Below are 144,179 nucleotides of genomic sequence, written 5' to 3' on the forward strand. Positions count from 1 at the left end.
ATGGGGGGCATCTTCTGGGTGTAGTGGAATATTAAAGAAACAATCTTTAAGGTCGATAGCGTCCATTTTCCAGTCTTGGGGTAGCATTGAAGCTGAGGGTAGGCTGGGCTGGAGGGGACCCATGTCTTCAATGACCTCATTGATCTTTGTGAGGTCTTGCAAGAGCCACCACTTGTCTTTGCCTGGCTTTTGAATGACAAAGACTGGTGTGTTCCAAGGGCTAGTGGATGATACTATATGACCCTTGGACAGCTGCTCTTGCATGAGGGACTGCAGCGCCTTTAATTCTTTCTCTGGAAGGGGCCACTGATCCACCCTGATGGGGTTATCAGTCTTCCAAGTCAACTGGAGGGTGGCATGCTGCTCAGCGGCCCCAACTAGAAATCCTGTGGTCTTGTTAGGATTTCTAGTCTAATCCCCCATTGAGACAGTAGGTCCCTGACCCAGAGTGTCACAGGTGCCCGAGTTATAAAAGGTCTTAATGTGGCAACTCTGCCCTCAGGTCCCTCAAAGCATATGATGTTTTGGCTTCTGAAACTGGTCATGGCTCCCCCAATGCCTGAGGTTACCCCAGCTGCTGGCACAAGGGGCCAATCTCTTGGCCACTCGGAGTGGGAAATAATGGCGACGTCCGCTCCTGTGTCCAACAGTCCTGAAAGGTAGATCTTTTTTCCTTTCTGGGACAACGCACACTCTATCACAGTTCTGTCATGGCCTAGAATTTGGGCCCACATTACCAGTGGGTCAGCAGGTGTTGTGGTCAAGTCCAGTAACAAGTAGGCTTGGGCAATAACCGTTCCTCTAGGGATGAAAAGTGGGGGGTTTAGGCACAGTACTTGAACCATGATTTCTTGTAGGGATGTTACTGTTAAAACTTCAGGAAGAACAGTGAGTCCCTCCATCCCCTCCTGGGTGTCACAAATTATTAAAACATCCCTAGGTCGATCCTCATGCCCATACTTGCCTGTTGGGATGTGGTGAACAAAAGTATCTTCAGTTTGAACTGAAAGAGTGCTTGCCAGTAGCCTCTGGGTTCCTGGTTGGATCTGCCGCATGTCAAGCTCCTCTGCGGTGATGGAGCTGTCATGATGTGTGGAGAGCTTTGTGGATAATTGGCTAGCTGAGAAAGGTCACTTTGATATGATACCGTTGGATAAGTTTCAAGGAGACAAGCTGGGGATTAAGTAGTCAGTGTCCAATCACTGACAAGAGTCATGGTGACCTTGCTGCAACATGAAGATGGGGGAGAGAATCTTTTGCCAGAAAAATGAAGATAGCCTTGGTAGAATAGCCACAGGAATTTAGATGTAGAAACAAAATAATCATTAGAGCATAGAAGTAGGTGTGGTTGATTCATGTGTGTTTAACCAATAATGAGCTCAGCTTTGTAATATGTATAAGCTTCATTAACACCAATATAAATATGTGTGAGCTATCAATAAACTTTGGGATTTGCATGATCACTCATATTGAGTGCCACTCTTCCTCCGCCGACCCGACAATGATGGACTGGAGAAACTTGGCACACTCATTCTCTGCGATGGTCGGGAGAGTGGGGCAAAATGGCCTTGCATTTGGTGTCATTGTGCGAGGCCGCCCTGCACTCTGCCAGGAGTTTCCGGAGGGCTGGTGTTTCTGTGGGCATTGGTAAGCACTGATGTTGGTGACATTGAGGACACTGACACTTAGGGCACCCTGAGGATTGAGATTGGTTACTGCCTTTATTAAAACAGTATTGTGGCAGGGCGTCCCCAACACGGAGAATAATGAGCATTGACTCCATGATTGCAGAAGGCTGATCAATTGCTTTATTAAGCTATACTATACTATACTACACTATACTACAGAGAAAAACCCATCGCCCTTGCCAGGCAGTCTGATACACATGTGGATCCAATTGGTCAATGAATCAAAACACCATCACTAGTGTCCAATTAAGAAACTACCTTTTGGTAAACAATCTCCATAACACATTCCACATGTGCACAACAGATGCAGCAAGTGAAGATAAGAATTGTTTTCTCTGAGCTTTCTCACAGCTTCTCAGGAAAATCCTGTGAGAGAATTAAGTGTCTCTCTCTTCAGAGAATATGTGATTACCACAAAACAGTTTCCTTTAAAGTGTCCCATTTCACCACAGTTGAAGTATGGTCCCTTTTCACTGTTGTTATTGGGTCTGTGGGGGATTACTTGTGCAGCAACTAGCTCTTCTATGCTTCCCTGACTGGCAGCTTTAAGGTGACATCCCGGTCTGCCATTGCTCTGATGGTGCAGGCCTCGACCATCTGAGCAATGGTTGGCTTAGGGTTGAGGGGGAGAGAACATAGAATATCTCTGCACTTGATGCTCACATTGGCTACAGCTAGGTGTGCAAGTAGCTCTTGCCGAGCCTTTGGGTGTTCTATCTGTTTACTGCCTGTGTAAGACAATCAACAAATTTTATAAAAGTCTCATCCGTTCCCTGACGAATGTCAGTAAAGTCAATGTTTGGTGTTGTCCCATCTGGTGTTTGTAAAACTGCTGGTTTTGCTGCATCTTTTATGTCTTCTAACACAGCTCGGGGGAGGTCTATTGCCTGATCTCCCGGCTTTGTGAAATCTCCCTCCCTGGCTAAATGGTCTATTGTTAGATGTGCCCTTTCATCTTCCTGGGCATAGTCCTTCAATAACTATTGTAATTGTTTTTTCCATACTCCCTCCCACAAGATGAATTCAGTGAGGGAGAGTAGGATGTGCATAAAATGCCTTAAGTCATGGGGCACCATGACATGAGTCACAAACACAGGATTTAATAGGTTGTTAAAATAGGGCGAGTTCCTCCCATGATCTTTTGCCACCTTGCAAAGGTCCTTCATTTCCCCGTGGGAGATGGATTCCCAGCGTGGGTTAGTGTCATGGTTTGACACTGGCACAATGCCAGTGCCCCCATGAAGATACCCTCTCCCTGGTAGCTGCTGTGAGATGTGACCAGGAATAAGCAAAGCAGGCTCCTACTTAGGGAAGAAAGAAAACAAAACTTTATTAACTACACTACAACTACAAATAAAAAGGAACACACACACACAGGGAAAATGAAAACCTTACAAATACATCTCCTCCTCCCCCCACCAAATTCCCAACACAATACACCTATTCCTCAAATCACCAACTCTCGGTCCAGCACCACCTTTTAGACAATCAATCCTCAGTTCATCAAGAGGAGAGGAGTCCTTCTTGTACCATGGGCTTCCCCTGGAAACACAGCTGAAGCCTCGTGTGTTTCCGTGTCACTCGTGGCACCGCCCGGAGGACATCTGCTGTCGTGACCTCTTCCTTTCATGTCCAGTGCTCTCACCACTGGACACGGACCAGAGCTGCTTCTAGGGTTGTCTTTTTTAAGGATGCTCTGTCCCGATCCAAAAAAGGCACAGTCTCTCCTTTGGGACACCTGTCCCCACAATCTTTCCTTTGGGACACCTGTCCCCCCCATATTTTTTCACCCCCTGGGGCCGAGGGGCACCAACACTGAACCCTCTTGGTTCTGTGGCCATTGCCTCCCCCTAGAATGCAGTCTCTGTATCACAAGGAACATGGGTCTGTCCATGGCTGTACAAAAAGAGTCCAGCAAAAGCCACTCCATCATCTCTTCCCACTAGGATTCTTCTCTACTCTTCCACTATTTCTCACTCGCCCAGACCTCTCTCACACTTGCACATTTCCTTCCTCATCTTCCACTCTTATCTTCTAGGAGAGGTCAATGATCTGTAAAGTTCTCATTCTCCGAAAAGGGGTTAAAAGCTCCTACAAGCGGCCGGCTGCACCCCCCCCCCCCCCCCCTTCTTCTCCTTCCCAGCCGTGCTGCCAGCACAGGCCCATGTTTATCAAGTTTCAAGGTTACAGACTTAGGCACAGGCTGTACTCTCTCTCTCTCTTGGGGGGGCTGCCCGATGCCTCCTGGTACTTCTCCCACCCTTCCATCCTCGGGGGGCCTCTTCACCTCCCCTCTCGGTCCAAGCCTCGGCCTACCTCACCCGGCCGCATGGCTCCCCTCCCCTGCCCAGCAGCAGCAGCTGGATGGGGGAGAGATCCGAACTCTTTCCTCACCGGAACCCAAGAGGACCCTCCCAGGGGAGAGCTCTGCTTTTAACCCCGTGTTCTCAGAGGCGGATCCATGTCCTAATGGCCAGGTTAAATGCCAGTATTAAAGTCTGAATATCCATTGGCCAAAAACACAGCATCCCAAAAAGCACATTTCCTGTCAAACCACCACACAGGGGAACCAATGAGATAACAGGGACGCAGCATTGCGGCAAACTGGGGCCAATGGGGATCAGGGGAGGAAAGAACATTATAGGGGGAATACAAATATGGAGAAAGGGGACTGAACAGGGGTGACATCACCTAGGTGAACCAATAGAAGTTGAAACATTAGCATGTGCCTGCAGAGGCCTATGGGAGGGAGGCTCTTCTCACCCTAACCTTAGAGGGGCATTTCTTTCTGCCCTTCCAGGGCTGAAGTGTTATAGTCCCAGTGGTAGGCCTCCAAGCCTCCACATCAACATAGTCCCTCCCCTGGTGGGCTCACTCACCTGCTGTGACAAAAAGTTGTCCTCCATACACTCTAAAAACTTCCCGGACTGCCTCTTTTCTGCTCTATTAAGTTCCCAGCAGATGTCTAGCAGGTTAAAGTCACCTACAAGAACAAGGGCTGGTGATCCCCAAACATTCTCCAGCTGCTTGTAGAATAAGTTGTTCACCTCTTCTTCCTGGTTCAATGGATGATAAAAGACTCCCAGTAGGATGTCAGCCTTGTTGGCCTTCCCCTTAATTCTTACCCATAATCCTTCAACTTCATCATCATAAGTTTCAATACCCATGGCCTCTAAAGCTTCCCTAGTATAAAGGGCCACCCCTCCACCTCTTTTCCCTCTCCTGTCTCTTCTGAATAGCTAATGGTGACTACATCATAGCTTTGCTGTTGTACCATGGCTTCCAGCTCTTGTTTGTTTATTGAATTTGCAGGGAACTGCCCTGATGAAGGCAGGAATGATGAATCTGACTCCATGTTCTCAGAAGGCTAATTTATTACTTTATAATACTATATTATATTAAAGAACACTATACTAAACTAGACTAAAGAATACAGAAAGGATACTTACTAAATGCTAAAACGATAATAATGAAAACTCTTTCCAGAGTCTAGACACAACTTGGCCTTGATTGGCTAATGAGTCAAAACAACTCACACCAGAATCCAATGAAACAATCACCTGTGGGTAAACAATCTCCAAACACATTCCACAGGAGAAGAAAATGAGATAAGAATTGTTTTCCTTTTCTCTGAGGCTTCTCAGCTTCCCAGGAGAAAAATCAGACAATGTGAATGCCACAGTTTGTTACCCATGTTGCGTGCATTAGTATTCATGCACATCAACTGGGCTACTGATTTCACCCCTAACTCAGGCTGACCACCCTTGGGCCTGCTTCCAGAGAGCCTAGCTGCATCCCCTTCCCCCTTCAAACCTAGTTTAAAGCCCTCTCAATGAGTTCCACCAGTTCATGAGCTAAAAGCCTTCTGCCCTTAACAGAGAGATGGAGCCCATCCAGTCCCAGCAGGCCAGGTGCCGTAAAAGTTGCCCCATGATCAAAAAATCCAAAATTCTGCTGATTATGTGAACCCTTGAGCCACTTGTTGATAATGTGGGCTCTCCTATTCCTTTCATTCTTTTTCTCTGACATCAAAGAGACTGAGCAGAACGCTACCTGTGCTCCTGCCCTATCAACCACTTGACCCAGTGCCCTAAAGTCCCTTTTAATTGCCCTGATGCTCCTCTTTTCAATCTCATCACTGCCAGCTTGGACTATCAGCAGTGGGTAATAATCAGAGGGCTGAATCAGCCCAGGGAGTCTCTCGGTAATATCCCATACCCAGGCCCCAGGGAGGCAGCAGACCTCCCTGTGGGATGGGTCTGGTCAACATATGGGGCCCTCTGTTCCCTTCAGAAGGGAGTCACCTACTACGATTATCCTTCTTTTCTTTTGAACATTAGAGGTGGTTATCTGTCTGAGAGATGAAGCGTAATTGGAAGGCTCACTGGGCAGATCATTTTCTTCTATGTCATCTGGCTGACCCTCTGGATCCAGGGCCTCATACCTATTCTGAAGTGGCACCTGGGTAGGTAATGGGGGTCAGGAGGAATTTTTATTACCTCCCTGAGTAGGGAAGAGAGTGAGGAGGACAGAGTAGCAGGCACATGTGCTGAAATGACTGCATCCTCCATTCCCTGTCTTCCTGCTAGAGGGGGAGAGAGTAGAAGAGTCCAAATTAAAGTTGAGCCCAGGTAGGAGATAAGGTTGGGAAACATATGTTTAAAAACTATACTTTATTTCTTGTTATCCTAATTCTCTTTTTGATTGGCAATAAATTCAATTAGTTTGCCCAAGTCCAGTCTGTTTTCCCTGTGACAGTAATTGGTGAGTGATGTCTCCCTGCCCTTATCTCCACCCATGGGCCTTTTGTTATATTTTCTCTTCCTTGTCCACTTGGGGAGGGGGAGTGATAGAGCAGCCTAGTGGGCACCTAGCATCCAGCCAAGGTCAACCCACTATAGACTTCCTGCTGAAGCCCACTGGAACCTGGGCTAGCTCTGTACACTCCGGTAGCCATGACAGGAGTGGGGAACAGCTGGGGACTGGGGTTTGCCCACAGCTGAGCCTGAAGAGCTGCAAGCTCTACAGTACACACTGTTACAGCCACGGCAGGGACCAGGCGAAGGGGGAGGCTCTTTGTCTTGAGGTTCCACAGGGAAATTTTATTCCAGGTGAAGAGGGTAAGGCAGAAGAGAGCCTGAGGCATCTCAGTGCAAGGGGTTAAATACAGCTACAAACCAGGGGGTGAATACAGAAAATCCACCAATAGGGGGATTTCAAGGGTGGAGCAAGGGGATTACATCAACACTGTGGGACCAATCAGGATAGGGGGAAGAGAGGGGGAAAGGTCACATGGGCCAATGGGGCGTCATGGATTAGGGGATTTCCAAGTGGGTGTTTCAATCAAGGATTGGCCCAGGGGGTGAATGGCAGGGAACATTCAGGGAAAAGGGGCAGGGTCGCCTTGACAGGCAGGGAAAGAGGGGCAGGGTCACCTTGACAGGCAGGGAAAGAGGGGCAGGGTTGCCTTGATAGGCAGGGAAGGGACTAGAACAAAGGGAGGGGAATAGCTTGAGGGACAGCTCTAAGGGAAGGTAAAACTTAGGGAAAAAACCAACTTGAGGAAAGCATAGGGGGATAATAGAATAAACCATTTAACAATAACTTAATGCAATAAACACAAACTGCAACAACTTCCCTTCTAAACTCCATACTTTCTGTGATAAACACAGTTTTTTACAGATCTAATCAGGTAACATCTGGTATCTGAATGTACAATGTTTAAAATCTCTTAATGCAACTTTTGCTCAGAAGGAATATATTCAGTGATCCTATTTTGAAAAACACTCTTCTGAAGCACCTAATAGCAATGAAAGCAAAAATTATTTACTTTAGTTCCTTAAAATGTATCAGTAATTACAGAATCACAAAATATATTGAGTTGGAAGAGACACACAAGGATCATCGAGTCCAGCTCCCTGCCCTGCACAGCACTAGCCCCAGGAGTCACACCATATGCTATGCCCAAGAGTATTGTCCAAATGCTTCTTGAACTCTGTCAGGCTTGGTGCTGCGACCAGAGCCTGGTCTGACCTGCAGAGCCTGTTCCAATGCCCAACCATCCTCTGGGTGAAAAACCTTTTCCCAATATCTAACCTAAACCTCCTCTGGCACCTTACCTAGAAAGATTTCTAAAGTACTTACTGACAACTTACAACTCTGAGTATAGATGTTGCATAGTTAAAGCTGTGAACTACTTTGTGGAAAGTTGTACTGTAAATCTTCACATACCTCTACAGAAGAGTAATTATTAAAACCTTTTATTAATGCCTTATTGTAGATACTTTACAGGAATTTCATTGCTCCAATTTCTATTAAATCATTTAAGGAAATTAAATATTTAAACAAAGATTTCTTCAGACTACCAGTGAGCGTCTTAGTCATTACCTCCCCTGTAACAACAAAAAGATTCTAACAAAAGATACAGAAGAGACATGAAAGGATTACCTTTATCCAAAAAATATGAAAACAGGGCAAGGACACAAGAAGAAATTTAAGGCACATGTAGTGACTATCTGACTTCAGCAGTACTTACTAGGAATTTGTTTTAAATTTTTAAGTGGAAGATCTATTGATAATTTCTGGAAGTAATTCTGGAAGTAAATCCATGTATATTATTGTATTCGGCTGCCTTTTAATGATTTGGTTGAGTGTGAGAAATATTTTTAAAATGTGAAAACAAAACACTATCTTACAACAAGTATGAACTTTAATGTTGTGAGCACTGAATGAAAAATAACTACACAGTTAGGGTAGTCCTTCAGCTTATGCTTTGTAATCATAAAGCTTGAGGAAACCTAGGAAATACAGGTGGGAGGAAGAAAACAGATCATTGTCATTTCAGACCAGCTCATATTTCTAATGTCTCAGAGACAACAGATTGTAACTAAACTCAGCAATTGGAAGAGACTTCAAACCAAACCAAACAAAAAAGCACTCTTGCAAGGAGGCCATATTTCACCTGCACACCTTGGGCACAAAAAGTAACAGCAAATAGACAAAATGTGGGTGCTTTTAAAGGTGAATACTAATATGGATTTCAGATAGTTAAACTATACTGAAGTAAGAACATTTACTTTACTGAGACTGCAAAGGCCAGTTTAGAGGTTCAGAAAAATGAATGTTTATTCAAAGGTTTCCCACAAATGACACATACAAATTTCACTCAGGTGTATTGGTTTTGCATGACCTGGTTTTCGGTAGCAGGAGGCCACAGAGGTGGCTTCTGTGAGAAGCTGCTAGAAGCTTCCAGCATGTCCCTTATGGCTCTGAAGATGGACATGCTGCTGGCCAAGGCTGGGCCAATTAGAAATTATGGTAATGCCTCTGTGATAACATTTAAGAAGAAAATCAAAACAAAGGTTGTGATGCAATTGTAATTTTGCAGCCAGAAAAGAGCGGTGTGAGAATATGTGAGAGGAGGACAACATGCAGACACTAAAGTCAGTGAAGAAGGAGGGGGAAGAGGTGCTCCAGGTGCCAGAGCTGGGATTCTTCACCATGGTGAAGCAGGCTGTCCCCCTGCAGCCCATGGAGGATCACAGGGGATGCAGATATCCACCTGCAGCCCGTGGAGGAGGAGCCCACACTGGAACAAGTGGATGCCTGGAGGGGGCTGTGATCCTGTGGGAGACCCATGGAGAGAGGGGCCCTGCTCCCAGGCTGGAGCAGCCTTTCCTTGAAGGACTGCACCCTGTAGAAGACTGACCCACTCTGCAGCAGTCTGAGGAGGACTTTTGACCATAGGAGAGACTCACGTTGCAGCAGGTCACAGGGAGCTGCTGCTCATGAGATGGACTCAGGCTGGAGAAGTTCACGGAGAACTGTCTCCAGTGGGAGGGACCCCATGGTCTCACAGTGGACAGACGACTCTCCCTGAGCAGTGGAAGAAAACCCCCATTCCCTGCCTCCATGTGCCACTGGGGTAGGCGGGAGGGCTGGGAAGGAGGGAGGGATGAGGGGAAGGTGTTTTTAAGGGCTTATTTTACTTCACATTATCCTGCTCTGATTTTGTTAGCAATTAATTCACCTTATATCTCCAAGTGGAGACTGTTTTACCCTTGATGGTATTTAATGAGTGATCTCTCTCCCAATCCTTAACCCATGAACTGTTTGTTAAAATTTTCTATCTCGTGTCCAGCTGCAGAGGGGTGGGTGACAGGCTTTCGTGGGTGCCTGGCGTCCAGCCAGCGTCAAACCATCACATCAGGCTAATAAGACAGAATGGTAAATGTATATTGCAATACATACCTTGGCCGCAATACATGTTTTCAAATAAGTTATATCTCTTAACAGTTAAAAGGACAAAAAATGTACAGATTCACACTGATGTATAGTTAGCTTAAAGGCAAAGTACTGTGCTGATTTGGGCTGGACTAGAGTTGATTTTCTTCATAGTACTTGGTATGGGGATATGTTTTGGATTTGTGCTGGAAACAGTGTTGATAACACAAGGATGTTTTAGTTATTGGTGAGCAGTGCTTTCTACAGCATCAAGGCCTTTCCTGTTTCTCACACTACACTTTGAAATTGCCTGATCCTGAACTCTTTAAAGATGGCTCTTAAAAATTGGCCAACACTGATGAACCCCAGTACCTTCAAAAGCAGATTCCCAGGAGACCTTACTAACTGGCTCCTTTAGCAGCCTGAAATCTGCTCTCCCCACATCCAGGGTCAAAGTTTCACTGGCAGTTTTTCTTCTGTCATTGTCAACAATTTGAAACTCAACTACTTTGTGGTCATTGTGGCCAAGACAGCCATCAATCACCACTTTGCCCGAGTCCTTCTCTGTTTACAAACAGATCTAGGAGGGCATCTGTCACAATCCATCCTTACGGATGGGTTTCGTGATGGTTTGTGGATTGATCTCAGGGTGCAAAAAAGAACCGACATGGTACAAGGAGGTTTGCAGTAATAATCAAAACAAATGCACCTTTATTGAGTGACCACAGCAAAATGCGATAGAGGGATTAAGGGAGAGAAAAAGATAGGGAGAGAAAAGGGGGGGGGGGGATATAGCTACCAAACATAGAGACGAAGTCCTTTGGTCCAGTCCAGTTGAGGATCCGCCTGTTACGTTGGGGAGATCTCGAAATCTCTAGCTAACTCAGAGGTTTTTATTATGATAACTCCATTGGAAATTGCGAGGGGGGGGAAACAGATACAATAAAGAATAGATGTAACAGGTAGTCCATGTTCTCAGCAGTAAGCAAGAGCCATTGTCTTCTTGGTCCAATGGTCACAGCTGCAGGCAAACATCTCAGTTTGGTCAGCTTGCCTTCCCCACACACCGCCCCCGGGTTGGGGGTTTCAGTCCCAGTCCTTGGAAGGAGGAAAGGGGCCTTTTCACATAGGGGTTTCATGTCTTGGTCTTTGATGGAGAGTCTTCTTACATCTCAGTCTGTCTGTCACGGTGGTTGTAAAACAGGTGAGGGTCTTCTGTGGGAGACCACCCAAAACTCAGGAGAAGTCCAGCCGGGCCAAGAGGTGGGACAGCTTCCAAGGCTATTGTTGCAAAAAGGGCACGGTGCCCCCTTCTTCTTCTCATTGGGCTCAATGTAGCATACAGCAAACAACACCTGTGAACAATAGCTTAGCGCTGTGCTCAGGTCTTGAGGCCTGTGGCGTGTGTAACTTTCTCCTGCAGAGAAGACGGGGGGGGTCTTCTATTCAGTGGTCCTCAAATGATGATCGTGAGGCAGATGAGGGAAAATTCGGACAGACTCTCACAGCATCTTAGTCAGTTCCCTTAGTATCTGCACCAAGAAGCTATCTTCAATGTGCTTCAGAAATTTCCTGGACCTGTTTGTGTCTGCTGTATGATGTTCCCAGTTGATGTCTGGGAAGTTAAAATCACCTATTCTTTGGTTTTTATTTTTACTGCTCCTTGTTTATGTAGTTGCTTCCTTTCCCTTAAAGGTGGATTGTCACAATGTCCTAGTAGAGTTTTTGCAACTGTAATGTACTTATCCTAAAAGTCTTATACACCTAAATGTATCAGCCCAAAAGGGTAGGAGTTTTCCTCCCTGGGTCAGAAAGCCAGGTCTCAAATGAAAAAATGTCACTGACCTAGGTCTGCATCTGTGGGCACAAATAATGATCCAGACAAGGGAAGCTGAGCTGCTCCCCAACCTTGTGCAAGGAGTGTATTTCGCACTGGACAATGACGAGGCCTGTGGTCCATCTGAAACCCTTCATCCTGGTGCTTGTTTATTGACATGATGGGATGTAATTTGCAAAACCTTCTTCTCCTGTTAGACTAGTTTTGGCTTTAGCTCTAGTTCGTCTTGAAGGCAGACAGTAATAGTGTCAGGATCAATGAATTAGGCTCTCTTATTTGGCACAGCAAAACCAAGAGGCAAAAAAGGGACTCTTCACTCTTTTTGTACTCATGCTGCCTTCATTTTGAAAGCTGTGAAATAAATGTCTGTGGTTCCAGAAATTAACTGAATCCTAACATAAGCCCAGCACTGCATGTGTAGCATCTCCTGTAGCGTCTTCTGTGTTTATGGGAGAGCTAGTAATTTCACAGGTATCTAGATGTAAGACTCCTTCAAGATTTCAATTTCAAAATGTTCCATAGAAGTACTTCTTAATAAGCATTCTTGCCTACTCTCCATTTATAGGCTCAAAATTTTGCTTTCTGTTTTCTATCCGCCTATTCAAACCAGAGAACAGATCATCACCTCCAAAACCCATCTGCCTTATTGAGTGAATTGTTTTTGCATTATATGAGGCTTTTACCTTCTGAAGGAATGCAAACTGCCTTTCTGGGGTGAATTTATTCCTGTCCAGCTTTATTAAATGATTCTGCAAGACAAGCCAGAAAAAATAGTACAGCCCTTAAGACTTGAAAAAACATTGAACACTGAGCAACTTGATTCTCAACCTGTTTCTCTGCTTTAGTTCAACAGGTTATGAAGTCTCTTTTTTTTAGGGCTATTTCAAAATATCAAGGATTAATGTTTGGCTCTTCTGCAGATATCAACTCTTGGCTTGAATATTTGGACTGCTTTTTAGCCTTGTAACCAGCAAAAGGGGTTGCTTGTTTTGTAACTTCACCTCAGTTCAACTATTTGCTGATTTTAGTTAAGCTTTTTAATATGCTTCCTCTTCTTTCATTCTTGCTCATAGAAGTATGTGTTCTCCTTTTAAACATATTTTATGCAATTTTAGAAGTCATTGTCATGCATGAAAAACTTTTTGAAGAAAACCAGTTTTGACCATCTAAATGTTCACAGTGAGTGATGCTGTGCCAAGTGTCCTACTTGATCACATAACTGAAGAATTTGTTTAGATATCGAGGTATATCACCATGGAAGATAGATACTTTTACAATTAATAGGACCAAAATGTGCACTGTGTGTGATTGCTTTCAAGATCTTCAATTCATATTACCATGCCAGCTTTTGGCTTTGTCTGATTTTAAAAGTTAATAATAAATTAAGACTGTGATGATAGTTTAATTCTTATCAGATTTCTTTCCACATGCTTCTGCCTTCCTGTTGTAGTCCTGAAACAATTGGGCTCAGCGTGTCCTAAGTAGACATTTCTCTGGTATAAGAAGTCCAAGTGCAGAATACCCAGCTGCTAAATATCTTCCTGCAGTGGCTGAAAACAGACATCAGCAGTGTGGGAAGAGAAGCCAGAGCCTACTGCATTCCAGCCTTCTAAGTGTGGTCCTTTGGATGTCCAAGTGCAGCTGTTATAACACCAATTACAGATTTGAAATAGTTTAAAAAATGGGCAATGTTAAGTGATTTCCTGGCACTCCTGCACTTAATCAAAACTACAATGTGAGATGGGACAAGTGATAAGATCTTCCCGACAGTACATATGGATGCCTCATGAGGAGTTCACATGTGTTTCCCTAAGCATTTAGCCACTGTGTCCACTAGAGATGACACAGGTGTCTTAGTTTGGAAAGACATGTGTCTGCTAAGGAAGGCAGGAGCCTCCCCTGAAATGGAAAAATGTAAACCCCCTCCCTCCAAATTGTTATAAATTTGAAATTAAGGGGCTCTCAAGCAAAAATATAGGAGCAGGAATAACAGTTCTTTATTAGGGAAGAAAATAAAAAGATAAAATAAACAGTGCAGTAGACCAAAGCAACACTGACAGAGTCAGAACACAACCTGACACCCTGTTGGTCATGGTGTTGGTAGCAGTCCAATTGGAAATGTGGCTGCAGTCCTCCTGGAGTGTCAGGTGTGATTCTGTTGGAGCAGTGATCTTGTAGAAGGGGGTAGTCTACCTCTGAAGATTTAGTGGAAGAGGCAGCTGTTCCTCTGGGAAATCCAGTGGAGAAGCCGTGCTGGTGTTCCAGAATCTCCAGATTATATCTGGGTAGGAATTCTTGGCTCCTCCCTCTGGGCGGAGCATCTCACAATGGGATGCCATAGTTCTTATCAGTCATGCAGTGACATTCAATAGCCTATTATCAGCAGATGTCTTCCCGGAGAGAGGATTGATTGTGGAAGAGATAAGGAAAACTGCCCACTTAACAGAAGACAACTGCCATACAGATGGCAAATAGAATACAATTTGCTTGGCAATTTAGGACAAGAGGTAAGTTGTCTTCCTAGTATTCTGTCTCTACCATATTTAGTTTTTCTATTTGAAAATCATTCCATACACAAATGAAATTAATACTGCTTGAAGTATGTGGTCTGTGACCCTGACCAAAGGTACTGGAAGGCTGGGAATAATCCAGATGACTTCTTTGGTTCAGAGACAGAGAAACAATGAATTCAAAATGCTAACTATGTTATTTCAAAGTCACTGAATATACAATAGGGGGAAAAAAATCTAAACCTACATGGATTAGACCTTTGTGGCCAAATTTCTCTCTGACTTTGTACTGAAACTTCTGTGGTGTATAAAAGGTGTAAATCAGGTAAGAATTAACCTGTGAAAGGTGGTTTATGGGAGGGCCAGGAGGCAGATACATTTCCTTCCAGAAGATGAAGTCTTCAATTGAATTAATCGTAAGGAAGTGTGAGAAATGATACTCACTTTTTAATTTTCAAAGGTTTATTAAACCTTAACAAAATACAACAAAGGACTGAATAAGGAAAAATTGCAGCGCTGGGAGCATGGAACTAAACCACCATGTGCTCAGCTCCAAAATGGCTGCTCCATCTTTTTATACACCTGGTGTTGCATCAGGTAACCTTAACCCCTCCTAAAGTCCATCAGTCAACTCTTCTTCGCCATCCATTGGTGGAGGCTATTTCTTTGCAACTTGATTGGAGGTCAGGTGTTGCCATGTCACACCTTCTAGTAACAAGCCTGCCCTCCCCCCAAATCCCCTGACTACCAAGGCCGTCCAGTGACAACAATCCAACGGGGAGAGGAAAGGGGATTATGGGGAGAACAAATCACAATAACATAACTATACATTAATAAAACTTCTCTTAACATACACATAATATTAATCTCTTAATTGCAAGAGCCAACCATTGCATTACCTATCTATAACAGAAGGCATGTTAAAGGGGGGAAAAAAAAGTAACTGATCTTGCAGTTGTTGGTGAAATCCATGCTACATTAAAGTGCCTATTATTTGTCTCTTAGGCTTTGATACTCTACTCATTTTGTATTAATTGATTTTTGGTGAGCAGGGAAGAAACCAGTCACGAAAGTTATTTTTCTAAGATAAGCTGCTAGCAGTTTGCTCCGTGCCTGACAAAACCAATCAGTGACTAGTTTTGAATACTGACACCTTGTTAAACCACTAGAAAGCTGAACCCGCCTCTATGAACACACATGTTAGAAATTAATGAACCCCAGGAAACGCTCTCTTACTTCTGGCATCTGAAAAGAGAAGTTCTTCCTCCCCCCCGTGCCCAGTGGCTGGGTGGGGGAGGGGAGGCCGCTGGGCCCCCAGCCAAGGTAGGGCCGGGCCGCAGCTGATAATATCTTACCAACATTAAGTGCCGCCCTGCTGCCAGCCTGGGCCGAGCCAGGGTCCACCGGGCCCCAGGAGTGGCTACGGGCTGGGCCAGGCCCCCTCGGCCTCAGCCTGGTGGGGAGGGCCAGGCTGGGCCCCAGCGGCTTCCAAGCAGGAGGAGGGGAAGCTATTAACTCGCAGTTGAAATTTAATGAAGCAGGGGCCAGAGACCAGCCATGCGGCCAGAGCGGCCAACGCTGTTCTGGCCGGGCCCCTGAAATCCTGAAGCACCCCCCCCCCCCATGCGTCCTGAAGATCCATCATCACGACTTCTTTGGCCACAGTCCGGCTGGGGTCACGTGACTATCTGCAGGCCCTGGGCGAGATAGTAACTCTTTCAGTGCACAGATGAAACTTACAAATATCAGTTCTCTCTCTCAAGTGAAAGAAAAGGAAAGAGTGAAGATACAGAGAGAACAACGTGAGACATGAAGGTCAGTAAGAAGAAGTCAAGTCCCAGATGGGAGGTATTAAGGAGATGCCTCAGTCCTGGGCTGAAATCCTCTTGTAAGGCTGTGGAGAAGACATAATTGATACTTCAGACTCTTTTCCCCTGTAACTCATTGAAAAGGATGGGGGATGGAGCGTTCAAATTGTAGATACGAGCAATGGCATCTATGTTAAAGCAAGCAAATTTTGAAGTAGCTGTGATCCCATAAGAAGTTTGAACAGAGAGAAGAGTGATGAAGACCCTTTGCCCCAGGGAAAGAAGAAGACCTCTGTTCCCAGAGATGAAGATGATCGCAAAGATAGACAAAGAGAACCTTTGCTCTTGAACAGCTCATACTTAAAATAGTACCCCATAAATTGACATGGCCCATGAATGCAGATGTAGGAAGGCTGCAAGAGATGGGAGGAACTTCACAATTGCAGATTCCTGGGCATCTGCTATCTTTAAAAATTAAAAGCCACGAGAGAACTGTTTTCTTGTGGAGAAGTCTCCATAGCATGACAAGAGAGACTCCTCTCCCTAAGTGAACTGAAGAAAGACTATTCTAGAGGTGATAAACTGACTGAATTTTTCTGTATGTTGTTAGTGGGAAGGAAAAGGTTGTAGGGGGAGAAGTGTTCTGAAGGTTTTATTCTGATTCTTATTATTCTTTTGTTTAGTTTCTATTAATAAAGTTTTCTTTATACCCTTTTAAAGTTTTGAGCCTGCTTTGCCTTCCTCCTAATCCTATCTCACAGCAGTAAATGAGTAAATAATTCTAGAGGGTACATGGACATTTGGCCAGCACTGAACCCACCACATTAATTGGTGCATTGGCCAGGAAATCTCAAATTGGCAAACCAAAACCACTACAGTCACTTCCTGGTTTTATGTCAAGTTTACTCCAGTTTTATTGCCTCATATTTCTAGGTATGATTGAATCAGATGAAAGAAACAGTAAGTGTGACATGCCTTGAAATCAGTGAGGGAAATTGTTTCATAATCAAAATCAAGGGAAGAAAACCAACTGTATTAGTATAAGTAATTTTAAAATAAAATAATATAAAATGGCAATTCCTTTAAGTTGTCTATTCGAAACACTGAAATATAACGGTCTTTGGAAAAATAAATGTTCAACTTACAGGTTTGTTACAAATATAAAATGCAAACTGTGTTTTCTTGAAAAAATACAACCTGATGCATTTCTGATTAATTTTTAAAACATCCCATGTAAAACCATGCTATATTAGCATGAATGTCTTGGTTTGGAAAGACGGTAGTCTGCTAAGGAAGGCAGGAGCCTCCCCCAAAATGGAGAATGTAAACCCTCCCCACCCCTCCGAATTGCTATAAATTGTAAATTAAGGGGCTCTCAGGCAAAAATATAGGAGCAGGAAATAACAGTTCTTTAATTGGGGAAAAGAAAAATAAAGAATAAAATAAACAATGCAGTACACTAGAACACCGACAGAGTCAGAACCCAACCTGACACCCTGTGGGGTGTTGGTAGCACTCCAATTGGAAATGTGGCTGCAGTCCTCCTGAAGTATCAGGTGTGGTTCTGTTGGAGCAAGGGGGATCTGTAGAGAAGGATGTATTCTTCCTCTGAAGATCCCGTGGGAGAAAAAGACAGCTGCTGTTTCTCTGGGGAAGCCCGTGGAGAAAGCCGTGTCAGTGTCTCAAAATCTTCTGGATTATATCTGGGTAGCAATGCTTGGCTCCTCCCTCTGGCGGAGCATCTCACAATGGGATGTTATAGTTTTTATCAGTCATGCAGTGACATTCAATAGTCTGTTATCAGCAATGTCCCCTCCCGAGGGAGGTGTGAATGTGGTCACTCAAAGAGAGAGATAAAGCAAACTGCCCACTTGACAAAGGTAATCTGCCATACAGATGGTAATGGAAAACAACTTGCATTGCAATCTTGCAATCTTCAACAATGAACAAGGAAAAAAATTTCCTTTTTCTGTATTAGTTGTCACAGGAAAGTACTTATTCTATATTATGAACATTCAATATTTGCTTGATATTGTCTTGAACTTCAGTCAGTGTTGAGTTTTATAGATAAGAAATAGTCCATTTGTTTCCTATATATAACCTGAAAAATGCATTTTCAAATTATATGGAAAGATGGAAAAAAGAAAGGGACATAGATTAAGACAGCAAGATGTACGGTTTCTTCTGTCTTTATGCTATAAAATATTAAGCAACTGTCAGATAGTCATCACCATGCATCCCACAAAAATTAGTACAAAGGTGAAGATGGCTATCTTTCAGAAGCTGTTTCTAGCGTTAAAAGCCCTTTTTATAGCATAACCTTATGCTGCTAAAGCAATGAATATCAATGTTTTCCATGGCTCTTGAGTGCTTGTGAGAAACTGAAATGTTAATGTTTATTGACTCAAACAATCGACCATTTGCAAAAGCAGCAGAGTGCTTTGCTGATGATGTGCAAAGTAACTGCCCAGGGGCAGAGGGGGTGCACACCCACCACCACCACCAAAGAGGCTGATAAGAGGCAAATCCTTTGAGGTGGGGTAATGCTTTTTATCATGCCAATGAGTTGCCAGATGAAGAAATGCTTGCACCTGGTGGGTTAATACAATAATAATTTTGCAAAATCATTAGCTTATCGAACTACACATTCAAAACTATGATAAACATTAACTAAGGAAAGGAATAAGAAACTACACTCCACTGATCTAAGGACTCAAATTAATGACCTATGCCAGTCATGCCAACTTTTCTTCTAATTTGGAAAGTAGCACCAAGTCCACTGAGCAGTCAAGTATAACTTTGGGGTCACTGACCACCAGAGACCACTGGAGGGACCCCCTGGGACAAGTGAATGCATGTGCTGATGGGAGGAAATATATGCTAATGACTTTGGGGAAATAGTTATCATATGTATCTTTCTTCTGGGAAAACCTAGAAGTATGTTTGTAAAATCTAGCATATAAACAGGAGCTTTTTCTGTACTCAGTATGCAAGACAGGTGGAGCTATCCCCCTTGCATCTGGCATTGCAATAAATAATGCCTGCTCCCTAATACTAAAATTATAGTGATGGAGAGTTTACTTTCTTACCATTTTTGGTAACAAATGTCCTTACACAGGTGGTTCAACTGTGAAAACTTCCCTCCAGGGAAGTACCTGAACATTCTCATGTAAGACTGAAGGTATTCATGCCTTCTGATGTGCCATAATTGACTCAACTGTGCTGACATAAGAGGCAAATGTAATGTCTTTGAAGGTGTCTAAAGTTTCCAGGAAGTGTCCCATGATCCACAGTATTACATCATCCAGTGCAAAACTCTCCACCCTAGGAGAGGTACCTGGACATTCCCACCTAGCTTGAGTGTATATTAACCCACTGGACTTTGTATTTCATGGGCTTTCCCCCACTCCCAATGGGTCAAGACTGTGAGCATCACTTTGACCAATGAACATCGAAATTGCAACAATCAAGCCTTGTTACTGGATCCACGTGTGGTCATTATGTATCTTTCTAATCTTATACTTTCTTTCCCCTTATACATTTTCTTAAGTGTTATTTTTATGCTTTTATATTGAATTTCTAACCAAAATGGCTACATTTTAAAATTTGCCAAGTACCTCATTCTACCTTAATGTTCTAAAGTTTGCAAGTAAAGGTTTGTTATTGAACCTCCTGACAATGTTGTTGTTTCTCCCGTGCACCTCCCAGAGCAAATCAAACAACCCATCCCTAAACCTGCTAAGCAGACTGGGGCATAACAGTGCCCTACAGGGATCAGCCTGCAGTACTTCTTAAGCTATGATTCAGGCACCTTATGGAAAATTTAGAGCTAGCATGGGGGAAGGAGGCGGGGGAAGAACGGGGAAAATCTCTGCAAAGAAAGAGCTTTACACACTGGAAAAATCAGCATCAAGAAAGCACAGACAATTGATGATTATGAACTATTAACAACATACTTCACATACTTTGGTTTCTCTGAAACACAACAAAGAACTTTTATTTCTCTTGGTATAAATAATTATCAATATAAAAGTTTTAGGATTAAAAGACCCTAACCCCACATCACACACTTGTTTATAAAAATGTTAAAGCCCCTCATTCAGGGTTCATAATGTTCTGAAATGTCAGCCTGCTGATTTTGTTTGAGTGAACAATTTCTTTAGCCTCTGATGGCAGGGAGAAGATAAAGGTACTAGGAGCTACCTTTGAACCACACCCATGGATATGAAGGCAGCACAACGCTTTCTTGCCCCAGCATGCCACAGGACTTGAGGAATTTGAAAATTCTCCAATCAAAATCTAATTCCAAGTTGCTTCTCTCCAAGCCTTTTGACAAAAGCACTTAGCAATGTAATTTCTTATGGGAGTGTTACTAAAATATTTTTACTCGTCCACAAAAGTTTAACAAAAGTATACTGTATTTCAGAGTTTAGCAAACAAGTTGCTTTTTCTGATTTACTTAATTATTTTTGCAAGATTGACTGTGCAGCATGTGATCACAGATGTAATGAACTCTGCCTCACCAGGGAGTAAGCTGGAGGTGCACAAGAAGTTGTGTGGGACAGCTGGGACACCTGACCTCAACTGATCAAAAGGGATATTTCAGACCATATGGCTTGTGCTCAGCAATAAAACTAGGGGGGAGGTTGGTGGAGGTACTGCTGCTTAGGGACTGGCTGGGCATGGGGCAGTTGGTAAGCCACTGTTTTTATTTGAATCACTTGTCTTTCTTGGGTTTTATTTTTCTCTCTCTATTTTTTCATTTTCCTTATTATTAAACTGTCTTTATATCAACCCTCAAGTTTTCTCCCTTTTATTCTTCTGATTTTCTCCCCCATCTCACTGGGGAGGAGTGAGTGGCTGCATGGGTCTTAGTTGCTGGCCTGGGTTAAACCACAAGTCAGGCATGGAGGTAAATGAAATTTACAGAAGCGAACATCTCTATTCATAGAGAGTAATAATATACATGGGAAATATTTCTACCAAGGAGATAACAAAACTTTATGCATCCACTTTCTAATTGCTCAAATTCTGGTTTCTCACGGCTAGGCAATGGCTGAGATAAAAACTGAACCAACAAAAACAACAGTGAAGAAACATAAACAGATTTTAAATCAAATATTAACAGAAGTAAAGATTCTGTCTTTAAAGCAATTCTTAAGGAACATAACTTTAAATCTACACATTTCCATCCAGACAGGCTTCAGTCAAAGGGTTACAGGTCCTGCTAGCAAACCTGCTTCAGCACGGGCTTCTCTCTCCACACGTCCTGCCAGAAGCCTGCTCCAGTGCGGGCTTCCCACGGGGTCACAGCCTCCTTTGAGCAATTGCACCTGTTCCAGGATGTGGTCCTCCATGGGCTGCAGATGCATCTCTGTTGCCCCATGGACCTCAATGGACTGCAGGGGGGAGAGCCTGCCTCACCCTGGGCTGCAGGGGAATCTCTGCTCCAGTGCCTGGAGCACCTCCTACCCCTCCTTCTTCCCTGACCTTGCTGTCTGCAGTTGTTTCTCTCACATATTCTCACTCCTCGCTCTTGGCTGGTGTTACCCAGCTTCTTCCCCCCTTCTAAAATTTGTTGTCCCAGAGGTGCTACCACCATCACTGATTGGCTCGGCCTTGGCCAGCACCAGGTCTGTGTTGGAGCCGGCTGGCATTGACTCTGTCAGACATAAGGGAAGCTTCTGGTGTCTTCTCACAGAAGCCACTCCTTCAGCCCCCTCAACCTTGCCACATAAACCCCATACAATCATAAAGTAGTTGTAGAATACAGGTCTCTTTCTTAAATTCAGTACATTACAAAGTGTCTTAGGAACACAGTGCATGTGCTCTGACCCACAAACACTAAGAATTCACCAATGAAGTCTTAAATGCTCCATTATGCACTATAATTTTTTTTAGAAGCCAGTTTTCTAATAGAGCAGAAAGGAAGATGCTCTGAAAAAAAAAAGCAAGACTTTTATGATTGCTTAATAGTTATGGTCAATTTATTTTTCTTGCTTTTCTGACAAAAAGCCACACCAGAAAGTTCATTTTATATTCTTTATTGTATGGCAAAGTTCATTAAAGATGGGGCAGCTTGTAGACAAGATGCTCAAAACTTGTGTCTAGGTAGAGATTGATTAGCAATCTGACTTATTTCGAAGCATAGGCTTGTTAAACTAGGCCACAAAAACAATACTGTGTACAAGCAATAACTGAATAAGAGCTGCAGGTTTAGGAGTTTCCAAATATTACACATCTTGAGATCTCATCAGGAAATAAAAATAAAATCAAATAAAAGTAGTCACAATATAAAATAGCAGCTCCATGTAGCTTTTTCAAGTTTTAATTTTATTCACAAAGTGTCACTTAGTTCAGTTTGCCTCATTCTTTGAAGCTTCATCAAAGTTTTCAACAAGATCTAGAAAAAGAAAAATGTTGAAATTCAAGTCTGACCTACTTCAGCTTTGCCAATTCCCTCGCATTCCCCCCCCCCCAAAAAAAAAAGTTTCAGGTTATATTAAGTGGTTACATGGTAAAAAAAAATAAAATCAGCTTATAAAGTACAAACTAAACAACATTTAAGAGTTTCATGGTTCATTCTTCTTGTTCAAACAACTAAGTTTGAAATAGTTAATTATAAAGCACAATTTTAGGAGCATTTAACTTCACCATATCCACAACAGAGCAGTGATACTGAAAAGGCAGTTTCTTAGCAGTCTTCTTATTGATTATTAAATAATTATCTTAGCCATAGCTATTATTCCTACATGGGAAAAAAATACTAGCTCAAACCAATGATCCATCTAAGTCTCATATGGTATCTGAAAACAATGCTCATAGAAATTCTATAAAAGAATCACAGAATGGCCTGAGTTGGAAGGGGACCTTAAAGATCATCTCATTCCAACCCAGATATGGGCAGGGACACCTTTTACTAGACCAAGCCCCTTCCAACCTGGATTTGAACACTTCCAGGGATGGGGCAGCTACAGTTCCTCTGGGTAAGCTGTGCCAGTGCCTCACCACCCTCACAGTAAAGAATTTCTCCCTAATCACAGAATTACAGAATCATTCAGGTTGAAAAAGACTTCCAAGATCATTGGGTCCAGCCTTTGACTGAACACTACCTTGTCAACTAGACCAGAGCACTAAGTGCCACATGCAGTCATTTCTTGAACACTTCCAGGGATGGGGACTCCACCACTTCCCTGGGCAGTCTGTGTCAATGCTTAACCACTCTTTCTGTGAAGAAATTCTTCCTGATGTTCAACCCGAACCTCCCTTGGCACAGCTCAATGCCGTTTCCTCTCATCCTGTCACTTGTTACCTGGGAGAAAATGCCAACTCCCACCTTGCTAGAACCTCCTTTCAGATAGTTGTAAAGAGTGATAATGTCTCCCCTGAGCCTCCTTTTCACCAGGCTGAGCCCCCCCAGCTCCCTCAGCCCACTCCTCATAAGACTTGTGTTTTAGACCCTTCCCCAGCTCTATTGCCTTTCCCTGGACACACTCCAGCACCTTAAAGTCTTTCTTGGAGGGGTTCAAAACCAGACACAGTATTCAAGGTGCAGCCTCACCAATACCAAGTACGGAGGGACAATATCTAAATAGTATCTAATTAATATCTAATGCATATCTACCCTCTTTCAGTTTAAAGCCGTTCCCCCTTATCCTGTAACTCCATGCCCTTGTAAAAAGTCCCTCTCCAGCTCTCTTGCAGCCCCCCTTCAGGTACTGAAAGGAATGACCAGTCAATACTCTTACTGTCCTTGGCCCAATCTTATACTACATATATTATGTCTCAGCAAAATTCACTTCCTTTTCCTCTACTGCATGCATGTTCTTACCTGGAACTTCATCATCATCATCATCATCATCACCACCAGAAGCGAGTGGTGCTTTTCCATCCATAGCTGCAAGAGCAAGCAGTTCAAAAGCATCAGTCAAGCTCACCATAAGCATCTTGATTACAAAGGTGCTTTGCTTTTTGAAAATATTATCAAAGAGTCTGAACTAAATTTCAATTCTCTATCCAGTTCCCCTGCTAAATAAAAATCTACAACTAATTATATGTTACTAATAATGCTCAAACAAATCAGCTGAAAAATGAGAAGATTCATGTCAAACAAGTTTACAACTCACCATCTTGGTTCTAGATATATAGAGTGCTTTGCATGGTAATAATTTTCAGCTAAAAGCAAAGAGACCGATTTTACCAATTTCTCTTAAAAGCAGCTTGGTTTATTGATTACTCAGTGGTTCTTGAGGCTTATATATTTTACAGCATTAGCAAGTTATAAGGAAATCTTAGGATCTTATGATCCTAGGCCTTCAAGAAAACTAAGGTGCAATTGTGAAGCTGCAAGTAGACACATGACTAGAGACAATTAAAGATATTGTTCCCTGGCAAAGCCAGAGGAATATGGAACTGGATACACAATTTTATACTTCAGTGAATAAGGTAACCACATGTCCTGGTCCACATCTCTACTGACTCAGTAATTTCTTAACTATTCCCATTATATTTGCCAGTGCTAGTGAGACTTAACCCTGTCCATTGTAGTAGACCAATGAGCATCTGTGAAACTGAAGCAGTATAATGCTAAGAATAGATATCTCAAGTCCTGAGGTGTTTGTGCCACTACTTTTACTGCTATTCTTAACTGTACTACCTTAAGAATATGAGACAGCCCATGACCACCATTAAATCCTAATTAATCCTTCTCCGTTTTCAAGAAAAGCATGAGCAAAGAGATGGGTTTATACTAGACTTCTGGAATTGCTGCATCCTGATATCTAGAGAACGAAAATAGATGAATGCATAAGCTTTGTTCTGAAAGGGTTTAAGGACAAGGTCACCACTGTCAGTGACCCATGGAGGTCCATGATGGAACAGAGATCCACGTGAAGCCTGTGGAGGGCCCCACACCAAAGCAGGTAAATGCCCAAAGGAGGCTGTGACCCTGTGAAAAGCCTGTGCTGGAACAGGCTCCTGGCAGGATCTGCAAAGAGAGGATCCCATGCTGGAGCAGGTTTGCTGGCAGGACCTGTGACCCCATGGGGGAACCATGCTGGAAAAGCCTGTTCCTGAAGGACTGTACCCCATGGAAAGGATGCTGGGGCAGGGGAAGGGTGAGGAGAAAGGATTGGTAGAGACACAGCATAAGGAACTTAGCACAACCCCCATTTCCACTATGTCACTCAGGGGTAGAAGAGTTTGAAGTGAAGTTAAGCCCAGGAAGAAGGGAAGGGTGGGGGGAAGGGGTTTTAAGATTTGTTCCTATTTCTTATTATCCTACTCAATTTGATTGGTAATACATTCAATTAATTTACCCAAGCTGAGTCTGTTTTGCCCATAATGGCAATTGGTGAGTGATCTCCCCCTGTCCTTATCTCAACCCACCAGTCTTTTATTGTATCTTCTCCCCATCTTGCTGATGGATGGGATTGAGAGTACATCTTGGTGGGTACCTGGCAGCCAGCCAGCCAAAGTCAACCCACCGCAGCAATCTGCAGGCAAGCTTAATGTGGCAGCATTTAGCCAGGCTTTTAGCACAGTTGAAAAATGCGCAAGCTATGGCTAAACCCTATAAATTCCTGCAACTGCATTTGTTGCCATTAAGATACACCTAGCTTATCTTAAGCATTATAACCTAAAGAGCTCTGTCCTAGGGTGATGTTATGATGCTTGTATCCCCAATCATCTGTTCTGTTTATGCTGGATGTTATAATCTGTGCCTTCAAGACTGGCTCTGACAGTGAAGGCGGGAAGAAGAAGAAGCACAGAGTTTTGTTATCAGCTGCACTCTCCCCCACAGTCTGCTGGAACACAGAACTCCACTGTTGTTGTCTGGGCATGGATGGGGCAGAACACAGTGCTCCTTTTGCTTTTTAGTTAGCTTAGCTAGCTGAGGCAGTCCGAGTTTTCCCTGGACTGTTTTTCTTTCCCTTTTCTTGGAACCGTTCAAACCTGCTCCGGACTAGGATCCGGGGAAACACCGAGAGCTCGCACTTTGTAGCCCATAGAGGCCTATTCTGGGCAGCAGCCTTTCCCAGTGCCAGAGGGACTGATAACAGAGCGACCATCCCCAGGAGAGACTTTCTGAATCTGTTATCTCTTCAGAGTGGCGAATGAGTTTTGTCATCTGGTATTGTTCATTTCTTGTGCTGGGGAGTGCTTTGCCTGTTAAATAAGCAGGTTTTCTTCCACTTCTCCCCGAGGAAATTCTTCCTGAACCGATTGAGGGGAGGGGCCATGTGGGCTTGCTTTCTGGGGGGCCTTTTGGAGGTTTTCTTCCAAATTTGCCCTAAACCAGGACAGGCTCAAAGAACAGTTGCTTCCAAAAATGCACCACAAAAACAGCTTGCCGAGCTAGTCTGCATATGTGGTATGATGTCTATCATTAACAGGCATAATAACATTCCCACTGTATCCAAAAAGGCTTTTGTTTAAAAGTGTTATGTTTCTTTGCTTACATAAAATGACAAGGTTTCAAGTAGATGTGCATCCTCCTAGAAAATATACTAGTGCATTTTTGTGCATTAATATATATATTTTGAAGCCACAAGTCCCCCTTGGAATTTAACTTACAGTCTGCTAACATAGTTTATCAAATATACTCTATTTCTTAATGAGAATAGAAAGCTACAGAAGTGAGACATAACTGAAAAAGAAAAGGTAAAAGCCCTTCCATATTTTGAAACAAATCCGTGTCTAATTTACAAGGTACAAATAATTTCAATGCTTTATATGTGGAGCAAATATAATGGGAGTAGAGGGTCTGTCTATTCTACAAATGTGAGCAGGCTGACACACTAAAGCAGAATGATAATCCATCTAGTCTACCGTTCCTGACAGAGGTCTGCCTAGACAGCAGTGTAGATGTGCACGAGGTCACATCTAAGGAAGTCTGAATTTTGTATGCTGGTGGAAGAAGAGGACTCAGTGAATCCTGGAACCTGTAGGCTACTCCAGCTTCTACCAACAGTAAAAACCCACATAAAACATCTTTAAGGCTATCAGTCTTGGGTAGGAATTACTGGAGCATGAAATGCTGCAGATGTGCATGGGGATTGTTTATCCAAATGCCACCCCCAACATATGCTAATGGCAAACCCTGACTGCATGAGCTAGCTATAATGGTTTTACTCTACTCAGAAACTTCCCTAAACCAGAAAGAACTGTACCATCTCCTGATGCCTAACATTAAAAGGTGTAAGTCAGCCAGAAGGGGAATAAATTAATTTTCATGGGGCTCAAGTAACCAAGCAGGGCAAGAGTGTCCTGAGTAATAAGCCAGCTGGACTTATAAACAGAGCTTTAAACTAGATTTATTGGAGGAAGGACATGGTTTTCTAGGCACTTGAGAAGAGCCAGGGCTGCCAAGGCATGAGGAATAAACAGAAAACACCTGTGAATTGCCTCAAGGGAATTAGGGTGAGCTCCTCTAAAAAGGGGATGTGGCTGACAGCCCAGCTGAAGTGCTTCTATACCTGTGTATGCAGCATGGGAAACAAACAGGAGGAGCTGGAAACAGCTGCCCAGATGGAAAACCATGACCTGATTGCTATCACAGAAATTTGGTGGGATGAATTGCATGATTAGAGTGCTATGATTGATGGCTACAAACTATTCAGAAGGGACAGACAAGGAAGGAGAGGTGGGGGAGTTGCTGTCTATGCCAAAACCAGGATTGATTGCATGAAGTGATCTTTGAAGAACAGCAATATGCAGGTCGAAAGCTTATGGGTGAAAATTAGAGACTAAGTCAAGAAAATAAACTTAGTGGTTCAACTGCAGCCTTCAAATAAAGATCCCCTTTTATATTACCTCCTTACTAAAAATATCTCGAGTTTCATTTCCAGGCTGAGAAAAAGGCAACAGCAGGAAGCATTATGCTCGCATGCCCTGATCCTGATAGGGATCTTTAACCACCCAGATATCTGCTGGAAAAATGTCACAATGAATTGCAAGCAGTCCAAGAAATTAGTGGAGTGCTGAAGTGAGTTGACTGTGGCCAGACACCAAGTGCCCACCAAGCTGCTCTATCACTCCCCTCTTCAGCAGGACCTGAGAGAGGAGAAAATAAGATGGAACAAAACTCATGGGTCAAGATAAAAGCAGGTTAATAAAGCAAAAGCAAAGGTCACATGCAAAAGCAAAGGAAGAAAAAGATTTATTTATTCTCTACTTCCCATCAACATACAATGTCTGACCACTTCCTGGGACAAGGGATTCAGTATGTGTAGTAGTTGCTCCAGGAGACAAATATCTTAATAATGAATGCCCCCTCCTTCCTCCTCCTTTCTCTTAACTTTTATTGCTGAGCAGATGTTAATATCCTTTTGGTCAGTTGGGATCAGCTATCCTGGCTATGTCCCTTCCAAAGATATTTGCCCACCACCAGCCTACTGTTCTTGGAGGGTGAAGAGGGGGTATTGTTGGAGAGACAGCCTCAATGACAAAGCACTGGTATGTGATCAACACCTTTCTAGCTACCAATACACAGAACTGTGAGAGCTGCTATGGGGAAAGTTAACTCCTTGTCAGCCAGACCCAATACAAGTGCTTTGAGGACAACTTTCTAGTACAGGTGATGAAGAGCCCAACCAGAGGAGAGGCACTGCTGGACCTGTTGCTCACTAATGCGGAAGAACTTGTGGCCTTAACCTGAGACATGAGATTCAGATAAGATATTACAAAAAAAAAAAAAAAAATTACTGTTAGGGTGGTCAGGCATTGGAATAGGTTGCCCAGCAAGGTGGTAGAGTCACCATCCCTGGAGGTTTTAAGAGGCATCTGGATCTGGTGCTGGGTGATACGGTTTAGGGGTTACAGTAGTAGTGTTGGGTTAACAGTTGGACTTGATTTTAAAAGGTCTCTTCCAACCTTGATGATTCTATGATTCTAAAGTCTCTCTAACTTATTGGAGAGGTCAAGATTGGAGGCAGCCTGGGCTGCAGCCATAATGCCTGGATAGAATTCTCAATTTTGAGGGGTACTGGATGGGTAAAACAGTAGTCAGGACCCTAAACCTCATAGGGACAAACTTTCAGCCATTTAGAGCACTATTGCGTGGGATTCCTTGGGAAACTGCCCTCAGAGATAAAAGAGCTGGGAGCTATTTATGTCATGTTTATATCAGATTGCTGCCTTAATTCAAACCACAGGAGTTGTATGACTTGAACAAGTTTCTCCATTCTTTCCCAGCAGCAATGACTTACACCATGACAAACATGCTTGTCAAGTCAAACACAGCCCCACCCTTTCCCAGACAAAAGTACAACTTTATCATAACTATAGCAAAGCTATTATTTGGAACAGTATTATTCCACATATAAAAATGTGATGAAGTGAAAAAAAAATAGCAATTGTAGCAGAAGAGTGGCAGGCACATTGATTTGAGGCATCTGTTACAAGTGTTTGTCCCTGGGACAGGTGGCATCCAAAACAACAGGGAGGAATTAACATGAATCATAGAAACACAGAATAGTTTAGGTTGGAATGGATCTTAAAGACCACCATGTTCAACCCCCCTGACATGAACAGGGATACCTTCCACTAGACCAGGTTGCTCCAAGCCCTGTCCAACCTCACCTTGAACACTTCCAGGGATAGGGCAGCCACAGCTTCTCTGGGCAACCCATGCCAGTGCATCACCTCCATCTGAATAAAGAATTTCTTCCTAATATCTAATCTCAACTTGCCCTCTGTTAGTGTTACCCCTTGTCCTATTATACATTCCCTGATAAATAGCCCCTCCCTTAAATAAATAGTTGTCTCACCTTTTTATAAGAAGAGAGATCTTAACAGGTTCATTTTAAATCCTTCAAGTTTTCTTTCTTTCAAGCCCCACTTCTACCAGAAGGAAACAACACAGCTGACACTAGGAAGGAGGGACCTGAGCTTCATTGGGAAAGCAGTTTACCTCACCTCCTGAACACTACTTCTAGCAGAATTTTTTTCAGTGGGAAGTTGAGAGAAGAGAAGCATCATCAGCTTTAGGAATAGAGTCTATCTTTGCTGGCAGCAAAGCACAGAAAGAAAAACTGTAACAATCAAGTTCATAACTGCCACAAGAAGCAGAAAGTAAGTAGGAAAACCCTACATGCAGGACATGAAACATGGTCCTGATGCCTTGCAGTGGCTACCTAGAACAGAGGCTAGACAGAGTTAAAAGAAGAAAGTGGGTATTTATTAAAGGCCTTCAATAGATACACCTTGGGCAGTGCAAAAGCCTTGCAGAGACTACACCCCAGATGGGTGACGGTCATGAGTTTTTCAGACAGATATAAGTTTTGTCTATTTGCATATCAGAGGTTAATTCTCCAATTATAGCTTTAGGTAATGAAATCATATTGCTCCGGTTTGCTTCCCCCCCCATTCACTTTTGTTTATACTTTTCGGGGCCTGAGGCAGAGGGTGTCCTTGGTTCTCAGGCCTGGAAGGATTGTTTTGTCTGACCAAAATGTGAAGAGAGCCTACTAACACTCTATATGGAGTTCAGAGTTATACACTAATGCAGTACAGGATCTGAAAAATATAAATGCTAAAAACTTAAGGCATCACTCCCAATATCAACAAGCCTGTCTTCTGCTCCCAATTCTTACCCTGTAGCAGCAGCAGCACCTTTTCCAAACACCAGATACTTAGGCCCCTCCTCTACTTTTCAAACATAGTTTTAGGGAGAAAAAGTGTTCAGGTTCTTTTACTAATCTAAGGATAGAATATGAAATTGGTGTATCTAGCTTACTGATCATGCCAGTCCTGTTTGCTACACTGTTCTACACACACAGAAATTATAACATATTTCCTTACAAATGCTGTATAAATGCCTCAGCTATCAAAAAGCCCATGCAAGAAATAATACCTTCACCACACCTGTGAGGGAACAAAGCAGTAGCAAGATGTCTGTCCTCAAGTCCCTCTCCCTATTGTTTATGTTTCCATTAAAAGTGTCAAAACAGACATACCTTCTTTTAAAACCTAATTTTCTCAGAGTAACTCTATCTAGCTTTAATGAACTAGGTATGCCAAATTATGGTAGCCACAGCAAGTAGTAAACTACCAAGAAATCAAGTCTGGCTACAACTTTCTAGTCCTGGACCAGCTGCAAGATATGCTGAGAAACAGGGGCCTCTGCTTTATTCTGTTATATTCATTGTTGGATTTGAGCTATAAATAAGATTTAAGTGTCTCATTTCTTCAGCATTTTATAATATGCTTGCAGACAGTAAGAGTGCACTGAATTTCACTGCAGCTATACAAATAAGCCCCATAGCTGCCAGCAGGAAATGCATTCAAGTTTTAACTTACATTGCTTGGGTAGGGCTTCTGCCAGTCTTCTCAGGCTAGTCAAACTGTCAGCTCCAAGCTGATTTAAGATGCTAGGAAGCATTTCTGTCAGCTGCTTTGTCTCAGCATGGCCAGTGATAGTGAAAGTGTTAGCAGCCAGGGATGCCTGGACTTTAGGGTTATTGAAATGAATGACTGTTCCTTGGTTGGTGAACATATTAACCTGCAAGGGGAGAAAACAAAACAACACCAGTATTTCAAGCAGTTTAGCGTGATTTTTCAATTTAACAGGAAACTAGTTGAAGTTCCTAAAGCTCAATTAAGCACCTATAGATAATTTACAGGCAAGTTTAACATGTTACTTTCAAGGAAATTATGTTTTATACATTTTATACTTCTATAGAGAAAAGCATTTTCCCCTTTTAAGCAATTACCTCTTCAATTCCAGAAATATTGTTGACACCCAGTTTCTTCAAAGAAAACTGAAGTTTCTTGTCATCTGCTGTAGCTGTTCTATGGACAACCTTCTTCTTTCTGCGGGCAGTACCCTTTGCAAAAAAAAAAGGTTATGAATGAATATTTAATTAGTTGTTTGCAAACTCTAATTCTTGTGGCCATATAACTACTCTTCAGCCATCTACAAATCAACTTTGTATGCAAAGTTCTATTTCTGTGTTACAGCACACACAACCCCACTCCTTCAACTGTACTGCAACAGTCTTTTCCTTGCTAAAGCAAGCTGTGCTGGTTTTGCATTAATTGATTTGTAGTGTTATAGATACATACTATAATACTGAATTGTCACAAATATTAAAACGGATTTATATGTGTAGTGTTAAAGTAACTTTGATATAGTTTTTATTTGTTATTAATTAAGCTTAGACATAGTAGTGAAATAGCTATGCTTGTGTTAAAATGCCTGCTTGGATGGGATAACATCCAATGAACATAGGATAAGGACACCTGCTACAGATATGCCAACTATCAGCACTCACTGTCTGAACTAAGCATGGACCAAGGCCCAAACTGGAAGTGATAAAGAGAAGGAGGCAAAACTACAGCCAAAACCCATGCGTGTTTTAAAAAGGCAGATCCAAGGAGGGGCCATGTAAAATAGTTCCTGGAAAATGTAGACTAGTTTGGGGAAAAAAGTTTACTATGCATAAGGGTCTATGAATATGCAACAGGCTGATGCAATGGAAAAGGTATTTAAAGGGTAGCCTGAAGATGTGTGGCCTTGGCTGAATGCCAAGATGCACCCAGCCATAATAACCTTTGCTCTATGGTCTTTGTCTCCTATTGTCCTTTATTAAACTTTTAAAATTTTCACAGGAGAGTGAACGTGTTTTTCACAGTAGTAAAGAGGGAAAAACGTCATCTACAGAAATTATTCTCTATGAGGAGCTACTAAGAACTTCCTCTGTGCCTGACAAAACCAGTGACTAGTTTTGACTATTAGCAACCTGTTAAACCACCTAAAAGAGCTGAATCCCCCTCTGTGATATACACATTTAAAGACGAACAAAGCCCGAGAATCGCTCTCTTGCTTCCGGCCTTGAAGAGGTAACTAGGTGCCAGTAAGACCGGCCCCGCTCTGCTGCGGCCCACGCGGCCTGGCTGGGCCAGGCCGGCCCCCAGCGGTGGCCGGGCGGGGGGAGGGGAGGCCGTGGGGCCCCGGGTGAGGCTGGGCCGGGTCGCGGCTGCTAACATCTTGCCGACGCTAAAGCCTGCCGCCGGCCCGGGCCAAGTGGGGGGCCACCAGTTCCCGGGAGCAGCTTCGGGTCCCCGTCCCGCCCCCCGCCGCCCCTCCCCAGCGCGGCCAGGCCAACCCACAGCTCAACTGAAATTCTGCCACTACTGAGTTTCACCAGAAACTACCAGGCAAAGGGAGGGGAAGCCATCAGCCCGCAGCGTGCTACTGCTGAGTCCAAGCCTGGCTGCTGAGATCCTAGCTTCCCTCCAGCGCGGCCCCATAGAATCTTCCACCGTAAACAGCTCTAACCACTGCCCGGCAGAGATCACATAGCCCTCCGCAGGCCCTAGGCGAGATATTAAGTCTTTTAGTGCATAGATGAAACCTACAAACATCAATCCTCTCTCGAGTAAGAAAAAAACAAAAAAATGAAGACACATAGAGAACAACATAAGACATGGAAATCAGTAAAGAAAGAGCCAAGTCCCAGATAAAAAGAAAATTAAGAGATGCCTTAGTCTTAAGATAAAATTCTTTTGGTAAAGCCATGGTAATGAACTGTAATACACTAAAATATCCCTTTAATTAATGAAAAAGCATGAAGAGAGTGTTCAAACTATAGACATGAGCAAAGGCATCTATGCTAAAGCAAAGCAAGTGTTAAAGTAACTATGATTTAAATGAGAAGCTTGAACAGAGATGAGTGAAGACCCTTTGCCCTTGTGAAAAAATGCGTATTTTATTGCTTTTCGCAAATATTAAAATGAATATTATATGTGTTGTGTTAGAAAGTTATGCTGTATTAATTCTCTTAAGTACTGTGTTAAATATAGTTTTAGGTTATAACAAAATGTTATAATAGAAACTATGCTATGTAGGATACTTTTTTTCTAAAGAAAGGTCTCACACCGAGATAGCAGCCACAGGACACCTAAATCTTTCAGAGAAAAAGAATTTATTGCCCCATTATCAGGTGAAACTAACTTCTTCCCGCCTTGCTCAGTCAGGACAATGCCATTTGGATTAAGAGGAAGAAGTTGATGATGACCAGACAGAATCCTGTGTTTGAATGGAATTTATGTATCATGTATGAGATGTATGAATATGCAACAGGTTATTGTTTTTAAGGGTTAATCCTCTGTTAACGTGTGTCCTTTTTCAGGCTTATGCTGCCCAGAAAAAGGTACTCGGATGTCCGTAACTCTTTGTTTCTATTGTCTCATATTGTCCTAATCCAAATTGTCCAAATTATTATTACTCTAATTATATCGCTATTTTTATAACCATTTTATTATCATTAAACTTTTTAAAATTTTAAAAACAAGTGATTGGTGTGTTTCACATCCCCAAAGAAAGAAGTAAAAAACCTCTGTTTCCAGAGATGAAGATGATCTAAAAGACAGATAAAAAAAACTTTTGCTTTTAAACAACTCATCCTTAAAATAATACCCCATAAGTTTAATATAATCCATAAAGGCAACTGTGAGAAAGCTGCAAAAGATAAGAAAGACTTCACTATTGCAGATTTCTGGCCAGCTGCTATCCGTAAAAATTAAAAGCCATGAGATAACTCTTTCTTGTGGAAAAGTCTCCACAGCACAGTGAGAAAGACTCCTCTCCCTAAGTAAACTAAAGAAAAATTACTTGAACAATAGTAAACGGACTAAAAATACCAAATTTATCTCTTTACACTGCCAGTAAGAAAGAAAAGAGAGTGTGAGAAAGAAATGTTCTGAAGATTTTTTCTGATTCTTATTATTCTTTCTTTTAGTTCTGTCATTAAAGTTTTCTTTATACCCTTTAAAGTTTGAGCCTGCTTTGCTCTTCTCCTAATCCTTATCTCACAGCAGATAATAAATAATTCTAGTAAGTGCCTAGCAATTTAGTCAACATAAAACCCACCACATAAGCTTTGCACGTTTGTGAGAAGTGTGAGATTTTAGGACGCAATGCACCACAGAAGCTTTATTTCCCAAGTCTCATGGGGATTCTGCAACATCCTACTTAGGAAAGAAAAACTTCAAGTGTATCCTTGTCTGTTACCATAGGCGTAAAATTGAAAACTGATCATCTCCTGAAGACTGACATACTCTACAGTCCTGTATGCCTAAAGAGTCGCAAGCTTAATTTGGTGACAAATCAACCTCTACAGAAAGATCTATTCAGACATCATTCCTAGGACTAACCCCTAACAATATCTTTGATCTTTAAACTTCCGAGTAACTGAATTCTTAATTCAACTGGTTATACATTCATTTCCAGACAAAGCAGTGTAATTCCTGAAAGTATATATACTGCACAGCAGGAGGTGTATGCAAGCATAACTGCTACAGCAATACTAATGATGATCACAGTAGTGACAGGCCATGTCTGCACTCCAGTAACTTATACCATTGTGGTAAAGGGGGGGGGAAATCAGGTCCACAATGGTCAGGAAAACCTTTGCTGGAATGCCCCTAACCATCAGCTTCCTATTGAAGAATGTACAACAGATTTTATTCTACCATCCCAGTAAATACAAATGATCTCTCTTTTTTTCTATCCCTTATTTTTTACAGTGTAACACAATATGGAGTTGCATCTGGTTTATGTTAGGGATTACCCAGAGCTCTGAATGCCAACTGTTTAGGTGGAACAAGTTACCTAAAATTAGGATGAACTTCCATTGTTATTGGAATTAAATACCAATATAGACGGATAGAACGTGCCTGAGCTCATCTGGCCCTTGGGACAAGTCCAGGCATGCAGGAGCTCAGGTTTACCTCTGGCAGAGAAGCTTCAAGGCGAGGTGAAGGAAAGGAGTCGGGTTCTGCTAGAGGGTTTCGATCCAGAGCTTTATTTCTGGCCTACAGGCCTCTGAATCCAGTAACAGCTGTAACAGAACTCCTCGAACCGTGTGGTTGCTGTGTCTTTTAACCCCGGGGAGAGGGGGAGGGAAGGGGTAGGGATCCCACCAACCAGGTAAGGGGGGGGAGTCTCAGGGGACAAATGACACCTGGATGGCCCAATATCCCCCAGGGCTGAAAGGCATCTTTTGAACTCTGCCAATCATTCAATGCCCTTCTGGAATTTCTGGATTGACAGACAGCACTCAGCAGGGGGCAAGGGAGGGGGGAAAGGAGTGGTGATTGGCACCTGGGGAAGGATCGGGAAACTGAGGCAAACCATGACATCACACCGCAACAGCCCTCCACCTAAATAGAATATTTATCTTCTTTATAAGATCTGCAGTCCTGCAATGTTATCAAAATCTTCCATCAGAGGCAATGTGCAAACTTTTCTCACAAGAAAGAAGAAAAAAACCCCAAAACAGGAGTGATCAAGGTTAAAGCCCTCTGTAGCCAATACACACATGCTAGTAACATGCACATAATCATCAATATAATACAGCAGTCCTCTGCTTAACTAGTAATCCATATAAAGAATACACAAAATCGCCAAGCCAGTTAATTACTGGATTAATCCTGATTTAAAGCTGCTTAAATGTGAGAAATCATACTCACTTCCAAAATGTCAAGGTTTATTAAAACCTTTTCAAAAATACAACAGAAGACTGAAAAGAGAAAATATTATGGCGCCAGGATCAAAGGATCTTTCCCACCATGTGCTAATCTACACAATGGATGTTCCACCTTTTAACCCTTTAGCCCCTTCTAAAGTTCTGTATATCAAATCTTTCTTTGCTGTTCAGTGGTGGAATTTACTTCCTTAAATTGTGATTAAAGATCAGATGTTGCCATAGTAACAAGCCGACCCTCCCAAATGTCCCAAACCCAGGCCACCCTCTGATAACAAGGCAAGGAGGGTAAAACATAACTATAAGTCTATAAAACTTCTCTTAACATATATACATAATATCTGCCTTTTAATTGTGAGAGTCAACCATCGCATTACTCATCTATCACAATCCCCCCTTTTCCACAAGTTATTTGGCTCAAACAATTGAATTCAATGAGTCACACTAGCATCTGTCGATGTGGGCAAGGACAGAGGAAACCAAATAGAAAAAAAAATCCCCAGTTCACCCTCAACACCCTTATCCAGAATGAACAAAAGGACATTACAGCGGTCGGGCATGGCTTTTTACCCCCATCTACCGTGCCTAAGGGGTTGCTACCCATAGTAGGCGTACCTTAGGTGTGGGTACAGAGGCAAACTCGGTCTTGCCCTTCAGTCTCTCTTGTTGAGGAAGACAGTTGAGGAATTATAGAGGTCCAGCATGGCCTTTTTGCCCTTACCTTACCATGCCTACAGGGTTGTTACCCGCAGCAGGGCTATGGAGTCTTCTTGGTAGTGAACAAAGGGGCCAACCCGGTCTTGCCCTCCTTCGTCTTATTTTCTTAAAGAAGCTGTCCCATTACCTTTTACGGCCCACTTGTGTCCCTCCTCTCAACAGATGCTGGTAATTCTCAACTATTAAAACAGTTCTCGAGGTGTCTGGTGGAAGCTTGACTCTACTTTTTGAGCATCTTGTTCTTTTTCTGGTTGTCTCTCGGTCTCTGCTTGAAAATCAATCTTGTTTCACCCGGCCTGGATGTTATAGTCCATTCTTTGTGTTCTTCAACGGGGCCTTTGACACTGTTGGCATGAGTCCATCCCCGCTCTGCAGTTCGCACAGCCAATTTAGTGGTGACCAGTACATGAAAGGGACCTTCCCACTGAAGAGTTAGGGGCTGATCTCTCCATGAGTTAGGGGCTGATCATCACCCAATCTCTGGGGTTAATATTATGGATTCTGATATCCAGGATGGTAGTTTGAGGAATTGTCCCTTTATGTCTCAGCCCTTCTAAGGTTTGTGCTATAGACATATTTCTTGGCATTGGTTTCCCCTTCCTCATAGGTGGCAACCTTCTGAGGTGAGGTGAAGAAGGGTAACCCAAACATCATTTCATAGGGTGACACTCCCAGATATGACCGGGGCTGGGTTCTAATTCTTAATAATGCTAAAGGGAGATATTTTATCCATGACATTTGGGTTTCAATCATTAGCTTAACTAGAGTTCTTTTAAGAGTTTGATTATTTCTCTCAACCCCATCAGAACTCTGTGGATGCCATGGAGTGTGTAATTCCCATTTTACTCCCAGGGCTTGAAGAATTTTCTGCAATATCTTAGATGTGAAATGAGTTCCTTGGTCTGAATCAATCCTGTTTACCATCCCATATCAGGGAATGATTGATTCTAGGAGTGTTTTACACACAACATCAGCATTGGCTTTCACAGTGAGTACCGCCTCTACCCAAATGAGTCAAGTGATCTACTATCACTAGCAAAAACTTCCACCGTTGTACCTGGGGAAACTCAGTAAAATCTACTTGGATGTTTTGAAAGAGCCGTACGGCTAGTTCTCACTTTCCCCTGGGTGTTTTCCTCATGACCTTATTTACTTGTTGACATATCCCACACTGTTCAGTCATCTGCTTAGCTACCCCATAAATTCTTATGCAGCCCCAGTCCCTTAGAAATTGATCACTTAGCATTTGTGTACCCCAATGTGTTGTCCCATATATGCCTTCTAGCATTTTCCTGGCAAGGGGTTTATTGAACATTTGCCTCCCATCTGCTAATCTCCACCTCCCTTCATTATCTTTCTTGACTCCTATTTTAAGGAGTTCTTCCTCTTCTGCTGCACTAAATACCGCGACTTCTTGCATTTCTCCCATGAGGGTTTACCACCATCATTAGTTTTTCTGTCCCTGATTCAGCTGCATTTTTAGCTTCTAAATAAGCTAAATTGTTCCCTCATGCCTCTTGAGTCTCCCCTTTTTGATGTCCTTCAACATGTACCACTGCTACTTCTTCTGATAATTGTAAAGTTTCTAACACTTCTAAAACAAGTTTTTTGTGAATCAGTCCCTTTCCCTTTGAATTTAATAGGCCCCTCTCTTCCCAAATTTCTCCAAAGGTATGCAGTACACCAAAAGCGTATTTTGAGTCTGTATATGTTATTCCCCTTTTCTGTGCTAATATTTCCAGAGCTCATTTTAGGGCATATAACTCACATGCTTGGGCTGACCAGTTGGAAGGTAACTTTCCCTTTGCTATGGCTACTAACCTTTCATCTCCTATAGCATACCCCAATACCTGGTGCCTCTGGATTACTCTTGAAGATCCATTAATGTACAATTGTTTCCCTCCTTGGAGAGGTTGATCTGTTAGGTCCTCTCTTACTCTAGTTTGATAGTTTATAACTTCTAGGCAATTATGTGTTAATTCCTTACCTGGTTCTCCATACAAAAATTCTGCAGGGTTGAGTTTATTACTCACGTTTAGCTTTAAATCATTACCTATATAGAATGGCTTCATACTTTAGCACTTGGGAATCAGTGAGCCATTTCTCAGCCTTATGGCTTAGGATACTTTTCACTCAGTGTAGGGTATATATTCTCAATTTTCCCCCAAAGGTAAATTTTTTGGTTTCCTCTAGGAGTACGGGGGTCACGGCCACCGCCTGAATGCAGGTTGGCTGCCCCCGGCTAACAGGGTCCAGCAGTTTTGATAAATAGGCCACTAGTTTCCCTGGATCCTCCCCAGTCCTGGGCTAGTACTCCATGAGCTACCCCTCTTTCTTTATCTACAAACAGATAGAAGGGTTTGTCTGAGGCAGGAAGACTCAGTGCTAGTGCACTGACTAATTTTTGCCTTAAAGCGTGAAACTTTTGTCTATCATCTTCTTTCCACCTAATCTCTTCTTCTACTAACTTTTCATACAAGAACCTGACGGCCTGTGTGTATCCTTCAATCCACAGCCTACAATATCCCAAAAAGGCTAGAAACCTTCTAACTTCCCTCTTAGTATTTGGCCGTGGGAGTGAGACTAACCCCGCAATTATTTCAGGGTTCTGTCTTTGGCTGCCTTGACAAATGACATGTCCTAGGTATTTTACTTCCCTCTCTAGAAATTGGAGTTTCCCTTTTGATACTCGAAGTCCTTGGTTCCCCAGAAAATTTAACAATGCTTTGGTGGATTCCTGAACTTCTTTTTGTTCCCATCCTGAAAGAAGCAAATCATCTACTTATTGAATGAGTTTTATCTCAGGTTTGATGGAGAAGAGTTGTAGTACTTCTCCCAGGGTTTAACCAAATAATTTTGTGGATTCGGAAAACCCTTGGGGTAACCTAGTCCACCGAAGCTGTTGCTTCCTTCTATAATTGAGCTCCTCCCATTCAAAGGCAAAGATATCCCTACTTTTTCTCTGCCAGTGGACATGCCCAAAAAACATCTTTTAGGTCTATCACACTGAACCACTGGTGTGATGGGGGGATATTACTCAAAAGCGTATAGGAGTTAGGCACTGCTGGGTATCGATTCACTGTTCATTTGTTTACTTCTCTTAAATCTTGGACAAGCCTGAAAGTCCCATCTGACTTCTTTACTGGTAATATGGGTATATTATGGGGGGACATACATGGTTCTAAGGTCCCTTCTTCAAGCAGGTCCTGGATGACCAGTTGCAGTCCTCATCTCCCTTCCAGGGAGAGTGGGTATTGTCATACCCGAACTAGATGGTTCTCAACAACTATTTTTATTACTATAGGTTTCATGTTCAATTTGCCTCAATTTTTTGGTTTTGCCCACCACCATCTCATGATTTTTTTCCTCATCCTCTTCTCTTAATTGGAGAATCTTAACTACCATTTATTTTCCCTTCCTCTGGGAGTACTCCAATGTCTAACTGCACCTGTAAATCCCATCTTAATAACTTACACCCTGCTTCTGGAATTAATAGAACATCCCCAATTCCTATTTTATTTGCGTCTTCAAACTTTACTTCCTTTACAACTAAGACTTTGAACCCTTCACCTTTTACACCTACTACTAGCATGGTATCTTGACCCTTTTTGCACCCCTTTGGGATTCTACAAACACAAGTTCTTTCAGCCCCCGTGTCTACTAGGAATTCAAATTCTTCCTCCTGGGGACCTATTTTTAAAGTTATCAAGGGCTCGTGATGGTATTCTGTCCCCAGGAGATAGAGCCCCTGATATCCCTAATCTTCTGCTTCTCCTTTCTTCTCAGTCTCATAGGCCCTCAGGTCTTTTTCCCTCTGGGGGCAATTCTTTCTGATATGCCCATTATTTTTACAGTGAAAGCAAACTGGTCCTAGGTTCCCCTGTCCCCCAAACTTTCGTCTTTGTGTCCAGTCCAAGGGGGCTGCATCCCCCCTCCGTCTATCTTCCCACATTCGGGGTCCCCCCCCTTACCTGGGTAATTCTTTATGTGCAGGTTTCCTTCCCTAATGGTAGTTACCATTACCTTGGCTTTCGCCTTGGCCTTCTCTTCATCTCTCTTTACATACACCTTCTGTGCTCCCCCTAAAAGATCCTTTTAACCTCTTTTCTTGCCAACCATCTAATTTTTCTAACTTTCTCCATAGATCTGGCTAGGCATGAGTGATGAAATTTATCTTTAGTAAGATCTGTCTGGCCACTGTGTCAGGGTCAACCTCTGAATACTGCCTCATATTTTTCCTCAATCTTTCTAACCACTCTGTTGGGGTTTCTTCCCACTTTTGCTGCTCATCGAAAGCCTTACAGGCATTTTGATTACGTGGCAATGCCTCTTTGATACATCTTATAATCAATGTTCTATATTCCTCCATGTCTTGCCTCCCCCCAGTGCTGTTGTGGTCCCAATTGGGGCACCCTATAGACATTTTCAGATCCCCAGGAGGTCCTTGCACATGCTCCCTTTCCCAAATCCATATCCCAGCTGCCCGGATCATCTGTCTTTCCTCTGGTGTGAACAACATGGTCATTATTGACTACATTTCTTCCGATGTATAAATATTGGGCCCCAGAAACTGGTCTAACTGCTCTGCTAATCCAATGGGGCACTCTAATAGTCCTTTTAATTCCTTTTTAAACATTCTCACGTCAGAGGAACTGAGAGGTACGGTTACAAATCCAATTCCTCCTAGCACCCCACCCAGTGGCATTTCCCTCAGGGGGTATAATTATAATCCTGATGCTTGGCTCCCATCCTCTGATCTGCTTTCCTCCCATTGCGCTACCCTGTTTCTGGTGTTTTAGCTAGGCCCATCAAGAGGTAGGGGAGGTGCAGTTGGAGCTACTGGAGGTGGGGGGGTAAGTGGTCTAATGGGTCCCATTCTTTATGATCTGCTACCTTAAACATGCTCACCTTTGAGGGTGCGGTTTCCCCTTCCCAGCAAGCAACATAGTCATTCTCTTCCTGATTTGTAGCAGCCACAGGGCCTGCAAGGCCTCCCTGGCAGTCAGTTGCCTAAGATGAGTAATGCCTAGTCATGATGACTGGACCTAAGAAGCCCCTTTTATGCCTTTGGACCCTCATTATCTCTCTGTAAGACGATAGGTCATATTCGCCTTGACCCTTACTATTGGACTGTTTCCCAAAACCCCTATACCCTATATAAACTCCTATTTCTGTGCTGTTCAGCAGAAGAGCTGTCACTGTCACCCTTCGCAGAAGCTGCCAATAAAGACACCTCTGTGGAACCTCATACAGCCTTTTCCTCTTTCCCCCTCTGTCTGCCAAGGCACTTAGCAAGCAAAGAGCTGAAATCACTAAAGAGCTGAATTCACCAAAAAGCTGATCTCACTTAAGAGCTGAGCTGCTTGCTAAGATTACCTGCGCCTGGGAGCCTGCCTGAGGGACCTGGATAGGTTGTGCTTAGCAAGACTTCGCTATCCAGACACCTACGGCAGCCGGGGTCAGACAGACGCCGAAAACCCCCTGCCGTAATACTGATTTAATGGTTTCTTAGCTCTTACATACATGTTTAATGCTCGGCATATCTATCCTTCGTCTGACCCATATCTGAGCCAGTATACATGGTCGCTCCTAATTTCCCTTCTGGTCCATTCTACTGCGCAGTACTGAATCATTTTGCTCTTGTCCTTATCTCTGGTGTTGGGATCATATTTCCACTGGGCTAGTTTCTTTCCCAGTGGACTATCTGGGGGTATGCCCATTGGTTCCTCCTCAATTTCTGCTTCTACCCTTGGGGATTCGCTACTCATCCATGATCCCATCCTGACCAGCAGATCACAGGTCTTCCCTCGACAGAGCCCACCTTTCCAACCACAGGCCCTCTTGACAGAGCCTGCCTCCTCCAATCAGCCAATTACACAGTCTCCCAGTAAGGTCCGCTTCCCTAAGAAGGGAGGGAAAGGAGGAGAAGAAAGAAACCAGGAAATGAGGAAGGGAAGGGAGGAAGGGAAGGGAAGGGAAGGGAAGGGAAGGGAAGGGAAGGGAAGGGAAGGGAAGGGAAGGGAGGGAGGGAGGGAGGGAGGGAGGGAGGGAGGGAGGGAGGAAGGGAGGAAGGGAGGAAGGGAGGAAGGGAGGAAGGAAGGAAGGAAGGAAGGAAGGAAGGAAGGAAGGAAGGAAGGAAGGAAGGAAGGAAGGAAGGAAGGAAGGAAGGAAGGAAGGAAGGAAGGAAGGAAGGAAGGAAGGAAGGAAGGAAGGAAGGAAGGAAGGAAGGAAGGAAGGAAGGAAGGAAGGAAGGAAGGAAGGAAGGAAGGAAGGAAGGAAGGAAAAAAACTTTACTTCTTCTGAAAAACACCTATGATCCTGGGGCTTTCATCCCAGGGTCACACTCTGCTCCCCGCCCCATCTGTCTCAGCAGCTCCGCCTCCACTGTGATTCGGTCCTGCAGCTGGCTCCGCCCTGTTGCGGTTCGAGGGTGCGCAAACCACCGCTCCATGCTAACCGTTACACCCACTCCTGGGCAACCAGCCCCCCCCCCCCCCCCGCTGCAAACCTAGGCAGTCGCCCCTCTCCCAGTCTAGTCCCGGCTGGCTCCAGAAATCACAGCGCTCTCTGCGTACTACAGTCAGGTGCTGCCACATGTGGGCTCACTGACTCCCTTTGCGTGTGCTGGCTGGGAACCCTGCCATGGGTCCCCGTCCTAGCACAAGCCTGCTGCTCAGGCCAGCGCTGGCACCATCGCCACTCGGCCCCCCCAGCACAAGCCTGCCACCCGGGCTAGCGCCACTGCCGCTTGGTCCCCCCTGGCGCCTCCCCCGATGCCACCACCGGCAACCGCCGCTCGGCTGGCCCAGGAAACCACAGCGCCGGCCGCGCACCAGAGTCAGGCAGTGGCGAGGGGGCTCCCCTTTTGAGAACTTCTAGTGCCACCGGGGCAAGGTGTAAATCCCAGGGAGAGCCCCCATTGTGAGAAATGATATTCACTTCCAAAAATTTAAAAGGTTTATTAAACCTTCTCAAAAATACAACAGAAGACTGAATAGAGAAAATATTACGCCGCAGGGAGCAGAGGATCTTTCCCACGATGTGCTCATCCACACAATAGATGTTCCACCTTTTAACCCTTTTGCCCCTCTCAAAGTTCTATCCATCAACTCCTTCTTTGCTGTTCAGTGGCGGAGTTTACTTCCTTAAATTTTGATTGGAGGTCAGACATTGCCATAGTAACAAACCGACCCACCCAAATGTCCCAAACCCAGGCCACCCTCTGATAACAACGCAAGCGGGGTAAACATAAGTCTATAAAACTTCTCTTAACATATATACATAATATTTGCCTTTTAATTGTGAGAGTCAACCATCGCATTACTCATCTATCACACTAAATATCCATTTAAAGGCAAAAAGTTTCAACGCATGAATAAACGCTACTGGAAACTGTCAACAAGAGTTCTGCTGAATAGAATCACAGAGTAGTTTGGGTTGGAAGAGGTCTCAAATATCATTTAGTTCCAACCCCTTGCTATGGGCTGGGACACCTTCCAATAGACCAGGTTTCTCCAAGCCCTGTCCAACCTGACCTTGAACACTTCCAGGGATGGGAAAAAGGCAACTTCTTGGGGCAACCTGTGCCAATGCCTCATCATGCTCTGTCAGGGACCTAAATTATTCAGGCCTTAAACATTTTTATGAAGGAGTTTTGCCCATTATAGCAAAAAGTCTATAAAGAAGCTACAACCACAGAAACCTCCCTGAAGAACTTTGGACTGTGAGTTAAGCCACCTAGATAAGATAAAGGGGACACTATAGTTCAATCATCTCAGGTCTAAGGAGAAACAAACAAGGCTGAGGGAAAGGAATGCATTCACAAGAAAGCCAAACCCAGCACGTGCGCTGAGAATCATCTGTCTGGGTTTGGGGTGGGGGAAGACCACAGCCCACAGAAGTCAGGTTTACACAGACTCCCCCTGAAACGAGGGCAGGGGGGAGGAGGTTTCAGGTGCATGGTGTAACGTCTGGTCAGAGACACTGAACACCCATTCTCCTTTACACAAACTGGCTCAGCTGTAAAACCCCCAACCCCACAGGCCATATTCATGGGACATTCACATGAGAGGCAGCTGAGAGGGTGTCATAATCCATCATAGGCCTCCCAAAGCACTCCCCAGAGGCCTTGCACCACAGGACTGCATGTGATGCAAAATGATGCAACAGATCCAGAGTCTGCTGCAAGAGATTCCCCCCCCCCTCCCCAGGGGGAGATACCTGGACATTCCCACCTGGCCTAAGTGTATATTAACCCAGTAGATTCTATCCTTTTGGGGGAACCTTCACCACCAAGAAGACCAGCTGGAGAAGATCAATGGAACATCATTGGGATCCACCGATGGTGATATTTTCCTTATTCTGTCTCTGTCACTCTCTTTCTGTCCCCCCACCTAGTTTCTATTTCTTTCTCTTCTTTTGTCTCTCTTTCTCTCTCTCTCTCTCATATTTACTATTAAATAAAACTCATACTATTGACTTTGGCATATGGTCTCATTTGCACCTTAATTTGGGCAGAGGAATTTCTAAATAACTTTAAAACCAGACCATAACACCCTCATAGTGAAAAGTTTCTTATGTCCAATCTAAATCTACTTTCTTTCAGTTAAAAACTGTTGCCCCTTGTTTCATCACTCCATGCCTCTCTGTCCTAGATTGCAATGTAATGTGTGTATTCTATTTTCCATCTGTTAGAGGTGTGGCAGTTATCTTGTGTTAATTGGGCAGTTTTCTTTATCTCTTCCACAAACCAATCCTCCCTCCAGGCATACATCTGCTGTTAATGGGCCATTGAGTCTCACTGCATGACTCATAAATATTACATCATCCCATTGTGAGATGCTCTGCCCAGGGGGAGGAGCCAAGCATTCTATCCTGAATATAATCTGAGATTTTGGGACACTAGGACAGCCTTTTCCCACTGGATTCCCAGAGGAGTAGCTGTCTTCTCCACTGGATTCCCAGAGGAAGACCAGGCCCATCTACACCACTACCAGACCTTCAGAGGAAAACTCCACCTTTCTACAGGATCACTGCTCCAACAGAACCACACCTGTCACTGCAGGAGGACTGCAGCCACCATCCAATCGGACTGTTACCAACACCCTGACCCACAGAGTGTCAGGTTGTATTCTAACTCTGTCAGTGATTTTTTGTTAATGCTTGTACTATTACATTTGTATTTTTAGTTTTCCTAGTAAATAACTGTTCTTTGTATTCCCATATCTTTGCCTGAGAGCCTTTTAATTTCAAGATTATAATAATTTGGAGGGAGGGGGTTTACATTTTTCCAGTTCAGGGGAGGCTTCTGCCTTCCTTAGCAGACACCTGTCTTTTCAAACCAAGGCACTCTCTAAAAAGTCCCTCTCCAACTCTCCTGGAGACCCTTTAGGCACTGGAAGGGGGTCTAAGGTCTCCCTGAAGCCTTCTCTTCTCCAGATTTAACAGCTCAAATTCTCTCAGCCTGTCACCACAGCAGAGGTGCTCCAGCCCTCAGAGCACCTTCATGGCTTCCTCTGGACTCACTCCAACAGGTCCATGTCCTTCTTATGTTGGGGATGCCAGAGCTGGATGCAGTACTCCAGGTGGGATCTCACAAGAGTGGAGCAGAATCGTCTCCCTTGACCTGCCTGTCATACTTCTTTTGATGCAGCCCAGGATAACGTTGGCTTTCTGGGCACCAAACACACATTTCCAAGTCATGTTGACCTTCTCATCAACCATCACCCCCAAGTCTTTCTCCCCAGGGCTGCTCTCCATCCATTCTCTACCCAGCCTGTACTCATTCTTGGGATTGTCCTGACTCAGGTGCAGGACCTCACACTTGGCCTTGCTGAACTTCATGAGGTTCTCAGGGGCCCATTTTTCAAGTTCGTCCAGGTCCCTCTGGATGGGCTCCCTTCCCTTCAGTGTGTTGACTGCACTACACAGCTTGGTGTTGTCAACAAACTTGCTGAGGGTGCACTCAATCCCACTGACCATGTGGCCAACAAAGATGTTAAACAGTGCCGGTCCAAATACTGACCCCTGAGGATGCCACTAGTCACTGCTGTCCCCTTGGACATTGAACTGTTGACCACAACTCTGAGTATGACCATCCAACTGATTCCTTATCCACTGAGTAGTCCATCTGTCAAATCCATGTCTCTCCAGCTGAGACAAGGATGTCACATGGGACAGTGTCAAATGCTTTGCACAAGTCCAAGTAGATTATATCAGTCACTATTCCCTCATCCACCAACACCATAACCCTATCATAGAAGGCCACCAAATTTGTCAGGCACAATTTGCCTTTAGTGAAGCCATGTTGCCTGTCACAAATCATTCCTATTTTCCATGTGTCTTAGCATAGTTACCAGGAGGATCTCTTCCATGATATTGCTGGGCACCAGATAGGTGAGACTGATGGGCCTGTAATTTGGTCTTCCTCATTTTCCTTTCTAAAAACATGGGTTATATTTCTCCTTTTACAGTCAGTGGGAACTTCATTGAACTGCCACAACTTCTCAAATATTATGGATACTGGCTTAGCTGCTTCCTCTGCCAGGTCCCTCAGGACCTGTAGATGCATCTCATCAGGTCACCGGGACTTGTGCACCCTCAGGTTCCTTAAATGGTCTCAAACCTGGTTTTCTCCTTGTCATGGTTTAACACTGGCACAATGCCAGTGCCCCCATGAAGATACCTTCTCCCTGGTTTCTGCTGTGAGATGTGACCAGGAATAAGCAAAGCAGGCTCCTACTTAGGGAAAAAGGAACCAGAACTTTATTAACTACTCTACAACTACAGATAAAAAGGAACACACACACAGGGAAAATGAAAACTTCACAAATGCATTTCCTCCTCCCCCCACCAAATTTCCAACACAATACATTTGTTTCTCAAATCACCAACTCTCGGTCCAGCACCACCCTTCAAACAATCAATCCTCAGTTCATCAAGAGGAGAGGAGTCCTTCTTGTGCCATGGGCTTCCCCTGGAAACACAATCGAAGCCTCATGTGTTTCCTGGGTCACTTGTGGCACCGCCCGGAGTACATCTGCTGTCGTGACTTCTTCCTTTTCATGTCCAGTGCTCTCACCACTGAACACGGACCAGAACTGCTTCTAGGGTTGTCTTTTAAGGATGCTCTGTCCCGATCCAAAAAAAGGCACAGTCTCTCCTTTGGGACACCTGTCCCCACAATCTCTCCTTTGGGACACCTGTCCCCCCCATATTTTTTCACCCCCTGGGGCCGAGGGGCATCAACACTGAACCCTCTTGGTTCTGAGGCCATTGCCTCCCCCTAGAATGCAGTCTCTGTGTCACAAGGAACTTGGGTCTGTCCATCTCTCCTTTGGGACACCTGTCCCCACAATCTCTCCTTTGGGACACCTGTCCCCCCCATATTTTTCACCCCCTGGGGCCGAGGGGCATCAACACTGAACCCTCTTGGTTCTGAGGCCGTCATCTCTCTTTTGGGACACCTGTCCCCACAATCTCTCCTTTGGGACACCTGTCCCCCCCATATTTTTCACCCCCTGGGGCCGAGGGGCATCAACACTGAACCCTCTTGGTTCTGAGGCCGTCATCTCTCTTTTGGGACACCTGTCCCCACAATCTCCCCTTTGGGACACCTGTCCCCCCCATATTTTTCACCCCCTGGGGCCGAGGGGCATCAACACTGAACCCTCTTGGTTCTGAGGCCGTCATCTCTCTTCTGGGACACCTGTCCCCACAATCTCTCCTTTGGGACAGCTGTCCCCCCCATATTTTTCCACCCCCTGGGGCCGAGGGGCATCAACACTGAACCCTCTTGGTTCTGTCCATGGCTATACAAAAAGAGTCCAGCAAAAGCCACTCCATCATCTCTTCCCACTAGGATTCTTCTCTACTCCTCTACTATCTCTCGCTTGCCCAGACCTCTCTCACACTGGCCCATTTCCTTTTTCATCTTCCACTCTATCTTCTAGGAAAGGTCAATGTTCTGTAAAGTTCTCATTTTCCAAAAAGGGGTTAAAAGCTTCTACAAGCGGCCGGCTGAACCCCCCCCCTTCTCCGTCCCAGCCGTGCTGCCGGCACAGGCCCATGTTTATCAAGCTTCAAGGTTACAGTCTCAGGCAGCGGCTCTTCCTCTCTCTCTCTCTCTGTCTCTCAGGGGGGGCTGCCCGATGGCTCCCGGTGTCTCTCTCTCTCTTTCTCTCTTCCACCCTTCCACCCCGGGGCTCAGGCCTACCTCTCTTGGCCACATGGCTTTTCCCCTCCCCCTGCCCAGCCAGCAGCTGGGCCGGGGGAGAGACCCGAACTCTTTCCCGCCGGAAACCCAAGAGGACCCTCCCAGGGGAGAGCTCTGCTTTTAACCCCGTGTTCTCAGAGGCGTGTCCATGTCTCAATGGCCAGGTTAAATGCCAATATTAAAGCCTGAATATCCATTGGCCAGAAACACAGCATCCCAAAAAACACATTTCCTGTCAAACCACCACACTCCTAGAGTGGGTGATTCTTCGTTCTCCCAGTCCCTGCATTCACCTTCTACAACTCAGGTGGTGTGCTGGTGAAAACTGAGGCAAAAAAGTCATTGAGTACTTCAGCCTTCTCCATGTCTTGGGTAACCAGGTCTCCCATATCCTTCCAGAAAGGGCACACGTTTTCCCTAGTCTTCCTTTTATCACTGACATACTTATAGAAGATTTTCTTGTTACCCTTGACATCCCTGGCCATATTTAATTTTATCAGTGCTTTAGCTTTCCCAACCTGATCTCTAGCTGGTCAGATAATCTCTCTGTATTCCTTGTAGGCTACCTGTGCTTGCTTATACCCTCTGTGGGCTTCCTTTTGATGTTTGAACTTGTCCAGGACCTCCTTGTTCATCCACACAGGCCTCCTGGCATTTTTGCCTGATTTCCTCTTTGTAGGAATGCATTGCTCCTGAGTTCGGAGGAGGTGATCCTTGAATATCAACCAACTTTCTTGGGCCCTTCTTCCCTCCAGGGCCCTATACCATGGCACTCTACCTGTCAGAACCCAGGAAATTCCTCTGGCTGCCCTGGAGGACTCAAGCCCCTGCCCAGGGGGCTCAGAGACCTTGGTACAGAGCCCAAGACCCCTGTGCCTTTGATTTAGCCCTTGGAAAAAACAATTACCAAACTTTATATGAAGAATTACAAGCCACGAAAGTTTAAGTAGAAAGATAGTGAATTTATCATGGGGTGAAAAATAGATTTTTGAGGTTTTTAGAATGGGGTTCAGGGGGCAAGATGGAGGAATCGGGGCATGTCCAGCCTTTCTCCTTCTTCTTCTTGGCCTCCATCTTCTGCTGTGATTTTAGCACTTTTAGATTGGTTTAGAATAGAAGCTCACTCTCTAACATAGGTGATAGGTATTGGAAAGTAATTGTAAATATTGTACATGTAGTTTTTAGTATAAAAAGATAACACCACCCTGGGGGCAGGCAGAGTGCCTCTGACTGACCTGCTGAGTGGACCTCGGCAGGACAGGAGAAAGAATTTTATAGATAAGATACAAGAAACAACTTTGAGACCCAGAAATTAAGAGTTCTGACTCCTTCTTTGACTGCCGGGCTGGGAAAAGAGACTTTCTAACCTATCTCGGGGTCACTCTGACCAACTAGAGACCCCGAGATCTACCAAGCAGATCCTTGAACTGGCCTAAGTCTGCTCTCCTGAAGCCCAGGGCAGTGAGATTGCTGTGTGCACTCCTTGCTGCCCCAAGGATCTCAAACTCCACCATTTCATGGTCAGGGCAGCCCAGGCTGCCCTTGAGCTTCACACTCCCCACCAGCCCCTCCTTGTTGGTGAGAATAACGTCCAGCATAGCCCCTCATCTCATTGGCTTCTCTGTCACTTGGAGAAGGAAGTCATCAACCCATTCCAGGAACCTCCTGGATTGCTTGTGCTCTGTTGTGTTGTCCCTCCAACAGGTATCAGGGTGGTTGAAGTCCCCCACGAGTACCAGGGCTTCTGAATGTGAGGATGTTTCTATCTGTCTGTAGAGAGCCTCACCCACTCTGTCTTCCTGATCAGGTGGCCTGTAGCAGACTCCCACTATAATGTCACCTGTCCCTGCCCTCCTTATAATCCTGACCCATAAACTCTGTCAGCTTCTCATCCATCCCCAGGTGGAGCTCCATGCACTCCATTGACATAAAGGGCAACACCACCTTCTTGTCTCCCCTGCCTGTCCTTCCTAAAGGGCCTGTGTCCTATTCAAACACTCATCACAGGAGCCTCCCACCATGTCTCTGTGTTGCCAGTAAGATCATAGCCCTGGAGGCATGTGCGCATCCTGTTTATTCCCCATACTACATGTGTATGCATAGAGGAATTTAAGTTGGGTCCCTGATGAAGCTGATTTACTGGCTGGAATTCTTTGGTGCTGCTCTTCAGATGCTCTCCTGCTGACCTGTGATCCCTCTCCAGGCTTTGGGCATCTCTCCCTGGCCCTGGCATCTAACCAGTAGGAGTGGGATAGACTGAGTTTCCCCTCTCTCGGCAATTTTGGTTTAAAACCCTCTTCACCAGCTTGGCAAACCTATGACTGAAAAAGATCCCCTTCTCTGACAGATGGACCCATCAGCCCCTAGCAGACCAGGTTTCTCAAACCAAGTTCTATAGTCTAGGTAGCCAAACCCCCAACTGTGGCACCAGTACTGTAACCATTTGTTGATTTGCCAAATTTGACTAACACTTTCAAACTCCTTCCTTTTGATCAGGAAGACTGATGAAAAAACTACCTGCACTCCAGAGTCCTTTACCACTGCTCCCATTGTCTTATTTTAGAATAGCTTGTGTTCTAAATACAAGCCTGTATTGTGTGCACATTTCTCAGGTATAAAAACAAAAAAATTGCTAACAAATTCTTGCCTTAAAACTGAAACTGTAATTAACATGTTTACTAGCATACAACTATACTCAACATACTTTTTTATTTTCAGATTATAAGTAATCACAAAGCTACATAAATTCAGATGTTAAAATAAAAAGGTCTTCTACGCATGTTATTCTACAATGATAAGAGTATGAGAAATACAGAAACCCCAGCTTTGTTCTAAAAAGCAAGAAAACAGCCACAGGCATCTTAAAGATTTGTCATGAGAATTTGGAGTATAGCTCTCTAGTCTATTATGAAAACTATACCCAAGATCATTTACTGTTAAAGGTCTACTTACTTCAAAATCTTAATCATAGAATATCCTGAGCTGGAAGTAACCCACAAGGATCAGAGTCCAACTCCTGACTCTGCACAGGACAGCCCCAGGATTCACATCATGTGCCTGAGAGCATTGTCCAAATGCTTCTTGAACTCAGACGGGCTTGGGGTTGTGACCACTGCCCTGGGGAGCCTGTTCCAGTGCCCAACCACCCTCTGGGTGAAAAACCTTTTCCTACTATCCAAACTAAACCTCCCCTGACATAGCTTCATGCCATTCCCTCAGGTCCTATCACTGGTCACCAGAGAGAAGAGATCAGTGTCTGCCCTTCGCTTCCCCTTGTGAGGAAGTTGTAGACTGAAACTACAGTTGTAGCCTGAGGTCTCCCCTCAGTCTCCTCTTCTCCAGTCTGAACAAGCCAAGTGACCTCAGCTACTCCTCATATGGCTTCCCCTCTAGACCCTTTACCATCTTTGTAGCCCGCCTTTGGATGCTCTCTAATAGCTTTATATCTTTCTGTGGTGGTGCATACCCCCCTTTTTCCAGGCCACACTGTGATCTCAGAAATGCTTGTTAGGCCTCAGCCTTGACAAACAGCACACGGGCTCAGCTCTTCTTGAGCTTATCAGAAACGCTGTCTGCTCCCAGGAACTGCTGCTAACGAGCTCCTGTTTTCTTTATGAACAGCCTTGGAAACTGTTTTCCTTGCCTGAATGGCATAATATCCCTGTTCTCACAGTTTCAAAGAAAGTGCCGACCCAAACTGTGTCCAGGATGAAACACTGTTATGACTAAAGCCCACTCTCTTGCGACCCTATAAACAATGGTCTAAAATGAGACCCTTTGAGCTCTTCTGGACTGCAGCAGGCTGTGACCAGCAACCTCCCTCTGAGTGGGGCCTCTTAGACCCAGCAAATTCTCATGTTTGCTGTACTCAGAGGACTGCCGAAAAACGTCGAGTCCTGGGACAACACCCCCACTTCTCAAGGCTTGACCCTTCACCCACTGAGGAGATGCAAAGCCATCTAAAATGAATATTTCACTTACACTTGAGGGGAATTTTTCACAGGTAACTTGCACTGATTCTTTATGTCTGTGTGCATACACATGCACATGTGCTATAGGAAACCTGGGAGAAATGCTGCTTTCTTAGGTGTTTAAGTACCTTAGATATCTAAGTAGGTTAGGCCTGTAAGTAAGGTTAAGTCATAAGCTAAGTTAAATGCTGTGAGTGCTATTCCTCAGTTGTTATGGTTAAGGTATAAGTGTTGTTCCTTTGTTAAATTCTTAGGTTTCAAGTATAAGTTAACTTAAAGTACTGTTAAGTTTGAGTGCTGTTAAGCTTTTAGGCCGTATTCCTTTTTATCCTTGCCCTCACTATCCTTTTGTCACATGCCCACACACATGCATAGCCCTGCACCCCCCCCCCCCCCCCCCCCCCAGATAGTTCTCAGTTCATTTCTGTTTTGATTGCCTGGATTTTGTTTGGTTTTGTTGTTGCTTGTTTTCCTTGGTGTGTCTTAACTGTCTAGTAATAGAGTGAATTTTGCCAACAAACTTTGTCATGCTGTCGCTTAATATTAAATCTGGATTTTACCGATACCCTTGCAGCTGATTTTTTAAGCGATCTCAAACAGTTGTTCATAACACTTTCTTATATTGTGGTGCTCAAAACTGCACACAGTAGTCGAGTTAAGGCTGCACCAGTGCAGAGCAGAGCAGGACAATCACCTTCCTTGACTGGCTGGCAATACTGTGCCTGATGCACCCCAGGACACAGCTGGCCCTCCTGGCTGCCAGGGCACTGCTGACTCATATCCAACTTACCATTGACCAGGACCCCGAGGTCCCTTCCTGTAGTGCTGCTCTATTTTTCATTCCTTAGTTTGTACATACATCCAGGGTTGCCCCATCCCAGATGCTTTTTAATATAGCCTATATAAGAATATAGGCTACCAGTCAGCTATAAGATAAATCCAAACAGAAAAGGCTGGAGGTTCAACTCCTACATTCCACTTCTACTGAATTGACTAGAGATCACTGCAGCAGTGCAGCTTCCCCCAAGGACAGTCCAGCCAAGGCAGGAGTCTTTAAGGCTGCTCCCCACCCAAGTTTTCAGGATCCCACATCAGAGGCCCAGTGTATGGACCGTGACACACAATCCTGAAGGCAGGGATGGGAGACAGTTCCTACCTTGCCACCAATGCGCACTTGGGCCTGGAGCTTAGCAAGCTTTTCTTGGTTCATGATCGTTTCTTTCATCTGTGGAAGCAACAAGAGCACCCATGCAAAACAGGTCAGGAAGCACTCGGCGGCCCAGGCCACAACCTGGGCCCGGCAGTAAGGTAGGTAAGCTCAAGGGGCTCCACAGCTACCCCTCACTACACTTGCACACCCGACGGGAAGCCGTCCAAGCCCTAACGGAGCGGTCGGTCTGCCACACACATTGCCATACACAGCTGTCCTGAGGCCCTGCCCGTAAATGCCATGCCTTGCCTTGTTCCAACCACAGCCGCCCACTAACCCGCAGCCCTTGGTCGCGCAACAAATTCCACGCTAGTCCCTCCCCCACCGTCTCCTTTGTACCTTCTTAGAGCGGAAGCAGCGGTGCCAGACCGGGGAGAGATGAGGGTTGTGGGAGTGGGATGAGGATCGAGCAGAACACGCGAGATGGCGGCCGGAAGGGAGACCAGGCACGCCGCTCTGCCACTGCCTAAGTCAGGAGAGTGCGCCCTATGCGGCAGTGAAATCTGGAGAGGAGGAGCCGCCACCGCGGGAGGAGTTAAAAGCATGAGATGGGGAGTGGAGGTTACGCGACTTACAGAGCTATGGACTCTAGTAAGCGTGCTGTGCTGCTCAAAGTAAATTTATTTGTGTGGCTGAGCTGGGATGCAAGGTAAAGTCCGCGCCTCTTCCCCGCCGCCCCCCCCTTCTCTTCCCCCGCTTCCCCCCTCCCTTCGGGCGTGTTCGTTTCTGTTTGCGATCTGGTTTGCGGTGTGTGGCCTATCTCCCTTCCCTCCCTGCTTCCCCCACCGTCTTTTGCTTGCAGCCTCACCTGGCAGGGTTTTTTTTTTTCGATTAATGGATATGTCCTTGTTTTTTTTTTTTCCCCTAGAAGATATTTAAATGCTGTATTTTCTCTCTTGGTGATACAATTCAAACCTTGTCCCCGTATCCATGATTTTTCTTTTAGATCCAGTTCTTCATGAGCTGCTCTGGTGTGGGTCCCCCATAGGGTCACAAGTCTGACCAGCAAACCTGCTCCAGTGTGGAGGTCCTCCTCTCCACAGGTCCACAGATCCTGCCAGGAGCTCGCTCCAGCATGGGCTTCCCATGGGGTCAAAACCTTCTTTGGGTGCATCCACCTACTTAAGCCTGGGGTCTTCCACAGGCTACAGGTAGATCTCTGTTTCCCCAGGGACCTCCTGGGCTGCAGGGGGACAGCTGCTTCACCATGGTCTTCACCGTGCACTGCAGGGGACACTCAGCTCTGGTGCCTGGAGCACCTCCTCCCCCTCCTTCTCTACTAACTTTGGTGCCTACAGGGTTGTTGCTCCCACATATTCTCAGTCCTCTCTTCTCTGGCTGCAATTGCTTTTGCACAATAACTTCTTTCCTTTCTTAAATATGTTGTCGCAGAGGTGCTACTACCATCTCTGATTGGCTTGGCCTTGGCCAGTGGTGAGTCTGTCTTGGAGCCAGCTGGCATTGGCTCTGCCATACATGGGGGAAGCTTCTAGCAGCTTCTCACAGAAGCCACCCCTGTAGCCCTCCTGCTACCAAAACCTGGCCTCACAAACCCCATACAATTCTTCAGATTCACAGCCTGACATCAATATAAAAAAAAAGATTTCAGAATTACAAGGCAAATTGATGATTACAAACATACAAAAGGTTTTAATAAGCTGAAATACTGAAGTGAAAATGAATCACAGAAAGATTATTCCAAGATAGAAGTTGTAGAAAGTGCAGTCCCAGCTGTCAGGCTAGGATTCACTGGCTTGGAGGTATAATATCATATTCTCTCGTGTGAGGTTTTGAAGACAAATTATGCTGAAAACCACATCACTGAGTTGAATCAACTGAAGCAATTGAAGAACTACAGTTTAAGGGAGTCTGTAAAATTTGGTTACATTTCCTGGAACAAACAGCAGACCTCCCAAAAGCAAACTTTGCATCAGAGAAAAAGCATTTTAGAATGTTACAATACTATTGGCTTCTTTTCTCCAGTCCTTTTTGTGTAATTGCATCATAGAAAACATAAACCTAAAACTGTTTTTACTTGTATCTGAAGAACTTCTGGTGAGAAATGAAATAGAGCCAAAGCCTGTAGTACTGAAACAGTGTGAGCTCAGCAAGCATCCTTTCAGTTCTGAAAAAGGATGAAACTTAGTATCTTAATCCTCAAAGAATATACATTGTTGAAGCAAAGTTCATTAGCTGCACAGAAGCATCATAGAAATGGAAAAAGACCATTCAAATGGTTAGTCATTGAGAGCAATGGCAGATTTGTCTTTACAAACAAGCTGTGGGTCTGCTGGTAGATAAAACTAGCACTGAGAGATAAAAGAAACAATGGGAGGGATTCCACTGATTGATGAATGGAAAAAGATATTTGCTTTTACAAATAAACTTTAGGTTTGCTGATAAATGAAATTGGACATTGAAAAAAACAATGGGAGAAAACCCTAAATTTCATAAAAATTAAAAATTAAAAGGGAGGTTAATACATTAGAGGGAAATCTTTGGTATCAGGCATATCGGGTAGTCTGTACCTCTCAAGTACCTCAGCCAATGGGAAAAGAGAGAAGGGAAATGCGGCCAGGAAATTATGATAAAAAGGAGGCTGCGTCCACCAAAAATTTGAGAGACCCCAGGGGAATGCCCCATGGCCTCTCCCTTTATTCGAATAAAGTAAAAGGACTCCTCTGTGTCCTTTTTGGACAGAAACCTCTGATGTTTGTGGATTAATTTTCCTGACATCATGAAAATTGTCTCCTAAATTATGTGAAAGGCAGAATAATGACAAAAATTGCTATTGAAGTGCCAGTGGAAAAGCTCTCCTGAAAGGCATGTCCAGTACTGTGTAAGTAATAATATGGTATGTTGAGGTGTTAAGTTAATATCATATTCAGGAAACAAATCACAGATCATAGACATAAGTGGTTGGGCTAAAGGGGAGTAATATTTGTCCTAATTGACAATGATCACAAAGATCACATATTCAATGTATTTTCCGGCAGTGAAGGAAATCTGCCCAACATTCAGTCTCTTTAGGGAATGTTTGTTCAAAAGAGTGCTGTATTCAACAGTCAAGAAAGCAGAAGTATATGGCACATCAACAAAGCACCACAGGAAATAATAATGTTCTCATTCCTAATGTAGATGCTCCAGGACATTATGGGGGAACTGCTAATTTTGTTTTTTTTTTAATATGAACATATGTTATTAATCTAGTGAAGGAAAATAGCAGCATTAGGGGGTCCAGGAACAAAGGTGTTATGAGAGATATGAACAGAAAAGAAACCATCTCTCAAAGTTGAGACATAAGACTCACTAAAGAATTCTTAACTTTTGAAGAGATACTAAATATATAAACATTGAATGTGAGCCCAGGAAGAAGAAATTTAAGTACAGTGCTATTTTCATCTCATATATTAGTGTTGTACTATGTATTGGTGGGTTCTATGGAGTAATAGACTTCAGTGTCTAGGAAGAGATCGAGTTCCTCAGTAAATAGTTTCTTTTTTTCACCATGCCTGTAACACTTAAACTCAGCAACCCAAAATACCTGGGCTTCAAGCCATATCACAAGCCTTTCATGAGCTATGAGATGTCTCTATAACACCCCACCAAGGCAAATTAGAGAATAGTTAGAGAAATGCTGCTTGAAGAATCCCCTGACTTCTTTACCAAATACTTCAGAGTAGATGTTAATCAGATTGGTAAAGGCTTGCCTAGAAAAGCTTTCATGTTAGTCTCTCATGGTAGAAAGCAACAATTAAGATCTTGCTAGAGAATAGATAAAAGTCAAAAGTCACAGCATTCCTCACCGTCTATGTATGAAAAAGATGGTACCTTATATTAATGCACAGATGACAGGATCAAGCAAATAGATTATTCCTGTAGATGTCCTATACCCAGAATTCAAGAAAACTTGATTGCTTAAGCCATGATCACAGAAATGTTTTGACCATTGCTGAGTTGCATGTCAAAAAAGTTAAGATGTGACCCCAAACCAGAACAGTCCTACCCAAGGATGGCACATTTATAGCCCGGGATGAACCAGGACTAAATTTGCCACGCTTTCAGATGTGTACCTTTCAACATGCACCCTTAGACTAATGTCTTGGCAGCTGCAAGTGTGAAATTGATTCTGGATTTTGCCTTTGACTTTCTAGGCCTCCTGATCCAGTTTGATGTTCAATGGGAGGTAAATGATGAGTGCAGGTGGCCAGAGGTGGGGAGGCTGGATGGGGGTGAAGGTCTTTGTCTTGGTTTATAAGACAGGTGTCTGCTGGGGAAGGCAGAAAGCCTCCCTTGGAATGGAGAATGTAAACCCCCTCCCTCTGAATTATTATAGTTTTGAAATTAAGGGGCTCTCAGGCAACGATATGGGAATAGGAATAACAATTCTTTACTAGTATGTATAACAAGGCAAACAAAACAACAACAACTACAGCATTAATAATAACAGAACCAGGAACCCAGTAACAGCCTTTTCGGCTGCAGGCACTTTTCCCCTTTGGTGTAGTTACGGTCACAGCCAGCAGGGGTGCTGCCCAGTGGGTAGGGCAGGTGCGATGATCCCCACACGGCTGCAGGGGGCGCTCCGGCACGGGCCTGGGGAGCAGGTAGCAATGGCGGCTCGGCCGAGATGCGAAGGGGTGGAAAAGAGAATTTGCTTCACCAACCCTTGGGGCAGCCGATCCCGGTGCCCTTAGCAGGACTCTCGGAAGCAGCAGGCTGGAACAGCAGGGATGAGCAGAAAATCCCGGGGCGGTGGGCGAGATGTATCAGAAACTCCACGGCAATATCTGGAACCTGCGGGATGTCCTGGCAGGGCAGGGGGATGCGGGGCCCAGCAGCAGAAGAAAGGTTCTCCGCTGGGTTATGGTAGTGGCAGTGAATTCCTTTCCCCAAGCAGCAGGTCCGACCATACTCCTCCAACACCCAGCAGAGCGAGAGACAGGGTTCCCAACTCTCCAGCCCGCGTCTTTTAACTGCTTCTATTCTCTCGATATCACTGTGTCGTCCAGTCCCCTTCCCCCCCCCCCCCCCCCCCGAGAAACTCTCAAAAAACCAAAGGAGTTCCCCCTCCCCGCCTTCTCAAGCACACAGCCATCAGTGCTTCTTAGCAACTCAATGGGGAAAAAAAATTCCACAAGTAACAAGGAAAGAAAAGAAAAAACCCAACCCCCAACATTATCCTCCTTCTGCAGTATTATCAATTAATTCTGCTCAAGCCCTGGCAGGAACCTGCCACCCCCTTAGTTTTAGATGAAAAATCAATCTCCTCTTTTATCAAAGTATAGTTTATCCCCAAAGATTTATAAGTGAACAAAAAGCCTACCTGCCAGTCTTCACTGCATTTATGAATGGGATCATACTCCTTCAGGGCTTATTTGCCTTGCTACAGAATTAAATTGAAAATATCTGAAATATCTGAGACATTAGTTATGGAATCTTCCTCCTAATTTGCCAGAGCTTGTCTACAACAAAAAATTTGGGTCTGAAGAATGTTGGAAAGGTTTTCAATAGCTAGTGGAGACATGAAATCAAATGTAACCAAAACAAACATTTGTTCATATGATGAAGACCCTGCTGCATTAGCTACAAGGGCCAGTGCTTCATTTTGAAAATCAATGATCTCTCCACTAGTGTGAAAAGTGCATGTTATATGGCTCTACACAGATATTTACTATATGTATTATGTTGTATTGATTAGTAGTGCTGTATTAACATTTTAATAGTATTGTAAATGTAGTTTTGTAGTCAAAAGGTAACTTTTGTAGTTAAAATAGGACCTATGTATGTGGGATATTTTTTTAAGAAAGGAATGAAGTACTCGCACCAGATAGCAGCCACAGGACACCTAAATCTTTCAGAGAAAGAGAATTTATTGCTCACTTATCAGAAGAAACTAACTTCTTCCTGCCTTGCTTAGCCATGAAGACACCATCAGGATTAAGGGGAAGAAGTTGACACTGACCAGACATAATCCTTTGTTTTAATAGAATTTATGCATCATGTATGAGATCTATGAATATGCAACAGCCTATTGCTTTTAAGGGTTAATCCTTTGTTAACGGGTGTCCTTTTTCGGGCATATTTTGCCCAGAAAGAGGTACCCCGACTGTCCATAACTCTTTGGTTTTTATTGTCTTGTATTGTCCTAATCTCAATTGTTCAAATTTTTATTACTCTAATTATATTACTATTTTTATAACCATTTTATTATGATTAAACTTTTAAAATTTTAAAAATAAGTGATTGGCATTTTTCACAACTAGCATTGTGAATAGACACTATCTTAAAAGAGTATAAATTATACGTTAAAATAAAAACTGGAAAAGCAAACGTAGGCATCTTGTGCTCTTCTGGAGGATCATTTGGATGTGGCTCTTGTTGCAATCACAGATGCCTGGGAACACTTACAGCCTGAGGTGAACAAGAAGTCAGAGAGAAGAATGGCAAGGATTGTCAACAATACAGAATTACTTCCATGCTAATCCAGTGATTCTCAAGCAGAATGCTTCATCCTGAAAAAGAGCTGACCTAGCAAAGTGTGATAAAATCTACAAAATCATGAATAGTAGAAAGAGGATGGTTAACAACAGTTGTTCATTGCCTCCACCCTTCCTCTTCTCCAGTATCCTCCTTCTTCTCCCCCCTCCTCCTCACAGGACTAGGTGCTCTCCCTCCTGTCCCGCATCCATTAATGTCTGGGGATCTAAGTGAGGAGAAAGAAGGGGGAACAGATTTGCAGGCATGGTGGCACAGCCCTTCAACCCCCAAAAAAAGCTAAAGACAAAAAAAAAGGAGGGGAGAAGAGAGAAATTTTTCAAAGCAGCAAAAATATCCCAAAATAAAATTGAAAACAGATGCTGCCTCTGAGCAGGTGGCAAGAGCGCTTTTGCATCGCAGTAGCAGCAACTGGCAGTTCTCTGCAGAGCAGCACAGGTACCTGGTGGTAGCTAGGAACACATCTGCTCGCTTGCTGCACCGGACTCTGCCAATGCACTGTCCTGTCATCATGCCATGACCCTGAACTTGGAGATGTCTAAAGTGTCAATGCTGCCTGAGGAGACTGATGAGGGGGATGACAAGGAGCCACAGTCCCACCACCCCTGCCGCCACTCCTACACTGAGGATGAGGAGGAAGACAAAGAGGGTGTGGGTGACCTCCATGACAACACCCTGCTACTACAGTCGCGCATGTGGGGTGGGTGACAGTTTGTGGCCCCCTTTCAGGATGGTCCACAGAAGGCAGAAGTAGTGGGGTGCACAGGGGTGGCAAGAACAATCTGGTGAAGCCACCCTACTCCCTACATTGCTCTCATCACCATGGCCATCCTGCAGAGCCTTGAGAAGTGGCTGACGCTGAGCAAGATCTACAAATTCATCAGCAGGCACTTCCCCTACTACTGGGAGAAGTTCCCTGCATGTCAGAACAGCATCCACTGAAGCCTTAGGTTTTAGCTTTTATATTTTTCAGATTCTGTACTGTGTTAGTGTGTAGTTCTGAGCTTCATATTAAGAGATGGTAAGCTCTCTTCACAGAGTAGGTAGACAAAACAATTCCTTTCCTAGCTTGGGACCAAGGAGAACCTATTCAAATTTCAGGCCTAAGAGCATAAGCAACATGGACTGCAGAGAGAAAAACAACAAGGATGGGACTTCATAAGCTAAAGCTATAATTGGACAATTAACTCCAATATGCAAATGGACCAAAACTTATAAAAGTGAGAGACCTCGTGACCGGTCGTCTATTTTTGTGTCCATTTGGGGTTCATCTTGGGTGTAGCCCTGTCCGGGCTCTTGTACTGCCCAAGGTGTATCCATTGAGGCCTTTTAATAAATACCTACTTTATTCTTTAACTCCGTCTAGCCTCTGTTCTAGGTCAGACTTCACAAGGCATCACTACCACAATCTCCCTCAGTGACTACTTTGTCAAGATTCCTCAGAATCCCAGCAACTCTGGCAAGGGCAACTACTGGATGCTGGACCCCATGTCTGTCAACATGTCTGACAACAGGAGCTTCCTGAGCTGCCAAAAGTACTTTAAGCAATAACACCTCTTGGCGCCCAAGATGCTGCTGCATACCATGAACCCTGCTGCTGCCTTCTTCCTTCAGCCCCTGCCCCCAGGCTCTGCAGCAGCCACCCTGTGTCTACAGACCCTATGGCTGTGGCTATGGCCTCCAGCTTCAGCCCTACCATCCCCAGTCCACTTTCTTTGCCTTCCATCACTCCTCCCTGCCAGCCCGCCAGCCCCTCACTACCCCCGGCAGTGTCCCTGGATCAGCACTGCCTGCTTTTGCTGCGCTGCTGGGCCCCTTACTGCCAGCAGCGGAACTGGCATGGATGCCCTTCTGCAACATGCACCTGCTAGGCCTAGTGCTGGCGGCCTCACTGCATGCTGCCAAGCCCAGCAGCGGCATGGTGCTGGCCCACTTGCCTTTCTCCATCAAGAACATAATTTTGAGGAGGCCTGGCCCCAGCACACGCAGGAGCTGCGCCTCAGTCGGACACACTGTGGAGCGCCAGCAGTGGCCTGTGCCTGACCACTGCCCTCCCTGCTACCCCTGGCTTCATGGCCCAGATCTCTAGCTGTTAAGAATTTGGGAGTTTTTCTGAATGTAGGAGCTGGGCTATCTTGTTTCTTTGCCTCCTGGATGCCTGACAGATGCTGTGAGCAGTGGAGATGAGGGATTTGTGGAGTGGGGCTCAGGGGCCATCTTCCACAGCCAACAGGCTGCCCAGGACCTATAGTTATGCAAAGCCAGATCAAGATGCTGCATAGACTGACAGTCATGCTGTTGGAAAGTTCCTTGTTACTCCTTTAAAAAACAAGCAAGAAGAAAAACCAACCAAAAAGCACTTATATCTCTAAACTGTTAAAGTTCAGAGATTCTCAGGTCTAGGTGCTTAAAAACAGTGATGTACAGGTAAAAAATGCTTGATGGAGCACAGCAAATCTATTCATTTTAGTACATTTGTCTCATGTTTATTACATTACGGCCATAGTTGGAGACAGGCACATGACTGAACACACTAAGATCATGTGACAAACAGCACATGTTCATTATGGAAGCCCCCTTTTACAGAGGGTTCAAAATTCCCCAGCTTGAACAACTGATTGGTCAACGTGTCAGTACTGCCCAGCTCCCTGGCCAATGATATGTCTGCATTCAGGTTTGAATGGGATTGGCTGGGGTCCCCTGTTTGAGTTGGAATCCTACCTATTGCCTCACCCAGGGACTTGTTTACTTCTATGCTATGACGAACTAGTCTAGCTGAATTGGGTTTCTTATTATGGCCAAATTTGTACAGCCTCAGACCAGCTGTGGCTGTGACACATGAACTTTTGTCTTGGGGTGATTTTATGATGATGCTTTATGTGTCTGCTTTATGCCCAGAAAATAATGAGTGCTGTAGCTTTAAGATGGCCCCGGGGGAGGGGGGGAGGGGCGGGCAGTGAACCTTGGGATCCTGCACAGGCTCTATTCAAGCTCTTTTTCTCTCCACTGGGATGCAACATTGTTCCTTTTGTTGGATTGGGGTTTTTTTGCTAGCGTGAAGCAAAAAGGTTTTTTCCCTTCCCCTAGCCTGAAGGCTGTACTGGGAATACTCTCAGCGATTTGTTTCTTTTTTCCTTGAACTGTTTTTGCTTGGCTTTGTTTTTTCTTTTTGGCTCATCCAGGGAGTTGATGGGACCGCCTGGAACCCGAGACCTTGGAGGAGCTGAACTGACACGAGAAAGGACACTAAAACCCACCAGCTTCAGCTGCTGCAAGAAGATCCGCACCAAAAATCCAACAGGTTCCCAGCTGCTGTGAGCTCTTTTCTCCTCCCGTCCCCATAACAAAGAAGGGCGGTCGCCATCTTTGCCTCTCGGGCAGGTGAGAAGGTGGCGGTGGGGTGTAAGGTTCATATTTTTTTCTCTCTTTTTTTCTTTTTTTTTCTGTGCCTTGTGGGCCCCCTAATTTTATTTTTTTAATAAACAGTTTAATTTTTTTCACTTTTATCCCCTGGTATCCATTTCTCTCATTGGCAGAAGAAAGGTGTGAAAAATGACCAGATAATATTGGCTTTTGCATTTATGTATTAGCTTATGCATGTTGTTGTGCATAATCTGATGGCCCAGCTGATGTGCATGTACACTAATGCACACAGCATGGGTAACGAACAAGATCTGGAAGCCATGGTACAACAGCAAAGCTATGATGTAGTTGCCATCATGGAAATGTGGTGGGATGACTCACACAGCTAGAGCCCTGCGCTGAATGGCTACAAGCTCTTCGGAACAGACACGAAAGGGGGAAGAAGTGGAGGGGGGGGCCTTTATATTAGGGAGGCTTTTGTTGCCAGGGATATTGAAACTTATGATGATGAAGTTGAATGACTATGGGTAAAAATTAAGGGGAAGGCCAACAAGGCTGACATCCTACTGGGAGTCTGTTATCGTCCACCCAACCAGGAAGAAGATGCGGAAAACTTATTCTATAAGCAGCTGGAGAATGTTTGAGGATCACCAGCCCTTTTTCTTGTAGGTGACTAATGTACCAGACATCTGCTAGGAACTTAATACAGCAGAAAAAAGACAATCCGAGAAGTTTTTAGAGTGTGTGGAGGACAACTTTTTGTCACAGCTGGTGAGAGAGCCCACCAGGGGAGAGACTACACTAGAACTGTTGTTTGCAAATAGAGATGGGCTGGTGGGAGATGTGGTGGTTGGAGGCCGCTTGGGGCACAGTGATCATAAAATTAGAGTTCTCAATATTTGGTGAAATGAGGAGGAACATCAATAAGACTTTTACATTGGACTTCCGGAGGGCAGACTTTGGCCTATTTAGGAGACTTATTCAGAGAGTTGCTTGGGAAGCAGCCCTTAAAAACAAAGGAGTTCAGGAAAGATGGGTGTGCTTCAAATCAGAGATCCTGAGGGCACAGGAATAGACTGTCCCTGTGTGCCGAAAGATGAGTTGATGAGTCAAACGTCCAGCCTGGATGGGCAAGGAGGTTTTGAAGGAACTTAGGAATAAAAAGAGGATGTATCATCTTTGGAAGGAGGGTCAGGTCAGGAAGTATTTAAGGGGGTTGTTAGGGCATGTAGGAAAAAAATTAGAGGCCAAAGCTCAGTTAGAACTTAATTGGGCAACATTTGTAAAGGAAAATAAAAAATATTCTTACAAATATATATGAACGTCAAAAGTAAGGGTAAGAGCAACTGTTGTTCTCTACTGAATGCAGGAGGGAACTTAGTAACTGCAGATGGGGAGAAGGCAGAAGTGTTTAATGCCTTCTTTGCCTCAGTCTTTAGCGGCTTGTCCTCAGGAAAAGTGTCCTCCTGGGTTGGTAGATGGTGTCAGGGAGCAGAATGGTCCCCCTGTTATCCAGGAGGAGGCAGTCAGAGAACTGCTGAGCCACTTGGATGTTCATAAATCTATGGGACCAGATAGAATCCATCCCACGGTGATGAGGGAGCTGGCAGATGAGCTTGTGGTGCTGTTCTCCCTCATGTGCCAACAGTCCTGACTCACTGGTGATGTTCCAGATGACTGGAAGCTGGGCAAGGTGATGCCCACTCACAAGAAGGGTGGGAAGGAGGATCCTGGTAATTATAGGCCAGTTAGTCTGACACTGGTACCCCATGGTTTGGACAGGTGCACTCTCTGCTGGGTTAAGAACTGGCTGGATGGCCAGGCCCAGAGGGTGGTGGTGAACGGTGCTGCATCCAGCTGGCGGCCAGTCCCTCGTGGTGTCCCTCAGGGGTCTGTGCTGGGGCCAGTTCTGTTCAATATTTTTATTGATGACATGGATGAGGATATTGAGTCTTTCATAAGTAAATTTGTGGACAACACTAAGCTGGGAGCATGTGTTGATCTGTTGGAAGGTAGGAGGGGTCTGCAAAGAGACATGGAATGGTTAGATGGATGGGCAGAGTCCAATAAGATGAAGTTTAATAAGTCCATGTGATGAGTCCTGCATTTTGGCCACAATAACCCTCCGCAATGCTCTAGGCTGGAGATGATGTGGCTGGACAGTGTCCAGGTAGAAAGGGACCTGTGGATACTGGTCGACAGCTGACTGAACATGAGCCAGCAGTTTGCCCTGATGGCCAAGAAGGCCAAGGGCATCCTGGCCTGTATCAAGAATAGTGTGGCCAGCAGGAGCAGGGAGGTCATTCTTCCCCTGTACTTGGCACTGGTGAGGCTGCACCTTGAGTACTGTGTCCAGTTCTGGGCTCCTCAGTTTAGGAAGGATGTTGAGACACTTGAATGCGTCCAGAGGAGGGCAACGAGGCTGGTGAGGGGCTTGGAACACAAGCTCTATGAGGAATGTCTAAGGGAGCTGGGTTTGTTTATCCTGGAGAAAAGGATATTTAGAGGTGACCTTATCACTCTTTATACTCTCTACAACTTCCTGAAAGGTGGCTGTAGTTGGGTGGGGGTTGGTCTCTTCCTCCAAGCAGCAACTGACAGAACCAGAGGACACAGTCTTAAGCTGTGCCAAGGGAAATATAGGTTGGATATTAGGAAAAAGTTTTTAATGGAAAGAGTGATAAAGTACTGGAATGGTCTGCCCAGGAAGGTGGTGGAGTCACCCTCCTTGGATGTGTTTAAAAAAAGATTGGATGTGGCACTTGGTGCCATGGTTTAGTTGAGGTGTTAGGGCATGGGTTGGACTCGATGATCTTGAAGGTCTCTTCCAACCTAGTGATTCTGTGAGAATATGATCTTCACAGTCAAAACATTGTTAGCACTAGTAGAGAGTTGAAGACAAAAAAAGGAAAGATAAATTAAGGAGAAAAGAGAAATAGGTCTCTCTCATGGGAGTAAAGCTCAGTTCTGTACAGATCCAGTCAGGGGATTGATTAGGCAGTTTAAAACTATTTTTATGCTATTGGATGAATTCTAAGTCACAACCACATCACAGTTTTATTTCCAAGATGCCCGAATGAAAAAAATAATAAGGGGTATGTACTGAACTTCAGTTCCTGTTATGTTTCTATGGAGATAATATGAATGTGTGTTTCTACATTTCAATACATATAATATTAAATGAGCATTGAAATAACCTTGTATGATGAGTTGATTGAATGCACCAGCTATTGAAGTAATGATAAGTGTATGAACCAAACTGTGGAAAAGGCTTTTTTGATTTTGAACTCTCATCTTAACATGCATTAAATCAATAGATATCTATTTCATAGGCTAGAATCCTTTTTTAACCAAAAACTTCACCTAAAATAGTCCGAGCTTAGACATGAAAGGAGAATTATATATTCTAAGAGTTGTTGCTTGTCATGGACCAGGAACGCTTGTTTTTCAAATCAGGAAGCTGTTTTTCAAATATGACTGTATTTATAACAGTTTAGTAGATTGAAGGTTAAATCATGTGAATTTTCATAAAAGAAAAAAAAAGATTCCAGTGTTCTTTGGAGTGGGGAGAGAAAGGTTGTGTGGTTATATGCATATGTATGAAAAGTGATGCTTTTCTGTTTTGTTTGTAGCAGTGTGGGGTTAAAATAACAGTTTTCAATAAGCAGAAAGACTGGACATATGATCTCTTCTGAGTTTTATTCACAGTATGCATCTGGAGTGCCTCTTTGTGCATCCTGGGTCTTTTAGAGAACAACCGCATACAGTCCCATTTAATTTTTAGAACAAAAGGGAAAATAACCCAGAGATGTCACATAGTTCCCTTTGGGGAGAACACATCATTATTCACAAGGGAATGCTTAATTCACTTTCCCCAGGCCCAAGTGGGCTGGTATTCCACACCAGGGCCCACAGGGGAAAACATCACACTGCTGCGCCAGTCCAGCTCAGGGTTCTAAGTCTGATTAAGGCAACCCTCAGAGATTTATCTAAAATCAAGAAGGGAAAAGTTTTGAAAGGAAAAAGGCAGGTGATATCACCATGGTGGTACGGGGCTCCCTCAAGGAGGGGTGCTGCTTGTGGTCAGTCTATTTTCTGACTGCTAAGTCAACAGCTCAGGGTGAAAGGCCATGTGAATCTTTATGTTGTCCCCATGCAGTTAAATATGAAGAGCAGGTTCCAGCGACCTGTTTTTTGTTTTCTTGGTCTCCTCACAGCAAACCTTGGGGATCAAGGTGATGCTCCATGCATATAGGCATCCCCTGCCTGGACAGATGGTGGGGTCCAAGCATGCCTGCCATCCCTTGACTTTATTAAGAGGCAAACCTTGTTCAAAGGTACATGACAAGAAAACTGTTAGGCCACTTGTTCCTTCCATGTTTTATGCTAATCGTCTGTACAGTGTGTGGACAGGGCCTTCACCTGGAGTTGGTAGGCAAGATGGAAACTTACTGTCTTAGGCTGGAAACAAGGGCATTCTATTCTTATCTGTTAGAGGTGGCGTAGTTATCTTCTGTTAATTGGGTGGTTTTCTTTATCTCTTCCACAACCAATCCTCCCTCTGGGGAGATAGCTTCTGTTAATGGGCCATTGAGTCTCACTGCATGACTCATAAAAATTACATCATCCCATTGTGAGATGCTCCACCCAGAGGGAGGAGCCAAGCATTCCTACCTGGATATAATCTGAGATTTCAAACACCACAAGCAGCCTTTTCCCACTGGATTCCCAGAGGAAGACCAGGCCCATCTACACCACCACTGGATCTCCAGAGGAAAACTTCACCCTTCTACAGGATCACTGCTTCAACAGAACCACATCTGCCACTCCAGGAGGACTGCAGCCACCATTTCAATTGAACTGCTACCAACACCCTGACCAACAGGGTGTCAGGTTGTATTCTGACTCTGTCGGTGTTGTTTTGTATTACTGCATTGTTTATTTTATTTTTATTTGCTTCCTTAGTAAAGAACTGTTATTCCTATTCCTATATCTTTGCCTGAGAGCTCCCCTTAATTTCAAAATTATAACAATTTCGGAGGGAGGGGGTTTACATTTTCCATTTCAGGGGAGGCTCCTGTCTTCCTTAGCAACACCTGTCTTTTCAAACCAAGACATAAATATATAATATACATTGGCTTTTCACAAATATTAAAATGGATGCTATATCTATAATGTTAAAATAACTTTTCTATAAAGATATAGGTTTTATTTCTGCTATTAACTAAATTTAGACATAGTAGTGAAATAGCTGATATAGTCATGTTTTTGATAATCGATCTGCCTGCTTAATTGGGATAATATTCAATGATGAAGACCCCTGCTACTGACATGCCAACTATCAGCACCTACCGTCTGTAGAAAGTATGGACCAAAGCCCAAGCTGGAGGTGATAACAGACTAAAACTACAGACAAGAAATGTGCATGCACTAAAAAGGCAGACCCGAGGAGGAGCCATGCTAAACAGTTCTTGGAACATGTAAACTAGTTTGGGGAAAAGATAAATATGCATAATTGTTTATGAATATGCAATAGGCTGATGCAATAGAAAAGGTATGTAAAGGGGGTCTCTGAAATAGCAGGTGTGCTCTTGGCTGAATGCTAAGCACCTGGCCATTAAACTTTGCTTTATTTTTGTATCCTATTGTCCTTTATTAAACTTTTAAATTTTACCAGGAGCTAGCCCTGTCACTGAGTCTGGACAGTGGAAGGGGAGGCAAAGGCCTTACCTACTTTCAGCTGCTCCCTTTCTTGCAGTGTTGCTGGCAAAGGCAGCATGCATGATCACCCCAAGGAAACAGTCCTGTGCAGGGGATCTGTTGGAAAGTGGGTCTGTTTTGGTGGCCCCTTGGTACAAACACCGCTCTGTATGTAATAATTTCTCTTACTTACAGTAACTACTTCACCGGTCCCTGATAATTTTTTATTTGACAGAAATAATGGAAATTATTATCATGGTCAAACACTCCTTGCACTGGAACTTGCTAACCAAAGCAGATCATTTTCAGCTTATTACTAGTGGCCCCCCCATCCGCAGTGAGGGTTCGTCTGCTCCCTTTTCCCTAGTGCAAGAATGGGCTAAACAGGAAGGAATTCAATGGGTATTCCATACCCCGTAGTACCCCAAATCAAATGGAATGATGGAAAGAGCTAATGGCTTATTGAAAAGGAACCTTAAGCCACATGAGGCTGTTACAAATGGAGATGAGAGCTTAGACAAGTCCTGCCTTTGAATCAGATTTCTGGTAGTAGCTCTGTTTGAGGCAGCCTGCACCCCAAATGGTTCTTGCTCCCAAGTTCTTAAGAATGGCCAATTAGATCTGTTACAAAATTAATTATTTATTGAATAGACACACAATTAACAGACATAAGACTTTAAACAGACTACTTACTACACAGGATAAATAAAAAAGAACTACTAGTACATAAAAAATACAGTGCACGATAAAAGGTACCTATATTACAGATAGAAAAGAAATAGTATAAATTAGGAGTCAATGTAGCTCACCACCAAATTGATGATGGAGTAAACATAGAGTCCTTTTACTCAGTTTCTGAAAAAGTAACCACAAAGATGCATCCAAACTTTGGGGAGAAGTCCTACACATTCCCTGGGTGTGTGTAGGAGACTTCTAACTTCATGAAAATTTGTGTAGCTTTTATAGTTTGTAAAGTGAAGTGTTTGTCAGTCAAATTCCAGCAGCTTATCTCTGTACATATTTTTCTCAAGACAAAATTTTTATTGTCAACTGGGAGTTCCACCTCTGGTGCCAGACAGAGATATAACTCACTAGCTAGAGATAACTCACTACCAGACACATCTGGCCTGGATTATTGTGAGAGATGGTCTGGAGTTACCCTCATTTGCCTCACGACCGTCTCAAGGACAGACATCAGAACCCTGAGGACCCTGATCGGAATTCTGGCCTGCCAGTGGTGGATGAACGCCGAATAATCCTGAGGCCCCTGAGCAGAGTTCTGGCCTGCCAAGCGATTGTTTGCAGCTGTGTCTACAATGACTGCTTCTGGCAGGGCCTGCCAAGGGGGTGACACGCCCTATATGCTGGCACCTGTTTCGCAACAATAGCTTGAGAATTCCCCACCTCTTGGCCTGGTTGGACTTTTCTAGGGTAACCCCTGGTGGTCCTGCTTCACAGAAGAGCCATCATCTGCTTTTCAACCACCGTGACAGACTGAGATGGGAGAAACCTCTCCCTCAAGGACTGAGACATGAAACCCCTAACACGGGAGAGGTGTGTGGGGGAGCCGACCTCACCAAAAGCAAGATGTTTTCCTGCAGGTGTGGCCATTGGACCAAGAAGACAATGGTTCTCACCTACTGCTGAGAACATGGACTGTCTGTACCTTCTTTTCCCCTCAGCGATTTCAATAGACTCATTCTTTATTGTATCTGTTCCCCCTCAGTGATTTCAAGACCTGTTCCCCCCTCAGTAATGGACTATAATGGAACCTTGAGTTAACCAGTACCTTCCAAGATCTCCCCAACGTGACAGGTGGATTCCTTTGGCTGGACTACAAAGGACTTCGTCTCTATGTTTGGTAGCTATATTCCTCTCTCTCTCCCCTCTTTTCTATTCTTTTCCTTTCCCTAATTCCTTTAACGCATTTGCTGTGGTCATTCAATAAAGGTACATTTGTTTTGATTGATACTGCAATCCCCTTTCTGTGTTGGTTTTTTGCACTCTGAGATCAGTAAAACGAGTGATCATGACTCCCTGCTTGTAGAGCGGATCGTGACAATTATCTCATCAATTCATGTGAGGAGGAGAATGCCCAGAACTATTGAACTAGCTGATGGACAGATAAGCTCTTCTGTGGTAGGGGGAAATGTCCTGCCACAGAGGCTCAGTGGGATACTCGACTCTCCAAAATATTTCACCAATTGAATAATTGGTATGGGTCCACTGGGAGCCCGGTGAGTAGAGCATTCTTTGCAAAAGCTAAACGTGTTTCTCCACCTTCGGATGAAAAAGAAGTCCAACCATATTACCACCAGGACAACCCATTTTGGTAAATTTACCACAAATTAAGACTGCTTATGACTCTAATGAAACCCTGTGGTCCAGTTACTTGGGAAGCTACTGATAGCAGTGGGGCAAAACACAGAATTAGTGCATGGTGGACTTTTCCTTCTTCTTAGTGGGGTAACCTGTCTGGAAAAACCCCATCGAGACCAGTCTGGTTTACCTTTTTGTCTTGCAGCCTCCTTTAAGATGAAAGTGTAATATAACACCCTGCTGCTGTGGAAGATATTGGTAACACTTGCTTACCCACAACTACCCATATGTCTCAGTCTAATTGTCAATCAGGAAATCAGCTGTGATTGGGTCAATACAGATAGGAAAGCTATCTTAATTTTAACCAACTCTGACAGAAATGTGCCTAGTGAAACATGACCACCTGTTGAAGGAGATATATATATATATATATATATGTGATGATTATTCACAACAATTCTTATATACCATATAGGGCATGCCGTAATATAAATTGGCGCTCATTACATGACATAGTATAGGGAAATTATATTAAAATATCGTGCATATGGAACACTAAGGGAGAACAACATAATACTAGGAACAGTACCTCAGAATCACTAAAACTTTCACAATGGTGTCAGTACCCATTTTGAATACCCCCCCAGTTTTATTAAGAAGTCTGACTGGAGAAAACCTAGAGTGGACATGGTTTCATGCTTGTATTAAATACACCAGAACAATGTTAGCAGACTCTTAAGAGAAAGAACTTGAATCTTGCCACTGTGGTCATGCATGGAACAAAAGCATGCTTAGAAATTGAATGAAGGTGGGGTAGAAGTGAAACATATTCTCATAAAGTTTTCCAACTTTGGGGAATGGCAGAACAAGAAATTAAAGTAAGATGCCAAATGATTAATGGGTCTACTCGTGAAAAGGCATCTCAGTTTTCCATGCACTATCCTACATCAAACACTGATGATTCTAAACTTTGTGAAACTCAAAAGTTGGACTGGTGGTACAATTTTGCCTAGGTACAACCTGTTGTCATAGACTCTCTGGGCTCATAAAAACATAGGACTAATGTTTATATTTAAAATAGATATTCCTGAACTCAGTACAACAACATCCACTCCACACTTAACATTTTCCCTCATTGTAAAAGATAAAAAATTTCCATCCTCTCAAATTTCTAAAACTGGAGCCTATGCCATCAGATATATAGACCAGTATCAAGTTCTATTTAATCCTTCATGGTTCCTCAAATGAGTGGAACTAACAGTGCAGGTTATATCTGCAGTTAAACCTACCTGCTCACCATTCCTGGATACATCATATATAGGATAGTTAGCATGGTTACATGGATGAACTGACACCTCTCTAAAATGAGTGAAGAGATATGTGACTGGTATTTTGGGAACAGGATTAGAAATCTTAAATATCATGGATGACAAAGTTTTAGCAAACAAAATAAGCTTGACCACAAGTAATTTATACCGATTAGAACATCCATTATCATCATCTCTATCAACATTAGGAACCAACCAATGGCTCTTATCAGATATATTGCCTCAGTGGGAGACGATTGACAAAAAGGATCACCAACTGATAATGAATGCTCTAGGTACCACCCAAACCAATGTCTCTTTTGCTCTTAGTTGTATGCAAGCTCAGTTGTGGATTCAATCTACGGTGGCAGCAATTATAAGACAAAGTGATGAGGCTACCTTACTCGCTGAGATTTGAAAGGTAATTTGGGATAGTGCAACTAAATTTGAAAGGGAATTCCAATCTAAGTGACATCTAGTAAATTTCACTTTTGACCCTAGTGACAGTAAAGCAACAGTTTTTGTTTTAACAACATGCAGTGCTTTGGTATACCTCATATACCCAATCTTTGCATTGCGAACTATATCCATTAGAACAGAGTATGGGCCCAACAAAATGGGAACAAATGGCAAACCGCTGATGTTGATGCATGTGTTATATGTCACCAACAGGGATTTATTTGTCAAAGTAACATCATTAAGGCCCAAGACATGTATCTTGACACTGAAGAAAATGTTTGTCATTTAAAATTTCCCCCTGATGAAACCCCTAAAACTGTACTTCTATACATTGGAAATGGATGTATTTGTATGAGAACCCTTTGTGATTCTATACTTACAAATAACACCACTGTAGAGACAAGCAATCACTCAAATATCTGTGTCTGTAATTTTTCCAGAATTGGGAAATGAGACACTAATTATTCAGCTCCTCTCACAACCCACAAATTGTTACTGTCTAATTAGACATCGTATCAAAATTTACTGCCTACCCCCATTGGAAGGAATCTTACATTAGTGAGGAAACTACTGAAGCATGACGACCTGTGTCAACTGCTAGAGCATGTCCGTAACAATGGGCACAGAACTCTAATCACCATTTATCATGATACAGAGAAGATACACCATGTCTTAGAAAGAGTAAAGAAACATGGAGAACATTGCTGGTGGGACACCTTATTTGGGTGATCATCACCACCAAAGGGAACTCTAAATCAAATGCTACATCCCATCTGTATTGGTTTTGCACAGCCTGGTTTTTGGTAGCAGGGGGGCCACAAAGATGGCTTCTGGGAAAAGCTCCTGGAAGCTTCCACCATGTCCAGCAGAGCCAAGCTCTGATGATTTTGAAGATGGACATGCTGCTGGCCAAAACTGAGCCAATGAGAGAGGTTGGTAATGCCTTTGTGATGACATATTTAAGAAGAAAATCAAAACAAAGTCACAGGTTTTGCTCCTAGTTGGAGAAGAGGAGGAGGTGAGAACATGTGAAGGAAAAAAACATGGCAACACCAAGGTCAGTGCAGAAGGAGGGGGAGGAGGTGCTCCAGGCACTGGAGTCAAGATTCCTCTGCAGGCTGTGGTGATGACCATGGTGAAGCAGGTTGTCCCCCTGCGGCCCATGGGTCCACAGGGAATGCAGAGATCCACCCATGGGGGAGGTGCCCATGCTGGAGCGGGTGGATGCCTAAAGGAGGCTGTCATCCAGTGGAAGATCCAGTGGAGAGAGAGGGCCCTTGCTTCCAGGCTGGAGCAGCTTTTCCTTGGAAGACTATACCCCATGGAAAGAGAGACCCATGTTGCAGCAGATTTGGGAGGACTGTCTGCCTGTAAAGGGACTCACATTGCAGCAGGTGGGGTAGGGCTGCTGCTCGTGAGAGTGGACCCACACCGGAGAAGTTCACTGAGAACTGTCTCCCATGGGAGGGACCCCACAGTCTCACAGGGGAAAGACTTGTCTCCCTGCACAGTGGAAGAAAATATTGGTGATTAACTGACCAAAACCCCCATGCACTGTCTCCCTGCACTGTTGCTGGGAAGGAGGGAGGGGTTGGGGACAGTGAAGGCTAACCTAGAACAGAGACTTGACGGAGATAAAGAATAAAGTAGGTATTTATTAAAAGGCCTCAATAGATCCACCTTGGGCAGCACAACCCAAAATGGCCACAAAATGGACAACTGGTCACAGGGTCTACACTTTTATAAGTTTTGGTGCATTAGCATATTGGTGCTAATTGTCTTATTACAGCTTTAGCCCATGAAGTCCCATCCTTCTTGTTTTCTCTCTTCGGTCCACCGTTGTTTATGCTCTTGGGCCTGAGATCTGGATTGGCTGTCCTTGGGTCCCCAGCCAGAGAAGGAATTGTTTTGTCTACTGTGAAATACACCAATCACTTGTTTTAAAATTTTAAAAGTTTAATAGCAATAAAATGGTTATAGAAATAGTAAAAGTAGTAATACAAATTAGAGCCATAAGAATTTGGACAATTAGAGTTAGGACAATAAAGAACAACAAAAGCAAAGAATACGAAAGTTTGGATGCTTTCTTAAAAAAACATGGCTTGCTAACAAAGGATTAACCCTTAAAAGCAATAGCCTGTTGCATATTCATATATCTCATACATGATGGATACATTCCTTTCAAACTAGGGATTTCTCTGGTTATTTTCAACTTCCCCCCCTTCATCTTGTAAATCATGGTCAGACTCCATGGAGTCTGCAAGGAGACTAGTTCTTCATGATAAGGAGGCAATAATTCTTTCTCTTTGGGATTTTAGTGTTTTATTGCTGTTATCTCTGTGCAAAGAATTTCTTGATTATCTTATCTCTTTCTTGAGCTAGCTAAAAAGTATCTTACATACCATAGTTTCTATTTTAACATTATGTTATAACCTAAAACTATATTTAACACACTACTTAAGAGAATTAATACAGCATAACTTTCTAACATAACACATATAATATTCATTTTAATATTTGCAAAAAGCCAATCATAAAATATGCATTGTTCACATCTACCTATTCTGTGAAGAGAGCTTACTCTCCCCTAATATGAAGCCTAGACTTACACACTAAAGCAGAATAGAATCTGAAAAATATAACAGCTAAAACCTGAGGCATCAGGAGAAGGTGTTTTAAGGGCTTCTTTTACTTCTCATTATCCTCCTCTGATCCTGTTAGTAATAAATTCACTTTGCCACCTTAAGTTGAGCTTGTTTTCCCCTTGAGGTCTTTTCTCCTGGTCCTTAACCTGTGAAGCCTATCTTTTTCCTTTCCTCTGCCCCTCTGTGGCAGGGGAGGGTGAGTGAGAGACTCTCGTGGGTGCCTGGCATTGGACCAGTGTCAAACCACAACAGCATCCTAATTTTACTAATTTATATTATGCTTGCTACTGAACATTTTTCTGTATGTTAAAGTGTGTGGAACAGCTAGACTAGTTCACAGTGTTGCAAAAACCTCCTTGTATATATAATGTTAATTGCATTTGTCAACATCAGAATAATTAGGTAACCTACCCAAAATTTTCCCTCAAAATCTCAAATTACAATTGGAACATGACATTACTCTGTTTATAGGCTGTTCTGGGTTTGGTTTTTTCAGTGAATTTTCCTCCCATCTGCTACCTGGAAGGGCAATGTGTAGGGAGGGTGTTGCCTGGGAGACAAATGGGGCAATTAGGAAACAAAAGATGTAGCTGGGTGTCACAACATTTCCAACATTTTATTGAAATAACCCTGGCTGGGGGGGGGAGAAGGGAGGGGGTGGTGGTGGTGGTGGTTGTGGGTGATACCGTGAGAAGAAAAGTGAGGGGGACTACCCGAGGCTTGAATGGGGTTTGCTTTTTCTTATTTCTGAGTTAGGGGGCAAAGGAGCTATTTTGTCTGCATGCCTACCACCTCGCTGCTTGGAGCTCAGAACCAGAGCGTGTGGTGCCAAAACATCGGGACCATCTTCTGCTGGATCCTCTGCCTGTGTCATACTTACACGGCTACTCCTGCGTGTTGGACTCCGAGATACCGGTCTGCTGCGGATTCCTGCACTGCATGTCTACTTAAAATTTTTTTGCTTCCTGGCCATTTGGGGGGCTCTGGGGCCAACGTGTACCCGTATGAGCCACCTCTCTCTCGCCCGGCAATCATGACCAGTTTCCGCCTGTGATCTCCCATCTCAGCCAAGCAGCCATTAACCATGTGGAGAGGTCTTTGAGCTCTCGCTGAAGTGCCCGCTGCAGCCATGGGGGAATTATGGCACCAGTGCCCCTGCTGGTTGTTGTCGTAACTACACCAAAGGGGAAATTTGCCTAAGGGGCAACAAGAGGCTCTTGGTTTTTCTATTTTCTTTGCTATTGCTGTTGTTGTTATTGTTTGTCCATCTTGTTTTATATATATATATATGTTATAGACAGGTAATGCAATGGTTGGCTCTCACAGTTAAGGGATGAATATTATGTGTATGTTAAGAGAAGTTTTATTGATGTATAGATATGTTATTGTGATTTGTTCTCCCCATAGTCCCCTTTCCCCTCCCTGTTGTATTGTTATCACTGGACAGCCTTGTTAGTCAGGGCATTTGGGGGAGGGCAGGCTTGTTACTAGGAGGTGTGACATGACAACACCTGGCCTCCAATCAAGTTGCAAAGAAGTAGCTTCCACCAATGGACAGTGAAGAAGAGTTGACTGGCAGACTTTGGGAGGGGCTAGGGTTATCTGATGCAACACCAGGGGGTATAAAAGGCAGAGCAGCCATTTTGTATGTGGGCATGTGGTGGTTTAGTTCCATGCTCCCAGTGCTGCTCTTTCTCCTTATTCAGTCCTTTGTTTTATTTTTTAAGGTTTAATAAACCTTTGAAATTTTAAAGTGAGAGGTCATTTTCTGACTATATATATTATATATATTCTAGTAAAGAACTGTTATTCCTTTCCCTATATCTTTGCCTGAAAGCCCTGTTATTTCAAAGTTATAATAACTTGGAGGGAGTGAGTGATCTTATCCATTCCAGGAATGTTCCCTCCTTCCTTGGCAGACACCTGTCTTTCAAACCAAGACATAGGCACAGAGGCAAGAGATGACCACACCGCCACTCTGGGAGAGAAAAATTGCTTGATTTTAGTCACAGGGTAGATTGTGGTGGTGCATCCCCCTTCTCCCCTTCATTCTTTCTTAGGTACTTTATGTCTTGGAGTTCCTGTTAGCCCCTGAACTTTGTGCAGAGTTGGGTGGTGAAGCATCCCTTGACCTGACCACAAATATTTGTATAGATAAAGTGAGAATGGCACTGTGGGGAGAAAAGGGTTAAAATGGAAGATTGGCAAGGAGAAAGAGTTGGTTTTAGGATTGTTTTTGCTCAAAGAACAACCTTGCACCAGGGAGATGCTAAAAATAGTGTGAAAATTTCACATATTTGTGTTTGCTTTGTTTTCTGTTTGCTGAAAGACAAGGAATTTTCTCACCAAAGATAACAGGATGTTGTTAAAGACTTAAAAGCATTTTTCCCATAGGCTTGGGCCTCCTTATAAGGGGGGAAGGGATATAAGAAGCTTGGAGCTTGTAAAACACAGCCTTGTAAAGCATTGCACCTGTGCCAGGGCTTTTTTGATATGTGAGGCCAGGCACAGCCAGAGCACTTTCTGTTCCTGTGTCCTGGGTAATCCAAAATGTTATTGTATTCCATAGTGTGATAGATGATTGACTCTCACAATTAAAAGGCAAATATCATGTATATATGCTAAGAAAAGTTTTATAGATTAACAGTTATGTTTTCCCCCCTGCGTTGTTATCCGGAGACTGCTTGGGTTTGGGACATTTGGGAGGGTTGGCTTGTCACTATGGCAACACCTGACCTCCAATCAAGAGTTAAAGAAGTAAACTCCACCACTGGACAGAGAAGGAGTCGATGGACAGAACTTTGAGAGGGGCAAAAGGGTTAAAAGGCAAAACCTCAATTGTGTGGGCGAGCACATGGTAGGAAAAATCCTTTGCTCCTGGCGCCATAATATTTTCTCTATTCAGTCTTCTGTTGTACTTTTGATAAGGTTTAATAAACCCTTCTACATTTTTGGAAGTGAGTAGCATCTCTCACAATATGGGTACTCATCCAGGAGTAAACACCTCACCCCTGTGGTGCTAGGAGTTTTTGAAAAGAGGCATGCCCATGCTACATTTGGTGGATTCTATTGGACTCTCCCAGGGCCACCGGTGGTCGCAGGCTGGAAGCCCGGAGACATTAGGAGGCTGGATAAAGAAAAGAGAAGAAGAGGGGTGAGTAACATTTTCATAACTATTTTTGGCCAGATAATTACTCCATAATTCCGTTATAGGAAAGTGAACTCTATGCCAGTACTATACTAGATCCGTCCTGGTCCATTGAAGTTTTAGGATATTGGATGGTAGGAGGGATCAGCAGGACATGTGGTGAAGAGGAAAGCGGGGATTTCCCCCGTGGCTGGTGGGATGCGTGAGATTGAAAGGTTTGTGAAGGGTATTGCACTACCGAGCCAGCACACACAAAGGGGGTCGGGGAGGGGGGGCACACATGGGGCACTGCCAGGCTCTGGTGCACGGCTGGCACAGTGGTTTCCTGGGCCAGTCAAGCGGCAGTAGACTGAGACAGTTTCAGGGGAGCTGGCAGGCCGAGCAGTGGTGGTGCTGCCCGCGCCCCGAGCGGCAGGCTTGTGTCGGGACAGGAACCTGTGACGGGCCCTCCCATGGTGCAGGGGGTTCACGCAGAGGAGACAGTTGGCTCCTGTTGTGATGTTACATTTTAGTTAAATAGTATGCTCTGTCTCACCTGTTGAAAATGTATGGTTTATTCCAAGCCTGTGATCCTCCCCTGAAGTATCATGTATCTGTAATCCCATTGGCCCAAGTCTTATTCCGCGCCCACTTTGAATCTCCCTGTTAAGCTGTTCGAGGGAGATGAGAAGCTCTCTTGGCCTTTCTCCCTCTTGGTCCTTTGTTCTCTGTCGGCCCCTTTTCCCCCTAGGCTCTCCCTCTCTCCCCCTCCCTTCCCCTTCCCCTCTTCTCCCTCAGAAACCATGCTGCTCCCAAGGTTGGGACCCCCAATAAACCCTCATCTAATTAGCACCCCCAGAAGCCGTGTGGAGTCTCCTTGCTTGCCTGCTGCTACCAGCAAACATACAGCTTAGGGGGCCCCCCGGGGACTGCCCGGGGCCCCCTTCCCGAAATGAACTGCATCAGGCTCCCGCATCCCTCAGGCAGGAGCAGCTCCTGGGCACAGCCAGCACTTCAGAGCCAGCTGAGATCGGGCTGGAGAGTGGGGCAATAGCTGAAAGGTTGCGGAGGACTGGTCACCCAAGGAGTGAGGGTGCCACTCTGCATGGCGCAGAGGATTTTGCACAGAAGAGAGATCAGCTCCGGGCTGCTCGGGTGGGGGCGGCTCCTGGGTGCAGCCAGCACTATAATTTCCAGAGCCAGGCGATCCATGCCAGGCCAGGGGCAGGCCTTAGCCGAGCTGAGCCGCGGCAGGCAGAGCTGCCGAGCTGAGCTGTGCCAGGCCAGGAGCAGGGATCAGAGTGTGGCCCTGGGATGGAAAATGGAAACCCCCAGGATCATATGTGTTTTTTGGAAAATAGATAAAGCTTTTTTTTTTTTTTCTCATTTCTTTCTTTCTTCTTTTTCCTTTTCTTTCTCTCTTCCCGTCCCTTCTCCTTCCTCCTTTCCTGATTTCTTTCTTCTCCTCCTTTCCCTTGCCCTTCTTAGAGAGGCAGGCCTTGCTGAGAGATTGTGTAATTGGCTGATTGGAAAGGCGGGCTCTGTAAGAAGGGCCTGTGGTTGGAAAGGTGGGCTCTGTCAGGGGAAGACCTGTGATTGACTGGTCAGGATGGGATCATGGATGAGTAGCGAATCCCCAAAGGAAAAAGGAGAGATTGAGGAGGAACCAATGGGCATACCCCCAGATAATCCACTGGGAAGGAAACTAGCCCGGTGGAAATATGACCCCAACACCAGAGAGAAGGACAAGAGCAAAATAGTTCAGCACTGTGTGGTAGAATGGACCAGAAGGGAAATTAGGAGTGATCATGTATACTAGCCAAGATATGAATTAGATGAAGGATGGATATGCCGAGCATTAAACATGTATGTAAGAGCTAAGAAACCATTCAATCAGGAAGAGAGTGACTATGCTGCCTGCTGGGAAGGGGAAACCACGCGCTCAAAGGTGAGGGTATTTAAAGTAGCAGAACATAAAGAGTGGGACCTCTTAGATCACTTACCCCCCCACCTCCAGTAGCTCTGACTGCACCTCCCCTACCCCTGAATGGGCCTAGCCAGAACACCTGAAGCAGAGTAGCACAAAGAGAGGAAAACAATCGGAGGATGGGAGCCAAGCATCAGGACTGTACCCTCTAAGGGAAGTATGCCTGGGGGGGTGCAGGGAGGAATTGGATTTTAAACTGTACCCCTCAGTTCCTCTGACGTGAGAATGTTTAAAAAGGAATTAAAAGGACTATTAGAGGACCCCATTGGGTTAGCAGAGCAGTTAGACCAGTTTCTGGGGCCCAATATTTATACATGGGAAGAAATGCAGTCAATAATGACCATGTTGTTCACACCAGAGGAAAGACAGATGATCTGGGCAGCTGGGATATGGATTTGGGAAAGGGAGCATGTGCAAGGACCTCCTGGGGATCTGAAAATGTCTATAGGGTGCCCCAATTGGGACCACAACAGCACTGGGGGGAGGCAAGACATGGAGGAATATAGAACATTGATTATAAGATGTATCAAAGAGGCATTGCCACGTAATCAAAATGCCTGTAAGGCTTTCGATGGGCAGCAAAAGTGGGAAGAAACCCCAACAGAGTGGTTAGAAAGACCGAGGAAAAATATGAGGCAATATTCAGGGTTTGACCCTGACACAGTGGCCAGACAGATCTTACTAAAGACAAATTTCGTCACTCATGCCTAGCCAGATCTACGGTGAGAGTTAGAAAAATTAGATGGTTGGCAAGAAAGGAGGTTAGAGGATCTTTTAGGGGGAGCACAGAAGGTGTATTTAAAGAAGGATGAAGAGAAGGCCAAGGCAAAAGCCAAGGTAATGGTAACTACCATTAGGGAAGGAAACCAGCATGCAAAGAACTACCCAGGTAAGGGAGAGGGACTCCAAATGCGGGAAGATAGACGGAGGGAGGTTGCAGGCCCCTGGGACTGGACACAAAAAGGCAAAAGTTTGGGAGATGGGGGAACCTAAGACCAGTTTGCTTTTACTGTAAAGAGAGTGGGCATATCAGAAAGAATTGCCCCCAGAGGGAAAAAGACCTGAGGGCCTATGAGACTGAGCAGAAAGGAGAAGCAGAAGATTAGGGATATCAGGGGCTCTATCTCCTGGGGACAGAATACCATCACGAGCCCTTGATAACTTTAAAAATAGGTCCCCAGGAGGAAGAATTTGAATTCCTAGTAGACATGGGGGCTGAAAGAACTTGTGTTTGTAGAATCCCAAAGGGGTGCAAAAAAGGTCAAGATACCGTGTAAGTAGCAGGTACAAAAGGGGAGGGGTTCAAAGTCTCGGTTATAAAGGAAGTAAAGTTTGAAGGGGCAAATAAAGTAGGAATTGGGGATGTTCTATTAGTTCCAGAAGCAGGGAGCAATCAGTTAGAAATGGATTTACAGGTGCAGTTAGACATTGGAGTACTCCCAGAGGAAGGAAAAATGGTGGTTAAGCTTCTCCAATTAAGGGAAGAGGATGAGGAAAAAATTCATGAGATGGTGGTGGCAAAACCAAAAAATTGAGGCAAATTGAACATGAAACCTATAGTAATAAAAATAGTTGATGAGAGCCATCCAGTCCGGGCACAACAATATGCACTCTGCCTGGAAGGGAGACGTGGACTATGGCTGGTGATCCAGGCCCTACTTGAGCATGGTACCTTAGAACCATGTATGTCCCCCCATAATATACCCATATTACCAGTAAAGAAGTCAGATGGGACTTTCAGGCTTGTCCAAGATTTAAGAGAAGTAACCTAAAGAACAGTGAATCGATGCCCAGCAGTGCCTAACCCCTATACACTTTTGAGTAATATCCCCCCATCACACCAGTGGTTCAGTGTGATAGACCTAAAAGATGTTTTTTGGGCATGTCCACTGGCAGAGAAAAAGTAGGGATATCTTTGCCTTTGAATGGGAGGAGCTCAATTATAGAAGGAAGCAACAGCTTTGGTGGACTAGGTTACCCCAAGGGTTTTCCGAATCCACAAAATTATTTGGTCAAGCCCTGGGAGAAGTACTACAACTCTTCTCCATCAAACCTGAGATAAAGCTCATCCAATATATAGATGATTTGCTTCTCTCAGGACAGGAAGAAAACAAAGTATGGGAATCCACCAAAGCGTTGTTAAATTTTCTGGGGAACCAAGGACTTTGAGTATCAAAACGGAAACTCCAATTTCTAGAGAGGGAAGTAAAATACCTAGGACATGTCATTTGTCAAGGCAGCCAAAGACAGAACCCTGAAATAATTGCGGGGTTAGTCTCACTCCCACGGCCAAATACTAAGAGGGAAGTTAGAAGGTTTCTAGCCTTTTTGGGATATTGTAGGCTGTGGATTGAAGGATACACACAGGCCGTCAGGTTCTTGTATGAAAAGTTAGTAGAAGAAGAGATTAGGTGGAAAGAAGATGATAGACAAAAGTTTCACGCTTTAAGGCAAAAATTAGTCAGTGCACTAGCACTGAGTCTTCCTGCCTCAGACAAACCCTTCTATCTGTTTGTAGATAAAGAAAGAGGGGTAGCTCATGGAGTACTAGCCCAGGACTGGGGAGGATCCAGGAAACCAGTGCCCTATTTATCAAAACTGCTGGACCCTGTTAGCCAGGGGTGGCCAACTTGCATTCAGGTGGTGGCAGTGACCGCTGTACTCATAGAGGAAAGCAAACAATTAACCTTTGGGGGAAAATTGAAAGTATATACCCGACACTTGGTTAGAAGTATCCTAAGCCAAAAGGCTGAGAAATGGCTCACTGATTCCCAAGTGCTAAAGTATGAAGCAATCTTAATAAATAGTGATTTAGAGCTAATCGTGAGTAAACAACTCAACCCTGCCCAGTTTTTGTATGGAGAACCAGGTAAGGAATTAACACATAATTGCCTAGAAGTTATAAACTATCAAACTAGAGTAAGAGAGGACCTAACGGATCAACCTCTCCAAGGAGGGAAATGACTGTAAATTGATGGATCTTCAAGGGTAATCCAGGCGCACCAGGTATTGGGGTACGCTATAGTGGATGAAGGGTTAGTAGCCATAGCAAAGGGAAAGTTACCTTCCAATTGGTCAGCCCAAGCATGTGAGTTATATGCCCTAAAACGAGCTCTGGAAATATTAGCACAGAAAAGGGAAATAACATATACAGACTCAAAATATGCTTTTGGTGTAGTGCATGCCTTTGGAGAAATTTGGGAAGAGAGGGGCCTATTAAATTCAAAGGGAAAGGGACTGATTCACAAAAAACTTGTTTTAGAAGTGTTAGAAACTTTACAATTATCAGAAGAAGTAGCAGTGGTACATGTTGAAGGACATCAAAAAGGGGAGACTCAAGAGGCATGAGGGAACAATTTAGCTTATTTAGAAGCTAAAAATGCAGCTGAATCAGGGACAGAAAAACTAATGATGGTGGTAAACCCTCATGGGAGAAATGCAAGAAGTCGCGGTATTTAGTGCAGCAGAAGAGGAAGAACTCCTTAAAATAGGAGTCAAGAAAGATAATGAAGGGAGGTGGAGATTAGCAGATGGGAGGCAAATGTTGAATAAACCCCTTGCCAGGAAAATGCTAGAAGGCATACATGGGACAACACATTGGGGTACATGAACGCTAAGTGATCAATTTCTAATGGTCTGGGGATGCATAGGAATTTTTGGGATAGCTAAGCAGGTGACTGAACAATGTGTGATATGTCAGCAAGTAAATAAGAAGATCATGAGGAAAACACCCAGGGGAGGGCAAGAACTAGCCTTACAGCCCTTTCAAAACATCCAAGTAGACTTTACTGAGTTTCCCCAGGTACAACGGTGGAAGTTTTTGCTTGTGATAGTAGATCACTTGACTCATTGGGTAGAGGCGGAACCCACTGTGAAAGCTAACGCCAATGTTGTGAGTAAGACACTCCTATATCAGTTTCTCTGGGTCTGGATTGAAGGCACTTGAGACAGTAGTTCATGTTCGGACTCAGGTGTTCATTATTTCTTATCAGTAAAACGGTCTCACAAGCATGAGTTCGGCAGCCTTTCATTAGCAAGACAAAAAATGTCTAACTATTTCTTGTTACAAGGTCTTTTGAGACTAAACTATCCAATTAAGAAAGGACACCTAGATTATTTTCCCTTTAAACCCAATAACTGATCCCCAGAAGCCCACAATGCAGACTTTTCTGTCAAATTACAAAATATCACCCAAACCCATGAAGAAGAAGCAAGAAGAAGGTAAAGAAGAAAAACCTGCCTCCACCCTAAAACCTCCATCTTGCTTCATATTTATTTCTATATTCTAAAATCCCAAACTCTAAGTTTTCTACCCTGTGATGTTACACACTTCTAACCAACTACACACCTGAAATCCCAGTACTATCAATCAATTTTGGAAGCCTTCTTCACAGCCTCAGGTCAAATGCAGTGTTCTCTTGTGGATCTGTGCCTTTAAGCACAGAAAGTTTAAAATTCTCAGCATCCAGGATTCCAACACTCCTAGAATCAACCATTCCCTGATATGGGATGGTAAACAGGATTGATTCAGACCGGGGAACTCATTTCACATCGAAGATACTGCAGAAAGTCATCCAAGCCCTGGGAGTAAAATGGGAATTACACACTCCATGGTGTCCACACAGTTCCGGTTGGGTTGAGAGAATGAAACAAACTTTTAAAAGAGCTCTAGTTAAGCTAATGATTGAAACCCAAATGTCATGGATAAAATATCTCCCTTTGGCCTTATTAAGAATTAGAACACAACCCCGATCAGATCTGGGCGTATCACCTTATGAAATGATGTTTGGGTTACCCTTCCTGACCTCACCCCAGAAGGTTGCCATCTATGAGGAAGGGGAAACCTATGCCAAGAAATATGTTATGTCTATAGCACAAACCTTAGAAGGGCTGAGACATAAAGGGGCAATTCCTCAAACTACCATCCTGGATATCAGAATCCATAATATTAATCCTGGGGATTGCATGATGATTAAGTCATGGAGAGATAAGCCTCTTACTCCTCAGTGGGAAGGTCCCTTTCATGTACTGCTTACCACTGAATTGGCTGTGCGAACTGCAGAGGGGGATGGACTCATGCCAACAGAGTGAAAGGTCCAGTAGAAGAACCCAAAGAATGGACTATAACATCCAGGCCAGGGGAAATGAGATTGACTCTCAAGCAGAGACCAAGAGAAAACCAGAGAAACACCAAGATGCCCAAAAAGTAGAGTCAAGCTTCCACCAGCCACCTCGAGAACTGTTTTCCTGTTTTAATGGGTGAGAATTACCAGCATCTGTTGAAGGGAAGTACACAAGGGACCGTAAAATGTAATGGGACAGCTTCTTTAAGAAAATAAGACGAAGGAAGGAGGGCAAGACTGGGTTGGCCCCTTTGTTTGCTACCAAGAAGATTCCATAGCCCTGCTGCAGGTAGCAACCCCATAGGCATGGTAAGGTGTAGTAATCACATATCCTCTGAACAGAGAGAGAGAGACATAGCTGTCCCAGGATTTTCCTGGGAAGCTGTGAGAAGTTGTGAGAAAGCTCAGAGAAAAGAATGAGAAAGAATTCTTATCTCCACTGGCTGCACCTGTTGTTGTGCACATGTGGAATGTGTTATGGAGATTTGTTTACCAAAGGGTGGTTTCTTAATTGGACTCTGATGGTGGTGTTTTGGATTCATTGACTAATTAGGTCAAAGCTGTATTGGACTGTCTGGCAAGGGCAATGAGTTTTTTTTTAATAGTATAGTATAGTATAGTATAGTATAATATAGTACAATAAAGCCATTGATCAGCCTTCTGCAATCATGGAGTCAATGCTAATTATTCCCCGGTGGGGATCACTGCTACAATAGTAAGGCAGGGGCTAAAGGCCATACCAGACCTCTATAATTCCTCAACTGTCTTTGAATACAAAAGGGACTGGAGGGCAAGACCGAGTTGGCCTCTTTACTCACCACTAGGATACACCTGCTATGAGTAGCAACTCCATAGGCAAGGTAGATGGGAGTAAAAGCCATACCAGACCTCTGTAATGTCCTTTTGTTCATTTCAGATAAGGGTGTCTAGGGAAATTTCTTGTTTCCATTCCCTTTAGTTCCCTCTGTCCTTGCCCACATCAACAGATGCTTGTATGACTCATTGAGTTAATTGTTCAAGCCAAATCACTTGTGGAAAAGGAAAAGGGGGGATTGTGATAGATGAGTAATGCGATGATTGACTCTCACAATTAAAAGGCAAATATCATGTATATATGTTAAGAAAAGTTTTACAGATTAATAGTTATGTTTTACCCCTTGCATTGTTATCACGGGGTGGCCTGGGTTTGGGACATTTGGGAGGGTCAGTTTGTCACTATGGCAACCCTTGACCTCCAATCAAGATTTAAGGAAGTAAACTCCACCACTGGACAGCAAAGAAAGAGTCGATGGACAGAACTTTGGGAGGGGAAAAAGGGTTAGAAGGCGAAACCTCCATTGTGTGGGTGAGCACATGGTGGGGAAAATCCTTTGCTCCTGGCGCTGTAATATTTTCTTTATTCAGTCTTCTGTTGTATTTTTGATAAGGTTTAATAAACCTTTATAAATTTTTGGAAGTGAGTAGTGTGATAAATGAATTCACTGGATTTAAGGATCATACAATTATAATTTTTTTTATTATTATTATGCAAGCAAGAATAAGCAAAGTTCAGCGCTGGGTGGCCGGGAGTCTCCGCTCCTCTCGGCTCGCACCGTTCCTATCCCCAAAGTCCACCTTTTATTGCCTTTTTCTCCCGGGTCCAGGGATGACGTGGTCTGTCTTTTGCGCTTGCTCTTTCAGTTGCTAGGGGGTCTTTTTCTGCCTTCTGGTGGTCGTGGGATAAAGGCTCCAAGTCTTCCTCTTTTAACCGCTGAGTTAACTTTTCCTTATAAGGCATACCTATACAGTGGAATTTTCAGAACACTATACGATTCCTGCAAGCCTAAGCAATTCTTGCGAGTTTAGGGATTGTTGTTACAGCTCTCCTCTGTGACCTCTAGGTGAAGTTTTCTTTACCATGGAATTCCCAAAGCACTATACGATTCCTGCAAGCCAAGCAACCATATGTGGCTACACATTTAAGAATCAAGCGGTTTTAGCTATTTAGTTATTGCTTTGATATTGTATAATTATTTAGCTATTGATTTAATTAATGAACAAACGTATTGCTACTTATTACAATCTCCCTTTTTTTTTTTTACCGATTTTGTTCATTAAATCTTTTTAGTTCCTTCCTAGCAAGCGTTAACTCAGTTTCCTCATCAGTTAAGCTATGTGCACTAATTATAGATGCTAATTTCCTTAGCTTTTTCATCATATTCCAATTCATAATGAATAGAACTGTTGACAAAATAAAACCAAGCCCAATCAGAATCAAAAGAACAACAATGGGATGGCATATACTGTTTAGGACACCTGTGGTAGTAGGAGACCACCCGAACAGGATATCCCACCACTTATGCTCGCCATCTTGCTTTACCCTCTCTATAACCTGGTGTATTTTTCCTACATCATGATGAACAGTCACTAGGGTTTTCTGTCCGCTTTCCTTGATTTTCTCGGGGATTTGGATCAGGTCTTGATGGAGCATCAGTTGTCTCACTAGAGTGAAGTTCATCCCAATCGGGGTGGGCATTAGCTTGTGAAGCAGTGTGTAGTTGGATTGTAATAGGTGGTGAGAGGTGACTTTAGCTTCATAAGTGATATCGCACCCTGTAATCTTAGTGAAGTTACAAGCACAGAAGTTTGAGTGATTCTTTGTATCCACCACAATATCATCTAAAAGCAAAGAATCCCAAATAGTTCTAAAACACGCACATCCATTGCCTATGTATATAAGAACTGTTTTAGAAGTCTCATTAGGACGAATCTCAAAATGACAAATGTTTTGCTCCGTGTCTAAACAGATATCTTGAGCTATAATTACATTGCCTTCACAGATGAACCCCAGTTGTTCTCGGATAATACAAGATTCCAAATCAACAGTTTGCCATTTGTCATCAAACTGACCGGCCCATCCCCTATGTTCTATAGGATAGAGAACAGCTCCGTCATGGTTTATTCCTAATGCAATAACAGGAAAAACTAGATGTACAGAGGCATTGTGTATGGTCAAGACAAAATCAGTAGCTGTATTTGAAATAGCATTATAGGTAAAATTTACCAGTTTCCACCAGGATTGGAATTCTCTTTCAAAATCGTTGGCATTGTCCCAGATTATTTTCCAAATTTCTGTGGGGAAAGTGCCTTCCTCGCCTTCTCTTATAATCGAGGCAGAAACTGACTGCATCCACAATTGTGCCTGGATACAGCTGAGGGCTAAGGAAACATTATTTTGTGCAGCACTGAGTGCATCAATCACCAATTTGTGATCGTTCACATTTACTCTTTCCCAATTTGGCAAAATGTTTGACAGCATCCACTGCTGTGTCCCCAAGGCTAACAGAGATGACTTCTTTGGTTGCTGTAATTTGGACCGATCTCTAGTCGTAGCAGCCAATTTGTTCATTAGTACTTCCGAATCAATGCTATTCAGAATTCGCAATCCTGTGCCTAGAACACCGGTCGCATCTCTAAGTTTCCTTGTTTTAAAAGAGCTGCGTTTCCGGAGCCAAATGGTCCAGCCTTCAAAGGATGTTTGTAAAAATGGAGAACAAGATGGCTGGATGTCTGAAACATTGGTCTGCATCAGCAGTTCGACCTGTTTGAGAGACCATGCTGGATTGAATAATATTTGTTGTTGACCAGTTTTCCTGATTATATAAGGTCCAATTTTGAAAATTTTTGGGGTGAGTATAACTGGTGGTGCAGATGGAGTGATGATATTGTGAAGTTCAGCAGTGGTAGAGTGTGTTTTAGTATCCATTATAAATTTAAAAGAAAGGCCCTGTGTATCTTTCGACCAGAGACAGACTACCTCTGCAGTGTGAGTTAATGTGAAGTTTTGCCAGCAGTCTCATGTTATTGGGTATGCACAATCTGCTATTTGTTTATCCTCCTGACCCATGGAAACACTGATTGCAATTGTGTTAGTATAGTCAGACCCATTAACCATTCGACATCCAATATTAATTTGTTCTCCCACTACTCCTTGAAGCTGCCAGGTTTTCTGCTTCTTCCATTCGTGTCTAGCGTACGGCAGCCTGTCATGCAGTACTAATGTTAGTAAACTTAAGCCTGTGGTATTCCCCATAGATCCAGTAGATTGCAAAAAGGCCTGAGACCAGTCAGGGGTCAGGGTCCATTTATTTAGGGGGATCATGTTCTCTTTGTAAGGCTGATGAGGGTTTCCCCAGGCAGCCGGGAGGCTCAGGGTTATAATAATTAAGGTAGCTCGCCAAGCAGGGCAGGGTCCTAGCAACAAATTTCTTTCTCCTTTTGTACTCATATCTCTTTTACCTGGGGCTTTCCTGTGCTCCATTCCTGTTCCTGTGGTCCGTTGCTCTCCCCCACTACTCCTTACCTCTCTGCCTTGCCTGCCAGCCCGGGTGCGTCGGTCTGCAGGGATCATTATCTTCTTGGCAGCAGGGGTAGTCTTCAGGGGGTGCATTATTTGGGCTTTCTCCTTAACTCCTGCCCCCACTCCTAAGGGCAGGCTGTCAGGCCTCCAGGCAAAGGGTCTCCTGCAAAGGATTTCTTTGATTTTATGACAGACTCTCTGCCGTCCCTAGCGAGCTTTACAGGGCCTGAGTCCCACACCTACTTAGGGTCCACCCTCTGCCTTTTATTCCCTTTCTCCTGTCTTCCTAGAGTTACGTTGTTCTTCCCTACGTTCTCTACGTTTTTGTTGTTTATAGACTCGGGAATAGCGACGAATCGTGCTATTCCACTCGTCAGGCCTCACTTGCCACCCCAGAGGAACGTGGATTTCCTTCTTACACAAGGTAGTTAATATGACTGTCTGGTTTTGGCGTGTGATCCTATGCAATTGGTGTTGGAATTCCTATGCCAGGGCCTAATCTCTTCTCTGTTCTAGATTTTCAACTAGTGACGCTGCTTCTCTGTCAGGGATCTCCCACTCTCCAGGGATCCTTATAAATTCTCTTAAGGCTCTTAATGGATTTGCTCTTCTTCAATCCCAATCACAAGTAAGACACCATGCACTCCCCACCAAATGTGACTGGAAAATCCACCATTTGTCTTTACAGCCCCCGCAAAAGATTTTTACCCACGCCCGACAAGAAGATTCCCGACATTTAAGACACTCGCTATAATTAAATAATTCTCGCTTCACTTCAGCCACTACTGAAAGAGCAAGCATCAGTTCATTCCAGGTTTTCCACAGCAGAGGGCACTTTAACTCCTGTTCCAGTTCCTGTAGGGGTTTTCTTACCAAGAGTCTCAATCGGTATAGTTCTCTGTCCCCTAATTCAGTCATTCACGTTACCAGCTGGCGCAGGTTCCTGTGCCTTCCGAAGGGTTAGCCGTAGATCTCCAGGGCGACTGGTCACCTCCCAAGGGGTGTCTGCAGTGATGGGTCCTTTCGCTTGACTGGCATGTATCCAGCCTTTTTCAGCAGTTCGGATGGCTGTTTCTGTGGTAAACAGGACAACATAGGGACCTTCCCATTGGGGTGTTAGGGATGTCTCTTTCCAAGTCTTAATTAGGACCCTATCTCCGGGTTTAAGCTTATGCATTATTATATCCAAAGAGGGTCTTTGTACCAATAGCCCTTTTCGTTTTAATTCCTCCCTCCGTTTCATTAACTGTTGTATGTAACCCTGAATTTGACTATCTTGGATGCAAGGATGGTTCCCCGGAAGTTCTAGGTTGTAAGGCATTCCATAAAGCATTTCAAAAGAAGAGATTCCCACATCCGTCCTAGGTTGGGTTCTAATGTTTAGCAATGCCATGGGTAAACATCTGACCCAAGACATTTTAGTTTCTACCATGAGCTTGGTGAGTTGCTTCTTGATTTCTCCATTTGCCCTTTCTACCCTCCCTGAGCTTTGAGGGTGCCAAGGGGTGTGATATTGCCATTTAGTGCCTAAGGCCATGGTTACCTCTCTCAGTATTTTGTTTGCAAAATGGGGACCTCTATCAGAGTCTAATATTTCTACTAGTCCATACCTAGGGATTATTTCTTCCAGCAGGGTTTTAATCACCACATTTGCAGTAGCCCGCGATGTAGGATATGCTTCTACAAAGTGGGTTAGATGATCTACCAGTACCAATAAGTACTTGTATCTCCCTACTTTCGGTAGCTCAGTGAAATCTATTTGTACATGTGAAAAAGGTCGGTGTACTAATTCCCTTCCTCCTGGAATCCTTTCTCGAGCCTGATGTCTGCTAACTCTTTGGCATGTTATACATCCCCTAACTACTTGTTTTGCAATATCGTAAATTCCTATACACATGTACTTAATAGTAAACTGATCTACTAAGGCTTGGGTTCCCCAATGCGTCTGGTCATGCAGCTGCTGCACTATTCTTCGGGCCATAGATTTTGGCAGTACTTCCCTATCATCTGGCAATTTTCAAATACCCCCATTCTCTTTTATTCCCATTTTGTCTAATTTCTCCTTTTCCTGGGCTGTAAAGCTCAGGACTCAAACTTTCTCATCATCTCGCGTTCTCCTTATCCCCTGATCCTGGAATTTTCTGAGAGCAGCTTCCTTTGCCTCTCTGTCTGCTGTGTTGTTTCCTCTGATCAAATGGGAGAGACCCTTTTGATGTCCTTTAACATGTACTATTGCTATTTTCTTTGGGCCTCTTAAAGCTTGTAGTACCTGAGTAATTAGTTCCTGATGTATTAATTCTCTTCCTCGGGAGTTTATTAACCCTCTTTCTTCCCAAATTTTCCCAAAGGTATGTACCACTCCAAAGGCGTATTTTGAGTCTGTGTAGATGGTCCCAACCTTAGCTTCCAAGAATTTTAGAGCCCGCAATACTGCATACAGCTCACAGGCCTGGGCTGACCAACTAGGACTCAAAGGTCCAGATTCTATTATTTCCAAATTTTTACCTCCTACAATCGCATATCCAGAGATTCGCTTTCCCTCAACAACTCTAGAGGACCCATCCACAAATAACCTTTCTCCCTCTTCCAGTTCTTCCTCTTCGAGGTCCAGCCTAATTTTTGTTTGTTTTTCTATGCTATGTAAGCAGTCATGAGTTAAATTCTCCTGTGGATCTCCAAACAAGAATTCAGCGGGGTTTTGCAGAGAGGTGGTTTCAAGTATCAACTGAGGGGATGACAGTAAAATGCCCTCGTATTTCAAAAGTCTTGAGTCTGTTATCCATTTTTCTGCCTTTTGTTGCAATACTGCCCGTATGTTATGGGGGGTAAAGACTTTCAGTTCTCCTCCATAGGTAATTTTGAGAGCTTCTTCCACTAAGAGGGCTGTTGCCACTATAATCTTCAAACATGTTGGCCATCCTCTACTTACGGGGTCTAGTATTTTAGAAATAAATGCTACTGGTTTTCGATTGCCGGCCCAGTCCTGAGCCAGTACCCCAAATGCTACTCCTGCCTCAGTGTTAACAAACAAATAAAAGGGTCTCCTAACATCTGGGAGGCTTAGCACTGGGGCATTAGCCAATTCCTCTTTTAATTGTTTTAATGATTCATCATCCTTCTCAGTCCATTTCATCAAACCTTCAGCAGTTAGTTTTTCATACAAAAATTTTACTTTACCACTAAAGTTTTCAATCCATTGTCTGCAGTATCCTACAAGACCCAATAGCTGCCTGATTTGTCTCTTATTTCTTGGGGGAGGAAGGGAGAGGATTCCCTTAACCCTCCCTGGGTCTAGTGTTTTAGTTCCTTTACTAAGTCGGTGTCCTAGGTACTTCACTTCTTCTTCTACGAATTGCAATTTACTTTTGGACACCTTCAGCCCCTGGATGCTTAAAAAGTTCAGAAGCTTAATGCTTTCTTCTCTGATTCCTCCCTTTTTCCGGCAATTAAAAGGTCATCTACATATTGAACAATGGTTATTCCTTGGTTTGGGCTATAGGATTTCATTATTTGCTCTAGTGCCTGCCCAAACAAATTCGGGGATCCTGTGAATCCCTGTGGGAGCACTGTCCACCTTAGTTGTTGCTTTCGGTGGGTATCGGGATCTTCCCATTCAAATGCAAAATAATCTCTACATTCTTCTTTCAAGGGGCATGCCCAAAAGGCGTCTTTCAAATCTATAACACTATACCAGTGATCATATGGTTTCAATTGACTGAGCAATGTATGGGGGTTTGCTACTACAAGGAACCGGGCAATGGTTCTCTTATTTATTTCCCTTAGATCATGTACTAATCGGTATTTTCCGTCTGGTTTCTTTACAGGTAAGATGGGAGTGTTGAAGGGAGACATGCAAGGTTCCATGAACCCTTGTTGTATTCTACCTCTGGTTTTAATCCCCTTCGCCCCTCATCTGACATCGGATATTGTTTTATCCTTACTGGGATTTCTGGGTTTTGAATGTTGACTGTGAAGGGCTCTATATTCAATCTTCCTGCTGTATCAGGGGTATACCAGGCTTCTGGGTTGATTTTCTCTTCGTCAGTGACCCGTAAGGGGCACAACCTGACTTTCAGCTGTTTTTCTTCAATAGTTATGTTTATCCCTAATTCCACCATTAAATCTCTTCCTAATAAATTGTAATCAGCTTCAGGGACCAGTAGCAGTGATCCTACCCCTATTTTCTTCTCTGATTCTATTAAAACATCTTTAATTACAGGAACCTTGAAGGGTTCTCCTTTTGCCCCAATAACCTGTACTGTGGAAGGTGAAATCTTACATCCCGGGGGCAAAGATTGAACTGTTGATCTCTCAACCCCTGTATCTACAAGGACGGTTATGGGGGTTTGCTGGGGACCCACCTTAAGTTTTACCAAGGGCTCCGATAACATTTGCGTCCCCAATAGATAGAGCCCTTGACCCCCCTAATCCTCTTTGAACATTTTCTCATCCCTAAGCCTCTTTCGGCATTCCCTCTTCATGTGTCCTTTTCCACCACAATAGTAACACACTGTTCCTTCTCTCCCTCCAGTTGGGGGTCCTCCTAAATCCCGGGGACCTCTCCTCATGCCATTTCTTTCTCGTGGTGGAGGGTTGTTTCGCTGTCCCTCCCTGACTGCCGCCACCATCATCCGAACTTGTCTTTTGTGTGCCTCATCCTCCCGTCTAACATATACCTTCTGAGCCTCCCTGAGCAATTCATCAAGTCCTCTGTCCTGCCAATCCTCTAACTTTTCTAATTTCTTTCAAACATCCTCCCATGATTTGGCTACAAACTGCGTTTTAAGGAGTGCTTGCCCCATTGGCGTCTCTGGGTCCACCCCAGAGTATAACTGAAAACTCTTCCTTAATCTTTCCAACCATTCAGTGGGGGTCTCATCTTTTCCTTGGCACTCTTTGAATGCCTTGCTTATATTTTGTCCCCGGGGCACAGCCTCTCGTATGCCCTGGATTATGATGGTTCTTAAGTCCTGCATATGACTGCAATGGTTGGGGTCCTGATTGTTCCAGTTGGGATTTTTCAAGGGCCATTTCACATCAGCCGCGGGACCTTGAACATGTTGGGTGTCCCAAATCCTCATTCCTGCCCTTGTAATCATCCCTCTCTCCTCTGTTGTAAATAGGATGCCTAGAATGGATTGCATCTCCACCCAAGTATATATGTTTGGCCCTAGGAACTGATCCACTCTTTCTGCTACTCCTATAGGGTCTTCTAATAATTTTCCCATCTCTTTCTTAAACTCACGGACATCTCCCGAGTTCAAGGGGACAGTGACAAACCCCATCCCAGCTTGAGGTCCTCCTAATGCTGTTTCTCTGAGAGGGAACAACCCACTGCTCCCTCCTTCCTCAATTACGGTTCTCATCTGACTCTGAGTACGCCTCCTGCAATCCGGGGAGTCCATGACCTGCTGTCTATTAGGAGCCGATGCTGGGAATGCGTTTAGGGGGGGTTCAGGGGGAGCTGGTGGTATATACGGGGGAGGATAAATAGGAACATATTCCTCTGGTCGAGACTTTTTCTTTTTTTCCTCCTCCCCTTGACTTCCCTTAAGGGGGAACAGCCTAGCTGTTTGCTCATTACTTTCTACCAACCATAATTTAGCATATGCACTCTCCTCCGAGTTCACCGGCTCTTTAGAATTCACATAAATGTTCAGGGCTTGACAGACCCAATCCTCGAAGGATCCGAAAACGGGCCAGTATATACTTCCTGAATCCAGATTCTTGCCTCCCCACACTACCATGCAATAATTTATCATTTTTGCCTTATCCTTCCCCTTTCTGGAGGGAAAGTCATCCCAATACTTAATCATTAATCCTAACGGACTGTCCTTAGGTATTGGGGGTAACTGGGGACCCTTCCCCATGGGATCAGAAGGCTTGCTTTTCTTCTGCCCCATCTTCCAAGGCACCTCCACACACACACACACACACAAAACCCCTCGGTCGTGGCTCGCTCCGTCGCGGGCTACGAGAACCACACTACTAGAGGGTCCCTCTCACATCGTCCGCAGTTGGACGTCTCATTCACCGTGCCCTGGGATCCCAACCCCAACCAAGCAGTTCACCTCGTATACTCACGCGTCCTGCGTCGTTGCTCGGATCTTTGTGCACAAAGTTTACAGGGTTAACGGTGTTTTCCTTGCTTATTCTCGAATTTAGGTTTGTCAGTCCAGATGAGGGGTTGGGTGAGAAGGCCAGGGCCATGAGGTGGTGGGGCGCCCCTGCAGGATTCTCAAACCAACCCCGTTTTCTGGATCCAAGTCACGGCACCAAATTGTGATAAATGAATTCACTGGATTTAAGGATCATACAATTATAATTTTTTTATTATTATTATGTGTGACCATGGTCACAAGGGTTTTCAGGATGAAGAAGAGACGAGAATGTTGACTCCATGATCAGAAGGCTTGATTTATTATTTTATGATATATGTTACATTAAGACTATACTAAAAAGAAATAGAAAGGAAAAGGTTTCTTCAGAAGCTAGCTAAGCTAAGAATAGACAAGAATGAATAACAAAGATCTGTGTCTCAGACAGAGAGCAAGAGCCAGCTCTGCCATGAGTGGTCAGGAAATCCAAACATCCACAGGAGACCAATCACAGGGTCTACCTGTTGCATTCCACAGCAGCAGATAACCATTGTTTACTTTGGTTGCTGAAACTGCAGCTTCTCACAAGGAAAAATCCTAAGAAAGGATTTTGCATGAAAGATGTCTGCGACAATTATGCAAGCAAGAATAAGCAAAGTTCAGCACTGGGTGGCTGGGAGTCTCCGCTCCTCTCGGCTCGCACCGTTCCTATCCCCAAAGTCCACCTTTTATTGCCTTTTTCTCCCAGGTCCAGGGATGACGTGGTCTGTCTTTTGCGCTTGCTCGTTCAGTTGCTAGGGGGTCTTTTTCTGCCTTCTGGTGGTCGTGGGATAAAGGCTCCAAGTCTTCCTCTTTTAACCGCTGAGTTAACTTTTCCTTATAAGGCATACCTATACAGTGGAATTTTCAGAACACTATATGATTCCTGCAACCCTAAGCAATTCTTGCGAGTTTAGGGATTGTTGTTACAGCTCTCCTCTGTGACCTCTAGGTGAAGTTTTCTTTACCATGGAATTCCCAAAGCACTATACGATTCCTGCAAGCCAAGCAACCATATGTGGCTACACATTTAAGAATCAAGCGGTTTTAGCTATTTAGTTATTGCTTTGATATTGTATAATTATTTAGCTATTGATTTAATTAATGAACAAACGTATTGCTACTTATTACAAGTAGCATCTCTCACACTAGCTATCTGTGCCCAAAAATTGTTACTGTGTCTTTAAGGAAGAGCAGGCCAGGCAGGGGTGGTGCCGGTCCCTTTTAAAAGGTTGGAGCCCCCAGGCAGGCTCCTCTTCCGTTTTGGCTTGTTCTTTGCTCTCTTGCCTCACTTGCTTCTCTAGGTTTTTTTGCCATAGAGCTGAGGCAGCGCAGGCAGGTGCTTCCCTTTTTGGTTCTCTTTTGGGTTTTTTTCCTTCAGAGATGGTGCATTCTGTGGTCTTGGTCTGCCTCGGGGTAAATTCCAGGAGTGCCTGCCCAAATTCATTGCACACAGAATGGAGTGGAGCAGCCCCACTCCGTGCAGTCCCCAGCCCACCAGAAATACATGGCCAAAGCGAGAAGGCACTGAGTGGCCCCAGATGACTGCCTGCTGCTTCTGCCAAAGAAAAGGCTAAGTCCCTCCATGAGTTTGTGAAAAATGCATGTATTTTGTGATTGGCTTTTCACAAATATTAAAATGAATATTATATGTGTTGTGTTAGAAAGTAATGCTGTATTAATTCTCTTAAGTACTGTGTTAAATATAGTTTTAGGTTATAAAAATTGTTAAAATAGAAACTATGCTATGTAGGATACTTTTTTTAAAAAGAAAGGACTCGCAGCGAGATAGCAGCCACAGGACACCTAAATCTTTCAGAGAAGAAGAATTTATGGCCCTCTTATCAGAAGAAAGGAACTTCTTCCCACCTCAAAGGTGCTGTTAGGATTTGGAGGAAGAAGTTGACGATGACCAGACAGAATCCTGTATTTGAATGGAATTTATGCATCATGTATGAAGTGTATGAATATGCAACAGGCTATTGTTTTTAAGGGTTAATCCTTTGTTAACGGGTGTCCTTTTTTCGGGCTCGTGCTGCCCAGAAAAAGGTACCCGGACGTCCGTAACTCTTTGTCTTTATTGTCTCATATTGTCCTAATTCAAATTGTCCAAATTATTATTACTCTAATTGTATTACTATTTTTATAACCATTTTATTACTATTAAACTTTTAAAAATTTTAAAAACAAGCGATTGGCGTTTTTAACAATTTGGTAGCAGAGGATGGTTCACACCTTGCTGCCGGTGCTTTAGGAGAGTCAGGGTGAGGAAGGCACGCCCTGCCTTCTTTGGCAACCTCGCTCTGTCCCCCCTGAAGTGACCGACAGATGCAGATTAGGATCTGTGGACAAAAGGAGGCAATAAAACAAAGAGAAGGGAAAAAGGCTCCCTTACAACTGCGGTAATTGGCCCCCTAAGACTAGTAGTGCGCACGATGAACCTGGGAAGGAAAAAGGATTGCTGTCGCTGTCGAGGCGGTCACGACATAAAGCAGAGACCACAAGCAGTCTCAGTTGGCAACACTTTATTATTGAATATGGCTGATTTTTATACACTTTCCAATTGTTTATCCTTCTTCTATCCTTACTATTGGCCACAATAAATCAACATAATACTATTGGTGAAAAGTTATGGTGACTTAATTAACTTTCTAAAAATGTTTCATCCAGCTGCAAAGTTCTTCTATCCCTCCTCTCTCGGTCTCCTTGGTTACAGCCTTGGAGAGAGTTCCTTATCAGTTTCTTCTTACTTCTCAGCTTCTTCTCGCTCCTTTAGCTAACAGGCCCGCTGTTAGCCCCTTCCACAGATTGCTAAGTATTTCTCAGGGGGGCAGGTACGGGGGGATGAATGTGTGTGAATGAGAGGCGTGCTGGTTGTCCCAGACCTGCCGAGTGAGTGATGAGTCTCCCATGCTGCGTTTCTGTCTTTTCTCGAGAAAAGCGGCCAGTAAAGAGACGAAGCGAGTGATAAGAGAGTGAAAGAATCCCCCGGGGTAACTGGAACTGGGTCTCAGGGAGGAGTTGGACCCCTCGCAGGTAGGGAGCAAGGTTTCCTAGCCCAATCCACTAGGAAACAGGACAGGAGGGGCCCCTAAAAACCTGCTGGGTTGAGGGATTTATATTCCAAGAGCATCCAAGAGCAGGGTTGAGCAGAATTCTGTTGGAGTGAGGATATGCCCGAGAACACTCAGGGTGGGACAACACAGCTAGATTGAGGGATGAAAAATTTGCCCAACAGTATCCGGGGTTGGACAACACAGCTAGATTGAGGGAAAAATTTTTGCCCAACAGGATCCAGGGTTGAACAACACAGCCAGATTGAGGGATAAAAAAATGCCCAAGAATATCCAGGGTTGGACAACACAGCAAAACAAATTAAATGCCCAAGAGCATCTGTAGTTGTATCACACCGCTGGGTTGAGGGACAGAAAATGCCCAAGAGCATCTGGGGTTGAACAACACGGCAGGACTGAGGGAAAAATACCCAAAAGCATCTGGGGTTGGACAACACGGCAGGACTGAGGGAAAATTGCCCAAGAGCATCTGGGGTTGGACAACACAGCTGGGTTGAGGGATATCCAATAGCACCGGGACTGGCCAGTAACACCTAAACTTGTAATAAATGATGTGAAAGTAAAAGGTACCTGTCGCAGACATCTTTCATGCAAAATCCTTTCTTAGGATTTTTCCTTGTGAGAAGCTGCAGTTTCAGCAACCAAAAGTAAACAATGGTTATCTGCTGCTGTGGAATGCAACAGGTAGACCTGTGATTGGTCTCCTGTGGATGTTTGGATTTCCTGACCACTCATGGCAGAGCTGGCTCTTGCTCTCTGTCTGAGAAACAGATCTTTGTTATTCATTCTTGTCTATTCTTAGCTTAGCTAGCTTCTGAAGAAAGGACATCCCCAGACCCGAGACGAAGATTCTCGGGACAGCTTCTGTCTTCCTATTGCCGGCATGCCTCGGTGATTTTGGGGAAAGGAAGCGTTTGGTCACCCCTTCTGCCATTGTACTGGCAGCAGGGTGCGGGTCTGTGCCAATGCAGAGCCTGCCTCGGGGGCTGGGCCTGGGCTGTCTGGCTTGGTTGCTTGGGCCAGGGCCACCTCCCAGCCTCCTGTTGGGTTTGGGGGCTTTGCTTCCCCCCTCTGGTCCTGGGCCACCTTTCTGTGGGCCAGGTCTGGGGTTCCTGATCCTTCCACATGGGCCAGGGCCCCCAAGGGCCTCTCTCTAGCTCCTCTGCTGCTGCTGCTCTTTCTGATAAAAAAACAAAAAAACAAAAAAAAACCAAAAAAAAAATTAAATAAAAAAGGGTGAAAGAGCTGGCAGCAGCTCAGAGGCAGGGATTGGCTTCAGCCCAAGTTGTTCAATAAAGGGCTGTGGCAAGACATTTCAGAAATTTTCTCGAAATTCTTTGAAGATTGTCAATGGACATTTGATAACTATTGATGGACTTTTCTGTAGCAAGCCTGTTTCAGGACCAAAAGACACTTTCAGATATGGCAAAGAGGAACATCTTCAGACCATGGACTTTTCCTGAAACTCATCTGCTTGGACTTGAATTTTCTATGCATTGTTTTTGCATTTTCTTATATTGTAAAATTGTTTTAGTGATATGATAGAATTTTATGTTCTACGGGTGAAGAAATTCCCAGTCCATTCCACAGGAGCACTTGAGTGGAGTTTGATTGGCAACAGATAACCTGTCAAGTGTTTGTCTTTTCCTCAGCATGAGTACAGCAGAGAAAATTACAAACACTTTTTCCTCTTAATTTAACTAAATAAAAAAAAGGTGACATGTCGCAGACATCTTTCATGCAAAATCCTTTCTTAGGATTTTTCCTTGTGAGAAGCTGCAGTTTCAGCAACCAAAAGTAAACAATGGTTATCTGCTGCTGTGGAATGCAACAGGTAGACCCTGTGATTGGTCTCCTGTGGATGTTTGGATTTCCTGACCACTCATGGCAGAGCTGGCTCTTGCTCTCTGTCTGAGACACAGATCTTTGTTATTCATTCTTGTCTATTCTTAGCTTAGCTAGCTTCTGAAGAAACCTTTTCCTTTCTATTTCTTTTTAGTATAGTCTTAATGTAACATATATCATAAAATAATAAATCAAGCCTTCTGATCATGGAGTCAACATTCTCGTCTCTTCTTCATCCTGAAAACCCTTGTGACCATGGTCACAGGTACCTTATTGTTGTTTTGTGGTGTGTGAGAGTGAGACACACACAAAGTCAACCTCAACTTCCCGGGCGGGTTGGAAGGCGGAGGCAGTGGAAAGAGGGGTGAGTGACCTGCACACCAGGCTATTGTTCCTGGGTAGGTGGGGACTTTTGGGCCAAAGAGAGTGTGTGACCTGCAAACTAAACTAGTGTTCCCCGGGCGTGTGAGGGGGCCATAGCTGAAGAGTGTGAGTGACACGCAGGCAGCCTCACAGGTGAACGGGCACCAGAGGCAACCAGAGTCAGGGCCCTTCCAGGAGGCCCGGAGATACTGAGACCTAGAAGCCAACCCCAAGGTGAGGGGGGCCACAGGGACCTGTGATTTTCTGGCGACAGAGATCCACTTTGTGTCTTGAGGGTGTGAAGGAATGTGTGAAAGTGAATGAGAAATAAAAGTGAGTGAATGTAGATGAATGAAAGTATAGGTAATGTGGATTGTGCATTTTAAGCCTTACCATATCTCCTTGGAGGGAGGTGTATTGTATTGAAAAACAGTGTGAGAAAAAGGTGGGGTTTTTTTGAGTGTAAGTAGTTGAAAGAAAAGTGGTATTTAAGTTGTTAGTAAAAAGTGGAAAACAGAAGCAGAAGACGAATAGATAGAATATTGAAAAATGAGACAGAAATCCAGTAAGGTAGATACAAGAAAGAAAAGCAGAAAAAAATTACCAACAGAAATACCCCAAGATAGCCCTTTGGGAGTTATGTTAGCAAACAGAAATACAACTCCTTGCAAAATACAGGGTATGCAGAAGTTGATGAGAAAAAAACATGCAAACTGGTGAATTACATACTTTAAAAAGAACATTAGAATATTTAACACAAAAGAAAGGAGTTATATATTGATTCAAGGTATGCCTTTAGAGTAACACATACCTTAAGAAAAATTTTAAAAGGGAGATTACTTAATTCAAGAAGAAAAGGATTAGTACATGAGAAACTCATCTTAGAGGTTTTAGAGGCATTAAAATTACCTAAGAGAGATAGCTATAGTACATATTAAGGGACACCAAAAGGTAAAGACCCCAGAAATAAGGGGAAATAATTTGGCAGATCAAGAAGCTAAAGATGCAGCAGAAAATAGAGCTAAAAGAGTTAATATTAACTCCAAATGAGGAAAAATTGGAAATTCCAAAGTTTAGAGAAGCAAAAAAAAGGGGAATTAAAACAAGACAGGTGGCGAACAAGATAAATCAGGGAAATAGAAACATCTTGATGGAAGACAGTTAGATAATAAAATGCTTACTAGGGAATAGCAGAGGACATGTATCAAAAAGCCCAGTGGGATACTCGGGCTTTGTGTGATTGTTTTTTTTAAGGAACTATAGGTACATTGAGATTTTTAGAGTGGAAAAACAAGTAACTGAAATATGTATAATTTGCCAAAAGATAAATAAAAGAGTGATGAGAAAAACAACATGAGAAGGTTGTGAGTTAGCTCGTCGACCATTTCAAAGTATCCGAGCAGAAGTTTGGATTTGTTAAGCTCTGGATTTATTTGTAAAAACCGTTTAATCCAGAAGAAAAAGAGTATACCACATGCTGGGGAGGGGGGAGGTTGTAAGAAAATAACATTTTTGAAAAGCAATAAAGGAAAAACAGGGAAAGTATAAAGCTGGGAACAAATTATTACCTCATCCATTCCCGTCTGTTCCCCCACTCGTTCGCAGCTGCACCACCCCCCCAGCCCCTGTGCCGGTTCCGGCACAGTCCGTCTGCCCCGGTCCCGGCCGCCTGGCCTGCGGCCGCTCCCCTGGCCGTGCCGGGGGGGTGGGGGTCTGTCCTGCTGTGTGGACCGTGGTTACCGTGCTGACCGCACCGAGGGGGGGTCCCGTCTGTCCCATACCCGGCTGCCCTGACTCTGGTCGGCTCCCGCCGCTGCAGCCGGGGTCAGTCGCCGGCTTTGTCTCTGCCAGATCAGCCATGTGGGGGCTATCCACGCTCCAGCTCGGTCTGCACCGAAACAGCCCCTCGGGCGATCCCGGCTGCAGACCCCGCCTTTGGAGGACCCAGACCCTGAGCTGTGCCGAGTCCCCCGTCCTGCCCTGAGCTCCGTTCCCTTGGTAACCACAGCTACCGGCTGCTCAGGGGAACTCTCTAAAGGAATCACCTTATCGAAACATTAAAAGTTCAGTTAAAAGAAAGCCCTCTCCTGATTCTTCCTAAAAATACAGGAGAAAGGCTATAGAAGATAAAAATCCAAAAAGAATGGGATAAAGGGATTGGTCTATTTCCATTAAGAGAGGTTCTCATAGGAGGGGACGGACCAAAGTTTGTAAATGCTCCTTTGACTTCGTCTGAGGTCTGAAATTTTAAGAAATAAATAAAAAGGATATTTGGAGGATTCCATAGGCATAGCTGAACAATTAGATCAATTTTTAGGTCCAAACATTTATACATGAGAAGAGATGCGGTCTGTAATGAAAATAATATTTTTTCTCAGAAAGAAAGGTAATTAATCAGAGCAACTGAAATAAAAGCTTAGGAAAAAGATAATCCACGAGGACCCCCAGAGAAGACAAAATGCCAACTGTACCTCCTGAGTGGGGTTAAAATAATGAGGAGGGGAGTAAACACATGAATAATTATCGTAATTACATAACCAAGGGAATAAATGAGACAGCATATCAAAGGCAAAATGCAAAAACAAAAGGTTTTTGAGGGACAGCTTTTAGAGGAGAAAGAAGAAACTCCAACTAAATAGATAAACAAACTTAAGAGAAATAGGAAAACAGTCCTAAGTAAGTGGAAGATCTGAAAATCTTTAAAGAGATGGGCACATAGGAGGAATAGGGAGGTCATAAGCTCTAATTTTTTTGGGGGACAAATACCATCTGGAGCCTGTGATAACTTTAAAAGTGGGTCCCCAAGAAGAAGAATTAGAATTTGTAATAGACACAGGAGCAGAGAAAACCTGCCTGTTAAATATTCTAAAAGGTTATAGTGTGAGCAAACATATAGTGAAAGTAACAGGGGCAAAAAGAGAAAGTTTTACATTTCTAGTCATTAAAGATGTGGTAATTGAAGGAAGAAACTAGAATTTGGATGGGAGATGTCTTATTGGTCCCAGGGGCAGGTAGCAATTTATTGGGAAGAGTCTTACAAGTGCAATTAAGAATATGAGTTATATCAGAAAATGGGAAAATGACAGCTGGAGTTTTAAAATTAGGCCAAGAAGATGAAGGAAAAAAAAAATCAACAAAGAAGTTTGGGCTGGAGAAGGAAATAGGGGAGGATTAAATATCAACCCCATAAGGGTTACAATTGAGAGAAAAGATTGTCCCATACGTGTACGTCAGTATCCCATATCTTTAGAAGGACAGAAAGGTTTGAAGCCAGTAATAGAAGGACTAATAAAGGATGGGGCATTAGAACCTTGTATGTCTCCTCATAATAGCCCTATTCCCCCAGTAAAGTCTGATGGGAGTTATAGACTAGTACAAGATTTAAGGGAGGTTAATAAAAGAACTCAGACTCACTGCCCAGTGGTAAAATATCTTAGACACTTAATAAAGTAACTGGAAACTCAACCATGAGAAAATTGCAAGAATTTTATTCCTTCTCCCTCCCTCTTCAAAGAGGGAGATCAGGAAATTACCTAGATTATTGAAATATTATAGATTATAGATTGAGGGGTACACACAGGTAGCAAAATTTGTGTATGAAAAAAAAATTGACAGAAGGAGATGATATAAAACGGACCAAGGAAGATACTGTTAAATTAAAAGAGTTAAGTTAAAAACTAGCCTAAGTACTAGCTTTAAGCTTACCCTTGTTTGAAAAATCCTTTATCATTTATACATAAATACAGAAAATGGATTAGCTCATAAAATTTTGATTCAGGAGTGAGGAAGAGTAAAAAAATATCTAGTAGCTTATATATCAAAGATGTTAGACCCAGTAAGCCACAGCTAGCCAGTATGTATTTAAGTTATAACAGCTACTGCAATCCTAGTAAAACAAAGTTTTAAGCTTACTTTTGAAAGCAAATTAGTTAGGTTCGCCTCGTACTGTCTGAGGTGTGTTGAATAAAAAAAAAAAAAAAAAAACAAAAAAAAACAGGTAAGAAGAAAAGAAAGAGAGAAGTTGAAGTAGGGGGGTGGTTAGCAAACTCTGAGATGTTAGAATGTGGAGTGATGACATCTTGGTGCTAGAAGAGAGCAGGACTGTGAATGCGGGTTTTTTTGCATGAAAGGCAGGGAAGTGTCTTAACACATGGTTGATAGGAGGTTATTCAATGCCGAACTGGGGTCCAGAAAGGGTTTAGCAGAACGGACCCTCCTTGAAGAGAAAAGAGGATAAGTTGACTAGAGAAAGAAAAGGAATGTCCGGAGCACCTGGGGACGCCAAGTTTGGGTTTGTCAAGGCTGGGAGGTGTCTGACCGCTCCCTACGAGCGGCAGGGTCTCGGGGGCTGCGGCAGGGACCAATCCATGGAGGTGACCCGGCGGCAGTGCTGGCAGCAGAGGACACAGGTTTGCCGGGCAGGAGCGGGCTGGCTCCGTGGCAGAACTGCCGGGGGGGGCTGCCAGACTGTCTGGGTCCCGAGTCCAGGATGGCGTCGGCCCCGGTAAGTGGGCCGAGAGAGAGAGAGAAGGAAAGAGAAAGAGAAAGAAGAGAGAGAGAGGGGGCAAAAGTGACTCAAGGCATGCCCCCAGGGTCCCTATGCCCGTGGCTGTTCTCCCCTGCTCCGGCCCTGCAGCGAAGTGGCAGCACCGGGGGAAGGGCGAAGAACAGCATTGACAGCAAGGCTGTGCAGAGAGGGGGAGGGGGCTAGCACTAAAAGATAAAATCAAAGCAGAGATTGATGACTCTCCAAACCTCACAAAGTGGTTTGTTTTTCTTAAGTAAGAAGGGGGGTTTTTTTGTTTTTTCTTTTGTGTGTTTTGTTTGCTGTTAAAAAGAAATTTTCTTTTTTCCTGAAGAATGGGTTTGTAAGGCTAAAACAATTAAATGCTGCCCAAAAAGTAAAAAGCAATAGATGTGATACATCTCGTGTTGAAATTGGTCTAGCTTTTCTTATTTAACTAACTGTAACTCACAAAAAGAAGAATTTGCCTCTGCAGCTATTAGCACAGCTGGATAGAAGAAGAAGAGGCTGCTGTGGAGAAAGCTTTTAGCTAAACCCAGAAAGTTTAGAAGAAAAGTGAATGGTAGAAGTTAATGCAGTATTGTCTTTCTTTTATTACTATGCTATTAAGAAGTCCTTTCCAGGTACTATTGAAGTAACAATCGGAATCATGGAAAGAGGGTGAATTAATGCCAACAGAATCAAAAGACTTGTGAAGAAACCTGAAGAATAGACTATCACATTTAAACCGGGTGATACCAAACTGACTTTCCAATGGGGACTGAGTGGTAATAGTTTGGGAAAACCCAAATGATCCAAGAAATGTACAAAGAATAACACCTAATTAAGAAATAAGACAATGCTTATATCACTGGTTTCAAGCACTGCCTGAATAAAACATCTCCTTTGGGGAGGAATACTTCATATAGAAAGATCAAGACTGTTTTTGCATTCTGACCTTAGCCTGTGAATTGTACAGGGGAGAAGGGGAATTACCATTTCCATTAGTAAACTTTATTTGATTCATTCCAATACTGGATATGCTAGCTGGGTTATAAGTAAATGCTTGAATTGTGGGAATAATTAGTATTGTGGTTCGCAAAATTTATGCTTTTATTGCAAAAAGTGTTAAAGTAATAACTTTATTTTGTGGATGGGAATTATTAGTGCTTGTTGAATGAGAGATACCTGAGGAACGGTAGGAGACCACAGTGAAAGGGTGTCAAAAACAATTTGCCTGGAAACTAGTTAAGAGAAAGTGACAAGGAAATAGAGGGCAAGACCAGATTGGCCTCTGTATTTCACCACCGAGAAGATCAAATATACCTGATGTGGGTTGCAACCTCACAGGCATGGGAGGTGGGAGTATAAGCCATACTGGACCTCTGTTATTCCTGTTTCTGTCACTCATTTGTTGTCTTTTCCCTTTCGGGATACCAGCAAGATTGTGTCACAAATGCTACAGAAAGCATCACATGGAAAGAAACCAAAGTTCCTCTTTTATTACACACACCTATGTCAACAGCCACTGTTATAACCCATCCAAATTAAGAACCTGTAGGCAGAAGGAAGAAAATTATTGGATTACAAGAAACTTAGGAAAAAGTGGTAATAGATTTGGAATTGAATGTCCAAAAGGAGAGAGATGGATTTGTTTTACATTTAATCTTGAAGATATGGTTCAAGATTTGGTAAAAAAAACAAATAGTAAATGAAAAGGTAAAACCAGCACAGCAATTTAACTCTGTATTGACCCCAAATTATCTATTGAGTCGTATTACAAGACTCCAAGCAGTTATAGAAATGATAGCAAATAAAGCCGCCCAGGCATTAGAGTTAATATCAAGTCAGCTAAGACAAACAAAACCTGTAGTGTATCAGAATAGGTTGGCTTTAGACTATTTATTGGCAAAAGAAGGGGGTGTTTGTGGAAAGTTTAATATATCAGACTGCTGAAAATTGATGACCACAGAAAAGTAATTTTAGCAAAACCGAAAGAAATCAAAGAAGAAAAATATATATATATATATGCATATAATAACCCAGGTACCGGTCCAAAATAATTAGAAAACATGTTAAAACCTAGCTGGTGGGGTAATGTATTAGAAGAAATTAAGATCTTTCATTTTATGTGTTACAACTGTTTTGATATTTCTTCCTTGTGTAATCCCCTGTTTTATTTTGCCAGCATAGTCCAGAAGATGCAAGTAGATAAAAAATATTGCTCAAGCCAAATGATTTACAAAGAATAAGAGTGGGGATTGTGAAAAATGCATGTATTTTATGATTGGCTTTTCGCAAATATTAAAATGAATATTATATGTGTTGTGTTAGAAAGTAATGCTGTATTAATTCTCTTAGGGAGTGTGTTAAATATAGTTTTAGGTTATAAAAATTGTTAAAATAGAAACTATGCTATGTAGGATACTTTTTTTAAAAAGAAAGGACTCGCAGCGAGATAGCAGCCACAGGACACCTAAATCTTTCAGAGAAGAAGAATTTATGGCCCTCTTATCAGAAGAAAGGAACTTCTTCCCACCTCGAAGGCGCTGTTAGGATTTGGAGGAAGAAGTTGACGATGACCAGACAGAATCCTGTATTTGAATGGAATTTATGCATCATGTATGAAGTGTATGAATATGCAACAGGCTATTGTTTTTAAGGGTTAATCCTTTGTTAACGGGTGTCCTTTTTTCGGGCTCGTGCTGCCCAGAAAAAGGTACCCGGACGTCCGTAACTCTTTGTCTTTATTGTCTCATATTGTCCTAATTCAAATTGTCCAAATTATTATTACTCTAATTGTATTACTATTTTTATAACCATTTTATTACTATTAAACTTTTAAAAATTTTAAAAACAAGCGATTGGTGTTTTTAACAAGTTCTAGCCCTTGACTGAGTGCCAGCTGCCTTTCTTGACCGAGCTGCTTCTGCTGCTGGAGATATAAGGGAGGGGGGGAAGACAGCTGATGCCATTTTCCCTTTGTCTTTTGAGCCATGTGGCTGTCTGTGGGGGCCACTGTCTTGGAAAGGAGGGCTATTCTGCCATATTAAGTTTCTATTTGTTGCCATGGAGTCCATGAGAATTAGCAATCTTGTATCTAATGATTATTTACCATTATTTTTTGCCTGTTGCTGCTTGTTTAGTAAATGTGAAAAACGACCGCTCACTTCTCAAAATTTTAAAAGATTTATTAAAACCGTAACAAAAATGACAACAAAAGGACTAAATAAGGAAAAATTACAGTGCTGGGAGCCTCCCTCCTTGTGGCTGTTAGCCACATGGCTGGCTCATCCACAAAATGGCTGCTCCCCCTTTTATACCCTTGGTGTTGCAAGTGTGTCAGCAGCTCTCTGGCCACAGAGAGCAGGTACAGGCCTTACCAGGCATTTTTCCCTGGGGAAGGCTGTGAGAAGCTGTGAGAAAGCTCAGAGAAAGAATTAAAACAATTCTTATCTCCACTTGCTGCACCTGTTGCTAGGCAAATGTGGAATGTGTTATGGAGATTTGTTTAGCAAAGAGTGGTGGTGTTTTGGTTGGTTAACCAATGAAGTCAAAGCTGTATCAGGCTGGCAGGGGTTATGGGTTTCTTAAGGAGATAGTATGAATATAATATAGAAGAATAAAGCAATGGTTCAGCCTTCTGCATCATGGAGTCAGTGCTAATTACACCCGCATCAGGGGAACCCCTGCGCCGACACAACAGGTAACCCTAGCTCCTCCCAAAGTCTGTCTGTTAACTCTTTGTCACTGTCCATTGGTGTAGATTGCTCTTTTGTAACTTGATTGGGGGTCAGGTGTTGCTATGCCATGGCTCTTAGTAACAAGCCTGCCTCTCCCCCAAATTTCCGGGCTACCAAGACCATACTGGGATAACAATGCTGGGGGGGGGCACATTGCAGTAATAAAACTATACATCTATAAAACTTCTCTTAACATACATATAATGTTCACCCTTTAATTGTGAGAGCCAACCATCTCATTACTCATCGATAACAGTAAACTTATTTTTTCACTTATATCTATTCATATTTTGTTTCTCCCTATTGGTGGAAAGGGATTGGTTAAAACAAAGGGGGAGAACTCATTTTAGAGTCTTCCCCTTAAACTGTCTTAAACAAAGACACTCTGCTAAGTTGGAATAAGCCTGGTAGCGTATGTGTCCCTGTTTTGCCAGTGAGATGAAGGAATAAATCTACTCTTTTCGACTTCAGCTGTGGATTTTGGCAGTCTTGGTCACCTGCATATATTTTGGTTTACACAGGCACTGACTGCACCAAGGTGGCACTTGTCACACCAGGAGCTCCTAGGCTGAAAGCAGGGATAATCAGTCATTGCATGACAGCCTTGGAACTTTCTCTACCTGAACCACAGCCTGATGAGAGGGATATCATTGTGTCTGGAAGTTTTGAAAACAATTTCGAATGGTATTGGAAACAACTGCTTTGGAAAAGCTAGTAATTACTGACCCCAGAATGGAAAATTTACAGAAATCTTAAGCCAATCATCTTGTGCCACTGTAAACATTGGTCTTACATAAGACCCTTTGAACTCACCGGAACTTCAATGGGCTGTGACCAGTGTCTCCATCTGAGTGGGACACCTCTCAAAGCTTGCAAACCCTCCAGTTTGCAATACTCAGAGGACCATCAGCTGATCAACAGGATCTAGGCTGATACCCCCACTTTTCAAGGTACTTTGTTGAACTCAGGATTTGCATTTGACATGCCTAATTTTTTCATCAATTCATCTTTAGATTTCTCTTCTATGATTTGTTTTTCAATGGCTTGCTTAAGGCGGTCAATTAATTTCATGTATGGTTCACTAGGCTCTTGCTTTATGTCCACAAAATTTTATGCAGTTGTGTTGCCATCAGGCACTTGCATGAGTGCTTTCCTTGATGCATTTTTAATATCATCAAGCACTGGCCTTGGGAGGTTTGCGTCCTGATTATTGGGCTGGGTATGTGCCCCCTCTCCAGCTAGGTGTTCCAATGTTAGCATTGTCCATGCTTGGTCCTCAGCATAATTAAACAATAATTGATTTAACAGTCTCTTCCACCCACCTTCCCACAGGATGAATTCAGTTGGGGACAGTAGCACAGTCATCATGTGTTGCAGCGATTTCCTATTTTACCTATCCTAACCTCCTCAGGTGTGCCAACCTTTCCCCTTCCCCCTTTTGCCCTCCTGCCTAAGAGCTGTCCATCAATCTTAACATTACAGCAAGGCATCGTGTGGTTGGCAGAATTTCAAAAGATGCCCCCAGGTCTGGGCTCATTGGCCTGTATATCCCTTGACCCTTCCCCTGCTCACACCTGGTTGGCCCTCACCTGTCCCTCCCCTCCCCCTGTCCCTGGGGCTTAAAAGGACACGAGACCATGCGGTCGTGGTCTGTCTGGGAGCTGTTACCACATTCAGAGGTCTACCATGCTGCAATAAAACTCTGGATTAAAGACTCTATGACAGAACCTGCTCCTTTTCTCTTCACTGCCGCTTGAACCTTTTCCACCAAAGGTAAACTGAGTTCCTACTTTGCCTGGATTTGTTCTGAGTGCCCAGCTGCAGCACCCAGCCGACCAAAGGTATCTCTGCGGTGAAAACACCACAGCTGCAGCCTTTGGTCCAGCAGCCAGGGCCAGAAGAAGCCAGGCACCCCCACACCCAGAAACATTCGGGGACTAATATTTAATAATCATGTGTTTTAAATTGTGAGGGGTTAACACAGGTGCAGTGAATGTAGCCCATATTAGATTGTTAAAGAAAGGAGAATCCCTCCCATAGTCCTTGGCAGCCTTACACAGTTCCTTTACCTCCCCATAGGCTAGACGTTCCCACCTTAGACCAGCTTGTCCCCTTCTGTATCGCACTGGAAAAGCAGTGATTTTCAAAACCATTTCCCAATTTTCTTCCTTTACCGCACTTGTCTGGATCTTTTCCCATGGATCAATGGAATCACTGGCTCTAGAAGGGCTTAGGTCTTCATCTGAGGAGGGGGGAAGGATACAAGCATAACGCCATTATTGTTGGATGGGTAGTGGCAGTGTTTAGCCTCCGGCACAGGCATCGGCGTGGGCCTCGTGGGCACTGCCATGTTGGAGAGCGGTGCTTCTGGTATTATGGTGGGTGTGGTTCCAATTTCCTCAGGAGGGGTTTGGCTCAAGGCTGAAGGGGCGTGGTCTGGAGCAGAAGCAGTGGGACCCAGAGCAATAGGAGTGGAGCCAAAGGAGGAACCTTGAGGCAACATGGTGACTTGGGTGGAATACATGGCAGAAGGGTGGTTAGCAGGTAATATGACAGAATGTTCAGATAAATAGGAGGGAGGTTGGGACGGTGGAGGAGCAGGGAAGGCAGAGAGGGAAGGATCTAAGATGGCGTGGCCTTTGCTGTCTTGGACCCCAAGTAGAGGAGGCAGAAAGGGATACAAGATAGCAGAGTAACTGGTACAATCAAGGCATTCTCTACCTTGTATTCTGTTCCAAGGCAGTCAGAGGGGCGAGAAGGAAGGGAATACAAAAGGGTGGGAGTTGCGGTCTGCATAGGCTCCCGTGTCTATGACGGGCTCAACTCTCGTGTTCTATCCCCAGAGTAAGAGGGGTTGGAGGCAGTCCTGGGTTGGGAGGTGGTGTTAGAATTGGAATTGTACCACTTTTCTTTGGCATTTAGGGTCTCGAGTATCACACAAAAGGTGGGCAGCATGAGGGGTGCTAGAGGGTCTCTTCTAGTAGTCAGGTCATAAAGCCTGATTCCTACCAAGTCCCAGAACACCGTGGTAACGATTTTATGGTCTGTGCTGTCTTCCACAGTGTTGCCCAGGGTGGTGCCAGCCAGCACAGCAGAGCCCTCTGCAGTGGATGGAAATTTGCGAAACACCCATTTTAAAAGGATTTTTAACTCATGTTTTCCAACGTCTTTTCCATGGTCTGCTAAAAGTATTTGTACTATCCATAAACACCCCTCTCTGTTGTGGACAGCTTTAGCCCCATCCTGAAGAGCAGCAGAACATGGATTTGGGTGGGATATGCCCCCCTGTTGGGGAAGGTAGAATAGGAAAAGCTGGCCCCTCTCTGCTTACCTGTGTTCTGTGCAGGCATCTTCCGAGATGACCGATCCTCCTCCGAAGGTCATTAACTAACTGAAAAGTGTCAGGCCTGACTCAAATGATCCACAGCAGAGACAAAGTCCTACTGGTTGACCAAGTCCCAGCTAAATGGAACCCTAGAGGTCCCTCAATGTGAGGGTCCCTGTTTGGGCACCAACTGTCACAGTCCAGCTTGCTGCGACCCTGAGCCTGGTTCAGCTGGGGGGAATGTGGCAAAAATAGAGGGAGGGGAACGATGGAGTTGCCCAAAAAATAAAGAACTTTAATAGCAAAATAACAAATACAGAAACTGCATGATCTGAGTGGCAAGATCAAAAGACCCGGGGACATGGCGAACATAACAATATATAGTGGTATTCTGAGGGTGAGGGTCCAATCATGAACGCGAACTCGGAACGTGACCTTATATGTGACAGGTCCCAAACCAACTGAGAACAAGAACCAGAAACATGAGCCATTATAGAATAATTCCATTAATAGACCATTAACATGCCAACTCCCATGGCTACACTCTTCTCGCCATGACCTGACCAGATATCTCCCTTTCAATATCCCACTTCCCATGGTCTCAGGTTGATGCCTGTGGTAGGCTAGGGACAGGCGTTCGGTAGATTCCGGGCTGTAACGGAAAATTACAGGAATCCTTCTACCCCCCTCCCCATAGATAAGGATCACCCTTGGAATGTAGCCAGACGTGTAGCCCCCCTAACCTATGCATGCCAGTAACTTTCCACTCCATACTAACCCTAGAAAGTATAGCCAAACCCCTGTCTGACGTAGAGAGACCCCTTAGTCCATAAATACCCTTGAGACCCCTCAAGAACGGCTATAGCGAAGAAGGGGGACGCCCCAGGACCCGCGATTCGTATGGAAGCGATAGCGAAGGTCGTAAGTTTGATACATATGCAATGGGGAATCAAATGTGAGCTCAGGAATTTTAATCTCGCATTGACGAGACTCTTAGAGCTTGGGGTTATTAGCCAACCCATAGATATATTGCACTCTGAAGTGTGGCAGAAATGTACTGTCGCGCTAGCAGAGGACACAAAAGCCACAGGCAGCAGCAAAAGCCTGAAAGCGTGGGGGAAGGCAGAAGCTGCCCTATGCAAAGCATTAGAAGAACGGGAGACGTGGAACACTGCGCGCTCCTGTCTGTTAATCACGCCACAGCTGGGGGAGGGGGCGATAACGCGAACCCCCCCCGGTGGCGACCCGATTGAAAACGGGGAAACGCGGAGGCCGGGCGCGTCCCATCCCTCCTCGAGCCCAAAGCCCCCGGAGCCCCCGAAGCCCACGGGGGACCCCCTGACCCCTTCGGGGGACCCTCCGGGGCCCAGACCACCTCCGGAGCCCCCCGGGGTGCCCGCGGACCCCTCGCCTATCCCTTCCCCGCCGATAGCCGACTTAGCGCAAGAAGCGGAGGGACTCGCACGGTCCTTTTGGGAGGGATTGGCGGCAGAAGCCCGAAATATCGAGAGGGCTGGCGCGCGGGCGAGCGGCGGAGGGGATCCGCCGCCTCTCCCGTTCAAATATGGCGCGGGTGGCCGGGAAGAGGGGTGGAGCCCGTCGGCCCGCGGCGGGAAGAACCCAGAACCGCGGCCAGCCGCGAACACGCATGCGCGGGAAACCAGCGCTGAGCCCATGCCCGGTCGAGAGCCGTGGATCCCAGCAGACGCACATGTGTGGGGGTGCGACAGAGGGCGGGCACTCACTCGGGAGCCGCGCCCACTGATGCCACCATATATGGGAGAGATCCCTCCCTGCGAGAGGCAGGGCGAGCCCAGGGGGTGGGAGCGGCACCGGCACCGCCCCCGAGGGGAGGAGCGGGGCCGAAGCCGAACAAAACAACAGCAGAAACCGGAAGTTCATTGGCAGTCGACTTCCGACTCTGAAGGGAGCCACAGCTCCCCAGATCGCTCTGCGGAGCCCACCGAGTCCAGCAGCGACTCGGAAGCAGAGAAAACAGAATCAATGCGGTTTCGGACGAAACCAAATAAAACTTTTAACACAATCGAGAACCAGCCCCAATACGAACTCACCGATTGGGGTAAAATCAAAATCGAATGCGCGGGATGGGCACCCGCAGCATCGGTGCATGCCTTCCCGGTGAGAATTACAGGACCCTAGGGGAACCAGCAAAGAACGTATACTCCCGTTAATTCCAAAGACGTTCAAACAATAGTAAAAGCCATTTCAGAAAAAGGAATTAACTCAGGGGTGGTTTCCACTCTCGTGGATGGTCTTTTTAGCAATGATGATTTACTCCCTTTTGATATAGTGCAAATAATCCGTATGCTTTTTGAGAGGGAGGGGACGTGCGGGATTCAGCCCCCTCCCGCTATGGATGCGAGATGGCCCATCTATGCCAACCCGTAGTGGGGCAGGGGATCTTCATACCCTATGCTCCCACAGGCAAAAGCACACAGAAAGGGAGAAACATGACCTACCCCAAAGCCCTACCCACAAGGGTCACCGACGTCCCAACTGGTGACGAGGAAGCCTTCCAGATAGGCCGCTCAGCCAGGTCAGGCTCGGACCCAATCCTTCGCATGTTAGAAGCTACCTTTTTATCCCTGAATGAATCTAACCCTAACCTAACCGATTCCTGCTGGCTTTGCTACGATGTTAAACCCCCCTTTTACGAAGGAGTCGCTTTAGATACCCCCTTCAGCTATTCCACAGCCGATGCCCCTCGCCAGTGCAGATGGGACACACCCCGCAAAGGAATTACCCTGAGTCAAGTCACAGGTCAGGGCAGATGCTTCGGCAATGCAACCCTAGCTAAGCGGAAAGGCGACGTCTGCACCGAAGTAGTTGAGCCCGACAGGAAGAATAAATAAGTGGGTAGTCCCATCCACATCTGGGATGTGGGTTTGCCAGAGATCTGGAGTAAGTCCCTGTGTGTCTCTTGCCAAATTCGATAACTCTAACGACTTTTGTGTTCAAGTTCTGATCATCCCTAGGATCCTGTACCACTCAGACGAAGAGGTGCACCACCTTTTCGAAGATAACAGCCGGCTCCACAAGAGAGAAATATTAACAGGTATAACTATCGCAATGCTGCTCGGCCTAGGAGCGGCTGGAACGGCAACAGGTGTCTCAGCCCTAGCAACTCAACACCAAGGACTGTCCCAGCTGCAGATGACCATCGATGAGGACCTGCAGAGGATCGAGAAATCCATTTCCTTTCTAGAAAAGTCAGTCTCTTCGCTCTCAGAAGTGGTCCTGCAGAACAGGCGAGGACTGGATCTCCTGTTCATGCAGCAAGGGGGCCTGTGTGCTGCCTTGAAAGAAGAATGTTGTTTCTATGCTGACCATACAGGAGTCGTTAGAGACTCCATGGCAGAACTCTGAAACAGACTGGCTCAGAGACAGAAAGACAGGGAAGCCCAACAGGGCTGGTTCTAATCCTGGTTCAACCAATCACCATGGCTAACCACCCTAATTTCTACCCTAATAGGTCCATTGGCAATGCTGCTTTTAGCTATTACCTTCGGGCCATGCCTGCTGAACAAGCTAGTCTCATTTGTTCAGGCCCGCCTAGAACGGGCTAGCATCCTGTTCGTGGGACAGCCACAATTCCTGTGAATTCAACAGGGAACGCTGCCAGTCACGAGAGACTTGCCTGGCAGAAACTTACTCAGGTTTCCCAAGACCCTTTTCCCTAGTCAGATCTCAACTTCCTACCTCATTTTAGTGCCTATGTATAAGACTACCTCGTTCATTTGTGAAAGAGGGGGGGAAGTGTGGTAGGCTAGGGACAGGCGTTCGGTAGATTCCGGGCTGTAACGGAAAATTACAGGAATCCTTCTACCCCCCCCTCCCCATAGATAAGGATCACCCTTGGAATGTAGCCAGACGTGTAGCCCCCCTAACCTATGCATGCCAGTAACTTTCCACTCCATACTAACCCTAGAAAGTATAGCCAAACCCCTGTCTGACGTAGAGAGACCCCTTAGTCCATAAATACCCTTGAGACCCCTCAATAAAGGCCTTTAACCGTCCACCACATTGGTGTTAGCGTCCGTTATTGGCCACGAGGGATCCCACGGAGGAGATCGCAGTGCTGGACTCCGATACCAGGTCGCCGTGGCCTTCACAAGAAGGCAACAGATGCCTCCTGTATATGCCACTGAGGCTAAACTACCATTTATCCCAGCTGGTTTCGTTCACACATCGAGGAGCTGGGAGTTCAACCTGAATGGCAAAGGGTTAAAATCACTGACATAAATGGAGCAAGTATTAGTGCTAAACTGCAAAAGTTTATTTATGGTTTCCAGGTGAGAAGAAGCAGTTCTCTCTACTCTTTTTGTAGTTAAAGATCACAAGGAAAACCTCTGTAGCCCCCAAAATGAGCAATAGCCGTGGCTTTCCAGGGTGACTCATGACTGGAAACATCTTGCTTCTTTGTGAAACAGTGTCTGCAAAGGAAACTATAAAAGAAAAATGTGACCTGGCAAATTGCTTTTAAAGGGTGCTAGCTTCAGTGTAGCCATGGAGTTAGTGTTGGTACTGGGGCAATGAACTTGGAGGACTTTTAGCTTAGACACTCCCAAGATGCCAATAAACATTTTCTTTACTTCTGTGTGGGAAATAACACTTCATTATGCTTAGAAATTTCTTTGTGGGTAAACAGAAAGCATGCCATATATATAAATGAAGCCAAGAAATTTCTTTTTATTTTGATGGAAATCTTGAAAGTCTAATTAAAGAATCATTATTAGTCTAGATCTTATTACTTCAGGAAAAGGGAGACTAATAATGCAGCTAGAGAACATCTTTACAGAAAAAGTCTCAATAATAGCAACAGTAAACTTGTAACACATATATTTATTTGTTTCTTTCCTATTATATGGAGTTATGCTCACTCTTCCACTGCTCCTCTGGACCTTCAAGTCAGGAGCTTTGGACACCAGGAGAGGATAACACCATTGAACATTGGCCCCTAGAGTTCTTCACTGGGAGGAATGAGATGTTTCCCTTGGGATCATCTTTTTTATGTTTGCTAATGGTTTTGCACCTTTCTTCTTCTTTGATAGACTACAGCTCCATGTTACAAACATATACTATATATGGTACCAGTTATGTATGCCAGATATTATTTCTTTGTTCTGCCTAAAACCAGTTTTGTCCAGCTCCAGATCCATATTTCTAAAAGTGAACACTGATGACTTGTCTGGGGCTGATAAAAAGCTGGAGCTAGTAGTCATCTCCTCTGCAGAAGGTGTGTCCTTGTCGAGGACCTATCTCTCCAGACCAAGGAGTTCCGTGAGGAAGTAGACAAAGCAGTGTTGGTGAAGATGAGAAAGAAATATATAGGATATTCTCAAAAACCCTACAGACTCAGGAGTCTCAGCCCTATCAGGCACTGAAATGGTTCATGCCTTAAATATTGTCATGAAGAAGTTTTGCCCATTATAGCAAAAAGTGTATAAAGAAGCTACAACCACAGAAGCCCACTCCTCCTTGAAGACGCCTGACTGGAACTTAGGACTGCGAGTTAAGCTGCCTAGGTAAGATAAAGGGGACACTATTGTTCAGTCATCTCAGGCTGAGGGAGAAGAATGCATCCACAAGAAAGCCAAACCCAGCAGATGTGCTGAGAATCATCTCTGGCTGGGTTTGGGGTTGGGGAGACCACAGCCCACAGAGGCCAGGTTTACACAGCCTCCTCCTTCAATCGAGGGCAGGGGGAGGAGGTTTCAGGTGCATGGTGTAACCTCTGGTAAGAGGCACTGAACACCCATCTTTCCTTACACAATCCGGCCCAGCTGTGAAACCCCCAACCCCACGGGCCCCATCCATGGGACATTCAGGTGAGAGGCAGCTCAAGGGGTGTCATAATCCATCAAAGACACCCCAAAGTGCTCCTCAGACTCATTCCTGAGGCTTTGAACCACGGCATTGCATGTGACTCTGAGACAGAGTGGAAATTTTCCAGAGTAGAAATCCATTTTGATTTAGGTGAAATGTACATCTTTGAATTAAGTCTGTAGCTTGCAAACATAGCTGTTTGGTCTGACTGCCTGTTCTCGCAAAAAAAACCTATGCCCAAAGAAACTGCTTCAGCCAAAGGACAGAGATAAGGGAGGGCCTCTTGAACTCTGAAACAGACGGAGAGGCTGCTGCGAGAGACAGGGCAGGATGACCCAGGAGTTCTTTCTGATAAAAAAAATTGTGGCAAACGTAACGTGAAATCAGTAGAATAAATATGTATGAACCTATTGTCAAATTGCATGCATATGCATTAGAATGGGAGATAAAAAAGAATCTGAAGTTCCCAGAGGTACGTATGTCCTTTTAAGGGGAACAATCCCCACATGCGTCCAGCGCTCTAATAAACATACTGGCTTTACAACTTTCACAAAAGTTGTGGAGTTTGCTTCTGCAAATCAACACAAAGTGATGCAACAGACCCAGAGTCTGCTGCAAGAGACTGTGTCAAACTGCCCCCACACCCTGGGAGGAGGTACCTGGACATTCCCACCTGGCCTGAGCCTATATTAATCCATCAGATTCTATGCTTTTGGGGGGACCTTTACCACCAAGAAGACCAGCTGGAGAGGATCATCGAGATGCTGGTGGGATCCACAGAGTGGTGATACTTTCCTTATTCTGTCTCTGTCACTCTCTTTCTGTCCCCCCATCTGTTTTCTATTTCTCTCTCTTCCTTTTTCTCTCTCACATTTACTAGCAAATAAAATCCATACTATTGACTTTGGCATATGGTCTTGTTTGCACCTTAATTTGGGCAGAGGCATTTCTAACAACTTTAAAAAGTGGACTGTTGTGGAAGGGGCTCACAGCTGGTCTGTGAGTCAGAAAGCAATAGTTGAAGAAGAAAAGCTGATAAGAGTCACCTTTGCCCCTGAAAGGAGTTCTATCAAGGCCATCGGCATGGAAACGGAGGAGGAGAAGAAGAGATAAATGAGGGGCCTGCAGTTAGATTTTGGCAGAAAACAGTGGTGGAGACTGCCTCGCTCCAATGAACATTATGTTGATTCATTGTGGCCAATGAATAGGCATAAACTTTGTGAGAAGGTATAAAAAGACAGCATACTGCAAAAATAAAAAAAGAGAAGCCATCTCAAATACATGGTGTTTTTCTGTTTGTTAAGACCGTCTCAACAAAGACAGACTATAACAAGCCACTCTCTACTTCAGAGATGCACGTGGGCTCTGCACCGTCTCACAAGAAATCCAGTGTTAATACAAGAAGAAGGCTGGAAACTGGCCACTCGCAGTAAGAGGAGGAATGCTCTTGTTCCTTCTGGAAGATTTGCCATGAACAAACAGGTTTAGTGCCCTCCAAGCTGAGAATGATCTGGGTAAGGCTTCAAGTGAAGCAACAGAGTTGCTAGACCCTGTGCCAGACAAGGTCATCCATAGGAAGCAGCGAGCGATTGTTGTGTTTGACTCCCTGCTGCAGGGGACAGAGGCACCCATATACTGACCTGACCAGTTGTCCTGAGAGGGTTGTTTTCTGCCAGGGGCCCTAATCAGAGGTGTTGCAGAAAGACTGCCAAGGCTTGTCCACATATCCAACTATTACCTCCTGCTGGTCTTTCACATGGGCATTAATGATACCAAGGGTAACTTGACAACCATTAAAGACAATTTAAGAGTTCTGGGGATGGCAGTCAAGGGTCTGGGGGCCCAGGCAGTCTTCTCCTTGGTGCTGCCAGTTCGGGAAAACTAAATGGATTCAACAAGTAAATGACTGGCTGCGTCACTAGTGTTGGCAACAAGAGATTGGTTTCTATAATCATGGAATGCTGTTTGCTGATCAGCAGCTGATTGGGAGAGATGGGATCCACGTCACAAAATGGGGCACATGTGTCTTTGCCAATAAAATGGCCAACCTGGTAAGGAAAGCATTAAACTAGGGAAGGTGGGGGGAAAGGAGAGTTTAGTGACCACCTATGCAGCAAATAAGGCTTAAGTGGGGATACTTTGAGCAAGAACAAGCAGCCAAAGAAGCATCTACAAGATAGGATTATGGGGCATCCCCTTGTATCCCCACTGGGATATTGACACACTCAAATACCTCTAAAGTGCCAGTGGTGTCGCAGACATCTTTCATGAAAAATCCTTTCTTAGGATTTTTCCTTGTGAGAAGCTGCAGTTTCAGCAACCAAAGTAAACAATGGTTATCTGCTGCTGTGGAATGCAACAGGTAGACCCGTGATTGGTCTCCTGTGGGTGTTTGGATTTCTTGACCACTCATGGCAGAGCTGGCTCTTGCTCTGTCTGAGACACATCTTTGTTATTCATTCTTTTCTATTCTTAGCGTAGCTAGCTTCTGAAGAAACCTTTTCCTTTCTATTGCTTTTTAGTATAGTCTTAATGTAACATATATCATAAAATAATAAATCAAGCCTTCTGATCATGGAGTCAACATTCTCGTCTCTTCTTCATCCTGAAAACCCTTGTGACCACAGTCACAATTGGTGACCCTCGACTGAGGAGGACAATCATCACTTGGTGAGACCACCAGAGGAGCATTGCTGCACTGGGTAAACCCTGAATGTGTGGCATTGATGGTTGCTTCACAAGTGACCACAGAAGTGGATTCTAGCCAGGAGCTGAAGAACTGAAGATCCGAATTTGGACAGAGTTCACAGCAAGGCTGACCACAAAGAGAACCTTCTGAAAAGCCTCCAGGAAGATGTTCAGAAAGCTCAGCAGCGCCGTGCAGATATCCAGAGAGTCCTGGACACTGTCACAAGGTACTGTTGGTTTTTCCCCTCCTAAGGATGAGGCCATTCGCAGTTTGTGGCTGCTCATCTGGAGGACTTCTCCCCTAGAGGATGAGGTTCCATTCTCCCCTTCAGAGGAGAAACTTATTGTCCTCTGGCAAAAATGGGGTGAAGAGGACGGAATTCTCCTGTTGGAGACAGATTTCTATGAGTTTTTTCAATGGGCAAAGCTCTTTGGGTTTTTTACGAATGTGCTATATGCCCTTGACATGTTCGTCTGGGAGTGTATGGACTCCATTTTCCAATTCTTTTTGGGCCATGGGTTCGGATGCCCCTCGATTTATCCAACCTTTTTGTTGCTCTTTCTAGTCTTGAAACGGAGAGCAGCTGTTTTTCCCTGGATTGCTAACTGCAAGGGGAAAGCCCCGTTCCCCCCAGTTCCGGGGGAAGACCCTTTGGAGGGGGACGCTCTGCTGCTTTCCAGCCCCCCTGAACCACAGCGGGGGGGCGAAGTTTTGCCCGCAGCCGAAGTTTTTTTTACCGCGTCTTCGGAGCATGCTCAGACGGAGCCGTTTTTTCCCCCCTCCCGTTGCTGTCAGGGGGGATGGGAGTGGGCGGTGCCGCCCCGGCCAGCGCCGCGAGCACCGCCCCGGCCAGCGCCGTGAGCACCTCCCCAACCCGCCCTGCAGGTGCGGGCAGTTCCCCGCGCGGCCCCTCCCACGGCCGCCCCTGCGGGGGAGCCTGTGTGCGCTCTGGCCGCGATTCCGCCGGCTTCCCTGCCTGCATCTGAGACCTCAGAGACACCACTTCCTGCGGCTGCGCCGATGTTGCTGGGCAACAGCGATCCACCGCTCCCCCCGGCCGTCCCGCTGCCTTCTGCGACTGCACTTCTGCGGCCGATGTCTGGTGCAGAAGAAGCTGCCGACCCCGTGCTGCCCCGGCCGCCCCCGCCGCCTCCCCAGGCGGCCCTGCTTCCCGCCCCAGCAGTTCTGCCGCCTGCGGGGACTCCGTCCTCCGTGTCTGCGTCAGAGGCTGCCCTGGAGCCGGCGGCAGCTGCAGCAGCGCCTCCTGCATCCAGCGTGACTTCCTCCCCGAGTTTTTCGGGTTGTCCCGGGGCTGCCCCTACGGGGGGAGCTGGGACAGGGGAAGAGGGCATCAGCCTGTCCTTCCGTGGAGGAGGCATGGCCCGACAGCTGGCTGTGGGCGCAGCGCGGCTGCCTGTTTTCAAGATCAGCATTATTGGCGGGTTGGGGGGTGTTTGGTCCGGGGTTTCCCCCTGGGGGATGCGGATCTCTCTGCCGCCCCTCGCGCGCCCCAGTGGCGAGGGGGAGGTGGGTCCCGAAAGTTCTGCCCCTGGTCCCCAGCCCAGAGGGGGTGGAGGTGGTGCCGTGAGGCAGATGGGAGGAACACCTGTTGCATTTGCATCGCAGAGTCAGAGGCCACAGCAGGAAGCGAGCATCGCTTGTCTGCTGTAGGGAAAGGACATCCCCAGACCCGAGACGAAGTTTCTCGGGACAGCTTCTGTCTTCCCATTGCCGGCATGCCTCGGTGATTTTGGGGAAAGGAAGCGTTTGGTCACCCCTTCTGCCATTGTACTGGCAGCAGGGTGTGGGTCTGTGCCAATGCAGAGCCTGCCTCAGGGGCTGGGCCTGGGCTGTCTGGCTTGGTTGCTTGGGCCAGGGCCACCTCCCGGCCTCCTGTTGGGTTTGGGGGCTTTGCTTCCCCCCTCTGGTCCTGGGCCACCTTTCTGTGGGCCAGGTCTGGGGTTCCTGATCCTTCCACATGGGCCAGGGCCCCCAAGGGCCTCTCTCTGGCTCCTCTGCTGCTGCTGCTGCTCTTTCCGACAAAACAAAACAAAACAAAACAAAAAAAAACCCAAAAAAAACAAAAACAACAACAAAAAAAAAAAAAAAAAAAAAAAAAAAAACCAAAAAATTTAATTGAATAAAAAAGGGTGAAAGAGCTGGCAGCAGCTCAGAGGCATTGAGCAGAGGCATTGAGGAGCCAGGGATTGGCTTCAGCCCAAGTTGTTCAATAAACGGCTGTGGCAAGACATTTCAGAAATTTTCTCAAAATTCTTTGAAGACTGTCAATGGACTTTTGATAACTATTGATGGACCTTTCTGTAGCAGGCCTGTTTCAGGACCAAAAGAAACTTTCAGATATGGCAAAGAGGAACATCTTCAAGCCATGGACTTTTCCTGAAACTCAGCTGCTCGGACTTGAATTTTCTTTGCATTGTTTTTTCATTTTCTTATATTATAGAATTGTTTTAGTGATATGATAGAATTTATGTTCTACGGGTGAAGAAATTCCCAGTGCATTCCACAGGAGCACTTGAGTGGAGTTTGATTTGCAACAGATAACCTGTCAAGTGTTTGTCTTTTTCTTCAGCATGAGTACAGCAGAGAAAATTACAAACGCTTTTTCCTTTTAATTTAATTAAATAAAAAAAGGTGACATGTCACAGACATCTTTCATGAAAAATCCTTTCTTAGGATTTTTCCTTGTGAGAAGCTGCAGTTTCAGCAACCAAAGTAAACAATGGTTATCTGCTGCTGTGGAATGCAACAGGTAGACCCGTGATTGGTCTCCTGTGGGTGTTTGGATTTCTTGACCACTCATGGCAGAGCTGGCTCTTGCTCTGTCTGAGACACAGATCTTTGTTATTCATTCTTGTCTATTCTTAGCTTAGCTAGCATCTGAAGAAACCTTTCCTTTCTATTGTTTTTTAGTATAGTCCTAATGTAACATATATCGTAAAATAATAAATCAAGCCTTCTGATCATGGAGTCAACATTCTCGTCTCTTCTTCATCCTGAAAACCCTTGTGACCACAGTCACATCTACTATATGTTTTGCGGAGATAGCCAAAAACTCCACAACTTTGTGAAAGTTGTAAAGCTGGTATGTTTATTATTACAGCACCAGAAGCATGCAGAGATTGCTCTCCTTAAAAGACATGCGTACCTCTGGGAACTTCAGGTCCCTTTTTATCCCCCTCTAAAATACATATGCATACAATTTCACAATAGGTTCATACATATTCATTTTTACGAATTTCGCGTGACATTTGCTGCTAGTTCTTCTTTATCAGAAAGAATTCCTAGCTCAGGTTGACCTGCTTTCACAGCAGTCTCTCTGTCTCTCTTTATCACCTTCTGTCTCCCCCCCTTATCTGTGTCCTTCACTGAATCAGTTTCCCCAAGCCTGGGCCTTGCAGTCAGGCTACATAGCTATGTTTTCTAACCACAGACTCAAAGATGTACATTTCACCTAAATCAAAATGGATTTCTACTCTGGAGAATTTCTACTGTCTCATATAGGCCATCCAATCAAGGGGAGACTGTTAATGAAGCCTTCTTGCTTCAGCTACAGGAAGCATCACACTCGCAGACTCTTGATCTGATGGGGGATTTCAACCACCCGGATTGGGGGAAAGCAATACAACTGGCTGTAAGCAATCCAGGAGACTCCTGGAGTGTGTAGAGGACAATTTCCTGTCCCAGGTATTAGAAAAGCAGCCAGAGGAGCAGCATTACTGGGCCTGGTGTTCACAAGTGAGGATGAGCTCATTAAAAAGGTTAAGATGGGAGGCAATCTGGGCTGTAGCAACCATGCCCTGTTTGAGTTTTTAACCTCGAAGAACATGGGCATGCCAAAGAGCAAAGTCAGGACCCTGAACTTAAGAAGAGTGAACTTGCAGCTGTTTAAATAATTAGTGGATGAGGTCCCCATGGAAACTGTCCTTACGGAAAGAGGAGCTGACCAGAGCTGGGAACTCTTTAAGGCCACTTTTCTCAGAGTGCAAGAGCCCTCAAATTCCCATGTGTAAGAAATCAAACAGGGCAGGCAGAATATCTGCATGGCTAAGCAAGGATCTGCTCCTCAAACTGAGTAAGAAGGAAATGCACAGCCAGTGGAAGCAGGGACAGGTGGCCTGGGGAGAGTACAGGGATATGGTTCAGATGCGAAGGGATGAGGTCAGGAAAGTCAAGGCACAGATGGAACAGGACAGGACATGGCAAGGAATGTGAAGAATAGCAAGAAGGGATTCTATAAGTACATAGGTCAGAAAAGAAAGGCCTGGATAAATGAGAAAGGAGAGCTGATAACAACAGATATGGAGAAGGCTGAGGTACTCAATGAGTTCTTCACCTCAATCTTCACTGGCTGTAAGTCTCCCCACATCTCTCAAGACCCTGAACCTCTAGGTGGGGGTTGAGGGAAGAGAAGTCCCACTGTAATCAAAGAGCAGGTTCAAGACCACTTGATGAAGATGAATAGCCACAAGTCTATGGGGCCTGATGAGATGCATCCCAGGGTCCTGAGGGAACTGCCTGATGTTGCCAAGGCACTGTCCATCATATTTGAATAATCATAAAAGTCAGGCCAAGTCCCCAGTGACTGGAAAAAGGGAAACATTCCTCCCATTTTTAAAAACGGGAGAAAGGAAGACTGGGGAAAATACAGACCAGTGAGTCTCAACTCTGTGCCTGGGAAGATCATGAAACAAAACCTCATGGAAGCAATGTTAAGGCACATGGAAGATAAGGAGGTGATCCAAGACAGCAAGCATGGCTTCACTAAGGGTAGATCACGTCTGATCAATCAGGTGGCCTTCTATGATGGAGTGACTGCAACAGTTGACAAGGGATGACTGACCAATATCATCTTCCTAGACTTCTGTAAGGCTTTTGACAGGGTCCCACATGACACCTTATCTTGAAATTTGACAGACATGGGTTTTAAGAGTGGACTATTCAGTAGATAAGGAATTGGCTGGATGGATGCAGCCAGAGACTTGTGGTCAATAGTTTTATGTCCAGGTGGAGGCTGATGACAAATGGTGTCCCTCAGGGCTCTGTCTTGGAACTGATGCTGTGACCGTGTTCACAGGGGTTCTTGGATGAGGGAAGAGACGAGAATGTTGATTCCATGATCAGAAGGCTTGATTTATTATTTTATGATATATATATATATTACATTATAACTATACTAAAAAGAAAAAGAAGGACAGGTTTTCTCAGAAGCTTGCTAAGCTAAGAATAGAAAAGAAGAGAATGATAACAAAGGCAGCTCTCTCGGACTCTGTCCGAGATAGCTCGGTCCTTGATTGGCCATTAATTATACACATCCAAGATGGGCCAATCACAGGTGGACTTGTTGCATTCTACAGCAGCAGATAACCACTGTTTACATTCCGTCTCTGAGGCCTCTTAGCTTCTCAGAAGGAAAAATCCTAAAGAAAGGATTTTTAGTGAAAAGATGTCTGCGACATGATGCTCTTTAATATCTTCATCAATCACATAGACAGTGGGATCAAGTGCACTCTCATCAAGTTTGTAGATGACTGCAACATGAGTGGTGCAGTTGATGCACTAGAGGGAAGGGATACCATCCAGAGGGACCTTGACAGGCTTGGATATGAGCCAGCAATGTATGCTTGTATCCCAAAAAGCCAATCATATCCTGGACTACTTCAAAAGAAGTGTGGCCAGCAGCTTGAGGGAGGTGATTCTTCCCCTCTGCTCTAGTAAGACCCAACCTGGAGTATTGCATCTGATTCTGGGGCCTCCAGTACAAGAAAGACATGGACCTGTTGGAGCAGGTCTAGTGCAGGGCTACAAAGGTGATCAGGGGGATGGAGCACCTCTCCTATGAGGAAAGGCTGAGACAGTTGGGGCTGTCCACCCTGGAGAAGGTTCTGGGGGATATCTTTCATTATATAAAGGGGGCTTACAAGAAAGACTGAGACTTTTTGCCAGGGCCTGTAATGACAGGAGAAGGGGCAACAGCTTTTAACTCAATGAAGATAGATTTAAATTTGATGTAAGGATGACATTTTTTTTACAATGAGAGTGATGAGACAGTGGAACATATTGCTCAGAGAAGTTGTTGGTGCTCCCATCATTGTAAGTCTTCAAGCTCAGGTTGGGCTTTGAGCAACCTGGTCTGGTGAAAAATGTCCCTGCTCATTGCAGGTGGGTTGGACTAGATATCCTTTACAGGTCCCTTCCAATCAAAACAATTCTATGATTCTATGGGGTAAACTGACTGTGTGTCTATAACTGCAGTGGGTTTTCTGAGGCAAGTGGGATGTGTGACTATGTAGGGGCAAGGTTTCCATGGAAATGGGATGTATCTATTCTGCTATTCTTGGATAAAGGTTTTACTTATACTACTTATAGTTGCCTATGATGCTGATAGCAAAAGGTTGGCAATGTTTCTCTCAGAAATGGTCATTAGCATGTAGCTGTGGAAAATATACATTTGGCTTTTGTTTGTTTGCTTTTTAGTCACTCGTTTCACTATGGCTTAAATTGTTGAGTAAACTTTCCTGCCTGACTGTTCAGGAGACACTCTGGGAGTTACAGTCACACCACCGAGACTTTAACTGCTGGGACTGAAGCTCCTTTACAGTAGGCAGCTCCAGGGAGATGACAGGTGCACTGTTTGACTCCCTACACACTCCACACTGTCTTGGTTTAAAAGACAAATGTCTGCCAAGGAAGGTAGGAACCTTCCTGGACTAGAAAGAAGACCTCTCCCTCCAAATTATTATAGCTTCAAAATTATGGAGCTTTCAGGAAAAAAATGTAGAAAAAGCAATAAGAGTTCATTACAAAATATATATGTAAAAAACAGAACACAACAAACAACAACGCAATAACAGAAGCTCTCAGCCCGCTAAGTACCATTTCCCCTTTTGGCGTAATTATGACCTCATCCAGCAAGAGGCGCTGACACACTTCAGGAGGCAAAGACTGTAGTTACTTATTCGCAGCCGGCAGGGGGTGGTGGCGGGATCCAGCGAGGCAAGAGCTGCAGCTGGCAAGGGAGGGAGAAAACGGGGGGTGCTTCTGCAAAACTCACATGGGCTGCGACCAGTCTCAGTACTGGCAAGCTCAGAACTTCCTGGGGATGTCACAGGCTGTTGTCAGCACGGGAGGAAAAGAAGGAGGATGCTCCTCCTGCAAACTCACGCGGGTGGCAACCTGTGCCAGCACTGGCAGCATCAAGGGGTACTGGCGGGGGGGGGGAGGTAGAACTCCACCATAGTGCTGGGCTGATGCACAGAACGTCCCGGGCAAGAGTGCACGACTTTCGCCTGTACCACGCGACAGATCCAGGTCCCGGGAGTGGAAGAGAAGCACCATCAGCTAAAAACTGCCAAACTCCTATGCCCCTCCCCTCCCCAAAACGATTTCATTGGTATGCCAGGGCCATCAACCACCTCCCTTTGTTTAACGAAATCACTGACCATCCATCCCATGGGAGCCCCCCTTCCCCCTCCTTCTCCCAGCCTCTTCACGATGACAATGACAAATATTCACTAAGAAGCCTAAACCCATAGTAACACTCACACAGACAAGTTTCCCTTATTGGCTCGACCCCAGGTTTCCCATGGCAGAATCCCAGATGTCTGGTTCCTTTAAATAATTTAATAGTGGCGCAGCAACAGAATAACAGCTCAAGCCAGTGCCCCCAGGGAGGGTCCCCAACAAAGGAGTCCCATAACTTTTAACCCTTACCGTCTATGAGTCTAATAGTCTGGTGTCTTTTTGCTGAGTCACTGGCTCTTGCTGATTCCCTGGGTGGCCGGTCACCTGGCTGGTGCCACAGGTCTCTGTGCCCTTTATTAAGCAAAGGGTTCAGCTCTCCTGTCCTGGGGCTCCGGCTATTTCATACCACCCAGAGCACAACTGTACTTTCCAATGCAGCTGCACACCAAGACACCTGCACTTGAATGTATTCCTCAGCAACATATTAGGGGGGTGAATGGGATTCTACAGAGACCAAAGGTATGAGCTGAGCAGATACCAAAGCAAAGGTAATCATGAGGGACAGGGAGAAGAGTTTGTTTGGCTTTAGTGGCAGTTTGATTTTTAGCTTTTCCTCAGTGAAAACTAATCCCAAAATTATGTACTGCTATGGTGGGCTGAGGGATAATGTTGTACAACTCCTGTTAAATCGTGTAGAAGTATCCATTAATGTTATGAGAATTATTTTGGTATGTGTATTTCACATATAACATAAAATCCTGTAGCAGTAAAAATTAGTTCCTGTTTGAGATGGAGGTTCCCAGCTCTTAGAGATTCATTTGTATGGGCCTTCACTTTTGTTTATTTTAGGCTAACTTGGGAGTTGCCAGTTGTCAGAAAAGACTGTTCACTTAAAAAATTTAAAGGGTTTATTAAACCTTAACAAAAATACAACAAAAGGATTAAAAAAGGAAAAGCAGGCCTGTGTGAAAAACACTGATCACTTGTTTATAGAATTTTTAAAGTTTAATAGTAATAAAATGGTTATAAAAATAGTAATATAATTAGAGTAATAAAAATTTGGACAATTAGGATTTAGGGCAATACAAGACAATAAGAACAAAGAGTTACGGACGGTCCAGGTACCTTTTTCTGGGCAAAATAAGCCCAAAAAAGGACACATGTTAACAGAGCATTAACCCTTAAAAGCAATAGCCTGTTGCATATTCATACATCTCATACATGATGCATCACTCCCTTTCAAACAAAGGATTCTGTCTGGTCAGTGTCAACTTCTTCCTCTTAATCCTGATGGCATCTTCAGGGCTGAGCTTGGTGGGAAGAAGGTAGTTTCTTCTGATAAGAGAGCAAAAAATTCTTTTTCTCTGAAAGATTTAGGTGTCCTGTGGCTGCTATCTCAGTGCGAGTCCTTTCTTTAAAAAAATTGTCTTACATAGCATAGTTTCTATTTTAACATTATGTTATAACCTAAAACTAAATTTAACACACTACTTAAGAAAATGAAGTCTAACTTTCTAACATAACACATATAATATTAATTTTAATATTTGCAAAAAGCCAATCATAAAATACGCATTTTTCACAATCCTCCCTCTTATTCTTTGTAAATCATTTGTCTTGAGCAATATTTCTTGTCTACTTGCATCTTCTGGACTATGCTGGCAAAATAAAACAGGGGATTACACATGGAAGAAATATCAAAACAGTTGTAACACATAAAAGGAAAAATCCTAATTTCTTCTATCATTTTATTTCTAACACATTACCCCACCAGCTAGGTTTTAATATTGTTTTTTAATTTTTGGTCTGGTACCTGAGTTACTTTTTTTTTTCTTCAATTTCTTTTTCTAGAATGACTTTTCTGTGGTCATCAATTTTCAACAGTCTGATATATTAAACTTTCAAAAATCACCCCCTTCTTTAGCCAATAAATAGTCCAAAGCCAACCTATTCTGATACACCATAGTTTTTGTTTGGCTTTGCTGACTTGATATTAATTGCAATGCCTGAGCAGCTTTATTTGTTATCATTTCTATAACTGCTTTGAGTCTTGTAATACGATTCAGCACATAATTTGGGGTATATACAGAGTTAGATTGCTGTGCTGGTTTTACTTTTTTGTTTACTAGTTGTTTTTTACTGAATCCTGAACTGTATCTTTAAGATTAAATGTAAAACAAATCCATCTCTCTCCTTTTGGACATTCAATTCCCTGTCTATGACCACTTTTCCCTAAGTTTCTTCCAATCCAATAATTTTCTGTTTTGCCTACAGGTTCTTAATTTGGATGGGTTATAACAGTGGCTGTTGACATGGGTGTCTGTAATAAAAAAGGAACACCCACAGCAGGTGTATTTGATCTTCTTGGTGGTGAATATAGAGGCCAATCTGGTCTTGCCCTCTATTTCCTTGTCACTTTCTCTTAGCTAATTTCCAGGCAAATAGTTTTTGACACCCCTTAACTGTGGTTTCCCACCGTTCCTCAGGTATCTCTCATTCAACAAGCACTAATAATTCCCATCCACAAAACAAAGTTATGACTTTAACACTTCTTGCAACAAGAGCATAAATTTTGTGAACTACAATACTAATTATTCCCATAATTCAAGCATTTACTTATAACCCAGCTAGCATGTCCAGTATTGGGATGAATCAAATAAAGTTTACAGTATGGTACTGATGGAAATGGTAATGCCCCCTCTCCCCTGTACAATTCACAGTCTAAGGTCAGAATATAAGAACTCTTTGACCCAAACAGTTCTAATCCTTCTGTCTGAAGTATTCCTCCCCAGGGAAATGTTTTATTCAGGCAGTGCTTGAAACCAGTGATGTAAGCTTTGCCTTATTTCTTAATTAGGTGTTATTTTTTGTACATTTCTTGGATCATTAGGGTTTTCCCAAACCATTACCACCCAGTCCCCATTGGAAAATTCAATTCTGTATCACCCGGTTTAAATGTGATAGTCCATTCCTCAGATTCCTTCACAAGTCCTTTGATTTTGCTGGCATTAATTCACCCTCTTTCCATGGTTTGGATTGCTGCCTCAGTAGTACCTGGAAAGGACTTCTTAATAGCACAGTGATAAAAGAAAGACAATACTGCATTAACTTTTACCATTAGCTTTCTTCAAAACTTTCTGGGTTTAGCTAAAAGCTTCCTCCACAGCAGCCTCTTCTTCTTGTATTCAGCTCTGTTAATAGCTGCAGGGGCAAATTCTTCTTTCTGTGAGCTACAATTAGTTAAACAAGAAAGGCCAGGCCGATTTTAACGTGAGATAAATCATATCTATAGCTTCTTACTCTGTGGGCAGCATTTAACTGTTTTGGCCTTACAGACCCATTCCTCAGAACAAAAGCCTCCTCTTTCTTGTTTTTTTTTTCCCACAGCATTTACTTCAATGCTGTTCCTCACCCTTCCCCCACTGCTGCCACTTTACTACTTTACTGCCAGGCCCCGGCCCGGGCAGATCCTGCCCTAGTAGGTGTGGGGGAAAATTTACAGACGGCCACAGGCATGGGGACCCTGGGGGCACGCCTTGGGTCCCTTTTGCCCTCTCCCTCTCTCTCTCTTCTTCTCTCTCTCTCTCTCTCTCTCAACCCACTTGCCGGGGCCGACACTGCCATCCTGGACTCGGGACCCTGATAGCCTGGGAGCCACCCCAGCAGTTCAGCCACCGAGCCAACCCGCTCCTGGCTGGCAAACCTGTGTAATCTGCGCCCAGCACCGCTGCCAGGTCACCTCCATGAATCGGTCCCTGCCGCAGCCCCTGAGACCCCGCCGTATGAGAGCGGTCAAACCCCTCCCAACCTTGACAACCCTAAACTTGGCATCCCCAGGTGCTCCTGACATTCTTTTTTCCTTAGTCAACATATCCTTTTTTCCTTTCAAGGAGGGCCTGTTCGGCTAAACCTTCCTGGACCCCAGTTCGGCACTGAATAACCTCCTAACAACCATGTGTTAAGACACTTCTCTGCTCTTCATGCAGAAACTGCATTCACACTCCTGTTCTCTTCAAACACCAAGACATCATCACTCCACATTGCAACATCCCAGAGTCTGCTCACCACCCCTCCCCCTTCTTCAACTTCTCTCTTTCTTTTCTTCTTACTTTCTTTTCTTTTCCCTATCTTTTCCTCTTTTCTTTGATTCAGCACACCTTGGACTGTAGAAGGTGTACGCACAACTAGTTTACTTCCAAAAGTAAGCTTACAGCTTTCTTTTACTAGGATTGCAGTAGCTGTTATAGCTTAAATACATACTGGCCAGCTGTGGCTTACTGGGCCCAACATATTTGATAAATAAGGTACTAGTCTCTTTACTCCGCCCCACGCCTGAATTAAAATTTTATGAGCTACTCAATTTTCTACATTTATGTACAAATGAAAAGGGTTTTTCTAACGAGGGTAAGCTTAAAGCTGGTACTTAAGCTAGTTTTAGCTTCAACTCTTCTAATTTAACATCGTTTTCCTTTGTTAATTTTATATGTAAAAATTTATTGCTTATGTGTACCCATCAATCCATAATCTGCAATATTCCAATAATCTGTGTAGTTTTCTGATTTCCCTCTTTGAAGAGGGAGGGGGAAGAGATAAAATTCCTGCAATTCTCTCGTGGTTGAGTTTCCAGCCACCCTTATTTATTGTCGAAGATATTTTACCTCTGGTTTCACAAATTGCAGTTTCCCTTTTGATACCCTTAATCCTTTTTCCCTGAGAAAATTCAAAAGTTATATAGTAGCTTCTCTAACTATGGTTTCTCAAAAAAAATAGCTTCTATTGGGCTTCTTTACTGGGAAAATAGGGGTATTATGAGAAGACATATAAAGTTCTAATGTCTCATCTTCTATAAGTTCTTTTATTACTAGCTTCAAATTTTCCCGTCCTTCTAAAGATATGGGGTACTGACGTACACGTATGCGACAATCTTCTCTCTCAATTGTAACCTGAAATAGAGATTTTTGGAGTTCACTTGAATTAGCAATATGAATTAACCATTTAAAGTTTTGCCTGTAGAACTATGGGTTGAATTTTAACCTTTTTTACTTAAGAAACCTCTGCCATGGTACAAAGGGCATAGGAAAATGCAAATTTCTGAAGTTTCTTGCATAAAGAACAATACCAGAGAAGACCAAGAGATACAAAAAGCCCAGATAAAGGAACTCCTCTGTCTCCAAGCTAATCAAGGCCGACAGACTACTCAGATAAGCACCAAGGGACCGAAAGCGTGTGCGCAAAGGAGAAAAGTTCAAAAGTTCAGTCATGAGGAAGACCACAGTCTTCAGCCTCAGAGACCACCAGAGACCCCTGTGCGACCACCACAGCAAACAACGCATGCCCAGAAGGGCGTGGATCTGATTACCATGCGAGGCGAGAACAGGCGGGGCCAGGGGTTGAATATGCATAGAAAAGTTGTGCAATGTATTGCATATGGAATACCTTTGTGAATAAAGATGTAGGACAGCCCGAGGCTCGGGGCACAAGTTTTCACGAGAGCTATCTCGCTTGTGCCGGGCGCTGACATACATACCCACTTCATAACTATATCTGGTTGTGGAGTTTATTTATGCCTCGTATCGCTTCAAACCCTTATGGGGTCAATATTTAATCCTCCCTTATTTCCTTCCCAGCCGAAACTTCCTTTTTAAGTCTTCTTTATTTACTTGGCCAAGTTTTAAAATTCTAGTTGTCATTTTTCCTTCTTGTGGTATAACCTCTATTTTTCTGTAAACCTTTTCTTAATAAGTTGTTAACTGCCCCAGGACACTAATAAGATATTCTCCATCTAAATTTTAGTTTCTCCTTCAATTATCACATCTTTTAATGACAGGAACTGTGAAATTCTTTCCTTTTGTTCCTGTCACTTTTATAGTGCCTTTGCTTACACTAAAACTTTTTGGAATATTTAACAGGCATGTTCTTTCTGTCCCTGTCTATTGAAAATTCTAATTTTTCTTCTTGGGGACTCTAAAGTCAGCACAGGCTCCAAATAGTGTTTGTCCCTAAAAAAATAGAGCTTAGATCTTCTCTATTTCCCCTCTGTGCCCATGTCTTAGAAGATTTTTAGATTTTTTACCTGATTAGTGCAATTTCTTTTATAATGCCCTAAGTCTGTCTAACTATTCAGTTGGAGTTTCTTCTTTTTCTCTTAAAAGCTGTCCCTTAAAAGCCTTTTTAGCATTTTGCCCTCGGGGTGCTGCCTCTTTTATTCCCTTGATTATAAACTTACAATATTCATTCATGTGATTCCTCCCCTCCTCAGTATTTTGACCCCACTCAGGAGGTGCAGTTGGCATTTTGTCTTCTCCGGAGAGCCCCTGCAGATTATCCTTTTCCCAAGCTTTTATTCCAGCTGCTTTGATTAATTGCCTTTCTTCCTGAGAAAATATTATTTTCATTGTAGACTGCATCTCTTCCCAAGTATAAATGTTCGGACCTAAAAATTGGTCTAATTGTTTGGCTGTGCCTATGGGATCCTCCAAAATTCCTTTGATTTCTTTTTTTTTTTTATTTCTGACCTCAGAAGAAGTCAAAGGGGCATTTACAAACGCCATTCCACCCCCTCCCATTGGGACCTCTCTTAGTGGAAATAGACCAATCTCTCTATCCCATTCTTTTTGGGTTTTATCCTCTATAGCCTTTCTCCTGTGTTTTGAGGAAGAACAAGGAGAGGGCTGTCTTTTAACTGAACTTTTATTGTTTCGGTGAGGTGCCTCTGCCAGAGAGCTCCTCCGAGCCGGAGCTGTGGTTACCGGGGGAGGGGCGGGGAGGGTGAGGGGAGGATATCCTGCTGAGGCTCGGTCCTCCAAAGGCGGAGCATGGATGGGGTCTGCTGCCGGGACCACCACAAGGGGTACTTCCATTGGAGACCGAGCTGGAGCGTGGATAGCCCCTGAGATGAGGGACTACATTTTGTTCGTCATGAGAAAAAGACCAGTGTGTTACAAGAGTTGTCTGCTGACTATTTCTGTACTACTTCATGAGATATGAGCCACAAGGATACCAGGGAAGGGGTTGCAGGAGCCCACACATAGTCCCACCCAGCAAATGGTACAAGCAGATAACTCACAGAAATAACGACCAGGGAAAAGCTGGGGAAGGGGCAGGGGCAGATAAACAGTCTGCAAGGTAGGATATTTGCTTGCTTAAGCTTGATAGGGCACAGTTTGCAAGGCAGGACATTTGCTTGCTTAAGCTTGATAGGGCACATATTGCGTTAATCATAAGATTTTGGTAATTTTCCACGGAGAAGTCACCAAATAAGGACATAGGGTGAAGAAGACGCAGCTGAGGAAGACTCCGCAGCCTTTATCACTGACCACCAGGAGACAGAAGGATGACTCCCTAGCAACAACCAGCACAAGCGCAGAGTACTCCAAGATGACATGGACTCCTGAAGGATAGAGAGAATAAAAGGACTGAATCAGAAACTAGTTGGGGCGGCAGTTGGTGGAGTGGAGACTCCCCTGTCGCCCAGCGCTGAGCCTTTGCTTACGTAGCATAACTGCTTCAATAATTAATAAATTCTTTGATTGGAAATTACTCGTTTTGAGTCAATTTCATAACAATTTGGTGCCGTGACTCGGATGAGAGTTTGGATCGGGTAGATCTACCCAGAGTGGGGGCGCCTCATCCAGTGCTTTCCGGGTGGCCCCTCTGGGAGAACCTCCGCCACTCTCACCGACGACCCTAAAATATATACTAGTAAGCAAACGGGACAAATTATACAGGTGAACCCCTTAATAATCTGTGCACGGAGTCCGGACGAAGACGCAGGACGCGTAAGTATAAAAGGGAATCCGTTCGGGCAGGGTTGGTATCCCAGAGTGTGGCGGTGGACAAGTGTGAATGAGAGGAGGGCCGGCAGCCGGACTCTCCAAGTGAGTGCGGACCCTTGAGTAGTGCGGTTCCCGTAGACCCGCGAGGGCTCGGGCCACGAAAAAGGGGAAGTGAAAGGAATTTGAGAGTGAAAGAAGGCACTCCGGACGAATGGGGCAGGGGAAAGGCAAGACCCCAACCCAAGTCAAACTCCCCCCCATTCCAAGGGACAGTCCCCTAGGATTCATGCTTAGTAATTGGAAGCATTACCCGGGGACCGAGACTAAGGATAGGGCCAGAATGATACATTATTGCATGGAAGTATGGGGTGGGAAAGAGATTTCCAAACAAGTTTTTTGGCCCGTGTTTGGATCATCTGAAGACTGGGTTCGACAGGACTTGAACCTATGGGTAAATTCTAAAGAGCCCTTCTTGCAAGAGGAGAGTGATTATGCCAAAATATGGGTAGCAAGACCCGAAGTGTATTTTTTCCAATTAAGAGAAGGGAAAGGGGATCCGGACAAAAAGGGGAAGAGGGACAATCATTTGGGTGACTTAATTATAGCACCGCCCCCATATGTCCCACCGCCAGCACCCAATGCCCCACCACCTCCACAACTACCTGCACCGAACAATGATGAGGAGGGTAACCAAGGGGAGGTTAACCAAACCGGTTACCAAGGCCCGATTACAAGGAGCCGCAGTAGGGTTGAGACGGGGCTATTCCCTCTACGGGAGATGCCCATGGGTGGACCACAGGCGGGTATAGGATTTATTACTGTCCCCTTGAGTTCGGCAGATGTACGAGACTTTAAGAAGGACATGGGACATTTATTAGAGGACCCTTTTGGGGTAGCCGAGAGGGTCGACCAGTTCTTAGGACCAAACATCTATACCTGGGAAGAAATGCAGTCCATTTTGGGCATTCTGTTCTCTACTGAAGAACGGAATATGATAAGAAGGGAAGGAATGCGTATTTGGGACACGCAGCATGTCCAAGGCCCGGCTGCAGACACTAAATGGCCCCTACAGAACCCCCATTGGGACCACCAAAATGCGGCACATAGAACACATATGCAGGATTTAAGGACCATAATTATTCAGGGGATTAGGGACTCAGTCCTGAGGGGGCAAAATATAGATCGGGCATTCAACGATAGGCAAAAGAAGGACGAGTCGCCTACGGAATGGCTCGAGAGATTACGGTGGAACTTACGATTGTACTCCGGAATGGACCCCGATAGCCAAACTTCACAGTCAATGCTGAAAGTCCATTTCGTTTTAAAATCGTGGGACGACATAAAGAAGAAAATCCAGAAGTTAGAGGACTGGCAGGACAGGGGGCTGGATGAACTGCTTAGGGAGGCACAGAAAGTATATGTCCGTAGGGACGACGAAAGAGACCGCAGACAAGTAAGGTTGATGGTCGCAGCAACAGGTGGGGGGAGGTACCAAAGAGAAGGGCGAAAGGGAGGTTCGAGTGAACAAAAAGAGAAAAGTATAGGGGAGTCAGAAGGGGTGAAGGTGTGTTTTTATTGTGGAAAAAAAGGGCATTTTAAGCGAGAATGTAGAGTCCGAATCAGAGACGAGAAGCAGTTCCAAATGGACTAGGGGGGTCAGGGGCTCTATTTGGTGGGGACCCGGAAAAATCATAAAGAGCCCTTGATAAAACTTAAAGTGGGTCCCCACAACCAAGAAATGGAATTCTTGGTAGATATGGGGGCAGAAAGATCCACGGTACAGAACCTACCAAAAGGATGTACCATCTCTAAAGAAACTGCCACTGTCATAGGGGCGAAAGGGGAACCTTTTGAAGTACAAATCATAAAAAATGTGACTATAGAATCAGGATCCAAAATAGGGATGGGAAATTTATTATTGGTACCCGAGTCAGATTATAATCTGCTTGGGCGAGACATGATTGTAGAATTAGGGATTAGTATAGGTGTAGATAATAAGGAATTAAAAATTAAATTATGCCCTTTAAGGGTAGAAGATGAAAAGCAAATTAACCCCGAAGTCTGGTACACGCCTGAGAGCGTGGGACAGCTAAAAATCACTCCATTTTCGGTAACTATCAAAAATCCGGATGTCCCCGTCTGAATTAAGCAATACCCATTATCCCCAGAAGGGAGACGAGGATTAAAACCAGAAATAGAAAGGTTGTTGAATAATGGATTGTTAGAACCCTGTATGTCTCCCTTCAATACTCCCATCCTACCACTTAAAAAGCCAAACGGCACCTATCGATTGGTGCATGACTTAAGGGAAATAAACAAGCGAACTGTAGCCCGGTTCCCGGTGGTGGCAAATCCTTATACCCTCTTGACTAAACTGGGGCCTGAGAATTTATGGTACAGTGTTATAGATCTCAAAGATGCCTTTTGGGCATGCCCTTTGGCTAAAGAAAGCCGGGATTATTTTGCATTTGAATGGGAAGACCCTGATACGGGGAGGAGACAACAATTAAGATGGACGGTACTCCCTCAAGGATTCACTGAGTCCCCTAATCTCTTCGGGGAGGAGACAACAATTAAGATGGATGGTACTCCCTCAAGGATTCACTGAGTCCCCTAATCTCTTTGGGCAGGCTTTAGAGCAAATTTTACAGGATTACCAAGTGGGGCCAGGGGTTACATTAATCCAATACGTAGATGATCTACTCCTGGCGGGACAGCAGGAAGAGAATGTACGGAAAGAAAGTATTAAGTTATTGAACTTTTTAGGATTAAAGGGATTGAAAGTTGCCAAGGCAAAACTACAATTTGTCGAAGAAGAAGTAAAATACCTAGGCCATTATCTAAAGAAAGGAGAGAAGAGAATAGACCCCGAACGAATACAGGCGATTTTAGCATTACCAATTCCAAGAAATAAGAGACAAATCAGGCAAATACTTGGACTAACTGGTTATTGTCGACAATGGATTGAAAACTACAGTAGTAAGGCGACTTTCTTGTATCAGAAACTTACTCAAGAGGGACTCCTAAAATGGGATCAGGAGGACACCGAAAGGCTGCAAGAGCTTAAAGAGAGCCTAATCCATGCCCCGGTATTAAGTTTACCTAATACTAATAGACCCTTCTTTTTGTTCATAAACGTAGACAAGGGGGTCGCATATGGGGTCCTTACTCAAGAATGGGCAGAGAAAAGGAAACCGGTGGCTTATCTATCAAAGATCTTGGACCCAGTAAGCAGAGGATGGCCTACGTGCTTACAAGCAATTGTAGGATGTGCTCTTTTGGTAGAAGAAGCCCGGAAAATTACATTTAATAGCAGCCTGAAAGTGCTGTCCCCCCATAACATACGGGGAGTCTTACAGTAAAAGGCTGAAAAATGGATCTCAGACGCAAGGCTTCTAAAATATGAAGGAATATTAATTGAGGCTCCAAATTTAACTCTAGAAACTACTAATATCCAAAATCCAGCTTCCTTCTTATATGGAGGACCAGAAGAAGCACTAACACATGATTGTATAGTTACTATAGAAGAACAGACAAAAATCAGACCAGATTTGGAAGAAGAAGAATTGGAAAAAGGAGAAAGACTGTTTGTGGATGGATCCTCCAGAGTAGTTGAGGGAAGGAGAAAATCAGGATATGCTATAATAAGGGGACCCAACCTGGAAGTGATAGAATCGGGACCCCTTAGTGGATCCTGGTCCGCCCAAGCATGTGAACTATATGCTGTACTACGAGCCCTGGAATGGTTAACAAGAAAAGATGGGACTATTTTTACGGACTCGAAATATAGCTATGGGGTAGTCCATACATTTGGCAAGATATGGGAGGAAAGAGGACTAATAAATTCACAAGGGAAAGATTTAGTTCACCGTAAATTAATATTAGATGTGCTCAGTGCCCTACGAAAACCCCGAAAAATAGCTATAGTTCACTTGAAAGGTCACCAAAAAGGACTGGATTTGAGAAGTAGGGGAAATAATGCAGCTGACCAGGAGGCTAAACGGGCTGCCCTGAGACTCCTCACTTTGCAGGAAAACATAGAACACTCCCAAACGCCAGAACCTGACCCCGACATCAAGTTTAATAAAGAGGAAGAGAATAAAATACAAAAACTAGGAGCAAAAAGGGATGCACAAGGAGCATGGAAATTAGCAGATAGCAGAGAAATAATACCTAGAGCATTGGCACATAGATTACTGACTAAGATACATCAAAAAACACATTGGGGATCACAGGGACTGGTAGATTATTTTGCTGCAAAGTATGTGAGTGTGGGAATCTGGGACATTGCCAAACAAGTAACCAGAGGATACCTAATTTGCTTACAAGTAAATAGAAAAAATTTGAGAAAATTACCGGAGGGAGGCCGACCGCTAGCAAAAAGGCCTTTCTCCCACATTCAGATAGATTTCACCGAGCTCCCCAAAGTAGGGAGAACCAAATATTTATTGGTCTTGGTGCACCACCTAACACATTTTGTAGAAGCCTTCCCAACCGTAAGAGAAACAGCCAAAGTAGTTACGAAAATACTGATGGAAGAGATAATCCCGAGATACGGGGTCCCAGAAGTCATTGACTCAGATAGAGGGCCGCATTTTATTTCCCAAGTTACCCAAAACTTAGCAACAGCTCTGGGCATACGGTGGGAACAACATGCCCCCTGGCATCCCCAGAGCTCTGGACGAGTTGAACGAATGAATGGGGAAATAAAAAAGCAATTGACCAAACTGGTAGCAGAAACCAATTTGACCTGGGTTAAATGTATTCCTCTAGCGTTGCTAAATATAAGAACAAGACCTAGAGCTGATTTAGGGGTATCACCCTTTGAAATGATGTATGGGATGCCGTATAACCTAGAAAATCCTAACGAACATCCTGTCATTAATGACACATGTACGCAAAAATATTTGGTGGAATTGACAAAGTACAGAAAGGCATTATGGGAAAAAGGTATGTTAGCACAACGGCCTCCTTTAGATTTTATCTTACACCAGGTACAGCCAGGAGATTGGGTGCTCGTGAAAAGCTAGAAAGAAAACCCCTTGACTCCAAGGTGGGAAGGACTGTTCCAAGTACTCCTCACCACAGAAGCAGCCATACGAACCGCTGAAAAAGGATGGACTCATGCTAGTCGCATAAAAGGACCGGTAAAACCCCCTCACAGCTGGGAGGTTTGCAGTCTCCCGGGAGAAACCAAATTAAAGCTGAAACGAACTAATAAATTATTTGGATAATAATCTGGGTTGGAGATAACCATTATCTCCAAACCCACCTAATAGGGAATCGGGAGGCTCTTGGATATTGCAAACTCTTAGAGGACGAGTTGAGAAAGCCCTACTTTAAGTCCCCAAGATTAGAACATAAAGGGCACACATGGGAGGGGGAAAAAGCACAGAACAAAGATATTAGGTTAAAGTGTAACTGGTTAGATTGTGACTGTCACCCCCTTGTATGCTTTTCCTGTAAATTGTGTCACGAACCTTGGTGGTCTCATTGTCGGAGTGGTAGAACACCTAGGGGAATTTGTACGCCGTGCTATGAGAAAGAGAGGAGACTAACTTCTATCATTCTTAGTAGCAGAGTTGCTACGGGGGAGGTAAAGCTTGGATCTGACGAGTGGTGGGAAACCTTTTCCAAAGGGGTAAATCCTGATCGGTTCTGCTACCACCCTAACGAACCGATCCCCTTTCTCCTGGACATCCTGGAAGTGGTGTGTCGGAAGAAAGCCCCCAATTTGCGGCGTGACCTCCCATTAATAAAAGCTAATAACTGGGCCGCCAGTGCTAAAAAGTGGAAACGGGAGGTTTATCCGGCTCCTGAAGAATACCTCTGCTGCCAAGAAGATGGTAGACCCCGAGGCT

General features: G+C 44.3%; 1 protein-coding gene, 1 long non-coding RNA gene and 1 pseudogene across 3 annotated transcripts; 2 read left to right on the plus strand and 1 right to left on the minus strand.

The window, feature by feature from the left end:
- Nucleotides 1-22,094: 22,094 nt before the first annotated feature.
- LOC129132415 (transcription factor BTF3-like) lies at nt 22,095-55,165 on the minus strand. Of its 2 annotated transcripts, XM_054651480.2 has the most exons (6): nt 55,007-55,160; nt 54,614-54,682; nt 31,780-31,893; nt 31,367-31,568; nt 23,898-23,963; nt 22,095-22,469 (listed from the first exon to the last, which is right to left on the minus strand). In XM_054651480.2, the coding sequence occupies exons 2-6, from the start codon at nt 54,680-54,682 to the stop codon at nt 22,423-22,425; spliced, it is 498 nt and encodes a 165-aa protein (XP_054507455.2). In that variant the 5' UTR covers nt 55,007-55,160; the 3' UTR covers nt 22,095-22,422. The 2 variants fall into 2 exon arrangements, with proteins under 2 accessions (XP_054507455.2, XP_054507456.2); XM_054651481.2 differs by lacking the exon at nt 54,614-54,682 and having other exon boundaries at nt 55,007-55,165.
- On the plus strand, nt 55,144-64,671 carry LOC143696590 (uncharacterized). The gene is made up of 2 exons (XR_013185986.1): nt 55,144-55,316; nt 64,348-64,671. It is a non-coding gene; the product is annotated as an uncharacterized LOC143696590 (long non-coding RNA).
- LOC129132399 (forkhead box protein D1-like) lies at nt 61,682-63,254 on the plus strand (annotated as a pseudogene).
- Nucleotides 64,672-144,179: the final 79,508 nt, after the last annotated feature.

This window comes from Agelaius phoeniceus, chromosome W, assembly GCF_051311805.1.
Source record: "Agelaius phoeniceus isolate bAgePho1 chromosome W, bAgePho1.hap1, whole genome shotgun sequence".
Classification (NCBI taxonomy): Eukaryota; Metazoa; Chordata; class Aves; order Passeriformes; family Icteridae; genus Agelaius; species Agelaius phoeniceus.

What these genes read in the sequence shown, in the direction of transcription:
- LOC129132415 (XM_054651480.2), bottom strand. Translation starts at nt 54,682, where the DNA reads ATGAAAGAAACGATCATGAACCAAGAAAAGCTTGCTAAGCTCCAGGCC. An exon ending in AAGTGCGCATTGGTGGCAAG is followed by an intron (nt 31,894 to 54,613) that starts GTAGGAACTGTC and finishes TTTTTTGCAAAG; the next exon opens with GGTACTGCCCGCAGAAAGAA. An exon ending in TGATGATGATGAAGTTCCAG is followed by an intron (nt 22,470 to 23,897) that starts GTAAGAACATGC and finishes TTCTTTTTCTAG; the next exon opens with ATCTTGTTGAAAACTTTGAT.